At 51.6% G+C, this 142,106-nt stretch overlaps 1 protein-coding gene and 1 pseudogene across 6 annotated transcripts; one reads left to right on the top strand and one right to left on the bottom strand.

Annotated features, from left to right (window-relative positions):
- The first annotated feature begins 40,290 nt into the window (after positions 1–40,290).
- Positions 40,291–98,579, top strand: DISP3 (dispatched RND transporter family member 3). 6 transcript variants are annotated; one of them, XM_035307723.3, is made up of 22 exons: positions 40,581–40,795; positions 49,629–49,845; positions 63,271–64,369; positions 64,946–65,165; positions 76,229–76,365; positions 77,240–77,374; positions 77,889–78,049; positions 79,377–79,516; positions 81,263–81,411; positions 81,614–81,775; positions 82,545–82,706; positions 84,960–85,121; positions 86,100–86,236; positions 87,560–87,744; positions 90,363–90,493; positions 90,572–90,744; positions 91,524–91,650; positions 92,179–92,324; positions 95,015–95,174; positions 95,951–96,064; positions 96,465–96,631; positions 97,365–98,579. In XM_035307723.3, exons 3-22 carry the CDS (start codon positions 63,274–63,276, stop codon positions 97,725–97,727), a joined length of 4,227 nt encoding a protein of 1,408 aa, XP_035163614.1. In that variant the 5' UTR covers positions 40,581–40,795; positions 49,629–49,845; positions 63,271–63,273; the 3' UTR covers positions 97,728–98,579. The 6 variants fall into 6 exon arrangements, with proteins under 6 accessions (XP_035163616.1, XP_078186500.1, XP_035163614.1 ...); XM_035307727.3 differs by having other exon boundaries at positions 85,008–85,121; XM_035307725.3 differs by lacking the exons at positions 40,581–40,795; positions 49,629–49,845 and adding an exon at positions 40,291–40,514.
- An 11,507-nt stretch (positions 98,580–110,086) lies between these two features.
- LOC118143213 (U6 snRNA-associated Sm-like protein LSm1 pseudogene) lies at positions 110,087–110,372 on the bottom strand (annotated as a pseudogene).
- Positions 110,373–142,106: the final 31,734 nt, after the last annotated feature.

The raw sequence follows: 142,106 nt of genomic DNA on the forward strand, positions 1-142,106 counted from the left end.
CAAGTGCCCAATATGTTCTAGAAAGATCCCCACCTTGGTCTGCTCGTGGGAGGTGGACAACATGTATATTAAGTAAGTTGGCGATGAGATGGGTTAAGAGGGAGAGCAGAAGAGGGTGGAACGAGGATTCGGAGCACTGGAGGCAGGGCGGGGTTGTGTATGTGCGCGCATGTGTGTGCATGTGTGTGTGTGCACACACGCCTGTCCTGTTCACTGGGACTGGAGCAGCCCATGTCCCAGGATCAAAGCAGGGAGGGGAATTAGGTCAGGTCGCAGTGAGAAGGAGAAAGCCAGCCCAGTGGGCCAAGCAGGCATCTGTGGAGAGAGTGGCCCAGCCAGAGGGATGAGCTGGTGCAAAGCCTGAAGGAGCATGCCCTGGGTGCTTAGGGTGGCTGGAGCAGAGAGTGTGACAGCATCCCAGGAGACGAGCAAATCAGGGGACCTGAGGGGTCTTCAAGAGGACCTTGGCTTTACTCTGAGTGGAACTGAGGCAGTGAGCCAACCTGGCTGGAGTGCTGCGTGCAGCGCCCGACACAGGGCGTGCCGGGAAATATTCGTGATTCTTCCTTATTCCTTTCCAATCATTCTCTTTTGTGTAAGGGGACTGGATGGGATCCCAGTGCAGCCTTGCAGAGAAGTTTTCCTCTTGCTCCTGGAAGGAAATTGACCAATGAGAGGCTTTCTCCGTTGTGTGGGAGTTTATTTTCCTGTTCTTGCAATAAAGACAGGCTTCTTGGTCTGGCTTCCCACTGAAAACAAGTGGATTTAGTAAAGTGAGGGCTCTGCACTGGGCAGGAGAGGTACGTGAGCAAGAAGGAGGAGGGAAGGGGGAAGAGATGAGGAGAATAAGAGGGAAGAAAGAGGGAAGAAAGAGGCAGAGGAAGAGAAAGAGGAAGAGAGGACACAGGAGGAGGGAGAAGGAGGAAGATGAGAGAGGAGAGGGAAGGAGTGGGGAAGGGAGGAGGAGGAGAGGGGAAGGGAGGAGGAGGAGAGGGGAAGGGAGGAGGAGGAGAGGGGAAGGGAGAAGGAGGAGAGGGGAAGGGAGGAGGAGGAGCACCACAGCAGAGCTGGGATGTCACGCGGCCCCCTCAGCTTGGGGATCCCCATGTGACTCCCCCGCTGTGGGGCTCTGCATGAGTATCAGAGACGTGGTTATTTTGGGCGGCAACATGATTGGAAGCTTAGAAAGCAGGAAATTGAGTGGTGATAAGGTTGTAATAAGTTGGCAACACCAAATATCATTACTCTTAGAACATGCAAATGATCACGTCTTTACCCAGGATTTGCCATGCAAATACCAATTAGCTGGAAACGTATTTGCCTGGATATGGGGAAGCTGGTTCTCCCTCCAGTGCCCCCCTACTGTCCCCACAAGAGGGTAAACAAACAGGAGGAGCATCGAGACAGTATGGAGGAAGGGGCCGCAGTGAATGTCACCAGCAGAAGAGCATGACGATCCCTGGCCCCAGCCGGGGTGGGTGACTGCCGGCCTCGTGGAAGGCTGCCAGAAACTCTGGCCTAGAAGTCCCCTGTCCCGGGCTCCACCTTCCACGTTTGTCTGTGGGGCTGCTAGGAGTCCCTGGAGCTTCCGGTCTCTGCCCCAGGCCATGTCCCTGCTGTGTGCCAGTCTGCGTGGTTTTCGTAGCCGAGCTCAGTTTCTGCAGCTTGGAGGCACGTAGCTGATGATTCCCCGTGAAGGAGAAGTCTGGAAGGAGACCCTCGGCAGTTCTGAGGCCATGGCCCAAAGGTCCTCACACTACTGTGTCTGGGGACCCTCTGAAGGGTCCCGGGCAAATGGCAGGGAGGCTGTGGACAGGAGCCCTGATGTTTCCTTCTCCTGGCGTGAGATTTGCCACTGCCCCTGCCCCCCACACACCTGGCACAAAGAAGCACCGTTGCCCATACTGCGATGGGTATGGTATGCTGCCTGCCCTCAGGAGCTGCCAGTGTCATTTGGTAAAAGCAGAAGCAACGATGGCCAGAGACAGCAGATGATAGGTGTGAGCTGAGTGGTACCAACAAGGACAGCCTAGGCTGTTGCAGGGATGAACTTGCTTTTGCTCTGGTTTCATAAGGTGTGAGTTTGGCTGAGCTCTGAGTGGGGAGTGAGAAGAGAGAAGCGGAGGGAGGGAGCACTCAGTGGGAAGAATGTCAAAGGCAAGATTTGGGGGTTTGGAAATTCGTGCTGTGCTCTGGGGCCCTTGAGTCCCGCATCTGTTCATCCCATCCAACCATGAATTCTCCAGCCCTAATCCACCAATCCCATCCACCAAACCATCACACCAACCCCTTTACCAGCCAGCTTCCCACCTGCCACCCAACCCACCCATCCAAGCCACCAGCCCAACCCAACCCCACATCCATCATCAACCCACCAGCTCATCCCACCAGCATGAGCCACCTCGTCCCCCCTACCACTCAACCCACTAGCCCAGGGGAAGAGCATCAGCTCTGGGGAAGATGGTCAGGGTTTCATTCTTGCCTCTGTCACTGGCTGTGGTGGAGCCCTGGCAACTTTCTCAACATTTCTGTGTCTCAGAGAGACCTTGCCTTTGAAATGAGGGTGGCAATCATAGGTGAGTTATTGTGAGGAGCTGACGGCATCTTGGGCCAACACACAGCATCCCAGGCACAGCGTCTGGGAGGTAGTGAGTTCTTATTCTATAGTGGCACTTGCTGTGTAGCTGGATGTGGTTTATTTCAAAGTCAGTGGGGCTCATTAGGCAGGGGAGCGCTAGGGCTAGAGCTGAGCTAGACAAAGTTAAGCCATAGGGAACTTAAAAAAGATTAAGCAGGCTGGGCACAGCCTGTAATCCCACATCACGCCTGTAATCCCAGCACTTTGGGAGGCTGAGGTGGGAGGATCACGAGGTCAGGAGTTCAAGACCAGCTTGACCAACATGGTAAAACCATACTAAAAATACAAAAATTAGCCAGGCATGGTGGCACAGGCCTGTAATCCCAGCTACTCAGGAGGCTAAGGCAGGAGAATCACTTGAGCCCAGGAGGCAGAGGTTGCAGTGAGCCGAGATCGCACCACTGTACTCCAGCCTGGGTGACCAGAGCGAGGCTCTCAAAAAAAAGAAATTAAGCAGAAGAATGAGATCCCCAGGCTGGGGGCCCGCCAGGTCATTTGTCTGGGCCCAAATCTGGTAGGGAGGAGCTGAACACTTGGGGGCTTTCCCATCATCCACTCCTCCGGGCGGGCCTCCTTGGGAAGCTGGACACCCAGAGTTTGTCAGGCAGGAACTTGTTCTCATATCTAAACCTCTCCCTCGAATGTAAACATTTTGCTGATGGGCACAGCCCCGGCCGGCCAGCCTGGGCAGGGCAGCGGGGAGCAGGCCCGCTTGAGTCTGTATATCTTTCTTCCTTCTCCGAGACCCCAGCTGGCCCAACTCTCTTCCACCCCGCATCCCACTAGGCTCCTGCAGACAGAAAGGAGGGTTTCCTGCAGCCCAGATCCAGCTGGAAGCCTCTAGTGGCTCCCATCTAGCTGCCTCAAGAAACGCTTTTGATCAACTAAATCCAGGTTGTATTAATTCACAAAATCCCTTAAATTCCCGGAGATTTTCTCTGATGTCTGATGGCGGTCCCTTCCCCGGCTCCTCAGGCATCTTCCTCTGAGGCTTCCCAGCAGCCTCCTGGCTCTGTGGCCACTCAGGCCAAGGAATGTGGGTAACTGGAGAGAAGCTTTCCTGGGGCAGGAACCAGCAGCTGTGGCTGCCTGGTTTGGGGGCCCCAGTGCCCATCCCACAGCTCCTGGGCAGGTGGGGGCTGACCCGGTGGGTTATTAGCCCCAGACCGCGTGCCTGGCAGAGCTATTACAAGGCACGGTGCAATTTCATGCCCTGTTTCCTCCTTCCTTGGTCTGCAGTTTCTGCTCTATTTGTCCAAAATGAACAGAGATGAAGTGGAATGAATTACAGTCTCTCATTCTCCTCTCTCTGCTCTCTTCCTTCTCTTCCCTCTCTGCCTCCTTGGTACTCCCAGCCAGCCCTTCGGCCTTCCCCTCTATCTCCTCCGCTCAAGCTTCTTGTCCCCACACTCCCTCTCTCCTGGCTTGGTTAAAATCTGTGACTCTGCCCTGCACTCACCCACTCACTCAGGCAGTCACTCAACAAAACATTCACTGAGCCGCATACCAGGGCACCTCCCCGCCCCCATCCCCTTTGCCATCCCACCTGCCTGGGCGCATGTCAGGTCATGAAGGTACTGTCTCCAGGAGCCCCCATGTGCCCCTAGAAGTGACTCTCTGTCTCTCTGTCTCTGTCTCTCAGACTCTCTGTCTCTCTGACTCTCTGTCTCTGTCTCTGTCTCTCTGACTCTCTGACTCTGTCTCTCTCTGCCTCTCTCTCTGCCTCTGTCTCTCTGACTCTGACACTCTGTCTCTCTCTGCCTCTCTGACTCTGTTTCTGTCTCTGTCTTTCTGCCTCTCTGTCTCTGTCTTTCTAGCCCTGAGTGCCCCCTCACTATGTCAGCTCTGATAGTCATGGCTGGACACTGGCCCTAGGGTACCCTGCCAGCCACAGCCTGACCTCCAGTGCTAATCCCCAGTCAGGTCTAGCTTTGACCTCGAACCACAGCCTCTCAAGCCCTTGGAGTAGATACATCTGGGGGGCTGGCCCAGCCTAACCTGTTCTCTCTGTGAACAGTGCTGTCACCTGAACGCTAAGTCCATCAGGTGGGTGTGTTTGACCTGCCTCGGAGGTGAGCAGACCAGGAGCGCGTGCACCAGTCCAGGCAGGCCCCATAGCCTCCCTACAGAGGTCGGCAGTCAGGCCCCAGGAGATTCCGCTAGTCTCTGAAGGGCAGACACTTGAACTGGGGTGCGAGGCTGCCTCTGCCTGGGACAAAGGTCAGGCTGTTGTGCGCAGAAAAGGCACAAAGCCTAGTGGGCATGCCAGGATCAGAGGAGGGGGATGCCCTGTGAGCTGAGGGGTGGGAGAGGGAAAGGCAGAGAGGGAGAGAGACAGAGAGACAGAGACAGGGAGACAGAGAATCAGAGAGCCACAGAGAGACAGAGAGTCAGAGAGACAGAGAGTCAGAGAGACAGTGAGTCAGAGAGACAGAGACAGTCAGAGAGACAGTCAGAGAGACAGAGAGTCAGAGATAGGGAGACAGAGAATCAGAGAGCCACAGAGAGACAGAGACTCAGAAAGGCAGAGACAGAGAGTTAGAGAGACAGGGAGTCAGAGAGACAGAGACAGAGTCAGAGAGACAGAGAGTCAGAGAGTCAGGGAGACAGAGAGAGTCAAAGAATCAGAGATAGAGTCAGAGACAGAGAGTCAGAGAGACAGAGACAGAGATACAGACTCAGAGACAGAGAGTCAGAGAGACAGAACCAGAGTCAGAGAGACAGAGACAGAGAGACAGTCAGAGACAGACAGAGACAGAGTCAGAGAGACAGAGACAGAGACACAGAGTCAGAGACAGAGAGTCAGAGTCGGAGAGACAGAAACAGAGCCAGAGAGACAGAGACAGAGAGAGACATAGACACTGACTGAGAGAAGGAGCATGAGGGCCCAGTGACGGTGACAGGACAGGAGAGACAGGCTGACAACAGAGAAATTTGCATAAAAGGCAGAACTACAGTATTAGGGGTGGGGGCGGGTGGGTAGCTCTAATCCTGCTGTTCTGCCATTCAGCCCCCACCCAATACCTCCAACTCCTACCGTTGGTCCCATGAGGCGCCTTTAAAACTGCCTAACAAACTCCCCTTTTTCACAGGTGGGCACAGGTGGGTGTCTGTCCCTGGCAGCACAGGCGTCTTTCTGTGAACCTGATTTCTTTGAGCCTGTATGGGGCATGAGGCACAGCCCCTGCTCCTGGGACCCTCCTGTCCTCTTGTCGCTTGCTCCTCCCTCCACCACCTCTTACACTCCGTCACCCCCACCCCAGCACAGCCTCTCCTCCCCACCCCAGCATTTCTTGGGTTCACATTACGCCTTTATTCTTCTGACTTGAGCTCAGTGGATCCTGTCCGGTGTGAGCTGAGCACCTGCACAGTGCCGAATGCTGAACCTGGGGCCTAATTCATTCCTTCCAGCAGCTCCGAGATGCTGGCACCATTTCTGTCATTTACAGATCAGAAAAACAGTCTCGGAAAGGTTAACTTGCCTGAGCGCCTGCAGCTGGCAAAAGGAGAAGCAGGGATTTGCTTCCTGCTCTCCCTCTAACTCCAGAGCCTTTCTCTGCTGCACTCAAACCCCTTCCACAGATGGCACAGTGTGTTGGACCCCATAGAGCTCTTTCTCAGGAGAGTGTCGGGTGACCCCCCATCTGAGTGGCCTCAGCCCTGAGTGAAGTGGCCACACAGATGCTTTTATCCAGATGGGCAGAAGTTTAGGCAGCCCCAGGACCTTTCCAGGGCCAGCCAACAGCTGCCCCCCTCCAGGGGCCATGGCTCTCACTTCATGGAGGTAGGGAGGCTTTGGAATGATGGCGGAGGTGGTGGCCAGTTAGGGGCAGAATACCCATGAAAATGCCCAGCAAGACCCAAGACTCCTCACCCCACTCCTCTCTCCAGGTGGCCTCTGCTGGGGAGGCTCCATTTCCAGAGCAAGTATGCTTTTCAGTGTTGACCAAGATTCATGCCAAGGTGGTTAGTAATGGGCAAGACAGGGAAATGTAGGTGCCACCCCTTCCCCAAACACGTCCCTTTTCCTAGATCAAGCTACTGCCCTTCTGGGGCTCCTGAGTCCTAGTTCTTAGCGCTGAAGCTCCAACCTTCTTTATTTCTAATCTTTCCAAATTCCAAACCAGGAGCTGCACTCTCCACTGCGTTCAGGACCCAGACAGCTGCAGCAAATGGGCAAAGTGAGCTGGGTGTGGCGCAGCAGGGAGTGGTGAGGATTGTGGTAAGCTGGAGGCAGATGTCTGTCTCCAGGGGTAGCTGCCACTCAGCCCAGCCCACAGATACCCTGTGGGACTGTGACCCAGCCTGGCTGCAGTTCCCTGTTGTTCAAGAGAAATCATACATTTAGGTTTATACACATCTATTTTTTGTTGTTTTTTAAACATGTTGTGGGCCAACATTTTTTTTTTTTTTTTGAGGTGAAGTTTTGCTCTTGTGGTCCAGGCCGGGGTGCAATGGCATCATCTTGGCTCACTGCAACCTCCGCTTCCCAGGTTCAAGTACTTCTCCTGCCTCAGCCTCCTGAGTAGCTGGGATTACGGGTGCCCACCACCATGCTTGGCTAATTTTTGTATTTTTAGTAGAGATGGGGTTTCACCATATTGGCCAGGCTGGGTCTCAAACTCCTGGCCTCAAGTTATCTGCCTGCCTCAGCCTCCCAAAGTGGGATTACAGGTACGAGCCACTACGCCTGGCCAGGCCAACATTTTAAAACAGGTATGTGGGCCAGACTGGGCCCACAGGCTCCCCATTCATAATCATCGTTCTAAATGCCCCAAGGTCTAAGTGCTCCAGAACTCTGCGGAAGGCTAAACTCTCCCCTTTGCGCATCGCCATCGAGGATGAATGGACCCCATTTGCCGGGCTGAAACTGTTTCCAAACCACTGCCTTTGACAGAAGGGGCGGTAATTACACTCTGACATTAATATTTAAACCACAAACAGAGTTAGCGCGCTAATACCGTCCCCGAAGGCTTCGGACTCCGTTAGGGTTTATCCTTGTGAGACCTAATTATTGTCAGCAATGAATCCTGTAAGACTGCAGGATTAGGGCCAGGGAGGAGGAGTTAGGCAGGTCCTTGGGGTTGGTGGCATATGGGCCTGGACACAGGGTGGCCTGAGGGCTCCATCCATGCCCCGGGTCATGTGCATCATCCGAGAGGCCAGTGAGAGGGCCAGTGATTTGCTGTGCCTCCTGACCGTCTCCATAATTAGGGATTTTGCTCCTAAGACGTGCCCCAGGAGGACTGAGGCATCCATGCCTCATTGGCAGGAAGTTCACAATAGTGTCTGACCGTTGACCCCTTCATGCAGCCTCATGAGAGACCCTCCCAGTTCAGGAGAGATCTCAGGAGGAAAATTGGCATTTTGTGCTTCTGTGCTTGTCCTGGAAAAGAAAAAGGGGTGGGTAGGGGCTGTGGGGTGGAGCAAAAAAGGCTGGTGTGCGGCGTGCAGAGGAGACTGAAGTGGATGTCTCAGAGCCTAGTTCTAGAAGCTTCTCCAGCTTCTGCTGGATTGGGGGGTGACACTGGACTGACGAGTCTTCTGCCTTGCTCACGGTGACTGTGGCCGGCCCTGTGGCTGAGGCTCACAGATATATGGCTGTGATAAGCAAGGAGACCCATGACAAACTATCCAGAAACTTCCATCTCCATCTGCAATTGGGTTTGGCCTTGAGAAAGTGGTCTGGGTGGGGAGGAAGGGAGAACTCAATAACTCTCCAGGCAGAATTCAGGTTTCTGGTTTTCACTCCCTGGTAGAAAAGGGGCAAGGAGCTGAGGTTTAGAGCCAGGGAAGCCTGGGTCAGAATCCCAGCCCTGCCCCTCATCACCCGTGTGGCCTTGGCGGGTGAGCCTTGCCAGACTCCTTTGCTTTCTCTGTAAGATGGGAGCAGATCGGGGGTGCGGAGTTTGGGGTTGAAGTGAGATGTAAATACAGAGTCTGGCGCTGTGTGAGAGCTTGGCAAGCGGCGGCTGCTAAGTTTATTTCGTTGCCAGTTGAGTCTCGGAGGGGCCCACACTCTGCCCAGGACACCTGACTGAAAGCAGAGCAGGTGGATGGGGCCCATACCCTGCTGACCCCATGCCCCATCGCAGCACACGGCCCTGTCAGCCACCCCATCCCAGGCCTCACCCCACAATGTCCTGGCCATCTCCCCAGGACTCTCCCTCCCCAGGCTTGACTTCCAGACCTGCAATGCCACCCGCTCCCGCCTTGCCCTGGAGAATGGCAGGCTGTGAATTTTCTCAGTTTATCTCAGGGAAAGAAAGGCCCAAGATAAATACCCTTGGAGGAATCCACTAGAGGAACAAATGAGGCCATAACTCAGCCAGGGCCTCCATGCCAGACCTCGTGATTCACCTGCCTTGGTGTCCCAAGTGCTGGGATTACAGACGGAGCCACTGCACCCTGCCTGAGCTCTAGGTTTCAGGTCTGCAGTGCTGGGGCTGGTGGGGGGCTGAGAGACCCAAGAGCTAACTGGCAAGGGGCCCCAGGCTTGTCCCAGCCTGGTCTTCTAGCTTGGTGACAAGGGTCAGAGAGCTTCCAGAGACACATGTCACCGAGGACAGCAGATGCCGTGTCACCTGCTTGCTTCTTTCAAACCCAGGGAGAAGCTGGGGAAAGCAGAGCTGAGTCAGCTTCTTAGCCCCTCTGCCTTCTCTCCAAAGCTGTTACCTGTCCCCAAGCACCACGAGGGACCAGTGTACCTGAAGCAACCTCATTGGAGGGTGACTGGAGGTGCCTCTCAGGACCAAAGAGGTGCATACTCCCTTTGATCCAGTAAGTCCACTCCAAGAAGTCTGCCCTGCAGAGACACTCACCTGTGCACACAGAGTGCCATGTGCCCAAGCGAAGCAGCTCTCACAGGAGCAGGGGGCCTGGAGAGGACATGATGCCATGGACGAGGACCGTCAGGCCACAGGGAAAGGAGGTCAAAGGAGTAAGGCGGACCCACCTGAGTCAGGCAGGAAGAATCACCCATCCTCTGCTATGAGAAAGAGACAAGGAGGGCTGAAGGGCACACATGGAACTGGGCAGAGAGAAGGCAGAATCGCAGAAGGACAGATGCTGCCTGATTCCACTCTCGTGAGGTCGCTAGAGGAGTCAGGTTCACAGAGACAGAGACAGTGGGTGGCAGGGGCCGGGGAAGGAGAGGGGAGTTAGTGTTCAGTGGGGACAGGGTTTCAGTTTGAAAGACGAGGAAGTTCTGGTGGTGGATGACAGCGAAACTTGCTCATCAACATGAATGTTCTCAGTGCCACTGAACTGTGTGCTTAAAAATGGCCAAAGCCAGATGTTTTATGTTATGTCTAACTCACCACAGTAGAAAGAGGAAGGGAGACGGGGGCAGAGTTCGAGGGAAGATCACTTATCTGTTTTCTTTTATATTGCTTGAGATTTTTGAGACAGAGTCTCACTCTGTTGCCAGGCTGGAGTGCAGTGGCACGATCTCAGCTCACTGCAACCTCTGCCTCCCAGGTTTAAGCTGTTCTCCTGCCTCAGTCTCCCAAGTACCTGGAAATAAGGCGTGCGTCACCATGCCTGGCTAATTTTTATATTTTTAGTAGAGATGGGTTTTCATCATGTTGGCCAGGCTGGTCTTGAACTCCAGACCTCGTAATCTGCCTGCCTCGGTCTCCCAAGTGCTGAGATTACAGGCATAAGCCACTGCACCAGGCCATACTGCTTGAGTTTTTAAAAATCATGTACATCTATTACAGAGGACAGAGTCACATCACAGAGACCTTTCTTCTGCCCCCACACACTCTCCCAGGTTTGGAGTGTTGGAAGATGCGGACAGGTCAGTGTTCCAGAGGTGGGTTTGGCAGGGGGCTGATGTTTCCGGTTCTCAAGACATTTGCTGTGTGAGCTGAGGGAGACCTGGGGTGTCTCTGGTCTTCTCTGGGTTTCAGTCAATGTCCCATCTATGCAGAGAAGAGGTTGTAACCAGTCCTGCCCTCACTGGCCTCCGGCTTTCAGACCTCAGTTAGAGGACTCCAGGGCATAGCTGAGCAGGCCAAGTACCTACGGATGGCAGCTTGGCAGGGCACAGTACCCTCGGTAGGGCTAGGTGAGCTGCCCCTACATCTCTGGCAGGCAGCAGCCCTTGGGCGCTGCTTTAATGAGGAGGGGGGACAGCCAGAGCCACCTGGTGCAGCCTCCACCACTGCCTGCTCCTGGAAAGCTGGCTGCTCCTTCCCTCTGAGTGTGCCCCGCCTCCTGCCACCCTCAAGTGCCCCCATCCATTATAGTAGAGGCTGTGCGGGAAGTGAGTCTCTGTTTCCAAAGTGGCAACATTCATTGTTAGCCTCGTGGGGGCTCCTTGGGGCTGGTCAAGGCTGTTGCCAGCATATGTGGCACTTTGAGCGAAGTAGGAGTAGGTGAATTCCATGGACCTGGTGCAGTGGCGGGGGACAGGTTTCTTCCATTGTATAGATGGAGTGATTGGAGCCCCAGGAGTGAAGCCATTTGTTCTAGGTGACCTGGCTCTGGAGCAGTGATGAGCAGAGATGGGGCTCTGTACCCTCCCCGCCAGGACAAGCCTCTCTGCCAGGCAGTGACTGGCTGGGGAGAGCAAAGAGGCTAGAGGACCGGGGCAGAGCCATGACACTGTCCCAGGAGAGTCCAAGAGTCTGGGCTGGGGCTGGGGAAGGGGGAGGCGGGTGTAGGGGAGGAAAGATCTAAAAGACAAGGCTGGACTCGGTGGTTCATGCCTGTAGTAGTCCCAGCACTTTGGGAGACCGAGGCGGGCAGATCACCTGAGGTCAGGAGTTAGAGACCAGCCTGGCCAACATAGTGAAATCTCAACTCTACTAAAAATACAAAAATTAGCCAGGCGTGGTGGCAGGTGCCTGTAATCCCGGCTACTCAGGGGGCTATGGCAGGAGAATCGCTTGAACCTGGGAGGAGGAGGTTGCAGTGAGCTGAGATCACGCCACTGCACTACAGTCTGGAAGAAAGAGAGACACTATCTCAAAATAAATAAATAAATAAATAAAATAAAATAAAATAAAAAATAAAGGGCTCATCACCAGGTGAGAAGAGAAGGCAAGGAATTGTAGGTGCTGTGGGCCCCTCCTCCGCCCCGCCAGATGATGAGGAGCCAGCTCTGGAACCAGGTGGGTCTGGGTGTAAATCCCCAGCTGTGCCTCACAGGGAGGCTCCTCTCTGAGCCTCAGTTTTCTTCTCTGCAAACTGGCAGCAAAGTCACGCACCTACCAGTTCAGGGGTGTGAGAATGGAAGGAGATGGTTGTCCAGAGCACCTGGCGCCATGCCTGTTCAGCCTGTGCGTGCTTGGGGATGGGAGCATTTCTATTACTGCTGTTGTTAACCTTGACAATGGGTGTTTCCATCTTGAACACCTGGAAGACTGTTTTGGGGAGGTGCATTTGGAGAAAAAGGAAGCACAGAAGCGAAGAGCTGGCTGTACTGGGGCTGGTACCGGGCAGGGGTAACCACAGAGCAGGAGCAGGTGGGAGGAGGATGATGAATTTGGCTCTGGACTCAAGAGCAGGAGCTAAAAAATGGGACACAGGAAACGCACCCTCTGGGAGTGCCCACCGTTGGTCTTCCCAGCTGCCCTCCTCCCCAGACCCTGCCATCACCTCACCCAGATTTGCTTCCTTCCCTCCCAGGACTCATCCGTTCCTAGGGCATCTGCTTAGCATTCCCTGGGAAGGGCTTAAATTGGAGCAAGAATTAATTGCAAGGGAGAAATGTGGCCCTGTGGAGGAGCCGCCTTTGGTCAAGCTGACGGCTGAGTGTAGATGCTGTGCTTGAAATTCACCAAGTGACTGGCTGCATTTTACCCCCACGTGTTCCAACTCGATTGCAACAGCAAGAAAATCAAGACTGAGAAAAACAGGGGGCCTGGCTGGAGGGGTATTGAAGAACGTTGACCGGCCCAAGCCCCATGAGCAAAGCCAGCGCATCGTGGGCTGACGGAGGAGAAGTGAGCCCTATGCAGGCGGTTCAAACTGTGGGTCCCGAGCACCTCTCATCATTTCTCCGAAACGATGTGATTTCAGTGACTGGGACATGTGTTTTGGTGCTGCTGACCAAATCCTCATGAAAAAGGGAAGGGCTACACAGTGAACTCCACTAACATCTCAGACTCTGTGTTGAATGAACTCATGAATTAAACTGAATCCCAGAAAACAGCTGAGGGCTCGGGCTCATTGCCTGCAATCTGAGCATGGCTGACGCTTGCCGAGCGCATGCTGCGTGCCTGGTCCACTGGGACTTGATGTGAAGGGATGATCCTCCCTGAACATGAGGGCCTCACAGGCTCAGGCGAGCAATGGGCAGACCTGAGCTCCATCTCCACTCTGTCACCTGAAGCAAGGCCCAGGACGGGTCATTTTGCATGGAGTTGGTGACCTCATCATCACCAACGTCATTTCCAGACAGGGAAACTGAGGCTCTGAGAAGCCAATGGCTTGTCCAAAGGGCCACCTCAGTGGGAAAGCTGGGACTTGAACCCCGGATGATCTGACTCCGGAGGCTGAAGAGGCTGGTGCTGTCTTTGGCAGAATACAAAGGGTTGGTCCCTGAACCAGAGCCAAATTCATCACTGCATTCCCAACCTACCCCATCCCACCGTCACCCCTGCCCCAGCCCAGCCCCCAGCCAGCCTCTGTGCTTCCCCGGGTGTGGAAGCTTTGACCTGGGAGACAGCCAGTCATCCCAGGCTTCGGCTCAGGCTGTAGCTGTGACATTGTGCAAGCTGCTCCCCTTTTACGGCCTCAGTCTTCTCATCTGGGAAATGAGGATCTGCCCAAGGAAGGAAAATAACCAAAAGGAAAATGCCCAAGGAAGGAAAATAACTGCCAGCCACTGTAAACGGCCAGGAGACTCAAAGCTGAGGCTGTGGGTGTTGGGAGGGGAGAGTCCCCCACTAGCGCTCCTCGGCCTTATGTGTAGCTCTCAGCTCTGCACGTGAGGAAGGGAGCTGGGACGCAGACCATGCCCGGACGGTCAATCTTTTCGGCTGAGCCTTAGGATGCGTTCTGCTTCATTTTTAACACCTGAGTTACTCCGAATCCTACCGGCTCAGGAGCCTGCCTTCCCTGAACCAGTCATGGGAGAAATTGGAATAGGAGCAGGCTGGGGAGGTCAGGCTCACCTGCTGTGCCGGGGGAGGGGCTCGGCAGACCTAGAGGGAGGATTATGGGGCTTAGTTCCCATTTGCCAGACTCCTGATGCCCAGGCCAGAGTTAATTTTTATTCATGTAATCAACATGCTTTCCTCAAGGTTATGGGGCTTAGCTCCCATTTGGCCTCAAATTCCACCGGGCAAGTCCCTTCCCTGTCTGCTGTCCTGGGTCTATGCCGAGGGCTCTCTGCTCTGTCCAGGCTGACATGCCACCTTGCTCACGGCTGCAACCCTACAACCTGGCGCTCAGTGAAGTCCCACCCTCTCTTTGCCTCTTATCTTCCTCTTCTCCTCCCTACTTCCCACCCCCCTACGCCCCCGTCCTGTCTCACGCTTCCCACCTGGCCCAGGGCTCATCTGCACCCCCATGTGGTCCAAAAAGAGAAGAGACACCCTGCTTCTCAGGACTCTGTCCTCCGCAGGCTGAGCCATGCAGCCTGATGGTGACACCGGGAGGACCAGACAACCTTACCCGGAGCCTCGAGGGCTGCAGAGCTTTAATTTATTTAATCAATTCTGGTCCCCAGGCTGGGGAAGGAAAACGGCAGGATATTAAATCTGTCGCTCTCGCCAATCTGTCATCGGGCTGTCAGCACACATTGATTCTCCTCCTCCCGCCTTTATTAACTCTCTCCTCGGGGGGCTGCCGGCTCTGCCAGTCCCAGCCTGGACCCTGCCCTCAAGCAGGGAGCAGATTGCAGGTGGAAAGAGGAGGAGGGGAGTGGGGGGGGCACGAAGCCCTTTTGGGGGACAATTATAAGAAGAAAATGTTTAGAGTTGGGAGGCAGGGACCCTGAAGAGCATTTGTAATCCAAACTCTTTAGTTTCCAGATGGGGAAACTGAGTCCAGAGCGCACCAGGGATACCTCAGTAGCACAGCCTGTTGGAGACAAGGTTGAAAGTAGACTCCAAGACTCTTGATGCCCAGGCCAGAGTTATTTTTATTCATGTAATCAACATGTTTTCCTAGAGTGACTATTCAGAGGCGATAGTGGTTACTGTCCATCGTCTTACCATTGCTCTAAGAATTACCACAAGCTTAGCGTGCTAAAACAACACGCATTTACTACTCTACAGTTCTTGGGGTGTGAAGTATAAATGGGTCTCCCTCCAGCAAAGTCAAGGTGTTGGCAGGGCCGTGTTCCTTCCTATAGGCTCCAGGGGACAACTGATCTCTGTGTCTTTCCCAGTCTCCAGAGGCTGCCACATTCCTTGGCCACAGTTCCCTTCCATGTTCAAAGCCAGGAACACCAGCTGGGTCGCCCACACCGCATCGTTCTGACACGAACTCTGGCTCCCTCTTCCACTTGCATTCCCACTGTGATCACACTAGGCTACCCGGACAATCTCTCCATCTCAAGGTCAATGGCTGAGTGTGGGAAGTAGAAAAGTTCCTTTTTAAAGTTTCCTTTCTTGTTAGAGAATAAGTGTGCTAATAACTTTGTTAAGCCCTATCCTATGCAGCTGTTAGACACGCCATGCTTACAGGCACATAGTACATTCTATGTCCTTGTACTTTAACCAAGGTATCTGTGCTGGACGTGCTCACGGGCATGTGCCAGCTCGCCATTGATTTTACCTGTTAAAAAATATTGAAGTTGTCAGCCAATCATATTTTAGTTTAGATTGTGAGGTCTGGCTCCAGCCAACGGAGATCAGATACAGCAGTAAGGATGACCCCAAATGCGTAAGGAATAAATTTGTGTGTTTTCCTTTGTTCATTGTACTCTCGTGGCATGACGGCTAGCGAGGGTGCTCTTCCTGCAGGCCAGGAAGTTAAGATTGCGTCCCTGAGAGATCCTTTGTCTCAGCGCTGGTTTTCTTTGCGACACTGAGCATCTGTTCCCAACAATCAGCAACCTTCATTTTATCTGCGATCTTGATTCCCCTTCTCACGTAAGGCCGCATATTCACAGGTTCTGGAGATTTGAACGTGGACATCTTTGGGGGCCGTTATTCTGCTGACCCCAGCAGGGCACATTCCCATGGATCGTGCATGGGGAGCAGACATCTGGCTTCACATTCACAACAACTCAGTGAAGTCAGTACCAGCTTACCCCATTATAGAGAGGGGAAAACTGAGGCCCAGGGAGGTCCTGACTTGCTGAAGCCAGTGGTGGAGCTTGAATTCAGACTCAGACCCAGTTGAGCCCAGAGGCCAAGCTCCTCTGCGCTGCTGCTTCAGGTGGTGGTGGGGCAAGGGTATCCCGAAGTGCAGCCATCCGGGGAGGGGCAGCCTGAATCACCTGCTGTGGATCTAGGCAAGGTGGGTGACAGCGTGCAAGAGATCTGCCTCTGCCTCGCCCCCAGGAGCAAGGTGAAGGAGCCATGCTTTTATAAAGGGGGGAAATTGGACAGTTCCCCGGATCTGGAGAGATAGTATCTGCTCTAAATAATTGTGTACCCCACCCTGCCTCCCTCTCCCTAGCCCGTTCTCCCTCATACGATTTATTTGCTCGTAAAATGGAAGGCCTTCTTTTCTGGCACCATTTTCTGTTCCACTTAGACAAATATTTAGAAGCCAGGCTTGACCTTAATTTCCTTAAATATCAGGGTCCCTGGAAGCTGAAGAGCCTGCTGGGTGGGTAAGGACGTGGTGCACCTTGGGTGCAGAGAACGGCTGGGATGCTGCTACCCTCCCTTGGTGAGGCCTACCTCTCCCAAGGACCTACCAGCTATCCCCCTGAACTGTCAGGCCTCCCCTCTGCTGAGGCTGTAACAAGAGGTAGGGCGCAGGCCAGGTGCAGGAGCTCACGCCTGTAATCCCAGCACTTTGGGAGGCTGAGGTGGGTGGATCACATGAGGTTGGGAGTTTGAGACCAGCCTGACCAACATGGAGAACCCCATCTCTACTAAAAATACAAAATTGTCCAGGGTATGGTGGCGCATGCTGCAATCCCAGCTACTCAGGAGGCTGAGGCAGAAGAATCACTTGAACCCATGAGGCAGAGGTTGTGTGAGCCGAGATCTCACCATTGCTCTCCAGTCTGGGTGACAGAGTGAGACTCAGTTTAAAAAAAAAAAAGAGGTAGGGTGCAGGTGGCAGGGTTCCAGTGATGCAATGCCCAATGGAGCTGTGTGCTGGCTAGGGCCTCTCTGCCGGGGATGATGGGCAGAGCAGTGACGGGGCCTCCTCCCATCTCCCAGGGTTCCCTCCCTTGTAGGGTGTGGTGAGCCACACATGGTGGGAAGGCAAGGCAGGAGTGTCAGGGGTGGGGGTCGTATTGGGGCTGCTGGGGCTGCTGACTCTGTCATTGGCTTCCTCTCCCACACAGTCATTCATGAACTCATTTCATTCATTGATTCATTGAGAAATATTCCATCTCTTGCTAGGCTAGCTAGGGATCGGAAACAAAGTCCACAGCTGCCTTGCAGGAGCTGTGTCCTAGAGATCGGCCAGAGAGGAGGTGCACGGAGTCTTGGGTGAAGGCTGGGGTAGAGGAAGGAGAGAGATCGGGACTGTCCTCATAAGAGAGGGTGGCCAAGATGAGTTTTGGAGGACAAATGAAACAGGCTCCCGCGAACGATCAGCTACCTGGAGGAAGCAGGACAGGCGATCCTGCAGGTGTGGCTGGGAGAGGAATGGTTGGTGTGTTCAGGAGGCAGGGACCCCTAGGTTCTATTCTCAGATCCTGCCTCTGAAGTCAGCACCAAAGTTCTTGTTTCTCCTGTCTGTCCTATGCCCGAGTCTGTGCCTGCCTTTTGTCCTCTCTGTGTAAGTGGGGCCACTGCCATTTTCCCGGCCACTCAAGTGGAAACCACCATCTTCTCAGACTAATACCAGCTACTGCACTCAAGGCTTTATGAGCATAGCCTCATGTAATCCGCACCGCAGCCTGGAAGTCGGCATGAGAGTTATCCCCATTTTATGGAAACAGAGTCCTAGAGACGTCATCACGCCTCCAGGGTCACCCAGCCAGCGTGTTGTGAAGCTGAGATTTTGCAAAGAAGACAAGAACAGGGAGAAGGCTCTCCTGGCAGGGCACAGCCTGTGTGAAGGCCCAGAGGGGAGGGAGAGGGTGGCACAGGACTGGGTGGTGAGTGCAGCCGGGTGTGCCAGGGAGAGTTGGGGGAAAAGGCGTGGCTGTGATTGAGTCTCAAGTGTTTTAGAAGTGGCGGCATTTCCTGGGCATTAGGTTCCAAACCACCTTCACGTCTGTCATGTTATTTCTTCACGTTCAGTTGCTGTTGGAGTAAGCGGCTCAGAGAGATGAAGAGGTGCCCGAGGATGCATGGCTAGGAAGTGGCAGAGCTGGGCCCCAGCCCTGCTGTCATGTCCCCAGTGGCTTGGGGGGGATGGCCAAGACCACCAGGACACTGTCTAGGGAATGGAATTGGACCAGGGCCCCTTTGCTGGGGGAGGGATGGCAGAAGGGGGAGTGGAGGCCAGGGCTCCCATCTCTTGTTTTGCCCCAGAGTGCAGAGACTGGAGCTGCCACCCTCAGCCCTCAACACTGTGACCTTGGACTTGTCCTCCCATCCTCTGGGCCTCTGTCTCCCTGTCTGTAAAATGACAATCTCCTACTCACCCTCCAAATGTCTGTTCCACCAGCATCTCCTCCAGGAAGACCCCTTACCCGTTGCCTCTGCATCGCCTCCTCCAGGAAGCCTCCCTGGCCTTTCCAACAGCATCACATGCCTTCACTAAATGCTCTCAGTGCTCCAGACTTCCATGCCCTCTGTCCCTTGCATCACAGCACGGCTCTGTGTAACATCTTCCCAGGTCTGGATCTGGATTTGAGACCTGCCACAGTTTAACTACTTGTCCCTGAGCTTGAATTTTCTCATCAATAAAATGGGAAAGTAACAGTGCCTACCTCATATTTCCATTGTGAAGATCCAATCAGAGAGCTCATGAATAGCTCTGAGCAGAACGCTGGGCATCAAATAAGCCATCAGTAAATATTAATTGTTTCTTATGAGTTGAATTGTGTCCCCCAAAAGATATGCTGGTGTCTTAACTTCCTCGTACCTGAATGTCACCTTACTTAGAAATAGGGTCTTTGGGCTGGGTGTGGTGGCTCACACCTGTAATCCCAGCACATTGGGAGGCCGAGGCGGGCAGATCACTTGAGATCAGGGGTTCAAGACCAGCCTGGCCAACATGGTGGAACCCCATCTCTACTAAAAATACAAAAATTAGCCGGGTGTGGTGGTGCATGGCTGTAATTCCAGCTACTACTCTGGAGACTGAGACAGGAGAATCGCTTGAACCTGGGAGGCAGAGGCTGAAGTGAGCCAAGATCACGCCACTTCACTCCAGCCTGGGCAATAGAGTGAGACTCTGTCTCAAAAAAAAAAAAAAAAAAAGAAATAGGTCTTTGCAGATGTGATCAAGCTAAGATAAGTAAGAAGAGGTCATACTGCATTAGGGTGAGGATGGATCCAGTGACTGTTATAAGGGAAATTTGGGATACAGACATAGACAGAAGAGGAACAGCAGTGACGATGGTGACAGAGATTGGAGCAAGGCATCTACATGCCGGGGACCCTGCGATTGCCACCACCAGAAGCTGGGGAGCGGCCTGGGAGAGTCTCCCTCGGGGCCTCCAGAAGGAGGCAGCCCTGCCTTCACCTTGAATGTGAACTTCTAGCTAACAGAACAGTAATAGAACAAACTGCTGTTGTCTTCAGCGGCACTGTGTGTGTTCGCTTGCTACAGCAGTCCTAAGACACGAATCTCATGCTATTTCAGTGCGGCAGAGGTACGGTTCTGGGTACACAGTGATGCTCAATAAACTTCACTCCCTCACTGCTGACCCTCTGCCTTCACTATCCTCCACCCCCACCAAACCCACTCCCCTCCCCAGTGGCTCCTCGGGTCAGGCTAGTCTGGGTTGGCAGGGACCTGCTGGGTCAGGCAGCTGGAGCAATTACTGTCCTCTGGCCAAGGGCCACAGCACCTCATTACCAGGCAGAATGTTCCTTGATTTCACCCATAACTGGCCTGAAAAGCAGCCCTGCTGGTGTCATGGATGGGCCGGAAGCTGCTCCCGGTGCCTCCTGCCCCCTCCTGGGTCTGGCAAATCTCTGAAGCACCCAGAAGCTGGCATGCAGCATGCACCACAGCTGAGCCACGCAGATAAACCTCAACAGGCAGCGGGCTGCTCCGTTGTGGAGCAAACATCAGGAAATTAATAGGCCTTTCTGTGGGCAGCGCCTGGCCAGCTCCCCATACCCCCATCGCTCCCGCCTGCCCACCTCCCCTGCCTGGCTTTGCTTCCTTCTTCCCTTTGTTTCCTGTTTGTGATAAACATGATTCATGCCAGTCCAGCCGAGCCCTGTCACCAGCTCAAGGCCAGCCGTATTTCTCAGCAATGAGCCCTGAGCTGGCTGCAGTGGGGACCTGGGCCCTGGACACAGGTTCAAGGAAGGGGCACTGAGGGCAGAGACAGGGCTGACGTGGGGGCACCAGCAGGGAGCAGGGTGCCAGCTCTCCGTGAGCTGCCACTAAGCACTGGGCACCTAGGGGAAATCAGAGAAGCCACCATGGCCAGACCCTCCTTACCTGGCACAACTGGGTCCACCCTTCCTACCTGGACGTAGCTTCCTGAGGCTGCTATAACAAAGTGTTACACACCTGGCGGCTTAAAGCGACAGATACGTATTCTCTCAAAGTTCCAGAAGCCAAAAGTCCAAGCCCGAGGTGTTGCCAGGGCCATTCTGTCTCTGAAGGCCCCAGGGAGAGCTCCCTCCGGCCTCCTCCTGCTCCTGGTGGCAGCGGCTGCCCTCGGCATTCCATGCCGGCACAGCTCCAGCCTCTGCCGCTGTCTTCACACAGCCTCCTCCTCCCCACGTCCTTCCCCTTCTCATAAGGACAGCAGTCGTATTAGGTTGGGGGCCACCCTACTCCAATATGACCTAATCTTAACCAATGACACCTGCTAGGATCCCATTTCCAAATAAAGGTCACATTCACAGGGACTGAGGGACAGGACTTCAACCCATTTCTTTTTGGGGACAGCATGCAATGCATCCCAGCTGCGGAGGCTCCTTGTGGCTGTCTCTCATCACTGCCTGTCACACGTCAGCCATCGGCCATCCTGGGCGCCTGCAGCTTCCTAGGCGTGCCCGGCTCTTCCTCATCTCTGGGCCTCCACCTGTGCTGTCCTTCTCCCTGGAGGCCTGATCCTATCATTGTTCAGTTGCTGCACGACCCCTCATCTTTCAAGGTTAAGCTTTGCTGGCCAGGCACAGGGGCTCAAGCCTGTAATCCCAGCACTTTGGGAGGCCTAAGTGGGCAGATCACCTGAGGTCGGGAGTTCAATACCAGCCTGGTCAACATGACAAAATCCTCTCTTTACTAAAAATACAAAAATTAGCCAAGTGCCATGGCATGCACCTATAATCCCAGCTACTCAGTGGCTGAGGCATGAAAATTGCTTGAACCAGGAGAAAGAGGTTGCAGTGAGCCGAGATCTAGCCACTGCACTCTAGCCTGGGCAACAGAATGAGATTCTGTCTGAAAAAAAAGAGATTACGTTTTGCCATCTCTCCTGGGAGCCTTCCCTGACCCCTGACTCCTGGCCTCTAGGCCCCTAAATGCCCCGTGCTCACACCCACACCAGGGTCTTTACCCATTTACTATGCCTCCTCAGGCTCTGAACACACGAGCTCCAGGCAGGCAGGGTCCATGGCTCACCTCTGCCTCCCCAGCATGGGATACACACAGGCGCCCAGTAAACAAATTATTGAATGAAGAACAATGGAGCGCTTCCTATGTCCCTGTGCCAGCCGCTGTTCTGAGACCTTTACCTGCCTTTTCTCACTGAATCCCAATATTAACCCTACCAAGTGGGTGCTATTGTTAATTCCATTTTACAGATGAACACATTGAGCTCAGAGTGGCTAAGCAACTCGTCCAGGGTCTAGTGATTGATAAACTGTAGAGGCTGTGATTGAATCTGCAGCATGAAGGATTCCTTGAAGGCCCGTGCAGCTGAGGGGCAGAGAGAGCTTCCCTAGTGTCTGGAATCTCATGCTCCAGGGCCCAGAGGGAGCCGCAGAGCATCAGTGCTGTGGGAAACCAGGATCTAGAGATGTGCTCCTGGCCTGAGGAGTTGGTGTGGTCTTGCACGTTACCATGCTGGGGCCCTTCATCTCATCCCTGAGACCAACCTCCCCGGGCGCAGGGGAGGCCCATGATTCCCCCTGCATCCGTCTCCCCACCCAGTTCTGGTAGAAGCCCTACCCATAGTGGGCAATGCCTGGCATCTCTGTGTGGGAATCCTAACCCTGGTTCTGCTGCCAGCTATGTGATATGGGAGTTGCTTCTCTCAGGACCTCTGTGTTCTTCTCTGTTACTCTAGAGTAGCCATGAGCGGGTCTCAAGAGGAGGCAGCCTAAAAATGCTCTAACCCAGCATGGGAAGGAGGAAAGCTTGGCTTTGGGCTTGGACCAACTAGTCTTTCAGTCCCAATGCTGTGTGACCTTGGCCCAGTTATTTGAACTCTCTGGGCTCTCCTTTTTTCATGTATAAAATGGGGCAGACAATGAGGAATACTGTGCCGGACAAGTGGGGAGCAAGTCCGGAAAGCCGGCAGGCAGTCACCAGTGGCCCTGAGACCTCCCGGCCTCTTCTTCCCGCGCTGCACGATTCGGTCCTCCACGGGACAATGGGTGCTGTGCTCATTTCCTTTGCATTTAACTCACTTACTTCAATTTTAACATTTTTTTTTTAAAGATGAAGGCAAACACAGTTAAACAGCCATTTAGAATCATGACTCCATAATCCAGGAATCCTGTTTCCGATGCAATCTGTTCAGCAATTATTCTGTGACGAGGGAGGGAGAGCACCACGGCAAGTGCAGTGCGCAGACTCCCGGGGAGGGTGACAACCCAGCCCCTCAGGATTTCCAGCGTGTCCCAGTTTGGAAATATAACGCATGGAGTCTTGCTGCTCTCCAGGGGAGGGGTCCCCGCCTGCCAAGTCAGCGGCTAGTGGGGATGGGCTGAGGGCGGCCACGCTGGGAAGAAGGCTTTGGTTTTCTGCTGTTAAAGCAATCCCATTACTGGGTATATATCCAAAAGACTATAAATCGTTCTACTATAAGGACACATGTACACGAATGTTCATTGCAGCACTGTTTACAATAGCAAAGACCTGGAATCAACCCAAATGCCCATTGATAATAGACTGGATTGGAAAAATGTGGCACATATACACCATGGAATATTATGCAGCAATCAGAAATGATGAGTTTGTGTCGTTTGTAGGGACATGGATGAATCTGGAGAACATCATCCTCAGCAAACTGACACAAGAACAGAAAATGAAACACCGCATATTCTCACTCATAGGCGGGTGATGAAAAATGAGAACACATGGACACAGAAAGGGGAGTACTAAACACTGGGGTCTATTGGGGGGAAAAGGGGAGGGCCAGTGGGAGGGGGAGGTGGGGAGGGATAGCCTGGGGAGAAAAGCCAAATGTGGGTGAAGGGGAGAAGAAAAGAAAGCACACTGCCATGTGTGTACCTACGCAACTGTCTTGCATGCTCTGCTCATGTACCCCAAAACCTATAATCCAATAAAAAATTAAAAAAAAAAAAAACAGCCCATTGTCCTCTGCGGCCAGCCATGTCTCAGGGCCTGGAATTGGGCTGTGTCACTTACCCAATGAGCCAGGGAAGGGTTGGGCTTAGGGTCAAGCTCCTTTGCCATCTGCTGGGTGCATGGCTTCGGGAAAGTCCCTTAGCCTCCTAGGACCTCAGTTTCCCCAGCTGTAAAACGGGTAACAGTCATACCTACCCAGTAGCTTGGCGGTGCAGACTGAGAGAGAATGCATGGCGGTGCTGGGTGCTGTTTCTGACCATGGGAAGGGCTGGGCAGAGGGAAGTCCTGGTTGTCAACAGCTCAGGCAGAGGAGAAGAGGGCTGCCTTGACAATGCTGAGGAAAAGCAGAGAAAAGAAAGTACAGAAAGGCTTCCATGGGAGACGGCCTTTGAGCTGGGCCTTGGTCGAGGAGGAACTGGATTTCTGTAGGGGAGGGAGACAAAGGCACAGAAGCCCATCCTAAAGCTGCCTGGAAGGACTGTTATAAGCTTTCTCCCACAGGACTTTGTATACAACAGGCATTCAATCCATGCTCTCCTTTCTCAGGGCCCAGTGTTTTGTGGATATGCAGTGTACTCAGCCTCACAGGGCTCAGCACACAGTAGGTGCTCAAGTGGAGAAACCAGATTCTCCTCTCTTAGGGCCCCGTGCCAGGGGGGTATGCAGTACACATCCCCTCCCCAAACAGGGCTCAGCACACAGTAGGTGCTCTACGCACTTCCTTTTGCTCAAGGATTGGCACGCTGTCTGTGCTGAATGTGCATTCCCCTCTCGCATGGCTGGATACATAGTTACGTTCAATACGTACCAGCATCTTTCGCCAGCTCATTCCCCTCTGAGAGCAGAGACTGTGTCTTTCCTCGATGCTCCCCGTGGCACCGCACCTGTGGCTAAATGCACAACATGTGTACAGCTAGTATAGACTGAATGAACCCTCCTCCTTCCCAGCTGGACTGAGCACAGCGAATGATCATGCAGGCACGCAGAGAGGGGACAGCCGCTCCACATCCATGAACTGGACCTGATGTGTGAACATGGTCACAGTCCTGGCGCCCCTTCCCCAGCCCTCTGGGGCAATACTCTTTTTTGCTTTTGATTTTGAGACAGTCTCATTCCATTACTGAGGCTGGAGTGCAGTGGTGCAATCTCGGCTCACTGCAGTCTCTGCCTCCCAGGTTCAAATGATTCTCCTGCCTCAGCCTCCTGAGTAGCTGGAATTACAGTCGTCCGCTCCCACACCCAGCTAATTTTTGTATTTTTAGTAGAGATGGGGTTTCGCCATGTTGGCCAGGCTGGTCTCAAACTCCTGATCTCAGGTGATCCAACCACCTCAGCCTCCCTAAGTGCTGGGTGACAGGCGCGATGGGGTCAGTACTCTGGCTCAGTCGCTGGCTGGCTAACCTGCTCGCGGGTTTCTTGCTAGCCATCACAGGGATTCAGCCACCACCTGCCTCTCTTTCTCTCCCTGCCACTTTCCTGGGAAACGGCCAGGCCAGACAGGCTGTGCAGGGCACCCTGGCAGCTCCCAAGCTCCACATTCTCAATCTGTGCCAGGGCCAGGGCTGGACTCTGTGTGATGGAGGATTGGCAGGTGGGAAGTTAGCCAATACACCTTTCAAATGAGCACAGGAGGCATCGTGACCCAGAGGGTGCTGGAGCCCATGAGGACACCTCGCCCCCTCTCCTCCCCACTAGGAGTCTGGCGCTTCCTCCAATCTTATTTGTCTTGAGTACTATCCCTGCCACACTCAGAGCTTGGTGTTAGGGATCCTGATGGTCCCTAATCTCCAGGAACCACAGTCCACTGGGGGATGTGGGTTGCAACAGAGCTGTCACAATGCAGGTAGGAAGTGCTCTTGTCTCCAAGGAAGCTCTGATGTCCCTGTCTGGAGTCATCAGGGCGGGCTTCGCAGAGAAGGTGATATTTGAGTTGGGCCTTGGTGGCTGCTGAAGATTACTCGAGAGGAGGAGGCGAAGAAGAGGACATCAAGTAGTAAGAAAGTGTACTGAGAAAGGCTCTTGGGTCAATCCAGGGAGCCGTGGGAAGCGGTGCTGTGATGGATTAGCCATGTCTGCCATGGGAGCACTCTGGAAGGGAGGCATCCCTCATCTGCCTGCTCATGTTGCCCTCATTTTACACATGGAGAAAGCCCAGAGAGGGCAAATTATTCGCCCAAGGACACACAGAGTGAGGGAGAGAAGCCAGAGCTCCTTTTCCAATCCAGGGCTCTTTCCACGATTCCAGAGGTTCTCAAACCTGAGCGTGCATCAGAATCACCTGCAGGGCCTGTCAAAACACAGACGCTGGGCCCCTCTGATTCAGAGGTGCTGATTCAGAAAACTGCATTTCTCTCTTCTGTGTTTCTCTTTTGTCATAGGGACTTGCTCTGTCGCCCAGTCTAGAGCACAGTGGCACAAACACAGCTCACTGCAGCCTCAACCTCCTGGGCTCAAGTGATTTTCCCGCCTCAGCCTCCCGAGTAGCTGGGACCGCAAGTGCATGTCACCACAGCCAGCTAATTTTTCTTTTTTTTGTATAAATGGGGTTTTTGCCATGCTGCTGGTCTTAAATTCCTGGCCTAAGTCTTCGTTCCACCTCAGTCTCCCGAAGTGTTGGGATTATAGGTGTGAGCCACATGCCTGGCCTAGAATTCTGGGTTTTCTAATAAACTCCCAGGTGATGATGCTGCTGAAGGTCTGGGACCTCACTATGAGAACTCCTGCTGTACATCAACCTGCTGGGAGTAGATGGCCTTGATTTTCTTTTCTGAAAAACGGGGCTACCGTTTATCCTCCTGAGCATCTAGGGGTATATCAGGGCTTTTGAGGCAAAGTTTGGGAATACACTCCGTGAGGTTAAAGCAGTGGCCCTCACCTGATTGATTTTAAAGTCCCGACACCCAGGCAGTAGCTCAGACCAATGAAATCAGAATCTCTGGGGGTACATCTAGGCATCAGTGTTTTCTAAACTGCCCCGGGGGATTCTAACATGCAGCCCAACTAGAGAAACGGTGGAGGATCATGTTAAAAATGCAGATTCACAGTCAGCAGGTCTGGGAGGGGTCCTGGAGCCTGCAATCTTCACACATGCCTATGGGCTAACACTGCTGGTCCCTGGACCGTGCTTTGAGAAGCAAGGTCCCAGAGGAGAGAAAGAAGCTACTGGTGTCATTGTTGGTGCCTGGCACATTTCAAGAATTTTTTTCAAAGAGTTGGGGTCTTGCTACTTTGCCCAGGCTGGACTTGAACTCCTGGACTCAAGTGATCCTCCCATCTCTAAGTAGCTGCGATTACAGGCACACCCTCCTGTGTGTGCCTCAGGATACTTCAACTAGGCATTACGTGTTTATTCTCATATTGCAAATGCTCCTTCCTATTCCTAGTGCTCCCAACACGCTACCCTGACGGCAGTATTCCAACCCTCTCTCAGCCTTGACTAGGGGAACTGGGGACCATTCTAAAGCTCATTGCACAAGCGCAGCCCCTGCAGGCCCCAAGCTGCTTGTCAGGCAGGAGCCAAGCACACCGTCCACCACCACTCATTTCCCTCATCTCCATTCTGGTCTTTAGCAAAGTGTCAGATATGATAGATTTTTTGTTTGCAAATCCAGCCTCAAGGCTGGAAATTGACATCTCCCTTCCTCTTGATGCGTCCTTTGCATCACACTGTCTTTTTGCCTGTGATTCCTCCTTGTCAGTGCCCCCGCCAAGGTATTTCAGCCAACTCATGAATTCACTGAGCACCTACTATGTGCAGGGAAGTGACAGTGTGCTCTGTGACCATGAGCAAGTCTGTTACTCACCCCAACTGAGCAGCATGTGGGTTGGGACATTGTTTAATCACCTTGTGTCCCCAGAGCCTAGTAGTGGCTGGTAAGTTAGTGAGCGCTCAACAATATTTTGTAAATAAATGCTGTTGAAGGAAGTCATGACCTCAAAGAGATTTGGTTTCTTTGCCTGTAGAATGGGGAGTAGAGCAAAGGCCTATGTCATGCGTTTAGTGAGGGATGCCATTATTGGAGAGGGCTCCATGTCATTGGAAAAAGTGGAATTAGAACCCACATCTATTATACTCAGGAACCTCCATTCAGGACAAAAGGGTCCTTTACCTTCTGGGGCAGAGTGGCTAGGCCAGCAGTACTGCTGGGCCTGGGAGCTGAAGCCAAGCAGTGAGCCCTGCGGGCTGGTGGGAAACAGAGCCAGTGGCAGCCTCAGCCCTGGCAGACAAAAGTGGCTCAGGAGCCAGGTCAGTCGTTGGCACCTTTGAAGATTGTCTGTGCAGGTGGAAAAGCCAGACCAAGGTAGGAGCCTTCATTCCTTTTCCTGGAATATCTACTCAGAAAAGTTAGCCAGCAGGAGCTGGCGATTACGCCAAGCTGGAGGTTGGCACACTGGGCCCAGTGCTTGGCTCGGAGGAGTCTGGTCTGGGGTAGCCTTCCCTCCTGGCCAAATGCAACCCTGTAGAGGGGCATCCTCACTGCCCACCTCTCTCTCAGAGCTGTCCTTGTGCTTACCAGCCCTCTGCTTGCAGCAGTCTCTCCTACCAGCATTGGCCACAGTGTCCCAGGCCAGCTCAGACCCCATCTCCTCCTTGGATGAGAGGTGGCATCTAGAAACGCAACCATGAAGGGCTACAAGTGGGGGCCATGGCCCAGACAAGAAGCTGGGATTACAAATCTCACTGTGTCTGGCTCATCCAGGCTAATCTGAAGTCAAGGGCTGGGCCCTGCTGGACTTCCTGGTCCAGGACAAATGTGCCAGCACTAGGGGGGGTACATAAAGGCATATGGTTTTTCCATGTCTCCACACTCAAAGCTTTTAGCCCCTCTGCTTGTTCCCTGAGTCAGGCTTAATTTCTAAGGACTTCCAACTCTGAGAGTCGATAAATTTATGATTCTAAGTATCCTTGGCTCTAGGAATCTAAAATTTCATGATTAAAGGATTGTAAGTTTAGTTGCAAGTGACCAGAAAAAAATGTTCTGCCTGGTCTCATAGTTGTAGAAAAGTCCAAGAGAAGAACTAGGACTTGAGGCATAGCTTGATCCAGTTCAAGTCATGCCTCTCTGTCCTTCAGCTCATGGTGACTTTATTCTTGGCATTGATGTTGTGGCATGATGGCTGCTGATAACGCAAAGCCTATATCTTCTCAGGTTCTAGCCCTGCAGGAAAAATAGTTTCTTCCCCAGCAATTTCAGAGAAAGTTCACAACTGAGTTCTCATTGGCCCGGATTTGCCATGAGTCTATCCCTGAACCAATCATTGTGGTCAAGGGGATGATGGGATATTCTGATTGGCTTAGGCCTGAGTCACGTGGGCATGCACCCCACCCAAATCATATGGCCTGAAGCAGGAGGGTAGTTCTTTGGAAATTGAGGGGCTGCTATTAGAAGAAAGGTGAACAGATGCAGGAAGGCAAAAATAAAAAGTGCATACTGAGATTCTGAGGCTATAGAGAGCAGTGATCCTACGAGAACGTGACTCAAAAGCTCTGAGGGATTCCTAAAATTCATCTCTCAGATTTGGGACAACGGATGGTGCTAGAAGCTGGGGATGAAGGCAGATGTCCTTCAGTCTCTGCTCTTCCAGAGTTAAACAGACCACATGCCCTTCACTCTTCATTTACACCAACTCCTGGGGCCCGAGTGTCCTCTTTACCTTCCTTCTCGTTGTCTTGCAATCAGCATAGCTAAGTTTCAGATGGGGACAGTGGAGAGTGAGCCACAGACTCTGCAAGTAGTGGCTGCAGGGAAGGGAACTGGGAGGCTCTGTCTAGTGGCTTTGGGGGACAGCCAACTATCAATCTGAATCTGTAAGAAAGAAAGTGGAGGCAGAAATGCAGCATAGAAGGCTGAATTATTGGGCTCAATTCTTCACCCTCCTGGAGCAGTATTTCACGTTCACATTATTGCCAAGGCCATGCGGTGAGACGAATCTGCTTCCTCACCACCTGACTCCGGGCTTGGTCACATGTCTTGCTTCGGCTAATGAGATGGTAGCAGGTATAATGAGGGAAGGACCTTGAGATGTGTTGGCTTGGGTCCTGCTTGCCCTCTCTTTCTCCTGCTGTAGGCAAAAAAGGAACTTGGCTAGGGTAGCCTTGGCCCCTAATATGGCAAGTGGGCAGACCTGAGCTACTCTGCAGCGTGAAGCAGAGCTCCCTGACAGCTTCTAGACCTGTGAGCAAAGTATTGGTTATTGTTAAATGCCGCTGAGGTTCAGAACACAGCCTGTTGTGGCAATAGCTGATGAGGAGGATTAGAGGTTCTGCTATGCATCAGCCCAGCCCTGAAAATGGGACTTCGGGAGCCCTGTAGGACTAGGAGTTGGGAGCCCAGGTTCAGCTGCCCCCATGAAGCTCCATGTGATCATGGGAGAGTCATTCCTTTGTCCCATCTCTAAACTGAGAAGAGTCCAGTCTGACTCCAGCTTCAGACCTGTGGGCCAGGCCCTGGAGTAGAGGGTCCCGGCTCTGCTACTTATGATCTGCCTCCCCCCCACCCCAGCCCTGGCCTGGGAAGTCGCCCCCCTGGAGAGTCATCATGCACCCTCACACTTGGACAACAGACTCTATATAGAAAACACGTCAGCCTGTGATAAATGCAGAAATAGATGTGTGAAATTGTTCCAGGAGCAAAGAGGAGAGAGAGTTGAAGGCTCTCTGGGGGAAAGAGTTGGGTAGGGCTGGGGGCGACTTCTGCACGAAAGGGAGGCACTGAACCCTAAGGATGAATAATATTCCCGCCTGTAGGGAAGAAGGGAAGGAGCACTCCAAGCAGAGGGATGGTGTGGGGAAGGGCTGAGAGGGAGGAAGGAGCCGGCCCATTTGAGCAATGATCAAGCCAGGTGAGTTGGGGCTGCTGGGGGTGTAGACAGGGACTGTCAATTAATGTGGCCAGAGAGATGTCACTGAGGAGGAACAGACCTTGAGTGCCAAGTTCAGTGTCAGGGCTGTGTCCCACAGGCAGTGGGGTGGGGTCATGCAGTGCTTGGGGCCACGCACCGCACCCTCCCCCAGTGACTGGCAGGAGTGACTGGGGTGTCTTGGGTGTCCTATAAGCCAGGCCCAGCAGGGAGCAAGGCTTGGATTCGGGGTTTCTACAGGCACCCGTGCCCTGCAAAGTGAGCACGCTTCAAGGGTGGGAAGCCCCAGGGGGCTCAGCTGGAGTTAAGGAGGAGTTTGTTTTTGAAATAAACGATTCAGTGGGAAAGGGCAAGATCCAGCTGAGACAGGTGCAAGAGAAAGCATGAGAGTGGGAAGATGAGCTCACCTGGGTTGTGGCATCAGAGGACACTGGCCGAGCCACAGGCTGACCCACAAACCCTCTCCTCCTATTACCTTAAAGACATGAGGCTGCAGTGGGAAACCCTTAGGCCTGGCAATCAATCAGACCCTGGTTCAAAGGGTTTTGCCATTTACTATCTGTGTGACCTTGGACTCATGACAGCCTCCTTTTCCAAGATTAATGTGAAGACAAAACAATAATATGGCCGGACGGAGGGCAGTGGCTCATGTCTGTAACCCCAGTAATTTGGGGGACCCAGGTAGACAGATTACTTGAGGTCAGGAGTTCAAGACCAGCCTGGCCAACATGGTGAAACTGTATCGTTACTAAAATTACAAATATTAGCTGGGCGTGGTGGTGGACGCCTATAATCCCAGCTACTTGGGAGGCTGAGGCAGGAGAATCGCTTGAACCCAGGAGATGGAGGTTTCAGTGAGCTGAGATTGTGTCACTGCACTCCAACCTGGGTGACAGAGTGAGACTCCATCTCAAAATAATAATAATAATAGTAATACAGATGAGGCCAGGTGTGGTGGCTCATTCCTGTAATCCCAGTGTTTTGGAAAGCTGAGGTGGGAGGATTGCTTGAGCCCAGAAATTTGAGGTTGCAGTGAGCTATGATGGCATCACTGTACTCCACCCTGAACCAAAGAGCCAGACTGTCTCTAAAAATGTAATAATGATAGTGGCGGATATTCACTGAGCACTTCTTATGTCTGGGCATCAATCCCACAACTTTCCATGCACCCTCTAACTTCTTAGCACAGCATCAAGATGTAGGTACTTCTACTAACCCCTTGTACAATGAGGAAACTGATGCACAGAAAGGTTAGATGACTTGCCCAAAGTCACACAGCTAGTAAGCGGCAGAGCTGGGATTTGAACCCAGATCATCTGGTTTCCAGGGCTTGTGCTCTGAACTTACATACTCTATATATGATGTGAACAATTTGCACATCACATAAAGGGCACATATAAAAAAGTTCAGACACGGTGGCTCATGCCTGTAATCCCAGCACTTTGGGAGGCCAAGGCAGACGGATCACAAGGTCAGGAGATCAAGACCATCCTGGTCAACATGGTGAAACCCCGTCTCTACTAAAAATACAAAAATTAGCTGGGCGTGGTGGCGCACACCTGTAATCCCAGCTACTCTGGAGGCTAAGGCAGGAGAATTGCTTGAACCTGGGAGGTGGAGGTTGCAGTGATCCAAGATCGTGCCACTGCACCACTCCAGCCTGGCAACAGAGTGAGACTTCATCAAAAAAAAAGAGAAGGCAAGAAAGCAAGGAGGGAAGGGGAGGGGAGGGGAGGGGAGGGGAGGGGAGGGGAGGGGAGGGGAGGGGAGGGAAGGGGAGTGGAGGGAAAGGGAGGGGAGGGGAGGGGAGGGGAGGGGAGGGGAGGGGAAGGGAGGGAAGGGGAGTGGAGGGAAAGGGAGGGGAGGGGAGGGGAGGGGAGGGGAAGGGAGGGAAGGGGAGTGGAGGGAAAGGGAGGGGAGGGGAGGGGAGGGGAGGGGAGGGGAGGGGAGGGGAGGGGAGGGGAGGGGAGGGGAGGGGAGGGGAAGGGAGGGAAGGGGAGTGGAGGGAAAGGGAGGGGAGGGGAGGGGAGGGGAGGGGAAGGGAGGGAAGGGGAGGGGAGGGGAGGGGAGGGGAGGGGAGGGGAGGGGAGGGGAGGGGAGGGGAGGGGAGGGGAGGGGAGGGGAAAAATGTTGACTATTACCTTGTTACCTAAATCCTACTGAACATATCTGGCAGAGCAAACAACTACTGGGAAATGAGTCCTCAGGGGCCGCTGGAGGGAATATGTTTTCCCAGGTTCTTTAGACCCACAATGAGATGGAGCAGGGCAATGACATTACCTGGGGACAGCTATGTGCCAGTCACACAGACACCTCACAACTGCTTTTTGAGGCAGGTGTTGTCTCCATTTTACAGATGAGAAAACTGAGACTCAGAGAATTGAGGCAACTTGGTCAACAACACCCAGCCAGTAAGTCATGCAGCTATGAATAGACCGAAGTCTGTCTGATCTCAAACTCCACATTCTGAGCCATCTGCTCTGCATGCCCCTTTGAGTGTATTTAAAAAGGTGACAACCACAACATCCCTGGGGACAGGGGAAGTCCTCTGCACTTAGGTGCCACATGTGACAGTCTGGTTGCGCTTTCCAGAGTCAGTCTAATAATGACCATCAGCTCACTCCTGGCTATGCACACATGCATTGGGAAGTAGAGGTTCAGAAGGAACAGAAATGAAACAGACTAAGGGTGGGGATGAAATCAGCTTAGAGTTTTAAAGAAAAATCAAAAGAAAGCAAAGTACCTGCCAAAGAACACATGCTAGATCAAAAACGAATGGATGGCGCCATCTCCGGTCTTTTTACCCCTTGTGTGATGAGGTGCTACTGTCTCCCAAAAAGCAAAGGAGCAGGAGGGTGTGGGATCGAAGTCAGCTGGGCCATACAAACCCTGGCCTCTCTGGCCTATGTTTTCCTCATCTGTGAAAGAGAGATGATTATTCTCCACGGGTTGTTGCGAAGATTAAAGAAGACGGTACAGGCCTTGTCACACAGTAAGTACTCAGTAAATATTTACTGTCTTCATTATCGAAGCAAGCGATGATTGTAAAGGAAGGAAGGCAGGGAGTTTGGGAGTGTGGGAGAGAGGCAGGAAGGAAGACAAAAGAAGGAAGAGGAGAAGGGGTGGAGGAGGAGGTGGGGGGAGGAGGAGGAGGAGAGGAGGCCTTGCTGCCAGCCCAGTGACCCAAGCGCAGCCAGATGTGCCGATCAGGCCTGGGCTGCTCCCCATGTGGCCATTTAGACCACTCATGCATTCTTTCTGTGCCTGCTGCCAGATGTGGCCCTGGATGCCCGCAAGAACAGCTGTCCTTTGACGTGCCCAGCTCCAAAATGAGAACACGGGGATGTTGGGAAGGACACAGAAGCTTGGAGGGGTGGCCAAAAGGACAGTCACCACCATGCTCATCTGCCCTGGGCCTTGGTTTCCCCATTCATGAAATGACAGGCTAGGAGATGACTTGGCATTTTGTGCCAGTTGATGCCGATCCCATGGTGTGTTTGCAGCTAGTGGCCCTGGTCCCTGCATCTTGTCCTGGAGGTATGGGCATGACTCGGCCCTCCTGGGTCCTGGGAACTAACCTGTCAGTTTGCAGGATGGCATGGCTCCTCTGGTTTCCAGGGAAGGATCTCATCAAACAAAGCCATTCTCAAATTGGAATGTGAGCTCTGCTTTAGAAAGTTTCCCTCCGAAGATTGGGCTCAGAGAGAGGCTGCGGCTTCCCTAAGCATGAACAGGGAGATTAGTTTAGCTGTGATTAGACTGAGGGTGAGACCTCAGTGCCACAGTAGGGAGCACTGAGAGTGGGCCCCCAATGGGGACTTAGTTCCATGGGGAGCGGTAGAGTAGAGCAGATAAACAGTATCTACCATATCAGGCAACGTTGGATTCAAATCCTCTCCATTACTATGACCCTTACCAAGTCTTTAAACCTCTCTGATGCTCAGTTTTCCCATCTGTAAAATAGGGAGAATAATCTCATACAAAACTTGGGCTATAGAGTCAAACTACCTGGGTGGGTTTGACTGGGTTGCTACCAGCTTTAGCAACTTACTACTCTCTGTACCCTAATTTGCTCATCTGGAAATGAGGATGATAAGAGGACTTACTTCATGGGGTGGTTGTGAGTTTGGATGAAATAATGCCTACATGGGGTCTGGCAATCCAGAAATGGCAGCCATTAATTATTATTGTTGCTGATGTTGTTAGTAGCATCCCTTGCTGCATAGAAAGTATTTTAGCTGCTGGGACCCTGATGATCTGCCTACCAGCCCTGCATGTCAGTTCAGGGGTCCTGGCACTGAATGTGCTCCACCCTTGCCCACACTGAAAGTGCCTGAATAGGAGCTGGCACTGGGGCAGCCCATCAGAGCTGCACAGATTCCTGACTGGGATGATGCCAGAAAAGCTCTTTCTTGCTGTCACTGCCGAGGCCCAGATGGGATTTGGTGGCCAGGGTTAATGCTGACCTGGCTCCTGGCGCCAGTGGGCCAGCCAGGCTGACTGGGGTGGTGGAAGGCACTGGTCAACTTGTGCCATGAAACCAAATCCAGAGAGACAGAGGAGCGGGGCAGAGGGTGGATATGGGGCTGGGACTCTGCTGAGTCACAAAGAGCCCATACACAGGCAGGTGCACCAGGAACCTTAGGTATTCCTGGGAGGGGGCACAGGGGAAGACCCCTACCCTCTAAAGGTTTAAGCAGTCCCACTGGGGCACTCAAAAGTCAGGTGTGGCCTGGTGTGGTGGCTTATACCTGTACTCCTAGCACTTTGGGAGGCCAAAGTGGGGCATTGCTTGAGCCCAGGAGTCTGAGACCAGCCTGGGCAACATGGTGAAACCCCGTCTCTACAGAAAAAAAAAATTAGCTGGGCATGGTGGCACATGCCTGTAGTCCCAGCGACTCTGGAGGCTAAGATGGGAAAGTCACCTGAGCCCAGGGAGATCAAGGCTGCTGTGAGTCGTGATCACACCACTGCACCCCAGCCTGGGCGACAGAGATCCCATATTTAAAAAAAAAAAGCTAGTTGTAACTGTTATTCTTGAACCTGGACCTGCTCACCATCACTCACCCTGAGCATCATACTACCTCCAAATACTCAACTCGGTGGCTGAGTTCATGACCCTCATGCCTTCACCTCATCACAACCAAAGCTGGCAGCAGCAACTGTCCATGGTTCTGAAACACACCGGGGAAAAGACCTGTGCTGGGGACTTCTGCTCAGCTTTTCCCAGGAGTTCTGAACAAGATGATGGTTTTTATTTTCCGTCCTGATCAAAGACATATGGTTTCTTTTTAACCACTGCAGAGCCAACAAATTTGTGACTTTGGCTTAACTATTCCTGTGCCTGCCTTCACATTCTTTTGGCGATTCCATCACATTGACCACAGCTACCGTTTACCCCCTTGGAAAATCAGGAATTGCATATTCCCTGTGGCCTCCTATCCTGTCTGAGCTCATTCTGTCTCCTCATATTCTCCGGGAAGATCACAGTCAGGGGGGCTCTGGAGCACATCTAGTTCATGTACTTGTCTGTCAAATAGAAACAAGAGGCCGAAGATGGAAGGGCACCAAGACCACAGAGCATGTTACAGCAAATCTGGGGTCAGCGCCCTGGCCTCCTAACTGCCCATCTGCCTGGTTCCCCATCACCTCATTCTTCTCGGGGGGTCAAGAGATCTTCTGGAGCTTTTTCTGGATAGAACATAAGCACAGCCATTTACTCCCAGCTCACTGGGTGCCACTTGCTGTACTGCTGTGTGCTTCCACAGAGCATCTCCTGTAATTCTCCTCCATGGGAAGGGGTGGCCACTGCCCCCGGTTTACAGGTGAGGACATGAGCTCAGAGATGCAAAGGGATTTTCCAGAAACCACAAAGCTAGTCTGTGACTGAGCTGGGATTAAAACTGTAACTTTTTGGGTATTTATGATCTCCTCCTTTCAAGCCAGTTCTATCAATAAGAGCCCTCAGGGTATCCATGTAAAACCCTCAGCCTGGAGGTTACAATCTCTTCCCAACAAAGGGACTGTCTTTGGCTAATGCCACACTGTCCAGATTTTTGGCAGGGTCCTGCCCTTCCCTGCCAATGTCTTGGCTCTGCTATGCAAAACGCCCTTTGGGTCTAACCTCTCCATTGACTTTCCCTCTTGAAGAAATCAGCAATATTTAGTCTTCTCCAGATGTTGAGGTCAGAGAAAAGGCCCCTAGAAATGTGGATGGGGGACAAGGGGGCCGGGCCGTCTTGTTGGAAGAGGATTGTGTGGCAGAGTGAATATTGATGAAGCTGTAATTGGCTCCCTCTCTCAGAGCCTGGGTGTCTGCAGGCCCAGGCACTGGGGCTAATTGTTGCAGGCAATTAATAACTTGGACTGTACTCACTCTGGCACAGGATGCCTGCTCCCTTGAAGGAGGCAGGGAAGTCTGGGAAAGGCATGCTAGGCCTGGCTGTTTACAGAATTCTGGGGGAAGCAGGAAGGGAGAGCTGCCATCTGTCTAACCTCCTTTAGGCCCTGTCTGCAGTACCCCTGCCCTAAGCCTAGCCCTGTTGGCCTTCCTCAGGCCCTTCTTTAGAGCTCTCTGTCTTCTCTTTAATTATGAGATCCTCTAATGTTTCTCGCTCCCATAAGCTTACACTCACCTCCTGAACAGAGCTTTAGGGAGGAAGGGGCTGGGGAGAGGAAGGATGGTGTTTCAGAGAAGGGTAGGATGGGAAGCTGGGATACCTGGAGTCCAATCCAAGCTCTTCCACTAACTTTCTATGTGACTTGGAGTCAGAATTTCGTTCACCATGAACTTGAGCAAGCTCCTTGAGCTCTTTTGCATCTATTATGTCACATGAAGCACAATCAACCCTGAAACTCATGGAAACAGGGAGTGATCATCCTATCATCTCTCTACATTATAGCTATAACTATATCTGGAACTAACTATCAAATGGTTACTTATAGTAAATCTGTGTTCTAACTTAGCTGAAAAGATTATTGGCAGTAGTCATTATGACTTCCACTTTGCAGATGAGGAAACTAAGTCTCAGAGAAATAAAGTGACTTGCCCAAGATCGTACTGATGAAAGATACACAGAAAAATCAAACCCAGTTTCCTAAACCTAGAGTTCTTTCCATCATAGCCCAGCCTACCTGACTCTGCCCAGTGTCTTCTTGGAGAAGGTGAGATTGGGGCTGGGGGCCAAGAGCATCAAAGTCAGTGCCTTAGCAGGTCGAAGAGGGGATTACTTATAAATCCATTCATTCTATTCTCTGGTGCTGGGACAATGTCTTAATACCATATTTTAAAAGATAAATACTCCCAACCATCCCCATGTGCTCAGCCCTCAGCTGCTCACCCATCTGGTGGGAGGACTTGATTTGCATACAACCCCTTCACGGGGGGGCGGGGGCGGGGCAGTGAAGAAACTGCTAATGTTTATTTAGTGCTTAATGTGTGCCATAAACAGTGCTGAATGCAATTTTTGCACAGGGATGATCTCGTAACTATAACTGCTGCAACGAGACATATTCTTACCATCCCCACTTTATAGATGAGACAACTGGGGCTCAGCAAGGTGAAGTGACTTTCCCAAGGTCACGCAGCTGGTAAGGGGTGGAACAGAAAAATGACTTTACTGACAGGGGTAGAATCAGAGGTTCAGCTCAGAGGCTGCCTCAGACCTAGTTGGAGAGAAAATAGAAGTAGAAATAAATGGATAGGAGGAGAGTATAAAGCGGCCCTTTATAGCTCATATCCCTTGCAAAGAAGGCTTTTCAATTAGTCGTGAAGACAGACTACAAGGGAAGCAGCTTATCGGCACCACGAGGCATTTAAATCAGACCCAGGAAGAACTTCCACCAGACAGCACTGGAACAAGGAGCCAGAGGGGACACAGAATCTCATTCTCTGCAGCCTTTCATCTGGGCAGATCATCCGTTCACCAGAGTCATCTTTGTTACTCACCTGGAGGTACAGGAGGCTTCAGGAAAGTACCCTGAGGCTGGGCAGGGATGTCTGAGGCCAGCTTCCCAAGGCCCCCATAGTAAACAGGCTTCCTACAAGTGGGAGCTGGCATGGGAGGGGGAGGGAACCTCGGGATGAACCCCAGGAGGAGGATTCTCATGACTTTTCATGCCCGCACCAGCTCCGATGCCACCACCGGTTCCCCTTTATGGCAGGCATATTTCAAAGGCCTGGTTCCATTTGCATTTTTAAAACCTCACTGATGGCCTGGGAAAATTGCATCGTTCTGGTGTTCCTGGCTACCACACTCTGCACCTCCTGCCCCCACTCCACGGGCCTCAACCTCTGCACCCTTCCTTCGCAGAAGATCCCCCACCAAAGGCAGAGCAAGCCCAGCCCCGCTGGAGATTCTCTGGAGGTCTCAAGAGGCCAGGGAGGGTTTGGAGGAGGGTATGGCCAAGGTGGCCATAGTTATGGCAGGCTAGGGAACATGAAGCAGGACCCCTTTGAAGGTGGTAAGAATTTCATCAGGGACCTATGAAACCCACTAAATCTATTTCCCAGGGGAGTGGGAGCTGTATCCCCAGGCATGGGCTGGGGGTGGCACAGCACCATGGGGCACACCAAGGGATGGCCTGTGGATTTGTCAGATTGAGAGGAACAGTGCTGGAGCCTTGGAGAACTTTGAGGAGCCTCCTAGAAGCAGCCTTAGAACAAACTGAAAAGAATCAAGCCATTCACCCAGCCAAGAAAACACTTTGCTCTCAGCTGGGCTTGGGAACACACTTTGTGTCTCTCTACGGCTCCTTTAAAAACAAATCTTTTCCTTGTTCTCCTTCTTCCCACCCTCTCCCATGGCTCCTCATTCTCTGCCCTCCCTCTAGGATATGGCAAATGGGACTGGACATTTGCAGGGTGGTGCCAGGTCTGGTCCTCTGCACTCATGTCAGATTTGTCCTCTGGTTCTGGGACAGCAATTTGCAAACCCTCTACTGCCTGTGAGAGATCTCCTGTCTCTTTCTTCCCCTCACAGCTCAGAGTGGCATCCTTCACCCCAGGAACTGCCCCCAACCCTGATGTCTTCAAGGCAAGATGGAGCCATTGGGAGTCTTCTGACAGACTTGGCCAGCCTGGCAATGGCTCTCTTGAGACCCTGAGCACATGGGGGGTGAGTGCCAGGGCAGGGACACTGGCTCGGGCCATTTGCTTCTGCGTAGATGAGCTCTCAGGGCACCCAGGTCATAAACACCAATGTGTCCCGTTGACAGTCAGCCTATGGGTACAGCTTCCGGGGACTGCACAGCAGAGAGACAGAGCAGGAGCAGCAGTGAAACAGCACAGGAGCTCCACTCAGCACCCTGGTGTTTGAGGTGTGTCCCCCCAGTTTTCCTCTTTTACAAATAAGGGCTAGGGGTAGGGAGGGGCTGATGTGGGTTGAGCATCTGTGTATTGGCTGGCGGGGCTTGTCATGTTTCATTCACAACTCTCACACATTCTTCTCTCTCATAAGCCAGAAACCTCCTGAAGGCAAGCATTGTATCTCACCATCGTCTTATCTTTCCAGGTCCTTGGTCAGCACACACTCAGAGGAAAAATGACAAGCTCATGACTCACACAGCGTGGCAATGTCCTTCCTCCTGTCTGGAGGCTGGAGGCTGGCAGCTGGCCCCTTTTTGAGGGGTCCCCCTTAGCTCTCTGAGCCTTGATGGAGAGAAATGGGCGAGGGCACTGGTCTTGCCACCACCCCCCTCCAGCCTCTTTCTCCTTGTGGCCCTTTGGCCAAGGGTGTCAGGCAGGCTATGTGCTAGAGCTGGAGGGATGTCCGGTCCCAGGGGCTGGCATGGCTCCAGGCTCTGGTGCCAGAGGGGTAACTGAAGAACAAACGAGGAAGGGACTGCGCCAGGAGCCTGGGCTTGGCAGCTCCCTCCGGAGGGCACCCAGGGATGCCCGCGAGTGTCCAGGAGGCTGGTGACTTGCCAAGGTTGGGCGGGCTGGCTGGAGAGGAGGGAGAGCGCGGCGGGGGAAGAGACTTGGGAACCAGGCAACTCGGAGGCGGGGCAAGGGGCCTGGCCTGGACCGTCTGCAGGGGCGGGGACCGACCCCCAGGGGTCGCTGCGCAGCCCTCCTCCCCAGCCTGCGGGCGCCGAGGCCTGGCTGAACCACCGCGTGGCTGGGCAGGGGGAGAGGCGGCCAAGGCGGCGCCAGGCACCGGGCCCCGGAGACCGCAGCGCGCGGCATGGCGCCGATTCTCGTCCGCCACGACTCAGAGCGTGGTGGCGTAAAGGTCGAGGAGGCGCCAGGGGCCGGACGGCGGCGCGGCTCCGGAGTCTGACTCGGACACCCCCGCGTCCCGTGGTAGGAGCCGGGACCCAAACAAAGGCGGGCGGCGAATAAAAGGCAGCGGCGCGGTGTGTTCGGGTTGCTAGCTGGGGACAGGGATCCGCGCGCGTCTTCCCGCGGTCTGCTCGCCCAGGAGCGGAACCGGGAGCCCTGGCCTCCTGGGGGCTCCGAGGAGCTTCCCTCTGCGACTCCCGCCAGGAGACGAGTCTGCGCGGCGGGGTGGCCGCCGACCCCCGACCCTCCGCGCACTCCCTCCGGCGCCGGCGGCTCAGCCCAGCCCCGTTCGGCCGGCCGAGGTGAGTGCACGGCCGCGGAGCGCCATCGGGCCTCGGTCTCGGGGCTAGGGGTTGCGTTGCTAGGAGGAGGGGGAAGTCCTCCACGCCGTTTGCACCCTGGCCTGCGTGGCGCAGCGCGCGAAGTTCTCCGGCTCTCCAGCCAGCCCGGGATGCGGGCCTCGGGGGCCCCCTGGGAAAAGCCGGTCAGGGGTGGACAGAGCCCAGGCTTGCCCTCCGCGGCCCGGCCCCAGCTCCGCACCAGCTCCCCGCGGGGCTGCAGCAGCCTCGGTCGGCCTAGACAAGTTGGATGTTGGATGTCCAGGAACTGCGAGGCTTCCGACCTCCGGCCCCTGCTCGTCCCCGCTGGCGGATATCTGGGTCCATAAAAGTTGAGCGTCAGTCTGGAGCCGCCCTAGGATCGGGCTCTCGCTAGAGCGGAGGGAGGGGACAGAGTCAGGTTAATGACCCCCTGCACCTACCTCCTACCTAGCGCACTCATGCTCTCGGAGGGAAATTTCGCCGAATAACCTGGCTGTAGTTCCGGCGGGGAGAACGCGTGGGTGCTTTGGGCGGGCTGGGCCGGCTATGGACTCCGCGCGCGAGAGGGTCCCCGGGCTCTGCCGAGAACGCGAACGAGGGTGGAGGTGGAGTGGGCAGCCGGGCAGTGGCGGCGCTGAGGGTCTGGGAAGATTCCTAGCGCAAGGGGTGCCGAGTCCAGGGAGCCAACCCCACCGCCGGGAGAACTTTTCCCAACTCCCTGGGGGCGCCGGCAGCAGGGGTGGGAAGGCGCCTTCTTGGGGGCTTCCTCTTCGCGGCCCCTCTCTGCTCCACCGCCGGTGTCAGCTGCCCACGATTCCCCCCGCATTCCGAGACTGGCCGCAGGTCTTGGTCGACCCACGCCCCGGGTCAGCACCGTGGACAGCGCCTCGCGGCCACCCTGGAAACCCAGAAACCCGCGCACACTCACACCCATCCACGCGCACACACATATCTACAGACCATTGGAAAACAGTCCACACACATATTCGTAGTCCACTTGCACAAATATACACCCACCCACAATCCTCAGGTGCACACAATTCACACACAGACCCGCGGTTCACACACACGTGGGTGGTCAGATCTCACAAGCACACACGTTTGTGGACCTGGGCAGCATCTTCGCCCCCGCTCCACACTCGAGGCTGCTGTCTCCGGACTCACTGACTAAGCCCCAGACTCCAGAGCCCACCACCTGGTGTTCTCACCGATGCCATGACTCACAAAGCCACTCATGCTCCCAAGCACAGACATACTCCCACCCCCAGCGCGCGCGCGCGCGCACACACACACACACACACACTGTCCTTCTCCTGTGGGAAAAGCATGGAGATTCAGAGCAAACACCCCCTCCCCACCTCCTACTACATACCTCCCAGGGGACCAGGGCATTTGTCGGAGGGAGGGAGGGAGGAGACTGTGGCTCGGTGGAAGCTCTGGGCAGAAGCCCAGCCTGGGCAGATGCCTTACAGAATCTCCATTTTCAGCCCAGGGTCCATTTTGCTTGGCTGTCTACCCCAATAGTCACTCCTCTTCCTCTAACCTTAGTCCAGACACATTTGCAATCAGGGTCCATATTCTTTGATTGTATCATCTGTTTCCCTGCTCTGTTCCCTCCCCTAGGTTTATCTTACACACACACACACACACACACACACACACACACACACACATACACCCTCTCTTTTTTTTTGTCTTTTCAGTCATCCTTCCCCACCAACTGCCTTCAGTTCTTTCCCCAACTTTCCTTAGGCTGGGTCTGACCCAGTCTTTGCTGGGATGTGGGCACGGCTGACCCTTAGGGGGAGCTGACTCCATTCTCTCAGACTTGCTTTCTCCATTCTAGGTTCCATGTCTCCGTTACTCTCTCTTTGGAAATCTGATGGCCCTCCAACGTGGCCTCAGAAGCTTCTGTTCCCCTCTCCAGGAAGAGCCCCTGTGCCCTCCCCCTACCCAAGCATGTGTCTTGCCAAGGGAGCCAGGAGAGGTGTTTCCAAGGGGCTGAGAACTTTGGGTGAATCATTCTGGAACCCCCCCCAATGGAGATTTGTCTAGCCATGGGATCTGGTAGCCATGACTTGGCTTACCCTTTGACACCTCTCCTGCTGTTGTCCTTCAGAAACTGGGTTGAAAGAAGAACAGTCCCAGTATGGTGTGGCGGAAGGAGCACCGGACTGGAAGTGAAGGGACCTGGATCCTAGTCCGAGCTTGACCACAGACTCCCAATTTGCCCTTGGGCAAACTACTACCCTTCTCTGAGCTTCAGGCTTCCCATCTATTAAAGGACTGGCTGAGGTGACCTGTAGGGTCCTAATGATCTGGAACATTGACTCTCTAGTGTGTCTCTTCAGTGTGGGTGGGATTGAAAATTGTAATTCTAACCCCAAAGATGATCCTGCCTTTCCCCTTCCTTAGAGCACCCACCGCTAGTAAAGGGTTGCTGTTCCCTGAGTGAGGGACGTTCAGATGATTTCTTTCATAGGACCAGAGACGCCAAGTAATTTTCTTGAGGTCGTACTGCTGACATGCAGTCTTTATTGGGGTGGGCATTACTTCTACTGTCTATATATCATCTGCATAAACCACCAGTTCTGCTGGTAGATATGTGATGAATGAATGAGTGAATGATCAAATGAATGAATAGAAGACTTAAACCTGAATCTCCGGATCCCCTGGTCCTTGAATGTTTTAAGCCCATTTCTCTGCTAGTGTAGACATACTTCCCTTGTCTCCCCATCCTCCCCACCCCCTATTCCCGTAGTCATCAAAGGCGAAAGGAATTGCCCCAGTTAAGGTCCTTCCTCCCAGGTGGCAGACGCTGGGCTGGTTGTAAATGGCCACAGAGAAGGGACCAGCTGAGAGCAGCTTTAGAGGTCCTGCCCAGTAAGTAGCGCTTTGCAATCAGCCTCATGTCCTTAGACCCAACCAAGCAGACTGCCCATGGGCAGTTGGTTGCTGGCCAGGCTCTGATGCCAAGAGGGAAGACAGCCATGACTGCCATGTGGCTGAGCAGCCTCTTTTCATAACCCCATGAGCTGAGGATGGCAAAAATAGCCTCCACAGATGAGCCAAGTGAGATGTTGAGCAAGGAGGTGGTGTCCCTAAGGGCCAGCAGCCAGCCCACAGCCAGCAATGAAAGTAGGCACCCCAAAATGGTAGGGGTGGTAGTAGTGATGGTTGACGGTAACAACACTATCGGTATTGATAATGATGCTAACATTGTTAAAATCGGGAGCTCAGTGATTAGCGTTTTTGGTTCCCTTCCCCTCTTTGAAATGGTTTCCCCATCTGAACCCCTCTCATACTTCTCCCCACACCCAAATGTGGAAAAACTGAGGGCTGGGACAGTGAGGCAGGGGTGTGGGATTGTCCACCAGTCCTAGCCAAGGAGGAGGGCTTGTCAGCTGAAATCCTGTTCTCTGCCTGCCCTCCCCCTACCTTGAGCATGTGTCTTGCCAAAGGAGCCAGAAGAGGTGTCAAAGTCTGTCAAAACACCCTTCCAAACTGGATTCCAAAGCATCAAAGCCTGGGGAAAATAAATAAAGAGAGCCGTGTCGGCCCAAAATAGAAACATGCACCAACTCACAAATATGCATGTTTTCCAAAAGTCGCATTTCACGGGCAGACAGTGCGGCTCATGCTGCAGCTGCCCAACAAAGGCTGGAGGCATGGATGCTGCATGGGACCAGTCCAGGGATGGCGGCAGAGCCTCCCCCAGTGAGCTCACTCCCTGCCTGGCCGCCGGGAGACCAGACAGCCGCACTCCACTCTGCACCAGCTGGAAGGTACACGGGCGGTAGGATTGTGAGGAATATGTATCTGTCTTGTCAAAGCTCTTTAGAAACAGGCCCAGGCATGGCTAGTGGCCTCAGGTCCTCCGCCTTATGAAGGGAGTCTGGTGCTAACAATACCAACACTCATAGCTGCCATGTGTAGAGTACCTACTATGTGCCAGGTGCTAAGCATTTACATGGACTGTCTCACTTAAGCCTTGCCACCATCTCATGGCACATAAATTGTCATCCTCATGTATGGGAAAAGCAAAATTCAGAGAAGCGAAAAGACTTGCCAGATCACACAGTGAGAAGAGGCCAGGCTGGGATCAGATTTTGATCTGAATGAAGCAAAAACCCCCATTTTGCCCAGTACCCTATATTGTTTTGGTTACTGTCATTCAATAAATATTTTCTTGTCGAGAAACCTGTTTATGTGATGGGTTTCAAAGGGATATAAATCTCTCTGCCAGACAGGCCAGAGGTGAAGGGCAGTACCCTCACCTTTGTTTATCAATCAGTGGCCTGGGCTGGGTACTCAAGGCTTCTGAGCCATGGCCGGGCTGGGGCTGAGTCCCTGTAAGAGGCTGGAATGGGGCTCAAGCTGTGAAGCTTGGACTATTGAAGACAACTTAACTCTGTAAGAGGTCAAGGATATGAGAGGCCTCTGCAGATGGGGGAGTTACTCAAGAGAGGGCAAGTGAGTTGCCCAGCATCACGCAGCGTGTTGATAGCAGAGCCTGAGTCTCAAATTCCAGGCCAGGGATCTTCCCAGGCAGCCAGGCTGGCTTCCTTGGGTGAGTGGGAAGTGTCCAAACCACACCAGGGAAGGGCACTGAACCGATGCAGCTGGTAAACCTAACAGCTCCCTTCTAAGAGCGGAGGTGAAATGCCGCTTGCTGTCATCGCTCTAGTCCTCTCCCCAACACTCCTCTGACATCAGCCACATGGCAGACAGTGTGCTAAATGCTTCATGGACCTTAACTGATATGATCCCCATGGCCGCCCAAGAGGGAGGTGCTCTGATTCCATTTCACAATGAAGGGACCTGAGGTTAGAGAGGTCAAGTTACCCTCTCAAGGTCACAGTGCTGGTGAGGAGGCAGGTGGAGCCCAGCAGAGCCCCTGCTGGCTGGTTTGCTCTGGGGGTGAGGAAGGGGAAGGTTTGGAACTGATGCCAAGGGGGCGGAGGAGCTGATGGGCAGCGGCAGGCTATTTATATTACACCTCCAGGCTGGTCACGCTTGCTGGCATGTGTACCAGCAGAGGCTGTGTCTCTGCCAAAACCTGGAAGGAAGAACCTGGTACAGCATCCTGGGGCCAGGCCCTGGAGGGCACTAGTGAAGTGTAAGGTCTGGATATGTTTCCCCCAGAACTCAGGGGAGAGAAGATGCTGGAGAGGGCTTCGTTGCCTGCAGAACTCCCAGCATGCCCTTGATCCTGGCAATTTACTTCCTCCCATCCGTTCCTCACTCTGAGGGAACCAAATGGGGAGCCTGCCAGTTTGGAAAAGGCTGTTGGGTAGCAGGTGATGGTGTTTCTGTATGCAGTGAGCTTGACCATTGGGAACAAGGGGGCAGTAAGGGCAATGGGAAGGATTGGCTTGGATTTAGATTCCAGAACGTACCATTTACAGGGGCACTTCTTGGAACCACAAGTGATGTCCTAGGAGATAGCGTCCAGGGACTCAAAGCTTCTCTGCCAGAAAAGGTCTTCTTCATAATCTCCCATCCCACAAGCATCTGCCTGAGCGGTCTTACCGTGTACAGGTGTGGGCTTGTAGAAGTGTGAGGTTGGTACAAAAGTAATTGTGATTTTTGCCATTGAAAATAGTAGCAAAACCCGATTCCCTTTGCACCAACCTAATGGAAAGGTCTCTGTCTCTGTCCCTGTAGAGCTCATCAGAGTCCCCATTCCCACCTGCCAGCACCTCTGACCAAAGGAGCAGAGGTAATAGATGATGAATGGTGTCTCAGCCAGGTCCCCTACTGCAGTAGAAGAGGGACCAAAGGGATCACTCCAGGGTCAGGAGGAAAGTTTCTTATAGGTGTTGCCCCCAGGACAACTGGGCTGTCCATGAGCTTGATGTCTTGGTAGGAGGCAGGTGTGGTAGAGAAGGCTCTTTTCCGCCCAGCCATCTGCTTGGGGCATCCAACACATACAGTGGCACCTGGATGATGTGTCCTTTGCCAAACCTTGTGAATAGAAGAGACATGACTGCCAGCTGGAAGCTGCTCCTGTTGTGAAGAAGGATGTGGAGATCTTCTTGTCTCTGGGGAAGGCAGCTTCAGTGGAAGGCAGGGTGGGGAAGGTTGTGGCAAATTGGTGTTCCTGGGAGGTTTGGAAAAAGTATATGTTCCCCCCAAGCTGCAACTGCATTGACCTTTGCACTGGCCTGGGGACCTCTCTGTTCTTTGTTGGGGAGCTCTGCAGGGCAATCACCCCAATGATAATGATCATGATAATAAAAGTCAACATATTTTGAATGTTTAGTATCTGCTGGGCCCTGGGCTTAGAACTTTACAGATATGATCTCATTTCATGCTTATACCTGCCCAGCAAGGGGGATAGCACTGTTATCTCCATGTTAAGGATGAGAAATGTGAAGTGCAGAGACTAAGCACTTACTAATAAGCAGTGGAGATGGGACCCAGATGCCACGTGCACAAGGACTGACCCCACACTCTGGCCTTCACCTCCCTTGATTTGGATCTTTGAGGATGAGTATGATTGAAGCCAGAGTACCTTGTGAGTCCCTCAGTAATCTTGGTAATTGCACATAGGAACTCGGGCTGTGTTCTAATGGATAGGGTGACGTGAACTGACCATTTGCTTCTTGACTGCCAAGCCACCGGACAGTTCACTTTTTGAATGTCCAGATGTGGGCAGCATCTGGCAGACTGGCAGGACATTGCTGGCTTTCATCCAGATGCTTCCTCTTTTCCTTCCATGTAGACACAGCTGAGACTCTCATCCCTCTGGACATGATTGTGTGTGGGGAATCCCAGGTTGAAAAGTATTTATTGGTTTTAAGGCATCATCTTGTGACTTCACAAAAGCAGGTTGTTGGTTTTTGTTCCTCCCTGCAGTCCAGGCCTGGGAGACATTAGAGAGGAAGGAATCAGGCTTTGGAAAACTGTCAGCAGCCGGAAGAGAAAACCCCTCCTTCCCTTCTTTAGGCAGGGAAGCTGGAAAAGGCTGCCGGCAGTGTGCATTGCAGGCCAGTAGCTGCTGTGGGTTCCCTCTGAGGTTTCTGATTTTCCAACCTAGTGCTCCAGAGTCTTCGAGCAGAGGATCCCAGAGTAACAGAGCCAGGAGTCTGATGAACAGGGACACTCAGCCGGTTGGCATTCTTGGGCATTAATGAGCATGCGAATAGATCTGGGGTGAAAAGGTTCACGGAGCCTTCAGGAGGAAAGGAGTTAAGACATCACTAAGTTAAGATTATGTTTTCTTTTTAAGATAGGCTCTCTGTCATCCCGGCTGGAGTGCAGTGGTGCAATCACAGCTCATTGCAGTTTCAAACCCCTGGGCTCAAGCAGTCCTCCCACCTCAGCCTCCTGAGTAGTTGGGACTATAGGTGTGCATGACCACACATGGCTATGTTTTTTACTTTTAGTAGAAACATGTCTCCCTATGTTGCCCAGGCTGGTCTTGAACTTCTGGGCTTAAGATCCACCTGCCGTGGCCTCCCAAAGTGCTGAGATTGCAGGTGTGAGCCACTACACCTGGCCAGATTATGCTGATTTAGCAGAAAGTCCTTGTTTTATATAGCAAGCACCAACAAGTGAATGAGTGAATGAATTGGTAAATGTAGGAATTGGGGAGGGGGCTGAGGGACTTTGACAGTCGGGGCTTTGATTTGGCAGGGCCTGACCCCAAATATGGACAAAAGGAAGAATCCTTTTCTTGTCCTCACCCCCCAAACTTGAAAGAATGTCCCCCATCCCAGGAAAAGCTGAGGAGCTGCCCTGCTCAGCAGCTCAACGGCTCTGGATTGGAGAGTCGTGGATGTCCTCCCATCCTGAGGGGACATGGAGATTGGGCAGCTGAGCCCAGGTCTTGGGGAATGGGGTGGCTGTGCTGCTACCCTGCTCAGAAGTTGCTCTGATGCTCAGCAGGTGCACTTGGAGGTGATTGCTTCTGGACAGGAGGCTTCTGCCTTCCCTGCCACCACCTTGCCTGGGACAGCACTTGAATAGAAATCAATTTTAGGCTGTCACCAGCCTAAAGACTAAGTAGCTTAAGTAGCTTATTTCTCCCTCTGCAGAACTACTCTCAAAGCATTCCCAGCCTTCACCTCCTCCAGCTGGTTCCCCCCCACCCCGCCTCCATCCTGGAGTAATGAGGGGCCCAGAACATCCTTGGCTCAGGTTGGGTAGAGAGACGGACTCCCTGAATGTTGCCTTCTCACTGCCTGCCCCCCACCCCATTCCATTCTGCAGGACCCTCTGGTCCTGGGGTGTCTCTGGCTTCTGGCTGTGGCATGGATTGGAACCCGCTGAAAGCAGATGGAGGCTGCTGCCTCAGGACCCAGGGAATCTACAACCCTTTTGACCTCAACTGGCTCCCCAGCCCTAAATTACCCCTTCCTCTCTCCTGTGTCACACTCCTGTGTCCTGGCCCTCTAGGGACTCCAAATGACAGAACTGGGAGGTATCTGAAAGCTCGAGTCCAGCCCTCCCATTTGACAAAAGGGTATACTGAGGCCCAGGAGAAGGAAAGACTTGCCCAAGTTCAAATAGGAGACAAAGCCCCATTATCATGGAAGAACTGGTGCGTTGGGAGAGGCATTCCCATGAGACTTTGGTAACACTCCAACATTGAGCAGGGTTGGGGTGTGAGGGAAGGGGTCTGGGATTTTCGAGTCCGCTTTGCTGGGTCTTTCTTGGCCTCTGCGTCTGGGAGCAACAGTTCCTAGTTCCTGGGGCCGTGAGCCTCCCAAGCATTTTATGAGAAAGGCAGCAGAGTTGGGGGAGGGCAGTGCTTGAGGGTCCTCTGCCCCAGCGGCTGAGCACCAACCCTCAACTTGTGTCTCTGTAGGCAGCTGCATCATTGTGGAGGGCGTGCTGAGGCTGAGGCCAGTGTCAGTCTCCCCCCACCCCAGAGCAAGGGCCTCTGTGCTGGCCCCAGGGGCTGAGGGGTACTGAGCCCACCTCCTGGACAGACACCTGCTCTCCACTATCCATGCCTGAGCCATCACTCAGCAAGGGAACCAAGAAGCCTTCCCTGGAGCCACTGACCTGTGTGGGCACCAAAGGTGAGAATTCACCTGGGCACCTGTGATGGGGAAGTGGAAGGTCAGTCCAGTTCCACCCTCCTCCCTTCCCTGGAACCCACAGTCCAGCCAATACTATAACTAAGCCGTGACCAGAAGGGCGGATGCTGTGTGTGTGTGTGTGTGTGTGTGTGTGTGTGTGTACACGCAGGTGCATGTATGCACACATACCCAAGTGGGGGTTGGGAGGACTGACTCTAGGACCCTGAGATATTCAAATATGAAAGACTCAAATAAAATCTATCACAGTGAGAAGGGCACTGAGCTCATCAGAAATCAGGTTCAAATAAGCCCCTTCACTTCCTTAGTCTCAGTTTTCATGTCTGCAAATTGGAAATAATTCCTAGGAGGAGAAACCAACGCAAAAATGATCCGCAAGCTGCAAGTTGCTGCATGGATGCAACATGATTCGGTCCCACTGCTCCCCACCCCCACAAGAGGATTGAAGATGGGAAGAGAAAGGGCTCTGGCTCAGGATCACAAGGGCAGCCTCCACCATCTCCCCGCTTTCCTCTGCCCCTGGCCTCCTCAGCCCTTCACAGGCCCAGGCAGCAGGGGATGGGGAGCCCCAAGTTCTCAGAGAGAGAGAGATTTGCCCTAAGGTTCTCTCTTCCTTCCCAGGCAGTGAGGCTGCGGGTACAGTCCTCTCCCAGAGCTCCATCCCGAGCTCCATTGCAGCCCCCCAGCAGGTTTGAGCACGTTTAGCTTCTGATGCATCCTCCAGCTTCTCTTTGGGTGGTATGGGGCAGAGAAGAGTTTTGCAACATCCCTGGACCCATGAATTGTGGTCTGGGTGTGCTGGGGCTGTGGGAGGGTTTGCAGTCTCCCAAGCCTCCCCCAGAGCTAGGAACTGGCCGGTGACCACCTGCTGTGTCCCAGCAAAGCTGATGGCTCCCAGCACATGGCTATTGGCTATTCAGCTGCTCTTGCCACTTGGCCTGGCCTCTGTGTGTGCCCCCTCCAAAGACAGCAGGACCCCTGCATGCTGCCACCACCAGGTATTCTGCAGAGAGATGAAGGGGAGCCTCTCAGTGTCCAGCTTCCTTTGCTCTGCCTCCCCCAAATGGTTGGTGACTGAGAATCAGAGGATTTGGAGAGCATCTCTTCCCGCTCCCCATCTGGCAGATGGAGAAACTACTTATCCAGAGATGTGAAGTGACTGGTTCTAGGTCACACAGCAGGCCAGTATCCAGGCAGGTTCAAGTCCCTGGGGCCACTTGTGCTGCCCCAGACACAGATCGCCTGCTTCTTTCACCTCCTTCGCACCCATGCTTGAACTTGCAGCAAGATCCCAAGATGAGATGATGGGGGAATTGTTTTACATATTTGTTAATCGAGTCTCAGAATGAAAAGGGCCCTGAACTCATCAGCCAGGAAGAAATCCAATTTGGCTTTTATGGCCATAGTTATTGGTCATATATCGTTGGAATCTTTTTATTTTGTATTAACTCAGCGGTCTAGGGGCTGGGGTGCTGGACTGGCTGCTGGGCCCAGAGGTTCCTCTGCACTTGGCAGCTGTGGTCTCCAGCGTCACACACCCAGGACTTGGGACTGAGGGTGGGAGCCATGCAGTGGGAGGGGAAGGTCTGGATGGGTTGGCTAAGGCCTGCAGTGAGGGTTTCCAGGAACTGCCTGACCCTTCAGGCCAGGGCATCTGGGAGCCTAGTCAGATTTCACAGGTTCTGTAAGTGTGGCCATTTTTATTAAGCTTTCCTTGTCTTTTCCCAGTGATGCCAAGGCTGCTTTGTGGGCTTCAGGATCCAGAGCTGATGTGTTTTGATGGCGAGGCCTGAGTTGTACAGACAGGGGCAGCAGGTGGGGAAAAGGGGCCAGAGAGGGTCAGTCGATGGAATTCCTTTTGGCAGCAGGGCATTGTGGCTAAAAGAATGGGCTGTGACATTGCCTCCAGAGGCTCCAATCCAGCCCAGCTCTGCAGGCAGCCTTGTAGGGTAGGGGTTGGATCAGACATGACATAAATAAATAAATAAAGCACCTCCCATGTGCCAGACACACAGTAGTAATCAGTGAATGTTGAACTCCCCACCCAGTTCCCTTGTAAGGGGCCTGGCAGATAGTAAGCCCTTGGACTTCTATTTCCTTCTATGGTCTGGCTCTATCAAGAAGAGCTGTTTGGCTGATCTGGGTGTGCTGTGTGTGTCCCCCTGACTGGCTGGCCCAAATGCCCTTATTTCTTCCTCACCCATGGCTGCAGGAAAAGATACTCTGCTGAGGAGTGAGCCTTGGCTCACGATCCAACAGCCTGAGTCCATTCCCCGAACCCCCAGGGGCACATATGAGCCATGTCGGGTGGGGGCGGGGAGGCCAAAGGCTGGATCAGTTGCTGGAGGGAGCCACTGGGAACAGGGGAGGAGGACCAGGGCGGCAAGGGTTTTCCAAGAATGCTCCTGGACCAGCTGTATCAGAATCACCTGAGGAAGTGTTTAAATACAGATTCCAGGTTGGGCATGTTGGCCGACACCTGTATTCCCAGCACTTTGGAAGAATGGGGCAGAAAGATTGCTTGAATTTGAGATCAGCCTAGGCAACTTAGCAAACCCCATCACTACAAAAAAATTTTTTTTAAAAGACAGCCAGGTGTGGTGGCATGCACCTGTAGTCTCAGCTACTCGGGAGGCTGAGGTGGGAGGACCACTTGAGCCCGGGAGGTCGAAGCTGCATTGAGCTGTGATAGTGTCACTGGACTCCAGCCTGCAAAACAGAGTGAGACCTCGTCTCAAAACAAAACAAAGCCCAGATTCCTGGGCCCCACCTCCTCAGAATCTGACCTGGTATCACCCTAGAATCTGCACTTTAACAAGTATGCCTAGTCACTCAAATTCATACTGCAGTCCAAGGATCTTTGCAGCAGAGAATAAAGGAATCCGCTTCAGTCGACTTGTGGACCTGCCTACAGCAGGGGCCAGACCTTATTATAAACTAATAAGTTCATAATACTCATAGAAGCTGTTGTGGTTCAGCAGGGGAGCAGTGTCACCCTCCCCATTCCATATTTGCCTTCTTGGTGTTAGGGGGTCCAGTTCTGTCCCACTGAGCCCACTAGAGAGGGGACACAGAACAGGGAAAGTGACAGTGGCTGTTGTGCCCATCAACCTTGGATCCCTCTGGTGTTGGCTGGGACATTTCCTCGGGTGATATATGGACCCGGACAAAGCTTGTTTGCCTGATAAATATTGAGCCGTTCGGTTTACAAGTCAGCGCCCACAGTTTCCTCACCAGCTGTCAGCCCCAGGAGGCCAGTCATCCTTCATCCACTTCATCTGTGCAGCCTGACCTTCTCTGAGAAATGGGGGGCTTGAACAGGCTCATCACAGAGCCCCACCTGACTCCCCTCCCATCCCCAACCTGGGTTCCTAATAATAAGCCCAGATTTTCTTTGCGGAGAGGAGTAGTCGTTTGTACCCCTCTGAATTTCCTGCTGGCAAATTGAGCCAACAAAGATGTGTTTCTTAGGGGGCTACAGGGGTGCTGGGGAGTGGGAGTAGGTGCCTGCTTCAGTCGCAGCCACAAAGCCAGGTTTCCCTAGGGCTGGGGCAGGGGACGTGGGATGATAGATTTAGGGTCTTCTTGCTGGGGAAAGAGCTCAGACAAGTGTGGAAAGTCACCCAGCCATACCCCTTCCTCTATGGATCTAGAAGGCATTCCCAGGCTCTGTTGCCATTTTTATTTGAGATTCTAGATAGGACTTGGGACTTCCTCAGAGAAGACTCTGGGAGGGCCCTAGGATCCAGCTGCTAGGATGGGGCTCCCTGCTTCACCCCTACTTTCTCTCTGGGATGCTTCATGGCCCCATTGTATTAGGGTTCTCCAGAGAAAAAGGAACAACAGGAGATTTATATATGTCAGAGAGAGAGATTTATTAGAAGGAATTGGCTTATGTGATGATGGAGGCTGAGAAGCCCCAAGATCTGCAGGCAGCAAGCTGGAGACCCAGGAGAGCTGACGGTGTAGCTGCTGTTCAATGGAGACCCAGGAGAGCTGACGGTATAGCTACTGTTCGATGGAGACCCAGGAGAGCCGAAGGTGTAGCTGCTGTTCGATGGAGACCCAGGAGAGCCGACGGTGTAGCTGCTGTTCGATGGAGACCCAGGAGAGCCGACGGCGTAGCTGCTGTTCGATGGAGACACAGGAGAGCTGACGGTGTAGCTGCTGTTCGATGGAGACCCAGGAGAGCCGACAGTGTAGCTGCTGTTCGATGGAGACCCAGGAGAGCCGACGGTGTAGCTGCTGTTTGATGGAGACCCAGGAGAGCCGACGGCGTAGCTGCTGTTCGATGCAGACCCAGGAGAGCCGACGGCGTAGCTGCTGTTCGATGGAGACCCAGGAGAGCCGACGGCGTAGCTGCTGTTCGATGGAGACCCAGGAGAGCCGACGGCGTAGCTGCTGTTCGATGGAGACCCAGGAGAGCCGACGGCGTAGCTGCTGTTCGATGGAGACCCAGGAGAGCCGACGGCGTAGCTGCTGTTCGATGGAGACCCAGGAGAGCCGACGGCGTAGCTGCTGTTCGATGGAGACCCAGGAGAGCCGACGGCGTAGCTGCTGTTCGATGGAGACCCAGGAGAGCCGACGGCGTAGCTGCTGTTCGATGCAGACCCAGGAGAGCCGACGGCGTAGCTGCTGCTCGATGGAGACCCAGGAGAGCCGACGGTGTAGCTGCTGCTCGATGGAGACCCAGGAGAGCCGACGGTGTAGCTGCTGTTCGATGCAGACCCAGGAGAGCCGACGGTGTAGCTGCTGTTCGTTGGAGACCCAGGAGAGCCGACGGTGTAGCTGCTGTTCGTTGGAGACCCAGGAGAGCCGACGGTGTAGCTGCTGTTCGATGGAGACCCAGGAGAGCCGACGGTGTAGCTGCTGTTCGATGGAGACCCAGGAGAGCCGACGGTGTAGCTGCTGTTCGATGCAGACCCAGGAGAGCCGACGGTGTAGCTGCTGTTCGATGGAGACCCAGGAGAGCCGACGGTGTAGCTGCTGTTCGATGGAGACCCAGGAGAGCCGACGGTGTAGCTGCTGTTCGATGGAGACCCAGGAGAGCCGACGGTGTAGCTGCTGTTCGATGGAGACCCAGGAGAGCCGACGGTGTAGCTGCTGTTCGATGGAGACCCAGGAGAGCCGACGGTGTAGCTGCTGTTCGATGGAGACCCAGGAGAGCCGACGGTGTAGCTGCTGTTCGATGGAGACCCAGGAGAGCTGACGGTGTAGCTGCTGTTTGAGACTGAAGGCCTGAGGACCAGGAATGATGATGGTGTAAGTTCTAGTCTGAAAGTTGGCAGGCTGAAGACCCAAGAAGAGCCGATATTTCAGCTTGAGTCCAAAGGCCAGAAAACACTAACGTCGGCCAGGCACGGTGGCTCCCACCTGCAATTCTAGCACTTTGGGAGGCCGAGGCCTGTGGATCATGACGTCAGGAGTTTGAGAACAGCTGGCCAATATGGTGAAATCCCGTCTCTACTAAAAATACAAAAAATTAGCTGAGCGTGGTGGTGCACGCCTGTAGTTCCAGCTGCTCGGGAGGTTGAGGTAGGCGAATTGCTTGAACCTGGGAGGCGGTGTTGCAGTGAGACAAGATCACGCCACTGCACTCCAGCCTGGGCAACAGAGCAAGTCTCTGTCGAGAGAGAGAGAGAGAGAGAGAGAGAGAGAGAGAGAGAGAGAGAGAGAGAGAGAGAGAAAAGACCAATGTCCAAGCTCTAGCAGTCAGCAAAAAGAATTCCCTCTTACTCAGCCTTTTTGTTTTATTCAGATCTTGAACTGATTGGTTGAGGCCAACCCTTGTTAGTGAGCACCATCTGCTCTACTCTGTGTACTGATGCTAATCTTATCCGGAGGCTGGGCTTGGTGGCTCACTCCTGGAATCCCAACACTTTGGGAGGCTGAGGCGGGTAGCTCACTTGAGGTAGGAGTTCAAGACCAGCCTGGCTGACATGGTGAAACCCTATCTCTACTAAAAATGCAAACATTAGCCAGGCATGGTGGCATGCACCTGTAATCCCAGCTACTCAGGAGGCTGAGACAGGAGAATCACTTGATCCTGGGAGGCGGAGGTTGCAGTGAGCCAAGTTTGTGCCACTGCACTCCAGCCTGGGCAACAGAGCAAGACTCCATCTCAAAAAAAAAAAAAAAACCCAAACTTATCTGGAAACTCTCTCTCTCTCTCTCTCTCTCTCTCTCTCTCTCTCTCTCTCACACACACACACACACACACACACACACACAGAATCATGTTTGGCCTAATGTCTGGGCACCCCATAGCCGAGTCAAGTTGACATATAGAATTAATCATCACACCCATGACCCATTGAAGGGAAGGCCAAGCTTCTGAGGTTGGTGGTAGACTTCCTTTATATCATGCCCTGAATTGCCGCCTACTGAAAGCAGAATTGCCAGGCTCCGAGTGATTTCCAGTCTTATGGGGATGGTGCAAACTTGCCAAAAGGCAATGGGTTTCTCCAATGAGTACTGACATCTCAGCTATCAGAGAGCTCATAGGCTGCCTGGTATGGCTCAAAAGAGCCTGGGCTTTAGAATCAATAGACCCGAGGTTCAAACTCCAGTTCTGCCCCTTAGTAGCTGTGTGACCTTTCTAATTCTGATTTTGCTTCTGTAAAAAGTGGATGCTAATAATGCCTTCTTTTTTTTTTTTTTTGAGACGGAGTTTCGCTCTTGTTACCCAGGCTGGAGTGCAATGGCGCGATCTCGGCTCACTGCAACCTCTGCCTCCCGGGTTCAGGCAATTCTCCTGCCTCGACCTCCCGAGTAGCTGGGATTACAGGCACGCGCCACCATGCACAGCTAATTTTTTGTATTTTTAGTAGAGACGGGGTTTCATCATGTTGACCAGGATGGTCTCGATCTCTTGACCTCATGATCCACCCGCCTCGGCCTCCCAAAGTGCTGGGATTACAGGCTTGAGCCACCGCGCCCGGCCCAATAATGCCTTCTCTAGAGTCCTTGCAGGGCTGATGTGAGGATGACAGAGGATGGATAAGGAATACTGGGCATGTGGTAGATGCAGAGTTAATTATGATGATGATCTTAATGGGCGTCAGTTTCTGCAGTGAAGTAGCTGGGCTTTTGACTTCACTCCATGTGCATGATTTTGCCCCCGTTTCACCACCACATCTCCAGTGCCTCTCCAGCCGCCTAGCCTAGGTGCAGTATCCAGGTCTCGGAGAAAGGTTTGGAATTCTGATGATAGTCAGGTACATAGCCGGGTGGTCCGGAGAGCGACAGATTCTCAGAAGATGGAGTATCTGGACTTAGGACAGTGATGCCTGGGTGGCACCAAGGCCTCCTCTTTTCTTTCCTCCCTTCTCTAGAGCTGTTCAACTCAAAATAACTCATTTTGTGCCACCGACCCAAGGGTAAGAGAATCAAAGACCTCGAGATATTCGAGCACCAGAGCTGAACTAGGGAAGGCAAAACACCCTGATCCAGGAAGAAAAAGCTGATTAGCTCCTAATTGCCATTAAATTGTATATACATATATGTATTTTAAGTGAGATCTGCATGTCTAATGTGATTTTTTGATTACATTTTAATAGTCTGGCTGGGATGGGGGAATGGAGAAGGAAGCGTTCTGTAATCCTCTGCCAGAGGAGGGAAGTTATAAACAAAAGCACAGGGAGGTTCTGGCATAGGTTCACATCCCTGGGAGCCCCACTTGCTCTGGAGAAGAGTGAGGCCTGGCAGGGGGTTGGGGGTGTTTTTGAGGCAACACCACCTCCCATTGAAGCCCCGTTCTGTCCAAATGGGGAAGTCCATCTGACCTGTGACTTGAAGATTGTCTTTTCCCTTCAGCTTCAAAAACAGCTCTCCCATTAGGTGCGGTGGCTCACACCTGTAATCTCAACACTTTGGAAGGCTGAGATGGGCAGATCGCTTGAGGTCAGGAGTTCGAGACCAGCCTGGTCAATATGATGAAACCCCCATCTCTACTAAAAAATACAAAAATTAGCCAGGCATAGTGGTGCATACCTGTAGTCCCAGCTACTCAGGAGGCTGAGGCACAAGAATCACTTGAACCCAGGAGGCAGAGGTTGCAGTGAGCCGAGATTGCACCACTGCACTCCAGCCAGGGCGACAGAGCAAGACTCCGTCTCAAAAAACAAAACAAAAACAAAACTAGGTCTCCTACTTTGGCACTTTGAGTCCACAAGCCATCTCCCTCCAGGCCTGGTTGTTCCTTGGGGCTGCCAAAAACTGTCCCCAGAATCTGGGGATGGAGTAGAATGAATCCTGGTCCTGCCACTGATAAGATGACCTTGGGTCAGTCCCTTCTCCTTGACTTAACCTTGGGTAAGTCTGTTTCCCCATGTGTAAAATGAAGGCGTTGGAGAAGGTATACTCTGAAGTCTCTTCTGGGCCATTACCTACTTCCTGCTCATTGAACGATCCCCCTCTCCATCTCGGGAATAGGTGATTCCACACTCGGTCACCCACAGGGCGTTTGCCCACGCCCCCTGTCCAAGGTCCTTCTGCTTTCTTACTGGCTCTCTCCTGCTACAACTTTAGCCAACTCTCCTTGCTTTCTCTCCTTGGAGGGCAGAGCCCTCCTCCCCTGCCTATTATAGGAATTCCTCAGAGTTGAAGGCTGTTAGGAAAATCCCTTCCCCACACATACACAAATATTCTATTTTTAAATAACATTTATTTCTGATTCTAAAAGGCTGTACCTGATCATTGCAGAAAAATTAGAAACAGACAAGTACAAAGGAGAAAATAAAAATCACCCATAATCCTCCCAAAAAGATAACTGCTATTAATGGGCATATGTTTTGTTTTTCTGTGATAAAGCTGTGATTTGACTGCAGATATGGCTTTGGGTTGCCACAAGCCTGGGCTTGAAACTGGGTGAGGTCTTTCCTTTTGAGGCTCCCTAGGGCCTCTTGTTCCCTTTTAAGTGGCTTCCCTGTTGCCTTTCCCAAGAGGAGGACAATCTGATTACATGGATGTGCGTCCACCTGGGTTCATGGGCTCCAACAAGGCCCAGAGTTTACATTTTGACAACCTCTGAGGGTGCCTGTATGTGTGAGAAAGAGACACAGGCAGAGAGAAAGCACTGGTCACTGAGAAGGAGAGCATTCCCAGGGTCCATAAAGGCCTGACCGCAGCCCCCACCCTACCCCACTGAACTCCACTCCCTCAGTCCTCCCAGTCCTACTCCGGGCTTTGTCTGAATCAATGACAGCTACTGCAGGAACCACCTTCGTCCCCTTCCACAGAGCAGCTGGAGTTCCTCGATAAGCTAATCAATTCCCATCATTTGAGAAAGGAAAACAAATTTACAATTTGCTGCCCATCCTACCTAGTGGAGGGGCCTGCAGAGGGAGGTGCTAGCTGAGCATTGGTGTGACACCCTACCAGCCCAGCCTCGGTTTGGTTCTAGGGACTCTCAGACGGCTCCTGTCTTACTCAGACTGCAGACTGGGAGGTGGGAAGGCCTAGCTCTCTGGGGTTTCTTGGAGACTCCAGGGGTGGCACAGCTGGAAGGACCTGGGCTTTTAACATCCCACTATGAGATAGGGGAGACAGGGCCCCAAGAGGGGTGGGACAGACACAGGGCTACCCAGAAAATTGGTGGCTGAGCCCAACCTGGAGACATGTGGGTTGACCACCTACCAGTCTGGTGTGGTTTCCCTTGTGGCACTTTTCGTTTTGGGGGCAGACTGAGAAGGCAGGCATGGGGTGGGGAGGGTGCATGACAGATCAAGAACTCATCAAATCCATTTCCTGCCTTGTCCATTTCACAGTCTTCCAGATCCTTCCCAACCCGGAGGAAGCTGTATCCCCTGCCGATGCTTATGTGGCTTGGGGTCTGTTGCTCTTTCTGTCCAGGGGAAAGTTCTTTTAAAAAAAATTGTTTAAAAAAATTTTTTCCATATGTTATTGGGGTACAGGCGGTATTTGGTTACATGAGTAAGTTCTTTAATGGTGATCTGTGAGACTTTGGTGTGCCCATCGCCCATCAAATAGGGTGCATTGCTAATCATTTCCCATCAAATCAGAAAGGAAAACAAATTTACAATTTGTTTTGCACTGCACCCCATTTGTAGTTGTTTCTCCCTCATCCTCCCACCCTTCCAACCCTTCCCCCCAAGTCCCCAGAGTCCATTGTATCATTCTTATGCCTTTGCGTCCACATAGCTTAGCTCCCACATATCAGTGAGAACATACAATGTTTGCTTTTCCACTCCTGAGTTACTTTACTTAGAATAATAGTCTCCAGTCTCATCCAGGTCGCTGCAAATGCTGTTAATTCACTTGTCCAGGGGCAAGTTCTATCAAATACCTAACCCACGTTCATCGGAGACTCCTTTTCCTTCTTTCACTCAACAAATATCTGACTGCCCTCCTCCCTAACAGTATTTTAGGCCATGAGAACCCAGCAGGGAGTATGACAACTAAGTCCCTGCTCCGTTAAAGCTCATGTCTACCGGCCTGTAGGGCTCTCACCAGGAGGTGCAGTGGCTGGGCCCAATTTTCTGGTCACTTAAATCCAGCAAATGCTGTCTGCAGGGCATGGAGTCACACATACAGAATAAGGCTTCACTGCAATTGTTCCAGTTGCTATTGCTATGTATCAAAACATCCCAGAGCGCAGAGATGTATAACAACTATTGAGCATTCTGTGGGTCAGGACAGGGCACAGGAGAGGATGGCTGAGCTCCACTCTGGTATCTGGGCCTCGGCTAGAAAGACTGGAAGGCTAGGGGTTACTCAATGACTGGGGGCTGGGATTATCTGCATCAACGTTGCTTACATGCTCACATCACATGGTGGTTGATGCTGGCTGTCAGCTTGGTTGTCGGCAGGAAGTCCTATGTGTGATCTCTGTATGGGCTAGTTTGGACGTTCTCTTAGCATGGTGGCTGATCCCAAGGATGAGCATCCAAAGAGTGCCAGGAGGAAGCCGCATCTTCCTTTATTTCCTAATGTCTGCATTCCTTCCCCTAGAATCCGGGTGGGCTGGTGACTATGGCAGCCTTGCCTGCTTGATGGGAGGAGTGTCAAAGTCACATCCTGAGATAAGCACCTGAGATGGCAGATATCGTTGCAGCCATCTTTGGAAAACACAGCCTGCTCCATGTATCTGCTAGGGGTTCCAGCCTTTGGAGGGAAGGAGCATGTAAAAGAATAGTAGCTGCCATTTCCCAGGCACTTATACCCACCAGGCACTGTGCTCAGTCTGTTGTGTACTCCATTCTTCCGACAATTTTGGTGGTGAGCACTGTTACACCCATTCTGCAGATGGGAAGACTGACGCTCAGCAAAGTTAAATTACCTGCCCTAAATCTTGACTTGCACCCAAGTCTGTCTGCCTCCGAAGAAGCCGTAGCTCTTAATACTCTGCTCCACTGCCTCTCCGTCCCTTCCCTGCAGTAATGTTTACCTCCAGGCAAAATCTAGTAAGGATGGTGAGAAGCTTAGGCAGCTGGCAGGCGGGGGAATGGGGGTCAGATCTAGGAAGGCTTCTTGGCAGAGGTGACATTTGAGCAAGGACTTGAATGATGAATTCAGTGTGGACCCATGGGGGAAGGGAGTGACATTCCTGGTGGAATCGCAATGGAATCAAGGGGCCTTCAGATCACCCAGGAGTGTTGCTGTGACCCAGAATCCTGGCCTTTGACCCCCTGCAACACCAACGCACTAAACTGTACTGCCCCAAAGGCAGGCTGAGGCACGGCAGGATGGATGGGTCTTAGTTCCCAGAAAACTGCAAACGCGGCCCCTCCCCTCTCCACCTTATTCCCATCAGCTTTCTTCTTCTGAGGCCAAGAATGGGGCAGAGGCTCCCACACTCCTCACCTCCATGTGCAGACTTGGTTTTTCCCTTTGGAGATGGGGTCAGTCTGAGCTGCCTCCAGTGCGAATACAAATTGGGCTTCAGAGCAGTTACCATCCCCTTGGCAAGCTGGCAGGCTCGTGTTAGGGCGTTGCAAATGGGAAGTTTAATTATCTCATTGATAGGAATCTTGCATATTACAGGAGCAATTCCCGCCCCTTCCAGGCCTCTCTTGCAAGTCTTCTGCTGCGCACCCGTCCTCTCCCCCACATCCTCAGTCACTCTTCCTGTTTATTCTTATCTCCCTGTTTGCATCTCAGTCTCTCCTTCATCCCCCACCATTCCACTCTCCCCTCTGTATCTCTCCTCTTTTCCTCTGTCTCTGTTTCCCTCCCTCCTTCACCTCCTCTTGCTTACTTTCTTTGGACTGACAGCAGCCTCTCTTCCTGGACAGATCATCTAATTGAAATGGAGCACTCCAGAGAATGTTAATAGGAAAGGCAGCATTAATTAGCTAGCACTAGCATAATTAGCTTCCTCCTCTCACTGCCTAGCATCTAACTGGATAATGAGTCTCTCTCTGTCCAGAGGGCAGGCAGGACAAGGGGCCAGGCCATGCCGGGGATGTCGGAAAGCCTCTTCTCTTTGGACCACCCCGCTGGAGTCCTCTGGTTGCCCAGCCCCGCCCTCTCCTGCCAGGCCTTCCTGCTGCTTCGCTCAAGTCTCTGGGAGGCAGATGCCCAGCCCCTGTCCATGCCCAAAGGTTTGATGTTGCTGGAGCTGCATATTAAGTGGCCCGAGCCTGACAAACAGTGGCTGCAGCTGCAGTATCCCAGAGGGGGTGGGAAGCTGCTGAGGGTTCTCCAGGAGAGCTGTGACAGGCACCTAGTCCTGGCACAGTTCCTGGGCAATGGCTGAGCATGTTACAGTCCCCAGTGGGGAGCAAAGAAATCTCCTTATGTGACAGATAATAACTAACATACTACACAGACTGCAGAGTACTTCCACTTTGACCCCACAGTCGTACGAGGCAGCAATGGCCACTTCTACTTTATAGATGAGGACTCCGAAGTTCAGGGAGGCTCACTGCCTTGCTGATACACAGCCAGGACTCAAATCAGGGTCTGCCTGATTCCAAAGATCATGCTTTTTCCCTTGCACCCTGATACTTCCTGGAGGTACTTTACAGCTGTTCATTAAATAAGAGTGGTTGCAGTGAAGTTGCATCTTACATTGGCCTTGAGAGTTCTAGTGTCAGAGCATGCAGCAAAAATTAAAAAATTGTGTGGTCAGACTTTTTAAAAAAATATCCGTCACCCCAGGAGAAACATCCTTTCTGTCTGCAATTCTCCTTTTTTTCTGTGGCCTTGGCCTTCAAGCCAAGACCCAAAAGGGAGAGTTGATGGGCAAATAACAGGAATTTTCTCTGCATTTTTTACAGATGGTTAAATTCAGTTGTGTTGATGCGTGCTTTATGCAATTCCATTGCAGTGTTAGTATTTGGTTATGAGTGGACAGAATTGCTACCCGGGGCTGTGCGAACTACACCACAGGGCACCTTCCCCTCCCTGTCTCTCCAGCCTGCTGACCCTCTCCCTCTTCTGCAGGCTATGGACACAGAGGATGACCCCTTGCTGCAGGATGTGTGGCTAGAGGAGGAGCAGGAGGAAGAAGAAGCAACGGGTGAGGCCTTTCTGGGGGCCCAGAAGCCAGGGCCCCGACCTGGGGCAGTGGGGCAGTGTTGCTGGCAGCACTGGCCCTTACCTTCCCGGCCCCCAGCCTCGGGCTTCTGGAGTACCCTGGGCTGGGCCTTCACCAATCCGTGCTGTGCTGGGCTGGTGCTCTTCCTGGGCTGCAGCATCCCTATGGCCCTGTCAGCCTTCATGTTCCTTTACTACCCACCGCTGGACATTGACATCTCCTACAACGCTTTTGAGATCCGCAACCACGAAGCATCGCAGCGTTTCGACGCCCTCACCCTGGCACTCAAGTCCCAGTTTGGATCCTGGGGGCGGAACCGGCGCGATTTGGCCGACTTCACCTCCGAGACGCTTCAGCGCCTTATCTCAGAGCAACTGCAGCAGCTGCATCTCAGCAACCGCTCACGGCAAGTTTCCAGAGCCCCGCGCGTCATCCCGGCGGCCTCACTCCGCGGCCCAGGACTGTCCCAGGACACTTCCACGGCCCAAAAGCCCCCAGCCAATCGGAGCGGGAGACTTCGGCGTGAGACCCCGCCCCTGGAGGATCTGGCAGCCGACCAGACCAAAGACCCGCGGAACCAGCGGCTGAGCAAAAATGGGCGGCACCAGCCCAGCGTCCTGCCCCCCGCGGCAGCCGCGGCCAATCAGAGCCGTGCCCGCAGAGGAGCCTCGCGCTGGGACTACTCGCGCGCTTACGTGAGTGCCAACACGCAGACACACGCGCACTGGCGCATCGAGCTCATCTTCCTGGCGCGCGGCGACGCAGAGCGCAACATCTTCACCAGTGAGCGGCTAGTCACGATCCACGAGATCGAGCGCAAGATCATGGACCACCCGGGCTTCCGGGAGTTCTGCTGGAAGCCCCACGAGGTGCTTAAGGACCTGCCGCTGGGCTCCTACTCCTACTGCTCGCCACCCAGCTCGCTCATGACTTATTTTTTCCCCACCGAGAGGGGCGGCAAGATCTACTATGATGGCATGGGCCAGGACCTAGCGGACATCCGGGGTGAGCGGCCGGGATGCTGGGGCGGGGCGTAGGACCTAATTTCATACAGCTCTTTAGGGAGATTTGGTCCGGGCCCAGTCAGTCTGGAGCTGAGTGCTGGGCATGGCCAGAGGGCAAGGTGAAAAGGGCTGGGCTCAAGTGTGAGGTGAGCGTGAGAGGGAACTGAAGGAAAGCTTGGAGGGAAGTTTGGACCAAGACCCAGGTGAAGGTTGGTGGGGGTTCTGCTGTGGTTGAAAGTAGAGAAAGCGTGAGATGGGGCTCGGATGTGAGGCTGGTTAGAGAAAGGCTAGGATGTGGTAACAGAGAACCAGGAATCTGGCCAGAGGAAGACAGGAGAAAGAGTGGGATTGAAGAAGACTGAGGTAGGGTTCATTTTAGGTAAATTAGGGAGGGGCTTGAGAAAGGGTAGGGCAGGGTCAGAGAGTGGCTGTGGGGCCTCGGGTGCAGTTTCAGTAGATGTGGGCAGGGGAGAAACCTGGGAGGCAGGGCTACAATGAGACTGGATGGCCTTGAGGGAGGAGGGTTGGTGGGAGCTGACCAGCTGAACTCTTGGGGTCCCCACCCCCGTCCTTGCAGGCTCCCTGGAGCTGGCCATGACTCACCCTGAGTTCTACTGGTACGTGGATGAGGGCCTCTCTGCAGACAATCTGAAGAGTTCCCTCCTGCGCAGTGAGATCCTGTTTGGAGCTCCCTTGCCCAACTACTACTCAGTGGATGACCGCTGGGAGGAACAACGGGCTAAGTTTCAGAGTTTCGTGGTCACCTACGTGGCGATGCTGGCCAAGCAGTCTACCAGGTGGGAAGTCCAGCTGCATCCTGTGTGTGTGCGCCCATGTGTGTCCCAGGAAAGGGCTGCGTCATGACAGGAAATTGGTTTCCAGTTGCCTCTTACTCTTAAACCCTGTATCCCTTTCCCTGTCATCTTTCCTTGGGAAGTCTTTCTTTCCAAATCGGGGCAGAACCAAGTACATCATTGCAGTCACTCTGACAAATGAAAGTCCCTTTGCTTGATCAGTGCTAATGGTTAGTGAACATGACAGCTTTGGGCCAGCTAGGAGATCCCAGAACTCTGCCCTGGAAGTCTTGGGTATTGATTTTCTCCTGAGGTGGTGCTCAAGGTCTTTCTGGAAAGAGTATTGGCCAGGGAGTAAGGAGTTTCTCCCTGCATTAGTCAGGGTTCTCAAGAGAGACATAATCAATAGGATAGATAGAGGGATATGTGAGAGACGATTTGTTAGGGGAATTGGCTCATGCAGTTATGGAGTGTGCAAGGTGGAGACCTTTGGATGCTGGTAGTCTGGCTCAGTCCAAACTTGAAGGCCTCAGAACTAGGGAAACTAATGGTGTAATTCTTAGTCCAAGACCAAAGGCCTGAGAACCCCTTAGGACTGCTGGTGTAAGTCCTGGAATCCAAAGGCCAGAGAGCCTGGAGTTTTGACATCCAGGGCGGGAGAAGAGTATCCTAGCTCCAGGAGGGAAAGAAAGAGAAGAAATCACCTTTCAGCCCTTTTCATTCTATCCTGGCCCCCAGCCAACGGGATGCTGCCCACCCTGGCCACTGATTCACATGCCAGTTCCTTCTGGGAAAACCCACACAGACACACCCAGAGGCAAGGCTTTATCAGTTCTCTCCATATTCCTTAATCCAATCACATCGATACCTAAAATTAACCACTCTTCCTGTCTCTAATACCCAAGGAGGTAATGGGCAAGTCACTTTACTTCTCTGGGTGTCAGTGTTCCTTTGTTAGAATGGAGAACGTGATTCTGGCTGCCCTCTGGAGTCACTAAGAGATGAGCTAACAGATGTGAAAGTGCTTTGGGGTGGTGTGCTCGGGAATACAACTGGGTCCCTCCCCACCAGAACAGGGCAGAAATCCTTCTGGGCAATAATTGCAGTGCTTTCCCAGTCTCTGCCCTGACAGGCCAGTCCCAAGCATAGGAGGAATCATGCTGCCTGAAATACCCTCATTCCTTCCACTGCTCATCCCTTATATTGAGTAACTGCTGGAATAATCAGACTTACTCTGTGCCACACACTGTTCGAAACCCTTTGTACATACCAACTCGTTTCTCACACCAGCCCAATGAGGTGGGTGCTGTTATGATTATCTCCACTTTATAGTTGAGGAAACTGAGAAATGGCAATTAGGTAAGTTGTCCACCATTTTAAAGCTTATCGGTGGTGGAATGAGATTGAAATCCAGACGCTCGCCCCTTGTGTTTTTATGCCAGTTACTGCACTGGGAGCCTTCTCCCTGCCCTACTTCTTTGCCAGGCAAGCTCCTATTCATCTATTAAGATCCAACTTGGGCAACTTTGCCCAAAGGCTGGACTCAATGCCCACTCAACCTGCTATGGTTTGGATATGTTTTGTCCCTGTCAAAACTCATGTTGAAGTTTAATTTCCACTGCAGCAGTATTGAGAGGTGGGGCCTAGCGGAAGACATTTGGGTCATGGGGGTGGATCCCTCATGAATAGATTAATGCCATATTGTGGGAGTGAGCTAGTTCTCTCTCTTGCGGGAATGGATTAGTTCCCAAGAGAACAGGTTGTTGTAAAGCGAGGTTCTTCCTCTTGTTTGGTCCCTTTTTCCTGTTCCCCCTTTGACCGTCCTCTGTGTTATGATGCAGCACAAAAGCCTTCACCAGAAGCCAGTGCCATGCCATTGAACTTCCCAGCCTGCAGAACCATGAAGTAAATAAAACCTCTTTTCTTTGTAAATTACCCAGTCTCAGGTGTTCTGTCATAACAGCACAAATCAGACTGAGAAACTTCCCCTGTTTCCACAGTCCCATTTCTTTTCCTTAAGGGAGGCAGGAAAGAACATACACAGACTTTGGAGTCAGATCTATCTTGGGTCCCATCCCAGTTATTCAAGTTATTGTGAGTCTCAGTGAGCTATTTCACCTCTCTGAGCTACAGTTTTATCATAGTGCTTCTCACTCTGTCTTTTAGTTGTAACTCATGGTGCATTTCTCCAGTCAACAACATCAGCATCACCTTGGGGCTTGTTAGAAATGCAGAATCTCAAGTTCTCTCCCAGACCTGCAGTATTTCCAGGTGATTTGTGTGCACATTTGAGTTTGAGAGAGGTCTGGTGTAACTGTCTGTCTCTATAGGATGTGAGTTTGTTGAAAACTGGTTTTGTTCCTGGTTCCATTTCTATGGACCAAGCCACAGCACAGTGCCAGGTACCCCTTAGTAAGGGTTTGTCTGGAGAGTGAAAATGAATAAATGAATGGAGATGCCTCAAGGAAAGGTACTTGGCTGGGTTGGGAAACTGAAAAGTGCTTACTATAGAAGGACCTTTATCGTTTTAGATACCAGTGTTATCTCTGCCCAGATGTTTACTGCTAAGGCAAAACCCCCGCCCTTAGGGAAAAAGTCACTTTTCTGTTTCCTCCCATTAGAGTGTCAGAGCAGTGGTGACCATCCTGTCTTTAATGCCTTCTTTTGGATGAATAAAATTCTTAAAATTACTTTATTATTGGTTCCCCAAGAGATGGCAACATGTACCTTGACTTATAACAGTATAATATAAATGATCACTTTTACTGCTTTTAATACTGGAATCCTAGAATATGTTCACTACATTTATTTAGCTTCAGTTTTTTTGCCTTTATGTTGCATGCATTTTAATTCTTACTACATTTAAGCCCCAGAAGACATTACAGCATTATTTTACAGAGTCTGTGTTCATTATATTTATTCACAGAATTGCCTGTTCTGTTGGTGTTCATTACTTTGTACTAGTTCATGTTTCCCACTGGGATAATTTTCCTTGTGTCTAAGAAACTCTTGCATTTCTTTCAGTGCAGGTTTGCTGGTGACAGATTCTTTGTTTTGTTTGCCTAGTAGACATCTTTATTTTACTTTCATTTTTGAATTATATTTTTGCTGATATAGATTTATTATAAATTGGCAGTTAATTTCTTTTAATACTTTACCTGAAGATGTCACTCCATTGTCTTCTGACTTCCATCATTTCTGTAGAAAAGTAGGCTGTAAATCTTTTTTGTTGCTCTATTAAAAATTCTCTTTTTTCTGCTTTTAAGATTTCTCTGTGTTCGTTTTCACCAGTCTTATTGTGAGGTATCTTGGTGCGTTTTCTTTGTTTATTCTGTTTGAGGATGCAGAGTTTCTCGAAGCTGTAGGTTGATGACTGTTATCAGTTTTAAGAATGTCCTAGCTATTATCTTTTCAAATATTGCTTCTACCTTGTTCTCTGTGCCCTCTTTTTTTGCACTCTGATTACACAGATGTTAAATCTTTTCTGATTTAACAGAAAAGAGCCCCATATGGTTTTAATGCTTTTTTTCTGGGTTTTATTTTTTTTATATTTCTTTCTATACTTTGGTTTAGATATTCTAGTTCACCGATCCTGCTTTCTATTTATTGTCTCTAGTCTGCTATTTAATGTCTATTGAGTTTTTAATGTTATTGTTCTGTTTTTCCATTTTGAGAATTTCTGTTTGGGTCTGTTATAGATCTAGATCACTGGTGTAGTTATTTTATTCATCATTTATTTTGTTCACATTCTCCTCTCTGTTCTTAAACATGTTAATTGCAGATTTGTTTTGTAGTCTGTTCTTTCACTTGGTTTGGGATCATGTGGTCCTGCCTATGGGTATACCTGGTAAATTTTATTTTTTTATTTTTATCTTTTTGAGACAAGGTCTTACTCTGTCATTAAGGCTGGAGTGCAGTGTCATGATCATAGCTCACTGCAGCCTCAAACCCTGGGCTCAGGTAATCCTCTCATCTCAGCCCCCTGAGTAGCTAGGTCTACAGGCATGTACCACCATGCCCAGCTAGTTTTTTGGTTTTGTTTGAGACAAAGTTTCACTATGTTGCCCAGACTGGTCTCAAATTCCTGGCCTCAAGTGGTCCTCCCACCTCAGTCTCTCGAAGTGTAACTTTTATTAAGTGATGAACATTATGTGGGAAAAAAACTGTGTGGATAGGTCCAAATGATGTTATTTCCTCCAGAGAAGAAGTATCCTTCACTTCAGAAGGCACATAGAGTCGTGACTAATCACCTTAAACAGTCAGTGACCACACTGAGAGCTGAGGATGGTTTGCAATCCTGAAAAGTCTCAGTCTACCTCTAGTTTGCCCTAGATTCTCTCAGATTTTCAACTGAGAGCTTGGTGTATTCTGCAGCGTCCTTTTCTCTGATAGTTTCCAAACTCTAATATTTTATCTCCCAAAGCTGCTAAAAAAATAAAAACAAAAACTCCACCCTGCTTTTTCAGAGGCTTTCTGCTTAGGTTTTGGCTTCAGGCCCCACACAGCCACTGTCTTCAGCAGAAGGGATGAGGGAAAACCTGGCCATGTGCTCTGCTGGTCTGCAAGTGTCTGCCCAAAGCTCTGCTGGCTTATCTGACTCTCAGCCAGGTTTTTCATCCTTCTGCCCAAGTTTAGAACCAGCAAATGCCTCCAGGGTAAAAATGCCTGTAGAAGGGCGGCTTGCCTTCCCTAGGTTCTTTCCTTTCTGGAGTCTTCAGCAACTCTCTGCTGTCATCACAAATAATTTCTGAATTTTAGCAGATATTATAGTAGTTTTAAGTAAGATACTGGTCTTCCATAAGCTATTTCTTTCAACTTGAGAGTAAAAGTATGGGCATATGTCTTTTTGTAACCAGCATCTAGCACAGGACCCAGAACCTAGAAGTTACTCTATAAAAGCTATCCGAATTAATGTGTGAATGAATAAATGATTGATTTTCTAGTCTAACGAAAGGATAGCTAACCTATTTAATTCAACAAAGTAGATAATTCAGAGATTCTTTCAACTTGGCTTTTTAAAGTCCTGTTTATATTTTTAACAGCGTTATTGAGGTATAATTGACATACAACCAACTGCACATACTTTACCATTTAATTGGTTTTGACATGTATACACTGTGAAGCCCTCACCACCATCAACAAAGTGAACACTAGTAGGTACTGTAGTTCATGCCTATATTCCCAGCTACTTGGAAGGTTGAGGCAAGAGGATCCTTGAGGCTAGGAGTTTAAGACCAGCCAGGAAAACAGCAAGATTTTGTCTCTAAAAACACACAAAAATTAGTCAGACGTGGTGACACATGGCTGTAGTCCCCACTACTGTGGTGGCTGAAGTGGGAGGATCCCTTGAGCCAAGGAGTTCGAGGCTGCAGTGAGCTATGATTGTGCCACTGCACTGCAGCTTGGGTGGCAGAGCGAGAAAAAAAGAATAGTCAAATTTGTTGGTATGAAATGATTTATAATATTTCCCTATTATCTTTTTAATATTTGTAGAAATTGTAGTGATGTCTCCTTCCGTGTGTCTTCTTTCTTTTTTTTTCCATGGTTAGTCTGGCTAGAAGCTTATCTGTTTCATTGATCTCACAGAACTAGCTTTTGGTTTCATTGATTTTCTTGTTTGAGAAGTAGATTTATTTATTTTTATTTTTAATTTTCATGAGCACATAGTAGGTGTATATATTTATGGGGTTCATGAGATGTTTTGATAGAGGCATGCAATGTGAAGTAAGCACATCAATAGGGAATGGGGTATCCATCCCCTCAAGCATTTATCCTTTGAGTTATAAACAATCCAATTACACTCTTATTTTAAAATGTACAATTAACTTATTATTGATTATAGTCACCCTATCATGCTCCCTGTTTCATTGATTTTCTCCATTGCTTTTCTATTTTCTATTCCTTTGGTTTCTGTTCTGATCTTTATTATTTTATTTCTTTGGTTCATGTTACATTTCATTTTCTCTTGTACTGCTTTCTTAAAGTAGAAGCTAAGGCCATTGATTTGAAACCTTTCTTTCTTAATAGAGGTGTTTAGTGCTGCTATAAAATTCCCCTTAAGTATGACATTTTAGCATATCTCAAAATTTTGATATGTTATTTTCCCTTTCATTCAGTTCAAAATACTTTCTGTTTTTCCTTTTGATCTCTTCTTTGACCCATCTATAACTTAAAAGTATGTTATTTAGTTTTCAAATATTTGGGAATTTTTCAGGCTTTTTGTTGCCGATTTTTAATTTAATTTCATGATGGTTAGAGAACATACGTTGTGTGATATAAGTTCTTTTAAATGTATTGAGTCTTGTTTTATGGTCCAGTACATGGTATTTTTTGCTGAATGTTCTCTATATGCATGAAAAGAAAAGTTCTGTTTTTACATGAAATGTTCTGTGGGTGTTGATTAGATCAAGTGCATTGATTGTGTTGTTCATGGTCTTCTCTATCCTTAGTAATTTTCTGTCTGATTTTTCTAGCAATATTGAGAGAGAGATTGAAACATCGACCTACAATCAGGAGTTCGCTATTTCTTTTTTCAGTTCTGTTAGTTTTTACTTGGTGTATTTTAAACCTCTGTTATTAGCTATAAAAACATTTAGGATTGTAGTTTGGTTGATGAGTTGATCCCTTTATCATTTTGAAGTTATCTTCTTTGCCTCTAGTTATATTCTTTGCTCTGAAATTTTCTTCATTTTTTAGTAATTTAACCAATCCAGCTTCCTTTTGATCCATGTTAGCATGGTATATCATTTTCTATCCCTTTGCTTTTATCCTATTTGTGTCTTTATATTTAAAGTGGGTTTCTGGTAGTCAACTAGGTCTTGATTTTTTTTAAAGGTCTCTGATACTCTCTAACTTACTTGAAGTGTTTAAGCCATTTACAGTTAATGCAATTATTAATATGGTTAGACTTAAGTATGTTTAATTCTATTTGTCCCATATGCTCTTTGTTTCTCCTTTCCTCTATTTTGCCTTCTTTCAAGCTAATTGAATTTTTTTATAATTCTGTTGTATTGCCTTTGTTGGCTTTTCTGCTATAACTCTCTGAGTGGTTCTTTAGAGTTTATGGTATATATCTTTAAATTATCACAGTGTATCTTCAAATGATATTATATCATTTCATATATAGTATAAGAGCTTTACAATAGTATACTTCCATTTTTTCCCTCCTGACCTTTATGTTATGTGGTTATACATTTTATTTTAATGTGTATTATAAGCCACACATTACATTATTTTTGTTTAAATGGTCAATTATCTTTTAAAGAGATTTAAATAAATAAGAAAATTGTATATATTTATTGATGTCATTACCATTTTCAGTGCTTTTTGTTTCTTTATATAGATCCATATTTCCATCTGTTAGCATTTTCCTTTTGCCTGAGGATTTCCTTTAACATCTCTCATAGGCTGAGCACAGAGGCTAACGCCTGTAATCCCACTTTGGGAGGCCAAAGTGGGAGGATTGCTTGAGGCAAGGGGTTCAAGACCAGCCTGGGCAACGTAATGAGACCCCATCTGTATTAGTTCATTTTCATGCTGTTGATAAAGACATACCTGAAACTGGGAACAAAAAGAGGTTTAATTGAACTTACAGTTCCACATGGCTGGGGAGGCCTCAGAATCATGGCAGGAGGCAAAAGGCGCTTCTTACATGGTGATGGCAAGACAAAATGAGGAAAAAGCAAAAGCAGAACCCTCTGATAAACCTATCAGATCTTATGAGAGTTACTCACTATCACAAGAATAGCATGGGAAAGATGGGCCCCTTTGATTCAATTACTTCCCCCGGGGTTCCTCCCATAACACATGGGAATTCTGGGAGATACAATTCAAGTTGAAATTTGAGTGGGGACACAGCCAAACCATATCATTTCACCCTGGCCCCTCCAAATCTCACGTCCTCACATTGCAAAATAAATCATGCCTTCTCAGCAGTTCCCCAAAGTCTTAACTCATTTCAGCATTAACCCAAAAGTCTACAGTCTGAAGTCTCATTTGAGACAAGGCAAGTCCCTTCTGCCTATGAGCCTGTGAAATCAAAAGCAAGCTAGTTACTTCCTAGATACAATGGGGGTACAGGTATTGGGTTAATGCAACTGTTCCAAGTGGGAGAAATTTGCCAAAACAAAGAGGTTACAGAACTCATGCAAGTCTGAAATTCAGTGCGGCAGTCAAATTTTAAAGCTCCAAAATGATCTCCTTTGACTCCAGGTCTCAAATCCAGGTCATGCTGATGCAAGGTGGGTTTCCATGGTCTTGGGCAGCTCTGCCCCTGTGGCTTTGCAGGCTATAGCCCCCCTCCCACCTGCTTTCATGGGCTGGCATTGAGTGTCTGCGGCTTTTCCAGGTGCACAGTGCAAGCTGTCAGTGAATCTACAATTCTGGGGTCTGGAGGATGGTGGTCCTCTTCTCACAGCTCCACCAGTTGGTGTCCCAGTAGAGAATCTGCATGGGGGCTCCAACACACATTTCCCTTCTGCACTGCCCTAGCAGAGGTTCTCCATGAGGGCCCCATCCCCGCAGCAAACTTTTTTCTGGGCATCCAGGTGTTTACATATACCTTCTGAAATGTAGATGGAGGTTCCTAAATCTCAATTCTTGACTTTTTTATACCTGCAGGCTCAATACCATGTAGAAGCTGCCAAAGCTTGGAGCATCCACTCTCTGAAGCCACAGCCTGAGCTGTACATTGGCCCCTTTCAGCCACAACTGGAGTGGTTGAGACACAGGGCACCAAGTCCCTAGGCTACACACAGCATTGGGACCCTGGGCCTGGCCCACGAAAACATTTTTTCCTCCTGGGCCTCCAGGCCTGTGATTGGAGGGGCTGCCATGAAATTCTCTGAACTTTTCCATGTCAGAGAATATTAATCCCCATGATCTTGGGGGTTAACTTTAGGCTCCTTGCTACTTATGCACATTTCTATAGCTGGGTTGAGTTTCTCCCCCTGAAAATGGATTTTTCTCTTCTATTATATAGTCAGGCTGCGAACTTTCCAAACTTTTATGCTCGGCTTCCCTTATAAAACTGAATGCTTTTAACAGCACCCAAGTCACATGTTGAATGCTTTGCTGCTTAGAAATTTCTCCTACCAGATACCCTAAATCATCTCTCTCATGTTCAAAGTTCCACAAATCTCTAGGGTAGGGGCAAAATGCTATCAGTCTGTTTGCTAAAACATAATAAGAGTCACCTTTGCTTCAGTTCCCAACAAATTCCTCATCTCCATCTGAGACCACCTCAGCCTGAATTTTATTGTCCATATCTCTATCAGCATTTTGGGCAAAGCCATTCAACAAGTCTCTAGGAAGTTCCAAATATTCCCACATTTTCCTGTCTTCTTCTGAGTCCTTCAAACTGTTCCAATCTCTGCCTGTTATGCAGTTCCAAAGTTTCTTCACATTTTTAGGTATCTGTTCAGCAACACCCAACTCTACTGGTACCAGTTACTGTATTAGTCCATTTTAACAGTGCTGATAAAGACATACCTGAAACAGGGAACAAAAAAGAGGTTTAATTGGACTTACAGTTCCACATGGCTGGGGAGGACTCAGAATCATGACAGGAGCCAAAAGGCACTTCTTACAAGGCAATGGCAAGAGAAAATGAGGAAACATCAAAAGCAGAGATCCCTGATAAACCCATCAGATCTCATGAGACTTATTCACTATCATGAGAATAGCACGGGAAAGACCAGTCCCTTAATTCAGTCACCTCCCCCTGCATCTCTCCCACAACATGTGGGAATTCTGGGAGATACAATTCAAGTTGAAATTTGGGTGGGGACACCACCAAACCATATCACCATCTATACTGAAAAAAAAAATTGGCCGGGCATGGTAGCACACACCTGTAATCTAGCTACTCAAGAGGCTGAGGTGGGAGGACTGCTTGAGCCCAGGAGTTAGAGGCTATAGGGAGCTATGATCATGTCATTGCACTCTATCCTGGGAGACAAAGTGAGACCCTGACTCAAAAAAAAAAATCTTTTAGTGCAGGTATACTGGAGATTAATTACTTCAGTTTTTGTCTGTCTAAAAAAGTTTTTCATTGTGCCTTTGTTTTTTGAAATGTATTTTTGCTGGGTATAGAATACTGGGTTGACTTTTTTTCCACTACCTTCAAAGGATGTTGCTCCCCTGCCTTCTCATGTGCCCTGTTTTTAATGAGAAGGCTGCTGACAGCCTTGTCTTTGTTCCTTTGTGTCTTTTCCTCATGCTGCTTTTTAAGATTTTCTTTTGGTCACTATTTTTGAGCAACTTGGTTATGATGTGCACTGTAGCTTTTTTGTGCTTGGGGTTCATTGCTGAAGCTTCTTGTATCAGTGGGTTTATAGTTTTCATCAAGTTTGGAAAATTTTCAGCCTCCTTTGGGGAGTTCAATAACCCACATTTTAGACTGCATGGAGGACTGGAAACTCTCTGAAAGCAATAAGCCAGGATATGCATAGGACTCATTTTGTTTCTCATCTCTCAGGGATCATGATCCTTGGTTGCCTTGTTTCATGTATTTTCTCACATTTTTGTTGGTTCCAGTGGGAAGACTGGACTCCATCTTCTTACTCCATCTTGGCCAGAAGCAGATGTCACTTATGTTTGTATTTTAAGACACAGTTTGACCAGCCTGGTTATGTTATTTTTTTTTTTAATTAAAAATAATTTGTGTTAAGCACACACTGAATAGCAGTGTAAAACTGAATATCTAGCAGCCAGTTTGAATTTAGAACTTGGCCATAGATATGGAGAATTGGAAGATGGCGTAGAAGCTGATTATAATTGATCATGATCTGCGTAGAGCAGTGGTTCTCAACCTTGACCCTACATTTGAATCACCTGGGAGAGTTAAAGAGTCCTGATGATTCAGCCCCACCCCGGCAGTTCTGATAGAATTTGTCTGGAGTCTGGCCTTCCATCAGGATGATTGGAAGCCCCCAGGTGATTTTGATGTCCAGCCAATGTGCAAAGCCACAGGTGAAGTGGACAGCTCCTGATCCTCCTCCACGTGTTCACAGCCAGCTCTAATCCTCTTCCCGTCTTTCCTCTCTCCATGTCCCCCCTTCCCCCAGCAAAGTCCAGGTTCTCTATGGGGGAACAGACCTGTTTGACTATGAAGTGCGCAGGACGTTCAACAATGACATGCTCCTGGCCTTCATCAGCAGCAGCTGCATCGCTGCCCTGGTCTACATCCTCACCTCCTGCTCAGGTAGGGCTTCTCTCAAGGCTGCCCCCTCCTCCCCTCCCAGGGTGCTCCTGTCTGCCCAGAGCCTGCCTTCTTAAGAGTGCCAGAATACTCTTGAACCCAGCACACAGAGCTGGGGGCACAGGGATGTGTCCAGAAATCATCTTCTAACCGTGGGCAGGCAGACTGAGGCCTAGAGGCGGGTTGAGCTGTGCCAGCCTGGGTCACACCCTCTACCCTGGGCACCTGCATGATTGAACCTTTGACCTGTTGACCATCTTTCTCCTGTTGATAGCCTTGTGTTGGGGAGCCTGGGGTATTGCACTCCTTTGTGAATTACTTTGTAGCCTATTTTGGGGTCCAAGTCAGCTGCCCTCTGCCCCCCACTGATCAATTTTCCACCTCCACCTGCCTATGGACACCAGCTGCTGCTTACTGCTGTCTGTATACAGTAGGCACACTCTATTGCCCAAGCAGACAAGAGAATAGTAATACTTTCCAAAATGGAAAAGACGTTCATTCATCCATGCAACAAATATTTTCCGGGCACCAAACTATATGCCAGATGCTGTAAGGTACCAGGGATCCAGACACAGTTCCTACCCCCAGGTAATATATAAGGTCCATAAGACTCTTGAGGTAAGGTCTGCAAAGAGGAGGATGACCTGACTTACTCAGAGATGGCTTCATCTGCCACTTGGACCTCCTGCTGCTGCCCTCTTTGGGCATGGAGAACTGAGAATTGGCCCTCTGCCTGTGCTGGGAACAGAGAGAGTGATGAATGGTGTCCAGGGTTGTGGGGAAGAGGTGGGACCCAGCCGACATCAGGGACACGAATGGGGCTTGTGTTCCATGAGGATCCCCCAACCTTCTCCCTTGTGTTTGTTACCCTGCCCAGTGTTCCTGTCCTTCTTCGGGATTGCCAGCATTGGTCTTAGCTGCCTGGTGGCCCTCTTCCTGTACCACGTGGTATTTGGTATTCAGTACTTGGGCATCCTTAATGGGGTGGCCGCCTTCGTGATCGTGGGCATTGGTGAGTTGCCGTTGTTGCCATAGCAGTACGCCTCCCACATGGGAACTCTGCCCCACCCCCTTTCTCCCTGGATACAAAGCCTGGCTTCCACTGGGGCTCTACACAGCCCCACTGAGGCCTAGAACCTTGGAGTGCGGAATTAGAATATGGGTGGTGGGTGGATCCTTGGCATAGGGTGAGTGGAGAGAGCAGGAAGGTTTGCTGAAGGGGCTGAGGGTGGTGAGAAAAGCCCAGGAAGTGTGGGAAGGAGGCCAGGATGTGGCAGAAGGCATCTACCTCTGGGTGAGGTTGGGGCCAAGGAGTCTGGTGTGTTGGGGGGGAGGGGCTTGAACTCTTAGTGGGAGGAGCCAGTCAGAGGGGTCTCTCCAAACTCAAAGCTGAGAAGCAGGACTCTGCTGCAGCCTGACCTCCCAGGAGGCCACTCAGACTTGGTCTAGGCCCAAGTTGGGCCCGATCCTGGGGACAGCAGAATGATCCTGAGCCTGCCCTCCTGGCCCGGGACTCCCTCCCACAGGTGTGGACGACGTCTTTGTGTTCATCAACACCTACCGCCAGGCCACCCATCTGGAAGACCCACAGCTGCGCATGATTCACACCGTCCAAACTGCAGGCAAGGCCACCTTCTTCACCTCCCTGACCACAGCTGCCGCCTATGCAGCGAACGTCTTCTCCCAGGTGCGGACCTGCCCTCTGTTCCTGTCCTGGCCTCCCCCTGCCCCCTGTGCGCACACCTAGCCCCCCGTCTCTGCCCTTTCCACCACTGCATGAGTACCTGCATAGCCTTCACCTCAAGGCATTTGCTCCGTCTCTACAGTTCATTTTTGTCACAGATCACCCATTACCCAAACTTAACAAGTAGGAATATAATCATCTGGACAGCGTGTATCAGGGATACTCAGTAGTACTAGCCCAGCCTCCACCCTGGAGGACATTTGGCGGTTTCCAAAGTTCCTTCTCGTTTAATCTTCATCACCCGTGCTAATTGACAAAGGTACAATTACCATCCTGTTTTCCAAAAAGAAACTTGGCCCCTGAGAGGTAAAGTGACTTCTTTGGGGTCACACAGCAGGTAAGTGAGAAGCCTGACCAAGTCCACAGTGATTCCTCCCCCTGCCCCAACCCCTGCCTCAACCCCTGCCTACTTTCAGCTGCATTTTCCTCCCTCGTGCTGACTTCGTCTCGCTGCCTCTCAGTGGGGCTTAGGAGAAGGCCTTAAACCCAGGCTGGGTCCTTGGTGTGGAAAGAGTGAATTGGCGCAAGTCTTTCAGAGACTTTACAACCTGAGCTGAGCAGTCCATCTGGAAACCAGTAGATGCTTTAGGATTATCTGGGTCCTTCTAGAGAATCACTTCCAGAAGGTAGGCAGAGCTGAGTTCAGCTTCTGCTGTGTGACCTGGGGCAGGCTGTGTGACCTCTCTGAGCCTCGCTTTCCTCACGTGTGGATTATCTGGGGACTGGTAGGCTAGGATGGCTGTGAAAGTGTTTCACAGAGTGCAGGCTGCTGTGATGTTGGTTACAACTTACTTCCAACTGGTACCCCCTTGTGGTCCCTGTCATACTTCTAGAACATACCCATTGCTCCCAGTCCCCAGGGTCCCTGCTTCCGTCATGTGGCAACATTCTCTCCCTACCCACCCCACTAGCACATGGCCTGGTCTAATGGGATGTGTCTTCTGCTGTCCTCCATTCATTCCTGTAATGACAGTTACTGAGCCCTGCTCTGTGCCAGACACTGTGCTAGGCAGTGGGCTACAGATAGCCAAGAGCCTCTACTCGAGATGGGGCCCTTCCTGTGCTGCTGCGTCCCCCGACACCAGCCCTTGGCTCCTGGTGTCCTGCGAAGCTGGTGGCTGGCATTCTAGCAGCCTGGGCCGCCTCCTCCTCCTGCCTCAGTCTGGGAGGGATCTGGGGTCCTGAGTGTCTCTCTGGCTGCAGGGGCACCCAGGCCCCCTGACTCCAGGTCCAACCAGCCCCACATCCCTCTCTTCCTTTCCATCACCAGATCCCAGCCGTCCACGACTTCGGCCTGTTCATGTCTCTCATTGTGTCCTGCTGCTGGCTGGCCGTGCTTGTCACCATGCCTGCAGCTCTGGGCCTCTGGAGCCTCTACCTGGCACCGCTGGAGAGCTCCTGCCAGACCAGGTAAGTCAGGTGGGGCTTCTTCCCACAGCAGGGTATCCACAACAGGGCTCTGTGAGCCGCTTGGCGCACCAACCTCTCTTCCAAAAGTCTTCTATGTGCCCAGTCCTGTGCTAGGCAGGGAACAGGGAGGAGAAGATACTTCTGTCCAATAATTGCAATTTGTGATCACCAGTGTCACCAGGAAGTGAGCAAACACTTTCGTCCAAAATCTTATGACATCACCATTCTCTCCCCAAAGTACCCTGGGAGCTGGGTTCTCTTGCTGTGCCCATTTTATAGATGAGAAAACAATGGCTCAGGGAGGTTGGACACCTTTTTCAAGGTCACGCATTTAGTAGGCAGTAGAGCCTGTATTTAAACCCAAGAATGTCTGCTTCCAGATCCCATGCTCTTAGGTACCATGTTCAATATTCTCTTGTTCTCATCTTTAGATGTAGTGAGCCGTATGCAGAGCTGAACGGGTCAGTTCAGAGTTGCTGCTGGAGGTTTAAGGGGAAAGGTCTTGTGGGCCTGGTGGTCGGGAAAGGTGGAGGGGGATGGCGGTGGAGCTCAGTCAGGCTTGGGTGGCTGCCTGAGGTTGAGAGAATGGAGAGATGATGGAGAGTCTCTGGGCTTGGAACAGGGCCACTCACTGTAAAAAAAGGCCTTGGTCTTTCTAGATTAAAAAAAAAAAAAAGAAAAGCCTTGGTCAGTGGTGTTCAGGGACCCATGACAGTGTCCACTTGCACATGGTGAGCCCTGAAGGGGCTGGAGGGAGAGAAGGGCCCAGCGAGGAGCTTAGACTTGGGCCTGAGATGGACTTCTGAGCTCTCCTACTCACACTTTCTCCCTTCAGGACCCTGTTGTGGTGGCATGGGTTGGGCACTGCCCACAGGTGCCCTGGCTAAGCTCTGCTCTCTCTACCATTGGCATTCAGATATGACTGTTTTCCATGACAGTTTCATGACATACAATCAGCATTGTGGGGAAAGGGCACCTTCCTCTAATCTACAGAGATGCCAAATAAGCCCACTGCCCCTGCTCCCCAGTCTGGGGCTGTCCCCCTATAGTCCTACTGGGCACAGTCGTCTTTGCAATCAGTCAGACGTGGGCTCCAAGCCCAGCCTGCTCCCTTGGCAGCCATGGAATTCTGGGCAGGTGACTTCACTTCTCTGCATCTGTTTCTTTTTCTTTGAAGCAGTTGTGATCCCTGTGTGTGAGTCCTGTGAGGATTAATTGAGATCATCCACGCAGGGCTCCTGGCTTGCTGCTGGCACATGGCAGTGGTATTAGCCACACACACAGTGCTCATATAAACCATGAGGATTAGTCTTGTGCCAGGTCCCTAGGGTGAGCCTTATCTCTCATGCATTAACTCCAGCTGAGACCTCAGCCATGCAGCTACACCCTTAGCCCAGCCCTCGTCCTCCTTCTGGCTCCCCTGAGTATTTAGTTGGTGGCAGAGGCCCTGGGCCACACAGCAGCAGCAGAATGAGGCCCTGATTTGATCACCTTAGTGCCGGGGCCACTGTGTGTCATCATCCGGGGTGATGTCTGCTGTTACCATTTATCTCTCTGGAGGAAGACCGGCACCTGAGGGCCCTGGGGTAGATGGTACTAGAAAGAAACCAAGTGACCAGCTCCCAAAAGTCTGGGGTATGTATCCCATGTATGACATCAGCAGCACTGTGATACCTGGGTTCATATGATCCCCAGGGCCCTGCCTCACCCCCTCTGGCTCACCCCTGTCCCCTACTCTCTCCACAGCTGCCACCAGAATTGTGGATGCAAGAGCTCCCTGCACTTCCCTGGAGTCATGTTTGCAGCTCCTGAGCAGGCTGGCAGCAGTCCCACCCAGGGCCCCATGCCCTACCTGGATGATGACATCCCCTTGCTGGAAGTTGACGAAGAGCCAGGTGAGAGCTGGCATGGGCCTGCCCTGCTCACCCAGCCAGACCCAGCACTGCCTCTGCCAGGGGAGTAATACTTGACAAGTTGGTCCTGAGGCAGGGGGCTGGACAGGATGGCCTGGGAGCTTCCTCACCAAGCATCTGGGCTTCCCTGGAAGTGAGCGTGAATTACAGTGGGCTTTGACGGGCCTCTGCTCTGCCCTGGCAGTGTCACTGGAACTGGGAGACGTGTCCCTGGTATCCGTGTCCCCCGAGGGTCTGCAGCCAGCCTCCAACATGGGCAGCCGCGGCCAGCTCATTGTGCAGCTGCAGGAGCTGCTGCACCACTGGGTCCTGTGGTCAGCTGTCAAGAGCCGCTGGGTGATCGTGGGTAAGTGGGCCCTCTGCCCCTGCCCCCATCCTGCAGTTCCACCCCCAAAACACAGGCACTGGGAGCCCACCCCTCTCGCAGATGCACCAGGTGGGGTCTCTCCTTCTCCAACCCCCCTCCTTCCTGTGTAGAATGAAGCTGGTCCCACGGCAGCGGTTGCTCATTGGCCCCTGCTGTGTGCCAGCCTCACACTGGGCAGCAGAACAGAGCACACATGCCCTGGAGTTAGATCCACTTGAGCCTGGGTCCCAGTTTGGCCACATCCTAGCTGTGTGACTTTGGCTATTCCAGTCTGTGTAGTGTTCAGTTCTGTAATTGAGGATGAGAAGTGTGGCTAGGAAGGCAGCTGTGATTTGAGAGTATGTAAAGACCTCAGCCCAGCACGTGCATGCAGTGAGTGCTCAGTGAATGTGAAGTGCTGTTATCACTGTCGTCTTCAACAGTATTTCAGAGTTGTGTGAGATCAAGTGGTGCACCAGCTCTTCATAAACTATGAGGTGCTCCGAGGTGGTGGCTGCTTCTTGTCCAGGAGTGTCAGCTTATAGCTTATAGTCAAACCCTAGGGGACACCACAAAGCGTCTGATCCCTGGCCCTGGAGGACCATCCCCAGGAAACTTCACCCACGGACTGGCATGCAGGGCCTTGCCCCACTCCCTTAGGACACTCCGGCCCCCACAACCAGAGCAGCTGTCTCACAGCGCTCGGGAGCCCACTGGGAATGCACCAGCTGGGCCCAGCCCCGCCTAGTGTAGCGCCCTTTCCTCACAGGGCTGTTCGTCTCCATCCTCATCCTGTCCCTGGTGTTCGCCAGCCGGCTCCGCCCCGCCAGCCGGGCCCCGCTGCTCTTCCGGCCCGATACCAACATCCAGGTGCTGCTGGACCTCAAGTACAACCTGAGCGCCGAGGGCATCTCCTGCATCACCTGTTCAGGTGAGGCGCTACCTGCCCTCTTGGGTGTCCAGGTCTCAAAGGCTGTTGGTCTGAGAGATGCAGGATCTGGGCTCCCCATTCATGCCTGACCTCAGTTAAGTCCCACTGACCTCTGAGCCCCCATGTTCCCACAGTTCATTCCATAGATGCTTGTGGGTTACCTGCTGGGTGCTGGCTCTGGGGAGTGTGGTGGGTGGGAGGCACAGGCTTCCCAAGCTCAGGAAGTCCACATCCAGCTCAAGGGACTGGTCACTGTAATAGTAGATCTGAGCTTTGGTGGAGGAAGAATAGGGAGTCTTAGAGGCCCACATCATGGAAGGCTTCCTGGAGGAAGTAACATCTAAGCCAAAACTCACAATAATGGGAAGGAGTTAGCCAGGCCCAGAGGGGAGAGGAGGGAAAATTTGGGGTTAGCCAGGCTGGGAGGGGAGAGAAGGAAAGAGGAGGAGTTAACTAGGCTAGGAGGTGAGAGGAAGAAAGGGGTGGGGTTAGCCAGGCTGGGAGGGGAGAGGAGGAAAGGGGTGGGGTTAGCCAGGCTGGGAGGAGAGAGGAGGGAAGAGGAAGGGTTAGCCAGCCTAGCAGGAAGAGGAGGGGTTAGCCCGGCTGGGAGGGGAAAGAAGGGAAGGGGTGGGGTTAGCCAGGCAGGGAGGGGAGAGGCGGGAAGGGGTGGGGTTAGCCAGGCAGGGAGGAGAGAGGCAAGAAGGGATGGGGTTAGCCAGGCAGTGAGGGGAGAGGTGGGAAGGAGTGGGTTAGCCAGGTAGGGAGGGAGTCTAGGCAGAGGAGAGCCACAGAGGTGGGAAGACCAAGACCAAGTTGGAGAGAGGCAGTTGCAGGAGCTAAGGTTGTAAGCTGGTGGGCTGGGCCAGGGCAGGGGGACGGAAGTGAGGGTTCTGGATTTTGTTCTGATCGTCACTGGAGACTAGTCATGGGGTTTAAGTGGAGAAGCGGGGTGATGGAGTCTCCCAGGTGCTGTGTGGAGTGGATTGGGGCACTGGGTGGAGGCTGGGTAGGAGGCTAATGGGGTATTCTAGATTACCCCATGCTGATGGCAGCCATGGTGGAGTTCAGAGGTTTTTAGGAGGTGGTTTCCACAGGGCTTGGTGATGGCGTGGGAGCCAGGAATGAGCAAGGAGGGGAGATAGAGATGGCTCCCTGATTCTGAGGTAGCTGGTCCAGGCCGAATTTTACAGAGGGGGAGTGGAGTGGGGGCAGGCGAAATCAACCCAAGGTCATCCAGCTTTGCCAGGGCAGTTAGAAACCAAATGAGAAGACGCCTGGGTGAGCGCTTCCAGCTCCCGGGAGCAGGTCTGCTGGCTGCTGTAATTGCCTTCGTTTAATTAGGGCGGTGTTCAGATTAACCTGGCCTTCCCCTTGGTAATGGCAGCCAAATGCATGATCATCCACTGCAGCTCCGAGAGGCACTGGGGGAGCCCCTGGAACCTCAGAGCCAGCCTTGGCCACGTCCCCAGCTCCTCTCCCTGCTGCCAGGGTGTGGCCTTGCGCTCCATCACTGCCACCACAGGCTTCCTGCCTGCTCAGAGGGCCTGCTCCCCTTCCGCAGATGGACAAACCCCAAACTCCCCAACAACATCTGGGGCCAGAACCCCACCCACAGCCCAGCCCCTGCCCCCTGTACCTCTTCCTCTGGAACTGCCTCTTGGAGAGACCCCTCCAGAGTACAGCAGAGTGCTTCAGCTTTACAAAGGGCAGGTGAGGCCAGACCCAAACAGGGCTGAGGTCACTCCCTGGGCAGGTCCCTCCACCTCTGCTTTCCACTCCATCAAGTGGGGTTCACGGAACTGCCGCAGGATGGCTGTGAGGATTAGAACTTTGAAGGTGTAGTTTCTCTCATTTCTAATTAAAAAAACTCAAAAGGCTAACGTACAACACTTGAGGCAAAACAGGAATATATGTCTCCCATCATGTCCGCCAGCTGATGACCGTGGCTTTCTAGTCATGCCTGTAAATTGGGTGCAGAGGATGTGACATCCCACCCCTGAGGGAAGTGTGGCATCGTCCCTACCCAACAGAGGGCAGAGTGGCACAGAGAGGGAGAGCAGGGGTGGTTCAATGTTTTTCTCTGGGCAGGCTGATGGTGCCTTTCTCTGGGCCTAAAATTTTTATAAATTCAGTATTTGATTTTTTTAAAAGTTCTTCCTAGTTTTTTTCTGACCCCTGACCACCCCCCTCCAGTCCCTGGGCCCCAGTTCCTGAAACTGTTTCAGATCCCAGCCTCTTCCCTCTGCCCATCAGGCCCAGCCCGGGATGCCCTGCTGTCATTGATGTGGCGTTGGGGGGCAGGTCTGTTTCAGGAGAAGCCTCACAGCCTGCAGAACAACATCCGGACGTCCCTGGAGAAGAAGAGGCGAGGCTCAGGGGTCTCCTGGGCCAGCCGGCCTGAGGCCACCCTGCAGGGTGAGCGCTGGGGATGGGAGTGTGGGGAAATCCTCCCTGGTGCTAGGGTTGGGGGCCCTGTGAGAGGAGCAGGTAGAATTCTTTCTGGATTCTCCTGTAAGAAAAATGTGTGTTCCTGGTCACTGCAGAGGAGCTGGGGAAGGGGGGTGAATTTGGGGCCCTCACCCGCCATCCTGCCAGGACAGTAGGCTCCCCTGACACCCTGGTCTGTGGTGCTCCCCAGGCCCTCCCTGTGCACCAGAGACATCTCCTGAGTGTCGGGGGGTTGGGGGAGTGGCGGGAGTCCCGGGCCCTGAACACTGGCTTATCCCTACTGGAGTCTCCCTCAGAGGTGGGTGGGACAAGGGTACTGGAGGAATCGAGGGAACTCTGTCCATCCCTATCACCCTGTGGCACTGTCACCACCTCTGCCTAACCACTGTCATTCCCAGCGCCAGCCCTATACCATCACTGGCACACCTCACCATAGAACCCTCCATCACTGTCACCTGGGTCACCCATCCCAGTGACTACCACCTCCCCCACCGTCCCTCCCACCCCATCTCAGTACCCACCACCTCCCCCACCATCCCTCCCACCCCATTCCAGTGCCCACCACCTCTCCCACCGTCCCTCCCACCCCATCCCAGTGCCCACCACCTCCTCCACCATCCTCCCACCCCATCCTAGTGTCCACCTTCCCCACCATCCCTGCCACCCCCTCTGTGTGCCCATCACCTCCCTCACCATCCCTTCCACCCTATCCATGTGCCCATCACCTCCCTCACCATCCCTCCCACCCCATCCATTTGCCCATCACTTCCTCCACTATCATTGCCATGGACCTGGTCCAGTAGAGAGGCACAGTCAGCATTGGAGATGAGCCCAAGGCCAGGACTCAGCTCTTTAGTCAACAGAGCTGAGGGTGTCCTGCTTCAGGGTCAGGATAAGTCAGTCAAGGTCAGGTCTGCCCCTCTGTCATCCCTCATTTGTCCATAGATTTCCTGGGCACTGTGTACATCTCTAAAGTGAAGAGTAAAGGCCACCCTGCTGTCTACAGGCTCTCCCTCAATGCCAGCCTGCCTGCTCCTTGGCAAGCTGTTTTGCCTGGGGATGGAGAGGTGCCCTCCTTCCAGGTGAGCCTGGGCTGCCATGAAGCGAGCCACCACCACTGGGGGTGGGGGGCCCTGAGGGCCACACTGTGGGCACTGGCCACATAGGGAGGGAGACACAGCTTTGAGGATGAGGGCCCACTTCCCCACACCAGTCATGTCTGTGACAGGGACCTGCTGAGTGGTAGCAGCGTGGACTTCTGAGTCAGCCAGGCCTGGATTCAAATCCTGGCTCTGCCATTTATTAACTGTGTGTCTTTGAGCAGATTACTTACTCTCTCTGAGCCTCAGTTTCTTCATCTGTGACATGGGGATGCGACAGGCACCAGCCAGCGTTGTTGGAGGTGTGTGAGGTGAGGCGTGTGCAGTACAGAACGCCTGGGCGCAGTCCCTGCTTGGGCAGTGGCAACCAGGAATCTTGCTGCCCTTGGCAGCTGCTCCAGCATGGCAGAAAGGAGTCCCCAAGCACAGACTTGAGTCTTCTCCTTCATGGGGGTCATTTGTGTTTCTTTTCTTTTCTTTGGAGTGGGGTGGACAGGGGCTTGCTCTGTCACCAGGCTGGAGTACAGTGGCATGATCATAGCTCACTGCAGGCTCGACCTCCTGGGCTCAAGGGATCCTCTTATCAGCCTCCTGGGTAGCTACAACCACTGGCACACACCACCATGCCAGCTAATTTTGTTTTTTTGTTTTTTGTAGAGACAGGATCTCTCTGTGTTGCCCAGGCTCATTTGTGTTTCTTTAACATGGTACACCCTCCATGGTGTCAGGGACACGTGCCAATTTTTTTTCTCAGGGTTTATATTTTCATTTGAAAGATGAGGTCTCTAAGGCATTTTCTGCCTCTGAGCCTTTGCACATGCTGTTCCTACTGCCTGAAAAGCTTTTCCTTTGGCTTCGTACGTGGCTGACTCTTTGGTGCTCATTGAGGTCTTGGCATGCCTGTCGGGCCCACACAGTCCTGCCCCAGAACCTTTCTCGCCTTGTCCTCCTCTCCCTGTCATTTGTCCCGTCTTATCTTCCTTGTTCTTGGGAGCCATCACCATTGCCAGCTCCACGAGGGCAAGGGCCATGCCCATCAGAGCCTGGCACAGTTCCTGGCATGGGGCAGACAGTGAGCAATTGTTGAAGGAAGACATGAGGCTCAGAGAGGGAGGAAGGGATTTGCCCAAGTGCCAAACTCAAACCCAGGCCACCCAAGCCTCCGCCCAGGGCTCTGTCCCCGACTACGAGGGTGGGGACAGGGTGAACTATGCTGAGACGGGAGGGGACGGAGCCTGAGGCCGGGCCCAGGCCGAGGCAGCCCCCCCGAGTCATGTGTCTTGTCTCTGTCAACCCACTGCTTAGGTATATAGAGCGCCTTTTGGTAACTTCACCAGGAAGCTGACCGCTTGTATGTCTACAGTAGGGCTGCTCCAGGCGGCGAGCCCCTCCTGCAAGTGGATGCTGACGACCTTGGCCTGTGATGCCAAGCGGGGCTGGAAGTTTGACTTCAGCTTCTACGTGGCCACCAAGGAGCAGCAGCACACCCGGTAACAGAGCCTGGCAGACAAGCCAGTGCCCACCAGCCCCGCTGCTTCTTTGCCCTTTTCTCATTTTTCTCTCTCTTCACATGAGGCATGCCAGCAGGCCCCCCAACTTTTTTTTTTTCTGAGATGGAGTCTCACTCTGTTGCCCTGGCTGGAGTGCTGTGGTATGATCTTGGCTCGCTGTATAACCTCTGCCTCACAGGTTCAAGTGATTCTCCTGCCTCAGCCTCCTGAGTAACTAGGATTCCAGGCATGCACCACACCTGCCTAATTTTTGTATTTTTAGTAGAGATGGGGTTTTGCCATGTTGGCCAGGCTGATCTCAAACTCCTGAACTCAGGTGATTCACCTGCTTCGGCCTCCCCAGGTGCTGGGATTATAGGCATGAGCCACTGCACCCAGCCCTGAGGGAGGCCAGCAGTCCCCTTTAAGAAACTGCCACCCATTTCCACACACTCAGATGGGTCTCTGCTCAGGGCTGGGTAGTGGAGAACATTGGAAAGATGGCAGGCCCAGGAACTGCTCCCCCTCTTGATAGCTCCTCAGGGGTTACAGTGGCCACCTGGTGTCCCTCTAGCACACCCTCTGCCTAGAATGCTTTTCCCCAGCTCCTCACGTGCAAGACAATTTCTCAAGATTTAAGCCACTGTCCAAATATCTCCTGGGAGAGGCTGTCCCTCCCTGAGCACCATGTCCAACCTCTTTCCATATGTCACCCACTGCGCTCCTGGCCCCACTGCCACCTGCCACTATGCTGACCTGCAGTGTCACCTGTCTTCCCACGGGAGCACATGGGCATCTTGTGGTGGTACCTTGACCGTCTCACTTGGTGCCACCTCCCAGCACCTGTCATGGTGTCTGGTGTAGCAGGTGCAGATAAGTACTTGCTGAATGAATGAATGAATGAATGAGTACGCACCGCTCTTCCTTGACAAGGCACTCACCCACACTCTAAATACATCATGAATTCAGAAAATATTTATTGAATGCCCCCGCCCCTTACGCTGGAAGGAGAGTGAGGGGGTGCCTCTGTTGTATTCATCTGCCACAGGCCCAATGCCTGTTAGTGCCTGGTGTGAAATCGGCCCCCACTGCATGCCAAGTTAGAGGCTGAATTCTGTGTTCTCAGGATCTCCATCCCAGCCAGGGGCACATTTTCTGGGGTTTCATTCCCCGTTTTGTAAACACGGCCCTGCATCCATTTATCCGTGGAGGCCATGTTAGCCGAAGGTCTCTCTCTGCCGTTCACGGATTTAACAAACCGTGGGCTCCAACTGTGCCAGCACTGTGCTGGGGATGTGGTAGTGACAAAGACAGATGTGACTCCTGCCCTCAGGCCATCCATCGGGAGAGAGGCAACTAACAAGTAAACAGCAGTGTCATTATAAACTATGATACGTGCTCTGAAAGAAATAGCCCCACTGTCATTGTGGTAGAGAACAGTGGTGTGAGGCCATGCTTGGTGACACAGGGACTGTGGCCTCTGACGGGGCTGGGTGACACTCGGGGACTGTGGGCTCTGATGGGGCTGGGTGACACGCGGGGACTGTGGCCTCTGAGGGGGCTGGGTGACATGGGGACTGTGGCCTCTAAGGGGGCTGGGTGACATGTGGGGACTGTGGGCTCTGATGGGACTCGGTGACACGGGGACTGTGGCCTCTGATGGGGCTGGGTGACAGGAACTATGGGCTCTGTCAGAGCTTGGTGACACAGGGACTGTGGCCTCTGACGGGGCTGGGTGACGTGGGGACTGTGGGCTCTGATGGGGCTGGCTTTAGAGTGTCAAACACTGGAGGCTGTTTGACAGGAGGCTGAACTCTGCATAAGGCTGAGGATGCAGCTTAGAGGCTGGGGAATGGCAGGACATCTCTCGCTGGGTCCTTTCCAGGGTCTCTGACAGGGCTGGCTTTGGAGCGTCAAGCAGCCACAGAAGGCCAAACTCTGCATGAGGCTGAGGGTGCAGCTGGGAGGCTGGAAAATGGCAGGACAGCACCCACGGGGTCCTTTCCAGCCTGGCACCCTGACTCAGGGGTGGGGGCCCCTCTGCCTGTCCTCCCCTGAGCCCCAGGCTGGCCTCATTCTGCACAGACACATCAGTGACCAGGGTTCAGGGAGGCTGCCTAGATGAGCTGGAAACATTCTAGAAAGAACTTTGAGCTGCAGTGGGTCCAATGGTTAGCCAGCTGTTGACCCTGTAGCCCTTCCTCCCTGTGGAATCTAGAGAATTCCTCACTGTTAGGGTTGAGGCGAGGCTGGGGGCTTCTGAGCGGGAACCGCTAGGGTTGGCCCTGGAGTCCTTCCTGAACCCTCATACCCCTGGGGGACAGTTTGAAAGCTGCTGGTCTTCTCCACCCTTCATGCCTCCTATGGGGAGACTAAGGCCCAGAGGGGAAAGACCTTGGCTAGGTTCCCACAATCAGCCTTGGCAGAGGCGGAGCTAGAACAGCCTCCAGACCCCTGGCCCAGGGCACTTCCCCCAGCCCGAGAACAAATCCCCATATAAGGACAGAGCCCAGTCCAGACCCCACTAACCACCAGCCCTAGCCCCAGACCACTGGCCTCACCTTCCCTGACTCCTCCTGGCCTTTCTGGCCTCAGCCCGGCCTCCGTTGCCTCCACAGGAAGCTGTACTTCGCCCAATCCCACAAGCCCCCCTTCCATGGGCGTGTGTGCTTGGCTCCCCCTGGCTGCCTGCTCAGCTCCAGCCCTGATGGACCAACCAAAGGCTTCTTCTTCGTGCCTAGTGAGAAAGGTATGGCAGGGGCACACAGGTAGGGACCTCGGGAGCTGGGCCCCTCCTGCCCTTACAGCTCTGCCTCCCTGTTCCCAGTGCCCAAGACCCGTCTCTCAGCCACCTTCGGCTTCAACCCCTGCGTGAACACGGGCTGCGGGAAGCCAGCGGTGCGGCCGCTGGTAGACACCGGGGCCATGGTCTTCGTGGTCTTCGGCATTATTGGCATCAACCGTACCCGGCAGGTGGACAACCACGTCATTGGAGACCCGGTATGGGGCTTGCATCGGGCAGATGCCGAGGGCTCAGCTGCAACAGACTTGCAAATAAGCACCTGCCCAGGGAACCATGTCCAGCGCCTCCCACCCCCTCTTGGCTCCTCGATGGCTCTTCCAGTCCAGACAGAACCCCCTTGGGCTCCTGGGGGCCCTGTTCTTCTTGAGGACTCAGCAGCGTCCACCTCTTAGACTCACCCGGGAATCTGGGTTTAGGGCCCAAGGGGGCTGCCTGCCTGTGAGGGACTAGAATGGAGAGAGGGTGGTCCAGGTGTGGACACCTCCTTGCCCTCCCCGGCCCTCCCCCTTGCTCTGAGCTCAGCCGTGGCTTTCTCCTCTCTAGGACGCCCCTCCTTCACATGTACTCCTGGCCATTTTGAACTGGGCATAGTGGGTGCGGGGATTCCTGGGAGGAAGGATGGCTGGGTATACCCTGCCTTTAGTAGTCACAGCGCAATGGGGTATACAGGAATGGCAGCGGTGAAGTAAGTCGAGAGCAAGGTGGAGTCAGAGGAGATTGTGTGTTCAGTCCACACTGGGTGTCTGCAGGCACTCAGAGCAGGGCCAGGGGACCAGGCAGGTGCTGTGGGACAGTGAGGATGTGGCTGTCTGGGAGGGTGGGGAGAAAAGGAAGAAGTCCAGGTAAGGTGGGGGGGGCAGGGGAGGAGGGGAGCCGTAGTGGCCTGTGTGGCATCGCTGGGGCTGGGGGTGAGCACTCAGGACTGAGTCCGCGTCTCACTGAGCGGCCTGGGCCGGCTTGTGTCTCCTTGGGAAAGGGCAGCGTTGTCTATGACAGCAGCTTTGACCTCTTCAAGGAAATTGGGCACCTGTGTCGTCTCTGCAAGGCCATCGCAGCCAACTCCGAGCTGGTGAAGCCGGGCGGGGCCCAGTGCCTACCCTCAGGTGCGTGGGTTTGGGGGAGCTGGTTCCTTCGAGGGAGGATGGACTGACATGGGAGGCACAGAGGCCGTGGGCCAAGGTAGACAGCCCGAAGGACACAGTGCCTGGCGTGTGGGTGTATTGCAGGTGTGTATCTGTGCTGTGTGTGTCCACACCAGGGTGGGGTGTGTGCCGGCAATCAAGGGTTTTCAGATGTGAGCAGGCTTGTGTGTGAACGGGACTAGTGCAGAGGTGCGCATGTGTGGGATATGGGGCACACCTGCAGGGGTAGCTTTTCCAAAATTGGGGTTGGGGCCAGGGGCTGGTCCACAGCCAACCTGGAGGAGGCCACTGCAGGGGTATCCCTGGGAGGGCCCCACATGTCATGTTCCACCCCAATGGCAAATGCGTGTTGTAGGTTTCCCAATGGCGTTGCCACTGGTTACAAACACTTTAAGCCTCGGAGGTAGGTGAGTGCGTGGGCACAGGTGTGACGGGGTGGACTGGCTCTTCCAAGGCCACCACCCACTCCCTTTCTTGTCTCTCCTGCAGGCTACAGCATCTCTTCCTTCCTGCAGATGCTGCACCCTGAGTGCAAGGAGCTGCCTGAGCCCAACCTGCTCCCGGGGCAGCTGTCCCATGGGGCAGTGGGCGTCAGGGAGGGCCGCGTGCAGTGGATCTCCATGGCTTTCGAGTCGGTGAGCCTGGGCAGCCTCTCTGGGCACTGTGATGCATACTTGCCCCATGTGTGCCACCTCTGATCCCAGATCAGGGGGAGATGCTGAGGCCCAGAGAGGTGGAGTGACTTACCTGAGGTCACACAGTTAGTGGGTGTCAGTGTCAAGTGCTTAACCAGGCCACCTGACTGAGTTCTGCCCTTCCTTCCCCTTGGGTGGCCTGCCAGTTCCCTTCCACCCACTCTTCTCCTTTCCTCCCTCTCCACTAACCGGGTATCCATGGTATTTTTTAGTCTCTAGTCTGTAGGGGCCGGTAGAAGTCGAGGATGCCCCCCTCTGCCACTGTGGGAAGCCAGGTCAGGGCCCCAGACCCTGGCAGCCTCCCTCAGGGAGGCCAGGGGACCGGCCATCCCTTATACCTCCCTGCTGCCTCTGTCACCCCTGGATGCTCCCTGGGCTCTGCCCAAGGAGGCATAGGCACACACCTGTGCACATATACACACATACACACAACCCACACACGCCGGTGGCTGGTTTATTTTACTTAGTGCCAGGTTCATGGGCACTGTGGGACCTTTCTGCCCTGGCACGTGGCTCTCCCAGGCTTGGCAAGACCATCCCTGCTGCCTCCATGCAGACATCTGGGCTCAGTCCTCACTGGGATCCTGGTGTGCTCTGTGTCCTTGAGCAAGTTACTCATCCCCTCTGGCCTCCTCTAGAGAAGAGGGTTAAAGGTCCCTTCAGCCCTCTGGCAGGTGTGGAGATAAGAACACACGGGAAAGCCTGGGGAGTAAGAACAAATGTGACAGGTTACGGGGGGAGGTGACTCTTCTCTGGCCCCCGCCCTGACTTCCTTCCTACTGTTTGTTTGACTCACTGTACAAGCAAGGAAACCACTGGCCACCAGCCACCAGCCAGGAGGGCCTCAGAGCCCTCAGCAAGACCCTAGGCAAACGCAGACACCAGTTCAAAGCCCCAGATGGGTTTTTAAAGATTGTTTGTTTCTTTATTTATTTTACTGTAATATAAAATTGACCATCTTAACCGGTTTTTTTTTTAGCCACTCACTCTGTCACCCAGGCTGGAGTGCAGCAGCACCATCTTGGCTCACTGCAACCTCCACCTCCTGGGTTCAAGTGATTATTCCACCTCAGCCTCCCCAGTAGCTGTGACTACGGGTGCATACCATCATGCCTGGCTAATTTTTTCTTATTTTTTATTTTTTGGTAGAGATGGGATTTCACCATGTTGGCCAAGCTGGTCTCAAACTCCTGACCTCAGGTGATTCACCCACCTTGGCCTCCCACAGTGCTGGGATTACAGGTGTGAGCCACCGTACCCGGCCCAAACCATTTTTAAGCATACAATTCAGTGACGTTAAGTATGTTCACACTGTTATCCAACCATTAACACCATCGACTTCCAGAACTTTTTTCATCTTTCCAAAGTGAAGCTCTGTCCCTATTAAAAACCAACTCTCCCCCTCCCCTTCCCACAGCCACTGGTACCCACCATTCTACTTTCTCCATGAATTTGACAGCTCTAGGGAGCCTCATGTGAGTGGAATCATATGGCTTTTGTCCTTTGGTAACTGGTTCATTTTCTTTTTTTTTTTTTTTTTCCGAACTGGAGTTTTACTCTGTCACCCAGTCTAGAGTACAGTGGAGTCATCTCGGCTCACTGCAACCTCCACCTCTCGGGTTCAAGCGATTCTCCTACCTCAGCTTCCCGAGTAGCTGGGATTACAGGTACACGCCACCATGCCTGGCTAATTTTTTGTATTTTTAGTAGAGATGGGGTTTCACCATGTTGGCCAGGCTGGTCTCGAACTCCTGACCTCGGTGATCCACCCGCCTCAGCTTCCCAAAGTGCTTAGATTGCAGGTGTGAGCCAATGCTCCTGGCTGGTGACTGGTTCATTTTATTCGGTATTAGGTTCATTCATGTTGCACCATATATCAGAACTCACCTCCCTCTGCAGGCTGAAGCCCCAGGCAATTCCAGGGAGGAGAGAGTTCCCCACTCAGGCTTACCACATGGCAGGGCACCCACTTCTAGGCTGACCCCACCAGCCCTCAGACGCACCTGCACGTGCACACACATACACACGGACTCCTGTGAACTGGCTTATGCGCAGCAAGAGCAGAATTGATAAGCAGATACCTTAAGAACCTTCTAGAGCAGGGCAAGTGCCTGTTTCATCCGTGAGCACCCCTCAGGGCTGGGCACTGTGGGCCAGCCAGGCTTCTCCTGCTCTTGCAATTCCCAGTCTCACCCTCCAGGGCCAGGCAGGTTTCCAGGCAGTGACAAGAGCTGGGGAAGCACTGAGGGTTTGGAGACCCCAAAGGAGGCCCACCTTGGGGCATCAAGGAAGGCTTCCTGGAGGAGACAGGACCCCAGAAAACCTTGAAGGATGAACAAGAACTGGCTGAGCAGGCAGAAGGAACAGCATGCGCTCTGCGTGGACATGAAAGCATGGGGGGGCCCTGCGAGCTGAAGGGAGTTCTGGTGGGCCAGGACCGTGGTTGCATCTGGACCAGCGCTGCCGTAACAATCACATGATGCCTCCAGAAGCTGGTCGGGACTCGTTTTGGATTGAATCATCATTCATACCCTCCCCAAAACACACAGCACTCCACTAGTGGCCACAGAACAAACTGGGTGGGCCACATAGCCCCTGCCTGTCTCACCAGCTCCTCTCTCTCCCCACAGACCACGTACAAAGGCAAATCCTCCTTCCAGACATACTCGGACTACCTGCGCTGGGAGAGCTTCCTCCAGCAGCAGCTGCGGGCCTTCCCTGAGGGCTCAGCCCTGCACAGGGGATTCCAGACCTGTGAGCACTGGAAGCAGATCTTCATGGAAATCGTAGGCAAGCGGCAGCCCCGCCCCTCCACCCTGGGCATGCAGGGGCTGAGGCAGAGGGACCTGGGGCAGGGAGGGTGCGAAGCAGCCTTTGTGAGCCACACTCTCCGTCCTGACCAAGAGCCCTGGGGAAAAGAAGTGACACAATGGCCAGAACACTCATCAGAGGCCGGAGTTTGGGTCCTCTCCTGTTAGGGGCATTTGGCCATCTTCTCTGATCTGGACTTTGGCCACCTAAAAAGTAACAGGCCAGGCGCGGTGACTCATGCCTGTAATCCCAGCACTTTGGGAGGCTGAGGTGGGCGGATCACAAGGTCAAAAGATCGAGACCATCCTGGCCAACATGGTGAAACCCCCTCTCTACTAAAAATATAAAAATTAGCTGGGCATGGTGACACGTGCCTGTAGTCCCAGCTGCTCAGGCAGCTGAGGCAAGAGAATCGCTTGACCCGGGGAGGCTGAGGTTGCATTGAGCCAAGATCACACCGCTGTACTCCAGCCTCCAACAGAGCAAGACTCCGTCTCAAAAAAAGAAAAAAGCATCAGTCATGACCATGATGGCAGCTGCCAGTTACCAGCCCCCCGTAGGTGCCAGGCTCTGGACTGAGGGCCTGACCTGTGTTCTCTTCAACTCCAAACAAGGCCTGTGGGGTAGGTCTTGTTATGACCCCATTTTACAGGTGGAGAATTGGAGTCTCAGAGAGGTCAAGGGCTCACCCCAGCAGCACAGCTGGCTGCAGTCACCCATAGAGCAGTGCACTGAGGCCCTGTTCTCCCTTGCAGGGGTGCAGAGCGCCCTGTGTGGCCTGGTGCTGTCCCTGCTCATCTGCGTGGCCGCGGTGGCCGTGTTCACCACCCACATCCTGCTCCTGCTACCCGTGCTCCTGAGCATCTTGGGTACGTGGGTGAGAGGCTGGCAGGAATCCAGTTGGTGAGGACGGCAACAGGCAGGGTCTCCCTGATGGCCTCCAGATAGCAAGTTTCTCTGAACCCTTCACTGTCGCTGGAGGCTTCCCCTCCCACACCCCATGTCAAAAGACCTGCCGGTGCCATCTGGGGCACTGGCTTATAGGTCTGTCTTTCCCGCACGTCTGTGCTCCCGAGCAGAGCTGGGGTACCCAGGTAGTAGCCCTCAGCTCAGTGAAGTGTTGTTACACTTGACCCCTCCCTGGGGGGCCTCCTCAGTGTGCCTTGTCCCTCCTGTCACCTGAGGGTGGGGCTGGACTCCAGACGTCCCTGTTCCCCTAAGTCCTCCGGGGCAGGAGTCCAAGCTGCCTCCCTTGCTGTCCCCTCACAGGCATCGTGTGCCTGGTGGTGACCATCATGTACTGGAGCGGCTGGGAGATGGGCGCGGTGGAAGCCATCTCCCTGTCCATCCTTGTTGGCTCCTCCGTGGATTACTGCGTCCACCTGGTTGAAGGCTACCTGCTGGCTGGAGAGAACCTGCCCCCCCACCAGGCTGAGGTGAGCACCCTGCCTGCCTTACCCTCCTACCACCCACACTGGGTCTTTCAGCTCAGTGCAGCTGAGGGACCCTCAAGGGCAGCTGGACACCCCGGTACCAGGACCCACACGCAGGCTGCGTTCTAGGACCTAAGATTTCCCAAAGCTGATCCTCAAGCCTCAGGGCATCAAGTTCTAAGGTCCACTCCCCCCCAGCCTCAGTCTCCCCAGGTGAGCAATGAGAGGGTTGGACCAGACACAGGATTCTAAGGACCCTTCCTTCTTCCCATTGCCCCAAGTCCATGGCTCATTCTCCTTCCAGCCATGACCCAGAGGCCACAACTCTGCTCCAGCCCCTGGTGGCTTGGTGAGGACATATTTACATACTCAGTGACAAAGGATCTGGGCCTAGTAACAACTTTTTTCCTTAGTTAGGAATTGCACTGGTGTGAAAACATTCACAAATATGTAAAAATCAAATCAGTTACACATTTAACTGCCTGTGGTCAAAGGAACAAAATGAGTTCCAAGCAGGGCTCCCATTTATGAGGACCTACTGTGCAGACTTTAGCGTCCTGTTGCCATAGCAACACCCACTGTGTGCCTGCCCTCCCAGCCCTGTGAGGTCGCTTGCAGCTCTCATCCCAGTTACAGAGCAGGAACCCAGCCTGGGGTGGGGGTGCATGATTCCCCAGGTGTTGGCCAGAGGGGTCCCATGTGCAGGCCGGGCCCCCAGCTCTCTTCTCACCCCCAGGATGCCCGATCGCAGCGCCAGTGGCGTACACTGGAGGCCGTGCGACACGTGGGCGTGGCCATCGTTTCCAGTGCCCTCACCACGGTCATCGCCACAGTGCCCCTCTTCTTCTGCATCATCGCCCCATTTGCCAAGTTCGGCAAGATCGTGGCACTCAACACGGGCGTGTCCATCCTCTACACGCTGACCGTCAGCACTGCCCTGCTGGGCATCATGGCGCCCGGCTCCTTCACCCGGACCCGGACTTCCTTCCTCAAGGCCTTGGGTGCTGTGCTACTGACAGGGGCCCTGGGGCTGGGCGCCTGCCTCGTGCTCCTGCGGAGCGGCTATAAAATCCCCCTGCCCGCAGGGGCCTCCCTATAGCCCGGACCGGGCTCTGGACACTTGCACCTTTGGTCCCATGGGTGGGAGACAGGAGCTGCTTCCCAGCTGGGCTCCGGCTAGCTGTGTCCACAAGCCTGGGCCTGGGGCCAGCGTGGAGGCTGACATCCATACAAATGGTGTGGACCATGCTGCCTTTTTGGAGCTGGGAGTTGGAGATGGCCGCCACCCCACAGGCCGGGCTGCTGGCAGCTACGCTAGGCTTTTTGCCCAGTGGCAGAAGAAACCAGCCCTCCTTCCATGCCCGGTCACCATGGGGGTCAGGTGACTTTTGTAGGGGATCTCCCTCTTACACTGCCTCAGTGCTCACAGCCTTCTGGTGTGGATGTTACAGGGTGGCCCCCATTCTACTGATGTGAAAACTGAAGCACCAGGACACAGTGACTGCCCTGTCGCTGGATCGGTGGCAGAGCCAGAGCTGCCTCCGAGTCCCATGCTGCCCTTGGGGTCTTGCAGGACGAGCACAGTGGATTTGGTGTGGGGGGGGAGCCTCACACCCCCTGGCCCCCCATAACCCTCCCCTTCAGCTTTATGGCGGCCAGTGCTGAATGGCCCTGTGGCCCTCCCTGGGCCTTTTGGTCCTGGCCAGAGAAGACAGAGGGACCTGGCTTGGGCTTCTGCATGTCCTACCCCTGGCCGCAGTCTCAAGGGACCCCTTGAAGGCCCTCTTTGGGGGCTGTGGGGCTCAGCATAGCTTTCCTCACAGATCCAAGCCCTCATATTTCCTACCTACTCCAAGTGGATGTTTTAGCGGGTGGCCGCTGTGGCGAGGAGCTGCCATGCCTGCCACCTGCTCATGGCAGAGGGTTCCTATTAAAGTGACGTGGGATTGTAGATGCTGCTGTTAACATGAGCGTTTTAAGCACTGCTGGCTCCACCACATTTCTCAAGTTGAAGTGTGACTGTGTGCACTGCCCATCCTGAAGCTGGCACAAAGGCTGGGGCTCGCACTGGAGGGAGCGGGGGTGGGCTGGAGGGTGCCGACCCTCCTGGAACAGATCACAGGATGCTCTGGGGGAGGTGGGGTTCAAGAGATTCTTCTCTTTAAAGGGTCCAACTGACTCCACAGAGGGGCATTTTGAGGCTGCCTTTGGCGTGCCAAGTATGGTGCTGGGCACTGAGCTCTTTCCCTGGGGATGGACATTGCCACTGCGCTTGATGAGTGTGGACTCGGACTGAGCTAGAATGAATCCCTGAGGGTAGGAAAGACATCAAAGGTGGTTTCCAGGCCAGCCCTCCTGGCCTTCTGTAAATACTAACTGGGGGCCTGAGGATGCAAGGCAGACATGCACCATGGCGTCCTCCACTTAGCAAGTGTTTGTTGAGGGACTGTTAGACCTTGGACCCACCATGCATGGTGAAGAATGACATCAAGCAAACAGTGAGTGAGCCTAGCTGACGGCACTGACTGCTAGAGGCTCTCTTCAGGGTTTGTGTCTGTGTCCCGGGGCTGCCATAAAAAAGCTCCACACACTATGTGATTTCCGCAACAAGAGTTTCTTCTCACTGTTCCGGAGGCTGGAAGTCCAAAAGCAAGGTGTTGGCAGCGTTGGTTCCTCCTGCAGGCTTTCGTGGACAGTGTTGCCTGCTCTTCTGGCTTCTGCTGGTTGGTAGCAAACCAGCCTTGCAGTTCCTTGTCTCTGCGTCACTCTAGCCTCTGCCTCTATCCTCAAGTGACCTTCTTAGTCTGTTTCTCTGTCTACGGCACCTTCTTTCTAAAAGGGACACCAGGCATATTGGATTAGGCCCCACCCTAGTGACTTCATCTTAATATGATCATCTGTAAAGACCCTATTTTCAAGGAATCTCGCATTCACGGGTACCGGGAGTTAGATCTTCAGCATCTCTCTCCGGGGACACAGCAGGGTTCTCACGTGTGAGCTCACTTGTTAACCATGAAGAGTAGGTGCAGTCACACCTGTTTTGCACACAGGGCAGCCAAGGATCTGAGATTGACTTGCGGGGATCACGCAGCCACACAATGGTGGAGCCAGGCACCGAGCCCCACCAGCCTGTCCCCCGGTGTATCCTCAGCCATTAAGATTCACAGCCTCTCAGTACAGTCTAACAAAGGCTGATGATGGTTACAGGGTTGTCTGAGGTTGGTGATCAGATCAAGAGGCCCATTCTTAGAAAATCCAGAATGAGAACCCTTGTGTTTGTACAATGCTTCATACCTGGGCATCTTCCCATCCAACATCTGGGAAACCTGGATGCTGGGAGGCCCAAAAGCAGTCACTGAGGGGAAGGACCATGCACCTAAGCACACAGCCCTGAAGGGCCTGATCACGGCACAGGCCGGGCTCTGACCTGGGACCTGCTGGCAGCGGTCCCCAGATGTGCATGAGGCCACATCTGCAGGATCAATCCTCATCCAAATGACCACCCATGCATCGAGTATGGGACAGGCTGGTGGGAGGAGGCCTGGTAGTAGCAGTGGGGAGGGGAAGGGGCTGGCAAATAGGATGCCCCAGGAGGTGCTTAGAAAAAGATCTACATTTCCAAGTACTTGTCCTGAGAACTTCCCCAAAACTTAGTTTTAATATGGAGATAGAATCATTTGCATATCATTTGCATGTCATTCAAATAATGCCCATTTGGCTGGGTACAGTGGCTTGACCTATAATCCCAGCATTCTGGGAGGCCGACGCGGGTGGATCACAGAAGGCCAAGAGTCCAAGACCAGCCTGGCCTATGTGGCGAATCCCTGTCTCTACTAAAAATAGAAAAATTAGCCAGGTATGGTGGTGCACATCTGCAGTCCCAGCTACTTGGGAGGTTGAGGCAGAAGAATCGCTTGAACCTGGGAGGTGGAGAGTGCAGTGAGCCGAGATTTGGCCTAGGAGACAGAGTGAGACTGTCTCAAACAAAAACAAAGAATGCCCATTTGTGAAGAAACCCTCGTCTCACCCCTCTCCTTTTGCGGTACAGCTCCTCTTCCTTCCCCTGGCCTCTGCCTTTTCAGGGTGTTGCGGGGGTGCTGGGCGGGCAGGTCTAGGGTGGAGGAGGCAGGCCCTGTGTCACTGTCATCTTCCTTAGGGTAGCAAGGGCTCCGTGGCACCTGTACACCTCTGATGCATCCCTCACGACTTCTGCAAGTGGAGTTCCCGTTTCACAGATGAGCACTCAGAGGTCCAGAGGGGAAAGAGCGCGCACCCAGCAGGCTGCCCGGCAGCTTCCCTCCCCGCCAGCCTCCAGCCAGGCTCACCCCTGGGGATGGCATTCTCAACTTTAGGTCTGCGTCTCCTCATCAAAGCTAACCTGTCCGGCCCCGTGTGTGTTTTTCCTCCAGGAGCTGGGCCAAGACCAGGTTCGGGGAAGGCCGTGAGTGGGAGTTTCCAGCACTCTGGTCATACAACTGGTTGCCTACTTACCTCCAAATAGATCCCCCTTCATCTTGTTTGTGAATACTGGCGCCACAGGGACCCAGAGGCACTAACTCCCACGTAAAGAACCTTGACCTTTGTTTGCCACTGATGCACAGCTCACAGTCTTAACGAGCTTTGCTGAGTGTTAATGAGATGCTCTTTGTTAGCTCGGGCACAGCAGGTAGCCCGAGGTCTGTGAGGAAGTGCAGGCATTTAGCATGACAAGGTGGCAGCATGTGGCACAGAGGAGGGGCCGAAGGCACTAGGAGAGGAGGAGAGCTAGGGCAGAGGGACCTCTACCTCCTGCCAAGGTTCCCTGAGTCCCTGCTTCTTTCTCCCTCCCCTTGGAGACCAGGAGGTATCAATGCGTGCCCATGTGTGTGGAGTGCCTGCTTTGCCTGGGCAAGAATCTGTGCGTTCTCAGGACTCTTGAGAGCATTCATCAGAGAGAACGCTTTTGCTCTATTTCACTGCTAAGCAACTGAAGCCCAGAGACATGAGCTGTGTCCAGGTCCACCCCCTCACCTCCCGAGCTGACAAGGAGCCTTGAGAAAGGACAAAGCTATGCTCACTTCCATGTCTACCCAAGAAAGCTAGACTTCATCCTGGAGGGAATCAGGATTACAGTGAAAGGCTTTTAACAACAGAAGACCATTTGATGTTTATCTACTCAGTAAAGATCTACAGGGTTGATAACACACTACTGCCTGGGCTAAGGGGACACCGGCTGTCACGTGTTGGTGGTGGCCAGAGTGGAGAGTAATTTGGCAGTAACTATCAAAATTACATTCTCACGTTCTTTTGATACAGCAATGCTGCTTCTGAGAATCTATCCTGCTGCTAAACTTACTACGCTGGCCAAGTGCAAAGTGACTCACTAGAAGCTTGTCCAGTGCAGCAAAGGGCTGGGAGCCCCCACACATCCATTGGCACAGGGATGGTGGAACATTCTGTAGCTGTTTTAAGAATGAGGAAGTGTTCTGTATAACAACATGAAAAAATTGCCAAGATACATTAAATGGTGGGGGGGGGGAACTTGCAGAACAGTGCGTGAAATATGCTAGCTTATGTGTAAAAAAAAAATGGCTGGGTGAGAGAACATGTACTCACTTTTGCTTGCATATGCATAAATAAATTCTGAAGAAAACAAGAAAAATGGAAACAGTGCTTACCTGTGTGTGCAGGGAGAGTGGTACTAGGCAGATGGCAGAACGTGACGGGAGGAAGGTTTTATAAATCTTTCTACACTCTTGGATTTGTTTTTTTACTACAGAAATGTATTATCTAGATGATATTTTGTAAGCAGGGGAGAAACGTGGCTGTCGTTTGCTCCTTAGAAAGCTCTCTCTGGCTGCAGGATTGAGGATGGAGGAGAGAACAAGCAGTGAGGAAGGAGAAAAGGAGCGTACCCCCTGCTCAGAAGTCATCAGCAAATGTCAACTGACTTGCTCTGCCCTGGAGGCATTGCCAGGAGATGCTGGGATGGGCACCAGGCACCCTCCCTGCCTTCCCTGAGCAGGAATGAGGTGAGACCTCCCTGCCCTGCTCCAGAGCCAGAGTCCCAGTCAGAGGCTTTGGAGTGATCAGCAGCATGACATTGCCTGATGCTGCTCCCTTGCCCACCCTTGTAGTTGAGCAGAGCGGGTGCTTCAGAGGGGGCCACACAGGGTAACAGAAAGAGGCCGGAGTTTGGATGCAGCCATCCTGTGGTGTAGTCACAGAACCCTTCCTTACCCTGTGTTATATGTAAATTTTTGGTGCTGCAAAAGAAGAAACACTCAAATAAAAATTTTCTCAGCAAGGCAATTTACTTCTGCAGAAAGTTGCATCTCACAGATGGAGCAATGGTGAGCACACACCCAGACAAGGGAGGGGAGGGGTTCTTATCCCTGACGTAGGTAGCCCCTACTGCTATGTCGTTCCCCTAGTGGCTAGGGTTGGACTGCACAGTCTAAGCTAATTCTGACTGGCTATTTTAAAGGGAGCAAGGGTTTGAGCCAGAGTGGTGGGGTGAGCAGTTTGGTGGGAAGGATAGTTACAGAAAAGGTATCTAAAGTTGACTCAGGTCAAAGCAGGTTACCAGGGGAACAGATAAGAACTACTGATTAGAACTGGTGGGAAAGTTGTTTACTAAAACTAGGGGTAAGGGGGCAAAGAAAACCAGGAAGTTAAACTTTGAAATTGAGAACAAACAACAGGGGATCTGAACATGCTGATACATTAGTTCTTTGGAGAAGATCTCAGAACTCCCTGTACTTAACAATTTACAGGCTAAAACCTTTGAAGAAAAATTCATTACATCTTACACCTCCATTAACTGTGTGGATGTGGGCAAGTCACATACCCCATCTTAACCTATTTGCCCATCCATTCAGTAGAATAATACCCATCATGCATGTTTGTGTTTCAATAAGATGATGTTTGCCAAGGGCTTGGCCACAGCAATACCTCTAAAGCCATCACCCCACCATCATTGTTATAAAACAGATTTGCCCCAACTCAAGACAGCATTTATACACTTGGAATTGCACGGCACTTCAATAAACAGGCACTATTCTGTCCCTGGCTGGTCCCTCTCCAGCTGCTGGTGGGATAGGTTTTCTTGTCCTAATGATGTCACGCCCAACCATGTGATTTTTGTTGTCTCTGGGGATGTTGTCGAGAGCCAGGCCAGTGCAGGCTTGTAGTTCCTGTCCGAGGAGACTTCCCTCTGCTTCTGTGCCTCCCTGGGAAGAGCAGGCCCACTGGATCCAGCAGGTTGAAAGACACATGGAACTGACTTGACCCAACGTGTGGCCTGGAGCCAAGTTGCACTGGTCCTGGTGTAGGTCAACTGATTCCCAGCTGACGCCCGTAAGTAACTGTCATGCAAAGCCATGGAGTTTGAGGGATTTGTTACACAGTCTTACTGCAGCAATAGTTGCCTGAAGCATTGCCTGTTGCCTCCAGAATTAAGTTGAGGTTACTTCATCCAGCCTTCCAGGTCCTTTAAGGTCTCACTGACCCGAATTTTTATCTCTTGCCACTGCCTCCATGTTGCACCTCAGGCCTCAGGGGAACCAACTTTTCAGTTCCTTAGTCATGCCGAGCTGTGGCTCCCTCACTGCCTAAACACTCCTCCTGCACCTGCTACACCTTCATAGCCTCTCCTTCTCCTTCAGGACGCAGCTTCCTCCAGGAAGCCTTCATTAGTCCCAAGTCTGGGTTAGTCATATTGGGATATGACCACACAGCACTGCACTTCCCCTGCCCTGTGTTGTTAATGACCTGTTACTTGGCTCTCTCCCCACATATAGTCTATTCATCATAAAAATCTATTGACTGGATACATTTTGTATCCCTTCAAGCCTCCATCTGCCTTTCTGTACAACGGGAACAATCTCATCAGAACTGGGGCAGAGCAGTGTCCTGGCTTGGCCTGGCTGCAGCTGGAGGAGCTGGCACCGCATCTGTCACTCTCCAGCCACCTCTGCCCACGCTTCCCTGCTTCCCATCCTCCTTCTGCCTCTTCTTCAAGGAACTCCAGGTGAAAATGCAGATTGTCAGCAGAAGATGAATGCCCAGGACTACCTGACGGGATGCTGCTTGTACTTACCTGGTTTCCGTGGGGAGATGAGAAGAGCTTCCTACAGGGCTGTCCCTGGCCACTCCACTCTGCCTGCTGGGGCGCCTTCAGGGCTGATCTGCCTTCCCTCAGAGGGAGCAGGCAGAAGCCAGAGCAGAGGGATTGAGGGAGGGAAGCTGAGCTATAACCGAGTCCCTTCCACAGGCCTCCTCTCCAAAAGCTCACTTCCTCCCAAACACCCACCTCGTGAAGAAGGTGCACCCCACTTCTCAGACGGGAAAGTGACTCACCCACTTTCACCGAGTGGTGGGATCGAAACCCAGGCCAGCTGACTCCAAGGACAGTTTGCGCCCCGTGTGAATGCTTCCCAGGGAGCAGTGGCTCAGAAGGTCTCAGTGATGTGGTCAGCATCGGAGGAGACAGAGGGCATATGTTGCACTGCTACAATAAGAAGAGAGGCTCTGCACCTCACAGGAGGCTGTCTCATTCAGAAAGAATCTCACCAGCTCCTCATGACTTTGCAAGGCAGGCATGTTACCACCCCATCCTACAGATGAGAAAACTGAGGCTTAGCAAGGTGGAGTGACTTCTCCCTAGGTCTCACAGCAAATGATGAGGCTGAGGCAAGACTCTTCCCATCTCGTCCCTAGATCACTGAATTCCAGAGGTCCTACCCAGGGGAGCCCTTGTCCCAGAGACACTTTGGCAAAACTTGATACCTTGGGACATAACCTGAGACACACCTAGGTTCCACCCGTAGCTGTGTGACCTGTGCAAGCCTCCCGCTCTCTCTGAGCCCCTGGGTATCAGTTATCTCTTGCTGCCTAACAAACCACGTCAACATCTAGTGGCTTAAAACAGCCATGTATTTAGCCCGTGATTCTGCCGCTAAAGAAGCTGGGCTCATCAGGGGGTTCTGGCCCTGGCAGGGCTCCCTCGTGTGTCCGCAGTCAGCTGTAGGTTCACTGGGTGGTTTTGCTTTGGGGGCTTAGCTGGCTGTTGGGGCGGGAGAGCAGGGGTCGCAGGGTCATATGCCACTCACCACCCAGCAAATTAGCTTGGGCTTGTTCACAGGGCAATAGCAGGGTTCCTGGAGGGTGAGGAGAAGCGCCCATGGCCTTCTGTTATGGGCTGAATTTTATTTTCCCAAAAAAGCATGTTGTGCTGGGCGCAGTGGCTCATACCTGTAATCCCAGCATTTTGGGAGGCCAAAGTGGGTGGATTGCTTGAGGTCAGGAGTTCAAGACCAGTCAGACCAACATGATGAAACCCTGTCTCTACTAAAAATAATTTTTAAAAATTAGCCAGGTGTGGTGGCACATGCCTGTAATCTCAGCTACTCAGGAGGCCGAGGCAGGAGAATCGCTTGAACCCAGGAGATGGAGGTTGCAGTGAACCGAGATGGTGCTGTTGCACTCCAGCCTGGGCCACAGAGTGAGACTACATCTCAAAAAAAAAAACCATGTTGAAGTCCTAACCCCCAGCATCTCAGGATGTGACCTTATTAAGATGAGCCCATTAGGGTGGGTCTTAATCCCAACATGACTAGAGTTATCCACTGTATCGTGTCACTGCACTGCAAAATTTGTATCCCCAGAATATCAGAATATGACTGTATTTAGAATAAGGTCCTTAAAGAGGTGATGAAGTTAAAATGAAGCCATTCAGATGGGCCACAATCCAATCTGACTGCTGTCCTTCTAAGAAGAGAGGATTAGGACACCCAGAGAGACATTAAGGACCTGAAAGAATGAACTGACAGCCACGTGCAGAGGTGGCAAGAGGGCGGCTGTGTGCAAGCCCAGGAGAGAGGCCCAGGAGAAACCAACACTGCCCACACCTTGATCTTGGACTAACAGTCTCCGGAACTGTGGGAGAAAACATTTCTGGGTTAAGCCCCCAGTCTGTGGCACGTGTTTTGGCAGCCCCAGCAAATGAACACAGCTGGTATCCTGATAAAAAGAGGGAATTTAGACACAGATGTGGCCCAGGGGAGATGAGGTGATGACACTGGGACAAAAATGCCACATGAGGATGGAGAATAGGTCAGTGTGCCCACAAGCCAGGGAGGGCCAGCAGAGTGTCAGGAACTACAAAGAAGCAAGGAGGGAATCCCGCCCGGTCAGGTTTCAGATGGACCTGGAACCTATCTGTGCCTTGATTTCAGAATCTGGCATCCAGGACTGTGAGACAAGACATTTCTGTTGTTTAAGCCACCTGGTTATGCTCTATAGTTATGGCAGCCTTCGGGAACTAGCAGCCTCCCCAGGCCTGGCATCAGCACTGCCACAACATCACTTCAGCCGCCCTCGGCTGTCAAGGTGAGTCCTGGGTCACCCCAGGTTCAGATGGTGGAGGAATAGGCTCTACCTCTTAATGGGAGGAAATTTGAAATGATGGTGCAAAGGCATGGGGAGACAGAGGGGAATTTGTACAATCAACCACTCATCATTACTTCATCCATCAGAAGAGACCACGGATGCGCCTAACCCAGTATCGCGGTGAGGATTCGATACAGCAGTGCTGAAAAGCAGTTGGCACAGAGCAAAGGCTCCATGAAAGCAAGTGATGATTTGGCAACATAGCTATTTTTGAGGGCAGGGTCCTTGTTCACATTTGACCTCCAGTGTTAACACAGTGCCTGCCGTGGAACAGTGGCTCGGGAAGAGTCTTATGAATTCCAGCCAGTTTGGTACTAAGAGTCCCTGCCTGCCTGCAAGGGCCCACCCAGTGCCCCCTCATATCTGAAGGTGCCCACTTCACCCTGTAAAAGCCACCACTGAAGCCAAAAACCTTGTTCCATGGCAGTGACTGCAAAGAACGTACAGTCCTGTTAACCACTCCGAGCTCACTCATCCTGGGAGGATGCCTCTTGGGCACATGTTCCTGTCTCCTGGTCCAGACAGAGGCAGTGATCCACAGAGAAGAGGGCACAGCCACCTCCCACTCTGAGCCAGGCAGAGCCAGCTGGGAGAAGGTTGACGCCTCCTCTGCTCCACCCTCCTCCCCGAGCTGTCACTGATGTATGGGCGGGTCACAGGTGTGCAAGCTCTCGGCAGCGTCCTTCTTGCCCCAATTACTCCAAATGCTGAAGACTTTTGAGTAGTGAAAGATCGCAAGCTCAGACCACAAGACAGATAATCAAACCTTTTTTTTTTTTTTTTTTTTACAAAAAGGAAGAAGGCAGGGGTTGAGGGGGAGGAAGGACACATATGCTCACATTTGACAACCCCAAAATGCAATTTACGAAACAAAAATCTGGTGTCACGTTCAACTAAATTAACAATTTGTAGATAATTCACAATGCTCATACCATTAAGCAAATGCACTTTAAATTGATTTCAAATTAGCAGGCTAATGATTCCCCCCAGGTCCAGTCTCCGCAGCCCCCAGTGCAGCATTTTTAATAAGAGGTAGGTGCACTGTAGCGGCCTCTTTATTCCATAATTGAAGCCATAATTGAACCTGAGGTCATAGCCAAGGGCCCTATCGATCTGCATAGAGAGGGAAAGTGCTGACAGTGACCGTCACTAGGCCAGAGGGGCTGGTGGGCACGGGGAGGCCCCTGCAGCTGTGCTGCATTTTGAGCTTATTTCCTGTGTGACCTGCAGGTGGCCTTGATGGCTAACGGAGCAATTAAATAACCTTGAGACAGGCAGAGCTCTGATTCCCTGTCCTGCAGATTGTACTCAGAACTGCCCTAAAAGCATGTCAAAGATCTACGTGATCGTCTAATATTCCCAGGGCCCTAGAATGAACTCTCTGTACCTTCCCTTTGCTCACCAATGCCTGCCTGGACTCTAAGTCTCCAGGACAAGGAAATCCAAGCCAAAGTCCACCATGAATGTATACTACGCGCCCTCCTCATCCTAAGTTTGGAGTCCTTTAACCTTCAGCCCAGCCAAAAGCTCTCCTGACCCCAACTCAGAAAGGCAGGGTGAAAGTTCTGTGGTCCTGATGGCATAGCCCTGATTGCTCCCATCTCTCAAAGCATAAAACATGACCCATCTCTACTGCTGCCTCTACAAGGGCTGCAAAAATCTTTGGCTCCATCTGAGGAGGACACAGGAGGTTCATTTTATTCTGCACCAGCTACTTGGGCTGTTCTGGATCAAGAGCTCTTTTCTCCAAAGAGTATAGCAAAGAAGAGGAAGTGGGAGGAGAAGAAGACAGGGAGAAAGAGAGGTCCAGAGATAAGGAGCAAGGAGGATGACAGAGACTTAGTGTTCAAAAGGACAGAGAGTGGCTGGGCAGGATGGCTCATACCTATAATCCCAGCACTTTGGGAGGCTGAAGCAGGAGGACCATTTGAGCCCAGGAGTTCAAGGCTGCAGTGAGCTATCATTGCATACCTGCACTCCAGCCTGGGTAACAGAGAAAGATCTCATCTAAAAAAAAAAAAAAAAACATTAAAAAAAAAAAAAACAGGACAGAGACAGAGACATGCAGAGAAAGAGACAGAGAAATATAGACAGAAATAGCAGAGAGAGAAAGAGAGAGACAAAGACAGAGAGACAGGGAGGCAGAAACAGACAGGCAGAGATACAGACAGAGAGAAACAGAAACACACACACAGAGATTGATTTTACAGAGGAGTCAGTGTGTGATTAGAAATCTCATGACCCCAGCATCAGAGAGGACAGCAGCAGGATAAGGTGAACTCAGCACTGGGTGCTCTAATGAACAGATCAATGTTTAGGACAGTCCATAAAGTACTCCATGTATGCTCCTGAGATTGTTGAGCTGTCTATGAAACAGTCCCAGTTTGACCCTAAAGTTATATAAACACTATACATACGCTGGCAGTAGATATGTTGTCCCCAAATCTCATAGAATCGAAGGAAAAGGTGAGAAGCAAGAACAAAGGGGGAGCTTGCTCTTTTCCCCTAATTGCCCACTTCTGTTTTTGGAGCAGAGAGCTCCTTGCAGAATTTATTTCTGAGACAGGGTCTCACTCTGTTGTCCAGGCTGGAGTGCAGTGGCATGGTCTTGGCTCACTGCAGTCTTGACCTCCCCAGCTCAAGTGATTCTCCCACCTCAGTCACCTTTGTAGCTAGGACCACATCCCACTAGTTTTTTTGTTTGAGATTCATATTTTATTTACAAGTAAATGAAGACTGTGCCTATAAACTCTATTTTGGGATATGAAGAACAATATGAAGAAGTCATTGCTGGCACCACAGTGACATGTGAAGGAGTCTATGTCACTGTTTCTTTAAACAATGATTTTATTATTTTAAAAAACCCACCTACATGATTTCTTCGTGCTGCATGTGTAAAGTAATCAAAAATAAAAGTGACTTTCAAAACTCTACAATCTCTGATCAACTGTGTGGGGTGGCCAGGATGTGACTTTCACTAAGTGACAGCCCCTACTCTTCAACAGCACCAGCCTCTGGGCAAAAGACTTAATACTCATCCAGAGTATCTGCTCGAGGAATAGAAAGACCTCAGTCCTTCAGGGCCTGCACTTTCAGCTTCTCTGCTTCCAGCTTGGTCTGCTGATCCATCCTTTGCTCTTCTACAATTTCTTCAATGGATACTTGCTGGAAGGGTGTGTCACTCTCCTTTTCCAAGTCTAAATTGATCAATGCTTCTTTAAAAGCCTATAAGCGTCCTCCCATCTCAAAGAAGGACCAAATGTTTCTTGTCAATGTCCTTGATGAGGCTAGCAGTGCCAGGCATATCGTTCATTTTGAGCTGAAGTAAAGCTGCAGTACACAGCGGCAGGGGACCAGCGTGTCCAAAACATCCTCCCTCCTACTGAAATCACTGCCTTGGTGGGACCAAGCCCAGAATCCAGAGCGGGATGAGCACTTCTGCCCTGGATTTCAGCCACTGGGGCTTCCCCACAATTTTTTTTTATTTATTGTAAAGATGGGAGTCTTCCTATGTTGCCCAGGCTGGTCTTGAACTCCTGGTCTCAAGCAATCCTCCAGCCTCTCAAAGTACTGGGATTACAGGCATGAGCCATTACACCTAGGCTCCTTGCAGATTTTTAATTGGCCTTTACCTATCTGGAGCCCTAGGACTCATCCAGGGTACTTGGGGTGAAGACCACACTCCTGATTCTCCTTGGCTGGAGTCTTCTCTCAGGCACGTTCTAGCCTGATGTGTGGAGGAAAAGAAGGAGGTGATTTCTTCTTAACTCTGCACCATCTCATTCAGATCCCATTACAGGAGTCAGTCGTGGTGATGGCCAAAGAGAAGAAAGATGTGTGAGAAGAATGGTTTCTAGGGAGGGATTAATAGGGAATGGTCATCTAATCAATATTGATCAATAGAGTACCCTAGAAAACTCTAAAGCCACAACTATTTAAACAGAGCCTCTCCCTAGAACATCTCCATTGATCAAGATAACACAGAAGAGGTACAATCAGGAAGGATAAATTAATTTTTTTTCAAGCAATGTTTGTAGACTGATACAACCACTTTGAAAACATAGGTATATACCACGACTCAGCAGTTTCACTCCTGGGTATGTATTCAACAAAACCGAGTGCTTTGTTCATCAAAAGACATGCACAAAAGTATTCAAAGTTTTATTCATAATAGACTCAAACTGGGAACAACCCAAATATTTATCAACAGTAGAATGGATAGATAAAAATGTGGTTTATGCACACAACAGTATTAAACAGCAACAAAAAGAATAAAAGAATGAACTGCTTTATACACAGCAACATAGATGAATCTGAAGACATGATGTTGAGTGAAAGAAGTCAAACCTAGAAGGGCGCCTATGGAATAATCCCATTTACATGAAGTTTGAGAACAGGAAAAACTGATCTATGGTGACAGATAGAAGAAAAGTAGTTACCTTTGGTGGAAATTGCTGCCTGTTAGGTGGCACAGGGCAGGAGCAGGCTGGAAATGTTATGTGTTTGTATCTGGATGGTGGTTACACACACACACATGCACACATTCTTTAAGCTGTGCACTTAACATTTGTGTCCTTTATATGTTATATCTCAAAATTTTCAGCAATGTTTTTCAGGGGGAGTCTCACTCTGCCACCCAGGCTGGAGTGCAGTGGCACAATCTCCCCCTCCTGGGTTCAAGGGATTCTCCTACCTCAGCCTCCCTCCCGAGTAGCTGGGACTACAGGTGTGCACCACCAGGCCCGGCTACTTTTATACTCTTACTGGATGCAGGGTTTCACCATGTTGACCAGGCTGGTCTTGAAATCCTGGTTTCAGGTGGTCCAACCCATCTCAGCCTCCCAAAGTGCTGGGATTACAGGTGTGAGCCACCCACCATGACTGATCAATAAATGTTTTTAAATGGTCACCCTGTCATTCCAAAATCCAAGTTATTATCTGTCATTTACTTCTTGTGGGCCACAAGATTTACAGAGATTATTCCTTATTTTCCATCTTGAGGCAAATGGAAACGTATCTGCCCGTTGGACACATGGATTCCTGCCGAGGTGCCACCGCAGACTAGGCAACCTAAGGCTGGACTGGCAGGTGTCATACTAAGTGGAGGTGGTGAACCGAGATCTGTGGCCCCTCTGCCCTTTCTCCTGGCATTATTGATGGGTTCACAACACCTGAGGCTGGACACACTTCGTGGAGCTGCCAAAAGGGCTTGGAATCCCATAGTCCCTCTCCCTGGAGCAGAACAGGATGGCTGCAGTAGCAGCGCCTGGATGAACTTCAAGAGATTGCAAACGAGCCTTGTGATTTCCTGCAGCTATCATTGCAGCATGACCCAGCAATGGCAGGGCACAGTGACCACACTGCGGACAGCTCCATGAGAGGTAGAAGGGAGGGCGTTCCAGCACCTCGGACAGAGGTGACCCCCTCCCAAAGCCCAGGTACCCGGCTGACTCTATTGTTTCAGCACCAGGGACAGAGACCCACACATTTAAATGGAGATGGAAATAGACTGGGTTGGGGAGACGGAAAAAAAAAAAACGTATTTGAGGAAAGCAGTCTGCCCACGGTTTGCTATTTACACACAACGCTACTGCTTCCAGCTTTGTATAACAAATTAAATTCTGACAGCATTAAAAATGTATGTGTGATGAGAAGATTGGTTTGGAAAACACCCCGCATTTACCTCCCTTCTACTGCCACCTCCTTCTTCCAATCCAGGTGCTTCCCAAGGGACCTGCACTTAAGTGAATGCCCAGGTAAATGGGGTTTCTCATAGTTAGAGTTGCCAGTGCATCACATGGGTAAAAGAACAGAACCACTGTGACCCACCTTATTTTCTGAAACATAGACACAAAAAGTCTTTCCTAAGAGGGTGAAGAAAAGCTACTTTAAAATCTTTCCTTTAAAATGGTGCCACCATCAATTAATTAATTCATTCAACTACTATTTGCTTAAATCCTACTGTGCAGTAAGAGCTGGAATTATAAAAAAGAACCCAATAAATCCTCTGCTCTAAGGGAGTTTACATTCTAGTGGGAGGGGAAGGCAATGAACAATGAACATATCCATAACTAGGAAAGTTTCAGTTTGTTCTACGTGCTGTGAAGAAAATAAGCAGAGTGATGGGCTCTATAGTGCTTGAGCGAGAATTACTTTAGCTAGGATGATAGGGGAAGACCTCTCTGAGGAGGTGATGTTTGCCTTGACTTGAACAATGAGAAGGAGCTGGACTTGTGAAGATCTAGCAGGAATGCATCCCTCAAAAGGTGCAGAACTGCAGAGGTGCTGAGATGGAAAGAAATGTGGTGTCAGAAGATAGGAAGGGCCAGGCATGGTAGCTCAAACCTGTAATCTCAGCACTTTGGGAGGCTGAGGTGGGAGAATTGTTTGAGCCCAGGAGATTGAGATCCACCTGGGCAATATAGGGAAACCACATCTCCACCAAAAATAAACAAAATTAGCTGGGTGTGGTGGTGCACACCTGCAGTTTCAGCTACTCAGAAGGCTGAGGTGGGAGGGTTGCTTGAGCCTGGGAGGTTGAGGCTCCAGTGAGCTGTGATTGTGCCACTGCACTCCAGCCTGGGCAACAGAGCAAGATCTTGTTAAAAAAAAAAAAAATGGGAAGGAGGTCAGTATGGATGAAATGTAGTGAGCGAAAGGAATATGGGGGAAATAAAATTGGAGATGTGGGAGGGGACCTTGTAGGTCATGTAAGGTGTTTGGATCTTAAGCATGGGGGTGATATGACCTGATTAATGTTTATAATGAAAATAAACCATTCCAGCAATTTAAAAACTTTGATTGGGGCCTGGCGTGCTGAGGAATTTGGTCAAACGTTAGTCTTGGTGCTTCTGAATGAGATTAATATTTGAATCAGTAGACTGAGTATAGCAGATGGCCCTCCTTAATGGGGATGAACCCCAGAGGTGTCCCCCTCCCAAAACCCAGGTGCCCGCCTGAATCTATTGTGTTCAGCACCAGGGACAGAGACTCACACATTAAATGGACCTGGAAATAGACTGGGTTGGCAAAAAAAAATAAAATAAAATCAAAAATCAAAAATCTAAATAGAACAAAAAGGCTGCCCTTCCTACAAATAGGAGGAAGTTCCTCCTGCCTGACTGCCTTCCAACTGGAACCTAAGTTCTTTCTTCCATTTGGATTTGAACTGAAATGGCTCCTTCTAGGTATAGAGCCTACCAGCCCTCAGGTTGGAACTATACCATTGGCTCTCCTGGTTCTCAGGTCTTTGGACTTGAACTGGAACTACACCATCAGCTCTCCTGAATCTCCAGCTTGCTAACTGTAAATCTTGGGACTAGTCGGCCTCCATAATCACATGGATGAATTCCTTAAAACAAATAAATAAATACACACACACACACACACACACACACACACACACACACAAACCAAAGATATGTATGTACATCTCCTATTGGTTCCATTTCTCTGGAGAACCCTGACTAATACAACTGCTCTGTGGAGAAGTGGCTGGGAGGTGGGAGGGGAGCCTGGGAGACCAGTTTAGGCCCTTACAGTGCTCCACTGCGATTATGGTGATGATAACCTCTCCTTGTCTCCCACCAGGAGGGATTTTATCTCCAAAATTAAGAATGCACTTTCCCAAGTCAACCATGCTCCTTTCCTCTGGTGTCTCTCGTGACACCAGATATAATGAGATGTGAGATGTGGTGAGAGAAGGTGAGCAGGGTCACATAGATGGTGTATATATTTATTGCTGGAAGGATGAATGAATAGTACCTTTGGAACTACCTGGCTCATCTAGAAATAGAGTCTATTACCACTTCTATGTTGGTTCTTCTCAAACCCTTTTAATTCATGGGCTACCAGTTGGAGAAGGAGGGCTTGCAGAGTGCTTAATCTACCCTTATAATCTGAGAAACAAACTTCACCACAGCCAGGGAAGTCTGGGCTCACACTGATGGGAGGCCAACAGGGAGACCATACACTATCAGTTATGCAGTGAACAAAAGCATCAACATATATGATAATTAAAGTATTAATAAAACAGGGGCATCACTTCCCAGACCACCCAGAGGACCCAAAGTGACCATCAGTGCATGGTGGACAAGCCCATGCTCCACTCAACTAGACTCAATGACGTAGGGCGGGTGAGCCCCCAAATTGGGGCTTAGCCCAGGAGAGTTGTTGGCTTTGCCCAGGGAAGAATTAAAGGTCAGGCTGGTGGTGTTGGACAGCAACTTTTATTGAAGCAGCTGTGTCCAGCAAAAGCAGAGGCACTGCTTCTTGCAGAGCAGGGCTACCCCAGAGGCCCTGTGCCCACAGTAGCAGCTCAGAGGCACTTCTGCAGTCATATTTGCACACCTTTTTATTATATGCAAATTAAGGGGAAGATTGTGCAGACATTTCTAAAAAAGGTGTGGTAACTTCTGGGTCATCAAGTCATTGCCACGGAAAGGGATGGTAACTTCTGGTTGTCACCATGGCAACAGCATGCCGACATGGCACATGGGTGGACATGCCTTACAGGGAGGTGCTCACCTCCTGTCCCTGTTTTAGCCAGTCCTCAATTAAGTCTTGTATCCAAGCCTTGCCTCTGGAGTTGAGTCCTGCCTCCTGAGTCAAGTCCTGCCTCCTACCTCATCACCAGCCACAGGCACGTTGGGGATCTGACCAGATAGGACTGCCAGGAAGGAAACAAACTGAACAATGAGGGGAAAGCAAGGATCACGTGGCTCAGCATCAAGCCTCCTTCTCCCTCACTAATTCATTTGAGGATGCCGGGCAACCAACCGCCTTCCTGTCCCTGGGCCTTATTCTTCTCAAATGTAAAACTAGGGGGTCGGTTTGAATTCCATGATCCTCCAGCTCCAATAGTCTGGAAGTCTGCCAGTGGCCATAGGACCTGCATTTTCCACATTGCTTTTGCTTCCACACCTGAGTATCCACGCTGGTGCTCCTAAAACTGCCAGTAGGTATGGAAAGCCTGTATTGTTGTGCCCATTTTTCAGGATGAGACCTGAAGGTCACATGGGACTATTCACAAATCTACAAACTGCCTGAGCTGGTTGGAGCAGAGATACCATTACAACGCAACCAGGTAAACCCTTCCTGTCCCAAAGGGAACTGACAACAGCTCATTCTGCAGGACCTTCCTCGTTTCACTCCCCAAATAATCCTTTCCCTTCCTCCCAGCCTCCTCCTGTTCCTCTCCTGCAAACTCTGGCCATTGTCAGGAGGTGTGCGGGGGTGTGAAGATGCCCGTGCACCTTGCACACTCTCTGTATGTATTGCTATTTTGGTTTTAAGACCACTGTCAAACTTCACCATTCACGTCCTTCCACTGGGCTTGTGATTGAAATCTGTCAGCTCATTAACATGAGGAAGGTGGGGAGGACACTCTGGGCTTTATCCACCAGTCCTGGTTTACTGGGTGTTCCCATTGCAGCTCCTGAGCCCTGGAGGAATCTGTCCTGCTGTGTGTGCCTGTTTGTTAAGGAAATTACCATTTGCCCATACATATCAATTTGCAAGACCGCCTCTTGTCATTTCCAATCGTTCCACAGGCAGCACTGAGAGAAGCCTGGGCAGAGCTGAAGTTGTTTGGGAGATGCTGACACCTCAATCTTTGTGCTAATATCAAAGGAGTCTTGACCGCCCAAGGAGCTCATGGAACAGTTTTCAGTCCTCACGAGTTCACTGTGTCCCCAGTGCTGCTATCAGAGATTCACATCCATCACCTCATTCAATCCTCAAACAACCCCAATCTCCATATTTTATATGAGAACACTGAGATTCAGTGGCTTGCTCGGTATCACAGGAATGGGAAGCAGATACCCTTAATTACCCAACTCTGACGTTATCTCCATGATTCTTGGATTATTTTGCAAATCAGATCATCATGGGAGGAGAGGAAGAGATAGGAATGACAGACTTCATGGGGGTGGGGACTCCCCAAAGCATCTCTCACTATTTCTTCCCTGGAGATATTCTGCTTTCCCTCTGGAAATTTCTCCTCCACAGAATGAGTCCTGGGACTCCAAATCTTGGTTCTTTCGCTACCTTCATGGTCTAATCATCCCTGTCACCTGGTCTATTGGAAAAAATTCTCTCAGTTATGCCAGAAACATAAAAATCCTGGGCAGGACTGACTTAGGGGCATGACACTACCCAGAGGCTCAAGCAATGTGGTCCGCCCCTGCCTGTCTCTCTCTAACTCCCAGCTCTGCATGTGTCTGCCTGGAATCATGCCTAAGGCAGGCTTGCCCTAGCTGACCTGAGAGGGTCCCCAGCAGGCCCAGACATGTATCCTCCCAGAAGATTCCTCTCCCTAATCCATAGACCAACATCAGAAAAAATTCAAATGGCTCTGCTTGGGTCACATATTTAATCCTAGCTGCCCTAGCTGTTTGGTTCCTCTCTCCCCAGGAAGCAAGCCCTTCCAAGCCTTAGCCCTGTGAGTCTCATTGTCCTGACATATATAATAACCTGGGGTGGGCTGCCATTCCGAGTCACTCAGCTGTGGTGTAGGTAGGGCATGTGCAGCTGAGGCTCATATCTGCCTTGGGCAGCTTTCTTGAGCCTTGGGGGACCAGCTCACAATGGATCCCAGTCTTCTGTCTATAAGTACTAAATCTGCTTCATATACCTTGTGGTGTGTGTGGTTGTTCTGTCTCTCCAGACTCAGACAAGTTGGTAACCAGTGCAAAAGGAACCTACTTTACACACTCCTCCCATCTCATAGTTGAGTTTATGTCCTTTTCCCTTGAAACTGGGTGGATCTTTGTGGCTTCCTCAACCAACAGAATATGGCAAAAGTAACCTTCTCCTCTTTTCTGGGCCCAGCCTCAGAAACTTGCAGCTTTCACATTTTACCTTTTGAGATATTCACCTCTGGAGATCTGTGATCCTGTTTAAGAGGATCAAGGCTGCCATGTTGTGAGGAAGCCCAGGCCACACAGAGAGGCTGAACGTGGGTATCCTGACTGACAGCCCCAGTTGAGATCCAAGCTGGCTGACAACCAACATCAACCACCAGACATGTGAATAAAGTTGCTTCAAGACGATTCTTGCCCCAAGACTGAGACTTCCTGAATGAAGACTCAGTCATGTAAGCAAAGACAAGCTGTCCCAGCTGTGCCCTTTCCCAATTTCTGAGCCACAGAACTTGAGGGCATGACAAATTGGTTGTTTTAAGCCACTCAGTTTTGGGTAATATGTTAGGTAGCAGAAGATAACTGGAAGTATGAGAGAGTGTGTGTGTGTGTGTGTGTGTGTGTGTGTGTAAAGGATAGTTTCATATAGGATCAGAAAGAGGATGGGGAAGGAAGCACACTAGGCAAACAGGCATTGGGTCTTACACCTGAAGAACCTAGAATCATGCCTGCTATTTTGCAATGTACCAACTTTCATTACTAGGAAGAGTGCTTGTGCCATCCAGGCAAGTTCCGGTTATGGAGCCTCTCTTTCCCAGCTGGCTTGGCAGAGCATTAAAGCATTTATCAGGCTATTCTGCATATACCCTCTTCTTCTTTCATCCAGTGAGTTGGCTGCTCCTCTAAGCCAGATCTTCATGCTGCCCAAGCCCAGAGGCCACTCGTCACCTAGGCTTCCTGGTAAGTGGTGCCCCGTGAGCTGAGCTGTGCCATGTTCATGGCATTGGTCTTAAGGTCCCCATGCTTTTTGCCTGCCAGACCCACCCCAGTCATTCTGGCAGCCCCTCCCTGGGCTCTTCTCCACTTCCTGCTACCCCACAGCCTCCTGGACCCTGACCCAGGAATACTCTCAATTCTGCTCCTCCTTTCTGGACCATTCCTTCCTTCCAGGTGCTCCAAAGCTGCCCTTCCTCTGGAGTCTTTCTCTCCTCCTTTCTGAATGCTTGGATTCTCCAAGAAGCATCCTGTTTCTCCATCCTCCTTTTCCCATATCATCAATCCACAGGAAGAAATGAAGCTCCCCACACCCAGGTGGCATGGCACTGTGGGCAAGAAAGTCCCTGTCAGACCGCCTGGCTCAAACTCCCAGCTTTGCCACCTGCCAGCTGCATGTCCTTCAGCACTTTTGCCAGACTCATGTTGTCTCGTTGTCCTGTCTGTAAAAGAGAGAGAACAATAGAGCCTGCCGCGTGAGGCTGTTAGGATTAAATAAGATGACCCAGGTAAAGAACTCAGCACTTCTCCTGTTAATTCAAATGAGACAAAGGTTCTAAACTCTTTGTTTAAATAAGAATTCTAACAGAGACCTGGGTTTTTTTTTTTTTTCACCTCATTCCTGCAGAGAGAAGGCGGTGCCCACCCCACTGGTTTTACAAAGACTACTCACAAGTATGTATATCTTTCAGAAAAGAGGAATGTCCCCTTAAACACTATTGCCAGAGTAATCAATTATTAAGTAAGACAATCAAACAGAATCATGGAGTTTTTTAAGGAGTAAAAGGTATTTATCATCAAGCATTGCAACTATTCTGAAGTCTCTAAAACTCTTGTTAGAAATAATATTTACAAGGATGGATTTTTTTGATGGAGACTAGAATGTGTTTTCCCATAGCTGCAGGGAGAGCAGAGATGTTTTTTAACATCTTCTCTTGCTGACACTTCTTTCTCCAGCAGTTATTAAGGATCCACGGTTTTAAGACCAAATATTGAAATTCTATTAGTCAGCAGTGAGGGAGGAAAAAGGCAGCCTGAGGAGGTCAGAGCTTACCATGTAAAGAAGAAAAAGGCAGAAGAGTGTTGCTACGTGAAATGTGGGGTGTTTCATCATTTCTGTCCATACCTAGTGCATACCATTCAGTACCAGTTAGCTATCGTTTTTGTCTTTATTCTTAGGACACATAATAACCCGACTAATAACACCTCAGTCCACACAGTCAGTGTCACATAGTCCGGCCACCAAAGAGCTAATGAAAATTATTTCAAAGTCTTCCACGGCAGCTCTCTAACCTTTGGAAGGGGACACATAGTCAGAGACACTTCCCAATTGCCTTTTCCTCTTCTGCCCTCCTCCCTCTCACTTTGCAGAGTCCTCTAGTACCTCCTTCCTCCAAGCCCACACCCTCCACCAAGCCCTGGCTTCATCTCAGCCCTCTATTTTCCCGTTACTCCCCTTCTCCTGCCAATTCTGCATCCTAGAGTGCCAAAGAGCCAGTCTCATCTCAACAGTAGGGTTCTCCCTGGAGCTGGGTGGGGGGCTAGGACGTCTGGTAGAACTGAATAGGCAATGCCAGAGCCCTCTTTAGCAAGCAGGGGAAGGGACAGGTTGGGGACGCTCCCAGATGGATCCTTTATGTCCTGCCAGACACTCTTCAGTGTGATAAGGACACTCGGTGGCCTCCATCCCCCTTCTTCTCGCAGCCTCAGTATCTCCACTTGGACATTTGCATCAAACAACCCCAGGGCTGTAGCCAGTCACAGAGTTGGAGGAGTGGGTGCAAGAGAAAGAAGGTTTTGCTCCTCCCAGCCCGGGCTGTCCACAGCAGCCGGAAAACAGCACAAAGGTATTTCTTCCCCTCTCAATACACTGTCTTGCTGCCAGCCCTACCACCAACTCCCAGGGCAAATTGGAATGAGTTCTTGGAGTCTCCACTTCCTCACCTGCCTGCCTGGCTCAGATGCATGGGAGGCTCCAAAAAGGAAGTAATTCGGAAGTCTCTCTTCTCCTTTCCCAAACCAGCAATCTCCTACCCCGTTACCTACATCCTCCCAACATGCCCACCATCAAGAAATTGCCTCTGAAGTGTTCCCTGAGAGCTTCAAGCCTTCAGCACTGACTGTGAGCTTCTTGACCACAGGGACTTGGTCTAGTACATAGTAGGTGCTCAATATATATTGGTCAATGAATAAATTAGTTCAGACCATGGTACTAGTTGATACCTGGCAGAGGACAAGCTTTTGAAGGGACAGGATGCTGAGGTTCCTCATTCATCAAGTTAGCAATACTAGTTAAACCTGCATGTTAGGACTTCTGCTGGGCACTGGGGTTCAGGAGAATAGGGCAGGTACTGTCCCTGTCCCTGAAAGCAACTGCCCCAGTATGACACTCAGGACATCCCTTGCCCCACTCCACCCCAGAAGAGAACTCATCTGAGAGTTCCCTAGAAAACCAGCTCTCTCCAGGCCCCCCACTGTACCTCACCCCATCCTATCTCTTCACTCACCCCCCAACCTCCATCCCAGAGTTGCAGCGGTAAGCTTACACAAGAGAGAAGACCAGAGGTGAGGGAGTAGGAGTCACTGAGAATGGCCATTATCAGTTTAGACAAGCGCCAGGACCTCCAGCCAGCACTGCCCCCAGCCCCAGCCACCAATTTATCAGGATGCTAAGCCTCATCCATATTTCATTTCAGACACTGGGCTCCCTCAGCTGCCACTGCTCCCTTCTGTGGACCCATTTGATGCCTGTGCCTCAGAGAAGACCCCACACCGGAGGGGACACACAGACTCGGAGCTGCCAGCCCCTTCACCCAAGATTGTTCCCGCATAAGCACGCACACACACATGCACACGCATTCTATGGCAAGTTCAGGACCCTCTCTGAACCCAGACCCCACCCTCCGCTCCCTCTGCGGCACCAGAAGAGCTACTCACCCACCTCACCAGGGCGGGGACCCTGCTCTTTCATGCCTCTCATTCAGGCATCCTCACCTCCCCCAGGGACCTGGTGCTTGTGTGTGACACAAACCCCAGGATGTCAGCAAATCCGCAGGCAGTGGGGGAGGGCATCAAATCCCTGCAGGTAGATCTGGGGCAAGATCAGGGAATTTTAAGCATGAAAAGGACTTCAGAGATAAAGGAGTTACTATTCATTGTCACCTTCCAAAGGCGGAGTGATAGGCATTTGCCTTTTCCCCTCCTTGCAAAACCCACTGGAAACTAAAGCAGCTGAAGGGCTTGGCGGGACCTAACAGTCTGTTAGAACTGCAGGATTGTATTAGCTTGGCTGCAGATAGGCAGGAGAACGAGGGCAGCTGAGCTCAACCATGGGGAGACAGGCGGGGTGGCAGGGCAGGGGCACTCATCCTACTTCCATCTAAGCACTCAGCCCAACTGGGCTCCAGCAGCATGGGGTGGGAGGGGGCCATGAAGCTCTCGGACACAGGGACAGGATCTGGGGGAACAGGGGGATCAGGGAGCCATGTTCTAGTTCAGCTCTACACCAGGGACAGACAAAGCCTTTCTCTCTGGGCCTCCATTCACGTAGCTGTAACATGGTGGAATTGGATTACATCAGTTTTCAAACTTCTCATATCATGGGACCCTCTTTATAAGCAAAGTCTTTGGTGGAAGTTCCCTATGTGAAATGGGTCTGGAAGGTGGTGGCTGGGAGGATCCAAAGTCCTGCCCCTTGGCCCTGTAGAGACCCCTGAGGAACAGTGTGCAAACCTCTGGCCTTGATGGTCTCAGGGCTCTGCTGTCCCAGAATTCTTCAGGTGAGAGCAGGCAGTGTCCCAACATCCCGCTCCAGAGCAGCCTGGGAGGAATGGGGTTGGGTTCTGGGCGGCCCTTGAAGGAAGCAGAGGAAGCACTGGCAGGACTCAGGAGAGCATTCCAGACTGTGGGAGGTGCCAAGACCCCAAGGCAGGAACACAGGAGTCCTGGGAGACGGTCACTGGAGGGCCTCTGTTGGCACAGGGAAGCCCTTCTGGGAACTGAGTAGTCACTGTCCGATGGGCATGGGGAGAGCTGTAGGAGTTGGCCTTGGGAGAATCTTGCTGACTCGGACTGTCCTGTTGCCTCCATCCAAACACTTGGCAGAACCCCTTTCCAGTGTTCCTTTTAGAGCCCCCAGACTGGCAAAATTCCTTCTGAAGGCAGAGGTCAGCTCCAGCAGCCCCAGCTCCTCCCTGGAAAGTTGTACATGGCCTGGGTCATCTTCCTTGGGGTGCCTGCCCTCCCTCACAGGCTGTGGCCACCTCTGTGTCCCTCCGATTCCCCTCTGTTTCTTCCCATTCCCAGAGAGAGTCACCCTGAGATGGAAAAGCCAGGGCTGGGGTGGCTCTAGCTGGAAGCTTGCTGTGGCCTCTCTGGGACCTCTGAGAGTTGAGTAATGAGTCTTGCAAGGGAAGACATACTGTAAACCCACCTCCTCCTGCTCTCAAAGGTGAGCCCTAAGTGGGGAAGGAAGAGCATCTTCAAGTAATGAAGTGGGGACAATTGGATATTCCTGAGCAAAAGAAAAGAGAATTGGATATTCCTGAGCAAAAGAAAAGAGTAGAGGCCAGGCATGGTGCCTCATGGCTGTAATCCCAGCACTTGGGGGAGCCAAGGTAGGAGGATTGCTTGAGTCCAGGAGTTCAAGACCAGCCCAGGCAACATAGCAGGGCCCTGTCAGAAAGAAAATAAGAAAGTAGAAAGAAAGAGAGAGAGAGAGAAAGACAGAAAGGGAAAGGGAAGGGAAAGGAAATGCCAGTATGATGGTGCGCACTTATAGTCCCAGCTAAGGCAGGAGGATCATTTGAGCCCAGGAGTTAGAGTTTGCAATGAGCTATGATCACACCACACTGTATTCAAGCCTAGGTGACAGAGTGAGACTGTCTCTAAAATAAAATAAAATAAAATAAAAATAAAAAATAAAGGAACGGGACTCCTTCCTCACACTGTACACAAACATTAACTCCAAATGACTCATAGGCCTAAATGTAAGAACTGAAACTATAAAACTCTTAGAAGAAAACATAACAGTAAATCTTCATGACCTTGGGTTAGGCAAAGCCTTCTCAGATACCACACGAAAAGCAAAAGTAACAAAATAAAATGATAAATAAAAAACAGATAAATTGGACTTTACCAAAATTAAAAACGCCTGAACTTCTGGCAGGGTGTGGTGGCCCATGGCTGCAATCCCAGGGCTTTGGGAGCAGGTGGATCACTGGAGGTCAAGAGTTTGAGACCCACCTGGCCAACATGGTGAAGTTCTGTCTCTACAAAAAGTATAAAAATTAGCAGAGCATGGTGGCGGGCACCTGTAATCCCAGCTACTTGGGATGTTGAGCCAGGGGAATTGTTTGAACCCGGGAGGCAGAGGTTGCAGTGAGGTGAGATCTCGCCATTGCACTCCAGCCTGGGTGGCAGAGTGAGACTCCATTTCAGAAAACAAAAACAAAAACAAAATCTTCTGAACTTCTAAGAACACCGTCAAGAAAGTAAAAAGATGATACACAACATGGGAGAAAACCTTTGTGAACCATGTGTCTGATAAGGGACTTATATCCATGGCGTAGCGATGGATACAAGGGAAGGGAGAGGATTTGATTCCTACCCTCCTCTCATAGGCCCTGTGACCTGGGGAAGTTATGCAAACTTGCTGGGCCTCAGTGTTCTCATCTGTAAAATGGGGGTGAAAATAAAAAGCCCCACGTCACAAAGGGCTGTGAGGGTGAAAGCAGGGAATGCCACATAACACTTGGCCCAAGTCTGCTCACTTTCAACGTGGTTGAGTACCTACTATGCGCCAGGCCTCAAAGGGCTCCAAGCCTAACAGGGAGACACAGTATAAAGGGCCCATCCTTCCCCAGATGGAGTGACATTGGGGCTCCTTAAAAGTACAGCAACCCCAAGCTCCAAGTGAGGAAAGGGCAATCCTAGGGTACTGTCCTGAAAAAGGGGGCTTCTGAAAAAAGCTTTGAGGGCGTCCCCAGCCTAGGTCAGTGGTTCCCAAAGCATTCTGACAATCTAAATAGATGGGAGTCCCACCCAACCCACTAAGTCCCAATCTTTAGGCTCAGGAGCCTGGGAATCTGCATTTTCCAAAAGGTCTTCCATTGAGTCTAGCCGTGAGCCGGGATTATACACAGCGGGGATGCTGGGGCACAGAGAGAAGGAAGGCAGGGCAGGGACCCACTGAGGCTTCCAAAGCAACAAGCAATGGCATCCAAGGGCGTAGGCTGTCTGGGGAGAGCCCCCGCCATCCCTCTGCCCCTTGGGCCTTTGTGTCCTCAGCAGGGAGCGCACATGCAGGGACTCAGGGTCTCTGTCCCCGCCAGCCAGCCAGCTAGCCAGCGAGCTGATGCCGGTGGAGTGTCATCCGCCTCCCTGAAGGCTTCTTTGCTGTATAGAGGCAGCTCTGCCAGCTCCTTGGAGGGCCCCCTGGAGCACTGGAGTGTCTGTTTACAGTTCATTAGCTACTTGACAGAGAGGCTCTGAAAGGGAGAGACATAAAGAGGAAGTGTCAGGGCTAAGCCCCGCAGATCAGTCAGAAATGAAGATAAAGCTGCTTGCAGATGAGGAGGTCTGACAGTGGCGACAGTGGCTCCAGCCAGGCGCCTGGCCTTGCAGGTGGCCGGTGAATGCAGCTCAGCCAGCCCTCCAGACTCGCTGCCCCAGCCCTGCCCAGCCAGCCTGAGACCCCATGCCGGGCCTCCGCCAGTTCCCCTGCTGCTGGCTGCCAGCGCTGATGGTTACTCGTGCACCAAAAACAACCATGAGGTCCAGCCACAGGGGCTGGCTAGGGAAACGGCCTAGTACTCACTCTGTGGGATACGTCCTGGCCATTCAAGATGCTATTTATAAAGACGTGGGCATTACATGGGGAAATACTTACTTGCTATAGGAGGAAGTGGGAAAAGGCAAGACACACAATTATATCAACAGTATCAGGCTAGGTGCGGTGGCTCACGCCTGCAATCCTAGCACTTTGGGAGCCCAAGGAAGGAGGATTGCTTGAGCCTGGGAGTTCAAGACCAGCCTGGGCAACATAGTGAGACCCTGTCTCTACAAAAAAAATCAAAAAAATTAGCGGGACATGGTGGTCTGTTGACCCAGGTACTTAGGAGGCTGAGGTAGGAGGATTGTTGAAACCAGAAAGTCAAGGCTGCAGTGAGCCATGATCCCACTGAGGTAGGAGGCAGGGCTCAATGCCAGAGGTGGGGCTTGGACATTGGACCAAATTGAGGACTAGCTAAAAGAGGACGACAAGGGTGAAAGTGACTTTTCATAAGACATGCCACCGGTGTGCCATGAGGTTTACTGTTGCCATGGCAACACCTGGCATTACCGCCCCTTTCCATGGCAATAACCCGGTCACCCAAAAGTTACTATCCCTTCCCTAGAAATGTTTGCATAAACTGCCCCTTAACCTGCATGTGGTTAGAAACGAGTGTAAATATAACGGCAAAACTGCCCTGAGCTGCTGCTCTCTGCCTGCAGGGCAGCCGTGCTCTGCAGGAGCAGCCATGGAGCTGTAGCACTGCCATTTCAATAAACCTGTTTCCTTCCACTCTACCACCGGCTTGTCCTTGATTTCTTTCCTGGGCAAAGCCAAGAATTGTCGTGGACTGAGCCCCAGGTTGGGGATCACCTGCCCTGCCTCAGTGACACTGCACTCCAGCCTGGTGATCAGAGTTACGTGTCATCTCAAAAAAAACAAGTTAAACCCAGTGAAATGAAAGTAACTCATAGAGAAAAAAAACAACAACGACTGGAAGGAAAGAAGGAAAGACCCAAATGTCGATGGCTGCCCCTGGGTAGGAGAAACAGGGGTGATCTCTTTCTCTACTTTCTTTTCTACAGTTGCCAAATTTTCCATACTGAACACGTCTGCTATTGTAAAGTTGATTTTGAAAATAAATAGACTTTAAGTCTATTCATCATCTGAGCTTGTTGCCTCCTGCACCCACAGGGCAGGGGCAGGCCTGGGGTGAGAACACGGGCTCACCAGCTCCAGCTTTCCCTGCCTGGCCTCCTTAAGGCCCAGGCCCATGTTTCTGCCCTAAGCTGGGAAGTCTGAGCGATTAACCACCCCAGATCTTTCTAGGGGAATCCAAAGAGTTTTCCACACCCACCCCTTAAGCCACAATTTGGGGGCAAGGGGAGCTTCCTGAGAACTAAGCAGCCCCTCGCAGCCCACCCCCTCACACCCAAGGACAAGCCTCCAGTACCCCATGTTCGCAAACGCATGGGAGCCTGTCGGAGGATCATGGAGGGTGGGAAGCATCTGTCCTTCAGCCCTGAGACCCGAAGATGGAAAAGCAAAAGTGACAGAACTCAGATCTGAGTATTTGAAAACAGAAGTTGGGTTGGGGGTTGGGGGTGTCTGGGGAGGCCGATACAGAGGTTTTCAGCAAGCCCTTGATGATGACAGCAAGAACCACATCTCTGGGCCCATTTTGTGGGCTGTAATGGGTGGAATAGTGGCTCCCCAAAAGATGTGGCCACCCAGAGACTGTGGCTGCAAATTTATTTGGAAAAATGATCTTTGCAGACATAATGGAATTAAGGATCTTATGGTGAAATTCCCCCGGGATTACTGGGGTGGTTTCTACATCCAATGACACGTGTCCTTGTAAGAGACAGAAGAGAGACACCGAGGTGAAACTGATGTAAAGATGGAGGCAGACACAGGAGTGCTGTGTTCACAAGTCAAGCGATGCCAAGCAGTCTGGCAGCCACCAGAAGGTGCAGGAGAGGCATGGACCAGATTCTCCCTCAGCCTCCTTGAGGAACCAACACGGTGGTACCTTGATTTCAGACTTCTGGTCTCCAGAACTGAAGAGAAGAAATTTCCACTGTTCTCAGCCATCCGGTTGGTGGTGATTTGTTATGGCAGCCCTGGGAAATGAATCCACAGCCAAGCCCTGTGCATCGCTTTGTCTAATGAGATAGGCTTTTTCATCATCCCCATCTTACAGACAGTGAAAATGAGGTTCAGAGAGGGTAAGTAATGTTCCTAAGGCTACACAGCAGTGAGCATGAGGCTGCGCCTGGGGCCCAGGTCTGCTATCCTTCGGAGTCACTAGCGCCAGGGATGGCACTAAGGGCTTTACACCCACCATCCCCAGCTCTGGACTCAGGCTCCAGCTCCATCACTTATGGACCACGTGACCCCACACAAGTTACTTAACACCCCCAAACCTCAGTTTCTTCACTTACAAATCGGAGAGACTATCAGAAACTATCAGTAGGGTTGTCCTGAGGATTTGAGAACTCGTGTCAAGCTGTACACCAGGGAGCCTCCCCAGATTAGGGGACACCCTCTGGACCCCATCTGCTCCCAAGCAGCCCTGCAGTGGCAGACAGAGCCCAGCCTCCCTCTGCCAGTGCAGTGCAGACGCCGGCAGTTTCCAGCAGGCCACGGCGGCACCAGCTCTAACAGCAACCACAAATTAGGCTCGTAAATTAGGGTTTGGCTAATTGTGACTTTATGGACTAGTCGTAGACGATCCTTTAAAACCCCCGTCTGTAAACACACAGCGGCCCTGCTGAGCGAGTGCCAAGTTGTATAAAATCTCTTTTAGGCAGAAATATATGGGCTGCACTAGCTGACTCTCCAGGACGGCATCTCATTCGTGATGTTTTTTTTCTCCTCCCCGTGCTAAACGGTGCTGCGTGAAGCTAATCCACCAGGGAGGTTGCCTCTCGCATCACCCCATAAATCCTTGTCTTGCACCATGCCACCTACCTGTGGCACAGTGACATGGTGACAACTGGGTGTCACCCCACTTCTCAAAAAGCGTAAGGTCTTGTCCTCCTGGGGTCAGGGGGCACCTGGACAGTGGGGAGCGTGTAAGAAAAACAACTCCATCCTGGAAGGCGACACCCAGATTCTCTTTAGAACGAGCCCCACATCTCTCATTCCCCCTCCTCACCTGGTGAGACTACTGCTGGGCTCGAGGGTTCAACTGTAGCGTGTACATATTCCACAACGTGGATGGGAGGTGGCAGGGAGGGGTGGGGAAGGGTGCTACCCCTTCCTCACCCCTCTGCAAGACGAAGAGCTCTGGCTTTGAGCCCAAACGTCTCCAGGCTGGTAGAGCACTGACTAATGGCACCAGACACTTAGCTAACCTGGCCATCTTCACATAAACCTATGCAGGAGGTACTGAGCTGGTCCCCATTCTGCAGATAAGAAGACTGAGGCACAAAACAGTTATGAAATCTGTGCAGGATCAGCTGGTAAGCTCGGGAGATGGGATCCAACCCCCATGTCCTTATCCCCTATGTCCTTATCCAAGCTCCAGCCTCCATGTCCTTAACCACCATAACATTTCGTCTATTAGACCTCAGCATGGCAAGTTAATCATCCTGAGCATCTGTGCACCAAATCCAGCCCACCACCTGTTTTTGTAAATAAAGTTTTATTGGAACATGGTCATGTCCATTTGTTTATGAATTGTCTATGGCATGGTTTCACGTGACAAGGAGAGGGCTGAGTAGTTGCAACAGAGACTATACTGCCTGCAAAGCCTAAGCTGTTTAACTTTTGGCTCTTTACAGAAAAAGTTTGCTAACCCTTGATCCTGAACCTTGTCTTCTCATCTGCTCAATGACAGCAGTGGTGAGGCTCGCTCCTGCGGCTGTCGGGCAGATGAAATGAGATCACCTGCTTACAGGTGCTGAGAGCACTCAAACATAGCCAGCCTCACTAGGTGTTAGGCCTTTTCTTTTCCCACTTGTCTCTATCTCCCTGCTCCCATACACATGCATCCTCGATTGCCACTGCCCCCATCACAACATACTCATCGGGCACCAGAGGCCCCTGATCACAGAGTTTCCCAGAGCCTAGGCACATAGTGGGAGAGGCTGATCTGAATTTTCTCCAAGCTGTTAGAAAATCAAGCTTGTCCTTATCCAGCTCCAGCCTCCATGTCCTTAACCACCATAACATTTCGTCTGCGCCTTGCCAGCGGGACAGTTACGTTGAGTCTTGACCTCAGTGGAAAAGGCCTCACCTTTTTTTTTTTTTTTTGAGATGGAGTTTCTCTTTTGTCCCCCAGACTGGAGGGCAGTGGTGAGATCTCAGCTCACTGCAACGTCTGCCTCCCAGGTTCAAGAGATTATCCTGCCTCAGCCTCCAGAGTAGCTGGGATTACAGGCACACACCACCATGCCCAGCTAATTTTTTTTTTTAAAGACAGGGTTTCACCATGTTGGTCAGGCTGGTCTTGAACTCCCGACCTCAGGTGATCCTCCCGCCTTGGCCTCCAAAGTGCTTGGATTACAGGCACGAGCCACCACACCCGGCTCCAGCTAATTTTTATATTTTTAGTAGAGATGGGGTTTCACCATGTTGGCCAGGCTGGTTTTGGACTCCTGAACTCAAGGGATCCGCTCGCCTTAGCCTCCCGAAAGGCTAGGATTACAGGTGTGAGCCACCGCGCCTGGTCAGAAAAGGCCTTACTTTAAGAATGGAAAGGTGTTTTTAAAAAGGAATTTTGTTATTCTATTGCAGCTCAACGACAGAATGAGTTAAGTCTCCAACCATGCAGCCACCAAATAAGTCACTAAGTAAACAGTCATTAATTTGCACAGGGTCAAGCCCTGACCCACTTTTGGGTCTTGCCATTCTAAATAGCCTCTTGACAGTTGTCTAGGTATTGCTGACGCAGTTTTCTGCCCTGTGTACCAAAGTACTCTCTTCAGCCGCAGCAGATGCTGTTTATTTAAATGACTTAGTTTACATATTTGAGCATTTGAATTACATTTCATTTACAACTATCATCAGTTAACAAACACATGCTGCACGGAGGTTGCCATGTACAGCTGTGTAGGCTGTGCACTGCACAAATCTAGAGGCCATTGATCACACTTTGTGTTCGTAGATTTGTATGTGAATTAGGACAACTATCTATGAATACCAGATGACAACAGACCATTGTGAGGGAGAGGCTCCATTTTTGGATTTGCACAGAAGACCATGAACTGGGTTCAGAGGGAACAGCTGCAAACACAAAACTTGGAGTCACTGTCCTCATGGAGTTCATAGTCCAGTAAGAAAATAAGATGAAGGAGCGACAATGAGAGGACAGGGAGCTGGGGGTGTTCTGGGGACTCTGGGAGTGGCATGAGTCAGCTGGGTGGCAGGTGGGAGGGGGAGAGGGAAGAGTGGGAGAAAGTTCCAGGCCAGGCAGCAGTGAGGGCATGGTTGCCTCCTCCCTAAAGAAGGGTCCTGGCTGACTCACTTCCTAGTCGTCCACCTCCTCTGAGGAGCGGGGTGTACTTTCGCCTGGACGTCCCCAGGAGCAGGGGTTTTGTGTCATGCCTAATAAAAGAAGGCAGAACATTCCGGCTCGTTCAGTGGGAATGGCCTGCGTGCCGGAACATGGCTGATAGATGAGTACACTCTGCTTTAGGCTGCATCACAGGCACCCAGTGACCAGAACACACCGTGGCTGGGAGGAGCACAAAAGCCAGAGTGGCTTACCAGGTGGCTCGGCCACTCAGTGAGCATGAACAAAACCACGGAGAGCCCAGGAGCTTGTTGAGCTGCTGCCCCTGGCACGAACCAGGGCAGGGCCCCAGGACTCAGCCCCATATTGTCCTGGCCTTGTCCCTGGCTTCTGTCACTTTGGGCTCTTCCCAGCAGAGCAGCAGGCAAGGCCAGAGTAGTACTTACAGGCAGAGGTTGCCTGTGTTTGAATCTCACCTCTGCACCTCTGTGCTGTGTGACCCTGGGCAGGTTACTAACCTCTCTGAGCCTCTGTTTCCTCATCTCACAAATGGCATAATAGAGTAGCTAGCTCACTGGATCATGCATTCTTTCAATAATTATTAGTGGAGTTTCTTCTGGGAGCAGGCGGCAGGAACCCTGCCCTCGTGAAACTCACATGCAGGCGTCGTGAGAAAATCCAGTAGGAAAATCCGCCTTCAGGGCACAGCACAGAGCGTGGCTCCTGGGAGGGCTCATGACAATCTGCTCAGCCACCTTTCTCTTCTGTCATTGTGCTGTCCAGACAGAGTCAGAGGCAGCAGCAAATCTGTGAGTGGCCAGGGTGAACGGAAAGGAAGTTCCAGCCAATCTGAGCACAGAGCTCAGCCGTCCTGTGCGGGGAAACTGAGGGGCCACGGGTAGCTGAAAGATGTCACAGCTTCCACTCCTGATGGGGTAGGAATGATTCACTCACCACTCCATCATCAGGATAATTTATTGGGATATTGATCTGTGTGTGTGCAGTCATTCCACACACACATGCACACAACACACATACACACTCATGCCAGGTAGTTGGGCGTAATTTTCCCTTGCCTGGGGTGGGGAGTGGTTTGCAGGGGGAGGAAGCAGAAGACCTCACACTTTGGGGAAATCTTCAGCTCCCTGAAGAGATGCTATCTGAGAAAAAGGGCTCTGAGTCTTTGGATCCAAAACAGAGAGGGAGGAACAGGAAGGAGCAGGACCTCCTGGGAGAGAAAGAGGACGAGGCATCTGCAACCACTCTCTCCTGCATGCTCCACTGTCATGCTGGGAAAAGGCTCCACCCTGGGTGGGAGGTCACCCATCGCACTGTTCCAGCCCCTTGACTGCAGTGGACCAGGGGTTTCAGAGGCAGCCACTGGACCAGGCCCTGGGAGGACAGGAGGCTGAGCTGCACATCGCTGCCCAGAGCCCTATTCAAGCCAACACAACAGCTGCCAGCCAGTGGAGAGAAAGCTGGGCACTGGAAGCCAGATGCACCCCTAGTTCTGCTACAGGAACCAGTGTGTTTCCTGTTCAGCTTAAGCCAGATTGAGCAGGGTTTTCTCACCAGGATTGGTAGCAGCTGCCTAGAGCACAGTGTTAGCCAGGATTCTGGGGTTGGGGGAGGACCGCCACACATGATTTTCTGAGTCTGCCACATGCATGTCCCCTACTGGCCACCCCTGACCCAGAGACACCAGTAAAAGCAATCATCCATGGACACCCACCAGAGATGACCCGAGAGTTGGAGAAGTGGCCAGTGCTGACTCTCTGGGCAGCAGACTCCAGAACCAGACTTTGTGGATTCAAATCCCAGTTCTTCCACTTACCGGCTGTGGAAGCCTAAACAATTTACTGCATCTCCCTGTGCCTCAGTTTACCCACTTGTAGAACAGAGATGATGTAACGTTCCTACCTGGTAGGGTTTTTAGGGAGGAACATGTAGAGTGTCCCCAGTAGGTGTGAATTCATGAGGGTTAGATTCATGTGTGTCGTGCTGGTTGCATTTCTAGGCCATCAGCTCCTGATTTTTCTCCCATACAAATGCATGCACACTTGCACACACATGCGCACTTACACACGTACACACTCAACTTATTCATCGCCTCCTCTTCAGAAACTGAAGAACTGGCAGTGTCTCGGAATGAACACACTTGGCATTTGCTCCCCACGCTTTTCAGAACCACTGCGGCACGTGTAGGGTCAGCTCCTGAAAGCTCCATTCAGCTGGATGCAGGTGGCCAGAGCAGACATCGTATTTGCCCAGGAGCTAAACCAGGGCCACATAAAATCAAAAAGATCTTTAAAAACAGCTCCCCCTGCAATGTGGTTAATGCGATGGCTTTGGTTCCTGTGGAGGTGAAGGGAAATTAATTACAAGCTTGAAAAGATGAGGAGGCTGCAGGTAGGCAAGAGTGGGGAAGAAACGGCTTTCTTCTGGAAGCCCTGCAGCAAAGCTCCTCCCCTGGGAACATTTGGCAGCTCTGGCCAAGGCAGGAAGTATGACCTTGCCTGCCCTGGTCAATGTAGTGCTTTCTTTCTTTCTCTTTTTTTGAGATGAGTCCTCGCTCTGTCACTCAGGCTGGGGTGCAGTGGTGTGATCTCGGCTCACTGCAACCTCTGCGTCCCAGAGTCAAGAGATTCTCCTGCCTCAGCCTCCGGAGTAGCTGGGACTACAGGCACCTGCTGCCACACCCGGCCAGTTTTTTGTATTTTTAGTAGAGATGGGGTTTCACCATGCCAGGCTAGCCTCGAACTCCTAGCCTTAAGTGATCCACCTATCTCAGCCTCCCAAAGTGCTGAGATCACAGGCATGAGCCACTGCACCTGGCCCTGACGCCTTGACTTTGGACTTCCAGTGTCCAGAACTGTGAGATGGTAATCTCTGCTGCTGAAGCCACACAGTCTGCGATGCTTCATTGTGGCAGCCCTGGGACACAGGTTCAATGCAAGGACCACAAACCCAAACAGCAGCCTTCCAATTCAGCCCCGATCACAGGCAGCCCGGCACAGGCCCCTTCCTTCTTTCCCCTTCCCTCAGCCCTCACCTTGGAAAGAAAGTCTTCTTCCACCTCCCAAAAGTGTTTGTTGTTGTTGTTTTTAAGTTCATTTTCCATCTCAGACCGTAGAACCTGAGGAAAGGGAATTGGGGGTGTCAGAGAAGCAGAGAAAAGGAGCCTGTGCCGTGCGGCAGGGGCCCTTCACCCTTCATCTCACCAGAGGCCAGGCGCAGGGATGGAGAGCAGGAAAGTGGGTGGCTTCTGGAGCTGGATGGCCTGGGTGTGAGTCCTGCCTTGGTATTCATGTGCTGTGTGACCCTGGGCAAGCTACTTAACCTCTCTGTGCCTCAGTTGCCTCATCTTTAAAGTGGGATAATCATCATACCTGCCTGTATTAGTCTCTAGAGGGACAGAACTCATGGAAAAAAAAATATATATATGTATATATGTGTGTGTGTGTGTATACATATGTGTATACACACACACACACACATATATATATAAAGGGGAGTTTATTAGAGTTTATTAAGTATTAACACACCATCACCAGGTCCCAAAATAGGCTATCTGAAGGCTAAAGAACAAGGAGAGCCAGTCCACGTCCCAAAACTGAAGAACTTGGAGTCTGATGTTGGAGGGCAGGAGGCATCCAGCACCAGAGAAAGATGTAGGTGGGTCGCTAGGCCCGTCTCTCCTTTCACGTTTTTCTGCCTGCTTATATTCTAGCCTTGCTGGCAGCTGATGAGATGGTGCCCGCCCAGGTCAAGGATGGGTCTGCCTGTCCCAGCTCCCTGACTCAAACGTGACTCTCCTTTGGCCACACCCTCACAGACACACCCAGGATCCAGACTTTGTATCCTTCAATCCAATCGAGTTGACTCCGCCCACAGGGCTGCTGTGAAGATTAGATGAGTTAAGGGGCATAAAGCACTTAGCAGCAGAGCTGCACAGGTGGCCTGGGACAGACGTCGGCCCCAGGACAAAGCGTGGAGAAGTTGCTGGCCTGTTTTCCTGATGCGGAGCCCAGAGCGTTAAACCTGCATTTAGGAAAGTGGCCGAGCGATCAGGGCCTAGGCTGTCTTCCCGGTCACATGCACTGCACGTTCCCTGCTTCACCAGAGCAGCCCCAGCCTGTCCCCAGCCCACAGCTCCTGCAGCCTGCCCCGTCTCAGTCCAAATCCCGTGTCAGCGTGAGTGCTGTTTCTCTCACACCCCTCACCCAGCCCATCAGCAAGTCCCCTCAGTGCCATCTTTGACATCCAGAACCCGTGGCTCCTCGACTCCTCCCAGCACTCGCTGGCCCAAGCCTGGAGTGCCACAGGATCACCCTCCTAGGATCCAGCATCCACCCTTCCGGCCCCTGCACCCTCTTCTCCAGAAACAGCAGCCGGAAGATTCCATTAAATCCTCAATGAGATTGTGCTCCCAGGACAGGTGCTGTGGCTCATGCCTGTAATCTCAACACTTTGAGAGGCCAAGGCTGGAAGATGACTGGAGCCCAGGAGTTCAAGACCAACCTGGGTAACATAGTGAGACTCCGTCCAGGCATGATGACTCATGCCTGTAATTCCAGCACTTTGGGAGGCTGAGGTGGGTGGATCACCTGAAGGTCAGAAGTTCAAGACCAGCCTGGCCAACATGATGAAACCCCCGTCTCTACTAAAAATACAAAAAATTAGTTGGGCGTGGTGGCTTGCACCTGTAATCCCAGCTACTCAGGAGGCTGAGGCAGGAGAATCACTTGAACCAGGGAGCCAGAGGTTGCAGTGAGCTGAGATCGCACCACTGCACTCCAGCCTAGGCAACAAGAGCAAAACTTCATCTCAAAACAATACATAGTGAGACTCCAACTCTACAAAAAAGAATAGAAAAAAATTAGATGAGAACGGTGGTGTGTGCTTATAGTCCTGCGTACTCACTCAGGAGCCTGAAGCTGGAGGATCACATGAGTCTGGGAGGCTGAGACTGCTGTGAGCCATGATTGTGCCACTGCACTCCAGCCTTGGTGACAGAGCAAGACCTTGTCTCTCTCTCTGTTTCTCTGTTTCTCTGTCTGTCTTTCTCTCTCTCTCTCTCTCTCTCTCTCTCACACACACACACACACACACAAGATTGCACCCTTGCTGTGCTGAGACCCTTCCAATGGCTCCCTTCTGACTCAAGGCATTGACCCCAAGGTCCTGCACACTCTGGCACTGGTCCCTCATTCACCTGCTCCAGTGAGTTCCTCAAACTCACTGCCCTGCTCCATCTCATCTACCTCGGATGCGCTCCCTCCACAGACCCACAGGGCTCACACCCACCCCTGCTACCCGTCTTTTTACCACCTCCTCTGAGAGCCTCCATGGACCACACTGATTAAAGTGCTGATCGCCCCAACCAGCCCCACTCACCTCTTTACCTCATCACCGTCATAGTTATTAGTAATCATTTACTGATTTATCTTGTTCTACTTGATTTCTCTCTGCTAGAATTAAGTTCCACGAGGCCAGAATACTTGCCTGCTACATTCCCAGTGCCTTAAAATTGGGTGTGGAGTATAGCAGATGCTCAGGAATGTTTGTTGAATGAGAGGATGAGCTGGCAGAGCTTAGAGACCGAGAAGCTGAGTTCAGCACTGAATTCCTACCCTCCTCTTCCGCTGGATGACGTCAATGAGGCAGGCATCCATCCATGGTGGGCGCTCCATTAGTGGCTGTGGGATCTGGATCTCCCTGTCTTTTATTTGGTGGCTGTTTAGAACGTAATTTCCAAGCCCTTTCCATCTGTGTCTCTCCCACTAAGTGACCGTGTTGATTTTCCTGTGTTGATTCTCTCCGGTGGAGAGAGACCCCAGTCCCCACACACAGCCACGTTCAGGGCTGGAGAACGGCCCCGTGTCACTGCTGGGACTACTGAATGGCCGTTCACATCCAACACATGCCCACGGAGAGACAGGATGAAAGAGGACGGCCAGGAGGGAGAGCGGAACCGAGAAGATAAGGCCTTTGGAACTCACTTTCATTGCACCTACACTGTAGCCCGAGGAATCGGAATGGAGGGTAAAACAGAAATCACCCACAGTCCTGATGCTTAACAAATCATGCTGTGACATATTTGCCTGTTATGAGAAGCCTTCAGCAGAGGGCACAGTCAATGGCTCCTGAGACACAGAACAGGGACGGGGTTCCAGGGCCACTCCCGGGGTTCCCAGGCTCACGGCCGACTCCACCAGATGACCCAGAATAGAAGCTTGGGTCCCTGACTGGTGCAGTGGCTCATGCCTGTAATCACAGCACTTTGGGAGGCCAAGGTAGGCTGATCACTTGAGATCAGAGTTTGAGACCAGCCCTGCCAATATGGTGAAACCCTATCTCTACTAAAATTACAAAAATTAGCTGGGCATGGTCATGCAGGCCTCCCAGATACTTCAGAGGCTGAGGTGGAAGGATCGCTTGAATCTGGGAGGCGGAGGTTGCAGTGAGCCGAGATCATGCCATTGCACTTCAGCCTGGACAACAGAGTGAGACCCTGTCTCAAAAAACAAAACAACAACTTAGGTCCCATCTGGAAAATGAAATGGAGAAGCCAGGGTTACTGGGGAGTGGGTTAAAGGAAGGCAGAGCAGGGAGTGGTTAGAAGTGAAGGCTTCAACACCAGGCAGCTGGGAGTGGACCTCATCCCCACCCTTTCCTGGCTGTGAGAATTTAGGCAATAACTTCACCTCCTGAGCCTCAGTTTCAGCCTCTGCAAAATGGACATACACTCATCTCACAGTGTTGTTGTGGAGATTAAGTAATCTACTAGTTACATATTCATACTTACGTATTTAGATGCATATACATAAATATATGTTTATATATTGTCTATATACCATTTGTATCTACTGTAAGCCCTCTGTCAACAACCACTGTTACTACTCCTACTGTTAATTTATTGAAGGAAATAGCCAGTGACGAGGCAAAGAAAATCAGGAATGAAAATACGTTTCTTCTGTGCTTGACTGAGATTTCTGAACCCAACAGAGGAGGGAACGCCTTCAGAATGTATTATTCAAAGCCAAGAAATGGTCATTTTCCAACCAAATCCATCCCCTCAAAAGCATTCTGAGAAATCTCACATACACATATTTGCTTTAATCAAAATCCAGCTAATGTGATTACCAAGCCCCCAGGGCTACTCCTGGTTCATTTCCCCTCCGCAGGTCTTCCCAGGCAGAATTCCCACCTCAGACCCCAAAATCTCACCAAGCAGGGGAACTGGCAGCTCGGAAAACTGCAGGAATCCTGTGAATTAAAGACATGCACAGCATGGAGGCTCAGTAAGCTGCTGAGTTCTCTCTGCCTCCCATTTCTTCGCCAGGTGCCATCCTCAGAGGAGCACAGTCGTGCGTCAGGAAGCAGGAGGTGCAGAGTGTAGCAGCGCAGGCCCTGGGTCAGGTTCCCTAGTCTAAAGCCCAGCCTCCTCCCCTCCTGGAGGCAACCCTGAGCCAATCCATTGACCTCTTCAAGCCTCAGTTTCCCCATCTGCAAATGGAGGTCATCAGAGTCTCTGCCTCCTGAGTTGCTGTGGAGATGAAGGAGATGGTGTGTGCAAATCACACAGCAAGACACTCTCACGGGGAAGGATGCCACGTGCAACCTCTGAGCCCACAGACACCACTGCATTAGTCTGTTTTCACACTATTGTAAAGACATAGCCAAGAATGGGTAATTTATCAGGAAAAGAGGCTTCATTGACTCATAGTTCTGCATGGCTGAGGAGGCCTCAGGAAACTTACAATCATGGTGGAAGGTGTCGGGGAAGCAAGGCACTTTCTGTACAGGGCAGCAGAAAAAAGAAGTGCCGCGTGAAGTGGGAAGAGCCCCTTATAAAGCCAGCAGATCTCATGAGAGCTCACTCACTGTCATGAGAACAGCTTAGGAGAAACAACCTCTACCTGGTCTCTCCCTTGACAGGTGCAGATTATAGGGATTATGGTGATCACAATTCAAGATGAGATTTGGGTTGGGACACAAAACCTAGCCATATCACTCACCCTCCCTGCACAGCCAATGGCTTCCTACGGTAAGCCTCTGTGGGTCCTGGGCCAGAGACCTCACTCACTGCACCAGTCCTTTCAGCCTTTTCGTAGGAAGGAATAAGAGTTGGTGGATACACACCAGCTTCTTTGCTCCTCACCTGGGCAACATGAAGTCTGCTCTATGAAGTCTCCCAGCCGTCCCCAGGAGAGTGAGCCCCATGTGCCCACAATAGTCATCTGCCCATCAGCACCCCCTGTATTGGCTTCCTTCCCTCATCCCCTCCAATTTCATTTCTTCCAACTAGTGTTCCTGGGATCACCTCCGAATAAATTATTTGCACCCATGTCTCATCTCTGGGCCTGCTCCTGGGAAAACAACTGAAGACAGTGCTCAACAAATGTCAGCTACCAATAAAAATGAGAACACTGGAAAATGATGCAGTTGCCTCTTGAGTTTGAGATCCCAGCAGAGCATCTAGTTCATGTCCAGCCCACAGCTCAAGAGAAGCCAGGCATGGTAGTTCATGCCCATGATCCCAGTTACTCAGGAGGCTGAGACAGGAGGATCACTTGAGCCCAGGACTCTGAGGACAGCCTGGGTGGGGCAACACAGTGAGATCCCATCTCTAAAAAATAAAAATAAAGCTCGAGAGGTGGAGGTGACAATTAAGACTCACCTACAGAGACAAGAAAATCCTTTTTTGCTATTTGGTTCTTGTTTTCCAAAGGTCTCTAGAAGCAGAAATGAGTTGGCCAACCCTGTCGGAGGTGGAAACAAAGCCTGTTTTAGAGTGAACCAAAGCACCCCTGAAGGTATCGTATTGCAGCAGATCTTTCTAACAAGATGAGTAGTAAACTCTTCCTCAGTCTGCAAGTAGGATGTGCGTCCTAAGAACGGCCGCCTTGCCCTGTTCCAGATCCGGCTTGTGTTCCCAGGAAGGCACATTAAAGCTGATTCTTTAAGACAGGGCTTTCTCTTTGGTTCTCACTGGTGAAATCTTGACTGTACTGAATGAGAACAATTTTCCCTTAAGGTCAAGTTCTGAGGACGGCCCCTCCATATCTGGCTGCAAATCGGAACTAGAAGTGTTAGTTCTCCTTGTTTATTTATCACGTTTATTTGGGGCCGAGGACAGGAGAGACACAGTTACTGAGGTAGGAGGCAGAGCTCAGACTTTGTTCCAAATTGAGGACTAGCTGAAACAGGGCCAGGGCAGAAGCAGCTTTTCATAAGACACGCCCACCCGTGTGCCCTGTCAGTTGACCATTGCCATAGCAACGTCTGGGAGTTACCGCCTTTTTCCATGACAATGACCCAATGACTCAAAAGTGACCACCCCTCCCCTAGAATTTTCTGCATAAACCACCCTTAATCTGCATATAATTAGAAGTGGGTATAAGTATGACTCCAAAACTGCCCTGAGTTGCTACTCTCTGCCTTCGGGGTAACCCTGCTCCACGGGAGCAGTCATGGAGCGGTCACACACCTCTTCAGTAAAACTGTTTTCTACCACTCCTTGCCCTTGAATCTTTCCTGAGCAAAGCCAAGAACCCTCGGGGGCTAAGCTTACTCTGGGGCTTTGCCTGCATTATGATGAAGGCTTTTTAAAGTGAGTGTCTGGCAGACCCAGAGCTTAGAGGTTAGTTACACTCAAATGTACTAGGGGATGTTAGGGAGGAAAAGAAGATGGCTGGACAGACAGTTGGGGGCACAGACATTTGGAGGCCAAGTGAGGAAGAGAAAACCTGTGCCAACCAAGTGGGTGGCAGAATTACCAGTGAAATCAACGGAAGAGGACATCAAAGTGCTGGAGATGAGTTGGGGAAATTTTTCACTATTAAGTTGGAAAAAGTTCTAATCATAATCCACAGTGTTGTTGAAGACCTAAGGGAATAAGCACTTTCTAACACTATAGGTGGGAGTATAATTTGACATAATTTTCTGGAGAGCAATTTAGTAATGCGTATCCAAAGTCTTTAAAACATGTACACCCTTTTTGAGCAATTTTACTCCCAGTCATTTATCATTAGATTTCACCTCTGCAATGTCTTTTGTAATTTTGTGTCTAACGGGGAAAATTGGGAATCATGTAAATATTAATACATTCTAAAAAATGCTAACAATAAGCATTTGGTTAAATAAATTATGGGTTTTTTAATCCAGACTGTGAAATATCAGGAAGGTGTTAACATTGATGGTGTAGACATAAAATGTTTGTAGACATAAGAAAAGATTCAACGATATATCAAATAAGAACGTCACTCATGGAATCATATGTTGAATAGGATCTCAAATTTCTTTCTGGTCATTAATATACATTTATTAAAGTCTATTAAAACTGCAACACAGTATCAAAGAGGATCTTGGTGATAGATGGTGAGGGTGTCTGTGGGGTGGGGGATCGGCTTCCAAGGGGTCCCCAGTGCTGCATTCACATCATGCCCACCCCAGTTGTGTCAATGTCTCCCAACTCCCTTCTAACACACTTTCCCTATTGCAGAGATTGGGAAAACCAGAGCAAAATCACTATATTTCCCAGGCTCCCTTGCAGCTCAGTAGCCTTGGTAATCCTGCAATTTTAAAAATACTGCTATGTACTGAATCTTATCTCCCCAAAATTCATATGTTAAAACCCTAACCTCCAATGAGATGGTATTGGAAATGAGGCCTTTGAGAGATTTAGATAAGGCCATGAGGGTGGGGCCCTCATGATGGGATTAGTGCCCTTATAACAAGAGACACCAGAAACAAAGGGAGAAGGCAGCTGTCTGCAAGCCAGGAAGGGAGCCCTCACCAGGAACCAAATCAGCAGTCACCTTGATCTTGGACTTCCCAGCCTCCAGAACCCCAGTGTTGCTGGTGTAAATGGTGGCAGCTGCATTCTAAATCAGCAGCAGGTTCAGGGCAGTGTGATCAGGAGCCCGTAGCTGTAAGAGCAGCCTCCTGATTCCTCAAGTGGCTTTTTGACAACAGAAAAGACAGCCTCCCTGTTGGTGGCCAGTTCTGCCATGTGACTGTAGGAATGGTTCCTGAAAGCTCAAGTGTAAATTTGGGCCTTTAGTGCCCAGTGATTCTGCAGATCACTGAAGACCCTGCAAAATATCCCTTGTCTTCTCTAGAACTGACCCTAGTGTCCTTGTCTTGTTTCCATGGCACAGGGGAAGTGGAGTTGGG

This window comes from Callithrix jacchus, chromosome 7 (genome assembly GCF_049354715.1).
Source record: "Callithrix jacchus isolate 240 chromosome 7, calJac240_pri, whole genome shotgun sequence".
Classification (NCBI taxonomy): Eukaryota; Metazoa; Chordata; class Mammalia; order Primates; family Cebidae; genus Callithrix; species Callithrix jacchus.

Bases quoted from the DNA above. Each gene is read 5' to 3' on its own strand.
- DISP3 (XM_035307725.3), top strand. From the start codon at position 63,274: ATGGACACAGAGGATGACCCCTTGCTGCAGGATGTGTGGCTAGAGGAG. The intron at 92,325-95,014 runs GTGAGCCTGGGC...CTCTCCCCACAG, and splicing joins TCTCCATGGCTTTCGAGTCG to ACCACGTACAAAGGCAAATC. The intron at 96,632-97,364 runs GTGAGCACCCTG...TCTCACCCCCAG, and splicing joins TGCCCCCCCACCAGGCTGAG to GATGCCCGATCGCAGCGCCA.